This window comes from Phascolarctos cinereus, unplaced genomic scaffold (genome assembly GCF_003287225.1).
Source record: "Phascolarctos cinereus isolate Bilbo 61053 unplaced genomic scaffold, phaCin_HiC Scaffold_726;HRSCAF=1367, whole genome shotgun sequence".
Lineage (NCBI taxonomy): Eukaryota > Metazoa > Chordata > Mammalia > Diprotodontia > Phascolarctidae > Phascolarctos > Phascolarctos cinereus.
The window spans coordinates 122,020,163-122,164,341 of NW_027556098.1; the positions used below are offsets into that span (position 1 = coordinate 122,020,163).

A 144,179-nucleotide genomic window follows, 5' to 3' on the forward strand; every position below is an offset into this window, starting at 1 on the left:
GCACAGTGCTAAATACTGTCAAGATGAAATCAGTCTCTAACCTTCAGAAGCTTATATTCTAAAGGGGAGTGGGAGTGAGGAGAATTCAATATTTAAATAGATATGTAAATATAACACAGTTTGAGAAGTGGACGAACAGTTAACAATTAAGGGGACCTGAATTGAACCTTTGAAGGAAGCTAAGGATCCTGAGCCTAAGAAGCAGCTAGGTGGCACAGTGGATAGAGCTTAGGGCTGGAAGCAAGAAGACCAGAGTTCAAATCTGGCCTTGGACACTTCCTAGCTGTGGGACCCTGGGCAAGTTACTTCACCTTTTCTACCTCAGTTTCCTCATCTGTCAGATGAGCTGCAGAAGGAAATGGCAATTCACTGTAGTATCTTTGCCAAGAAAACCCCAAATGGGTCACAAAAAATTGGACACAACTGAAACGAATGAACAACAAAAAGGGAGAAAAAGTGTGACAGTGGGAGGCAAGGCCTAAGGAATCAGTCAGTGAACAAGCATTTATTAAGCTCTTACTATATGACAGGCACTGTGCTAAGTGCCCGGTATAAGCAGAAGCAGGTATAAAAGCAGAAAGGAAGTCCCTGGCCTCAAGGGGCTTATATTCTAATGAATTTAAACAACTGCAGAAAAGGAAGCTTAAAATGGGGTAGGGAGGGGCAGGGCAGGGAACTAAAGTTCAGGGCCCTAGGGCATGAAAGGAGAGAGTCTGGAATGTAGCCAGGAGAGAGCCAGTTGGCTGGCCTGGACATCCTACTTAAAAGGGGATTGTGGGAGGAGTCATCCAAGCTGAGGGAGGGATCCCAGGAGCCAGGTACTTCCAAAGACAGTACTCCCAAAGTGTGAATTCCAGGGCTGGAGTAAGCCCCCAGGCTGAAGAGGTTTCTTGAGGCATGAGGTGGAGAAGATTGGGAGGAAGGCCTGGAGAACAATGAGAAGAGAGACAGAGAAAGATAGCAAGGAAAGGGAAGGAAATGGGAACGGAACTCATATTTTAAGGGGGGCAAAGCCTTGCAGCTAAAAACATATATGTATACATGTATATGTACATATATATGTATATATACATACCCACACACATGCACATATATATTTATATATATACATATGTGTGGGTGTGTGTATGGACTTTAGAGATCATAGATTTAGCCCAATTCCTCACCACAAGTAAGAATTCCTTTTCATAATGGATTGCAATATCCTTGAGAGGGACTCATCTAAATTTTGATTTAATACTTGAATCATGAGGAGATCAGTGCTTTTTTTTTTCAAAGAAAACCTTCCATTTATGAATCTCTCTGATTGTTCCTTGTACTGAATTGAAATCTGCCTTCCTGAAATTTCCACCAATTGTTCTTGTTCTGCCCTCTTGCGCTATACAAAATAAATCCTCACAGGACAGACCTCCAGATATTTGAAGACAGCTCAATGCCTCTTCCTCCTATTCAGCATTTCTATTTCCTTTCACTGATTCTTATATGACATGATTCTGTAGAGCAACATGGCTGCTTTCCTCTGGATAGATTACAGAATGTGATACAATACTGCAAGTGTGATCCATCCAAGATATCATTCTATTCTTGCAGCCTAAGAGGCCACTAGCTTTTTTACTTGCCATCAGACTAGGCTGTTGGTTCCAACCCAAAATAATTAAAGTGGTGAAATATTTCTTCAGTTTCCCTCAGTATTTGCTCAAGTAATTCTTTCCTGGCCAAGTGCCAAGTCCTCTCATGCTGGTTGTTCTCTTATTCCCAAGGCACCACTGCAGTCCGTGTCCCCATGGGCCTGGCCGTCTTTGGGTACCAAATAAGTAGAGGCTGATTATACTGGGGCTTCTACTAGATCATTTAGGGGAGTCAGATAATAAGAATGAAGCTGGCTCATTAATGATGCAAGTAGGCTACCTATGGTAAATGTGGATGGAGAGTGAGTATGAGTGGAATAATTATTTAGTCTGTAAATTGTGATGTAGCTGTCATGCTAGAGAAAGTGAGTCCAGTGGCATGTATTTTAAGCCTGGGGACAGTAAAGTATCCAAAAACGTGGCACAAATTCAATCTTCATTTCATAACAGTACTAATGTTCAGCTTTGTAAACGTGGGCTTCCATTTGCCCAGATTCTGGGTCTTTGTTTTTCCTTAAAGCAGAATCAGTCGTGGCGATGGCATGTATGGCGTTTGACATGAGGCAAGATTCTAGATTTCAGCTAGAATGGGGAGAGCAGGGACAAGGGAATATAGACTGTTAGGAGTATTTGGAGAGGGGAAGAAATAGGCGATGATGGACACTTTAGAGATTCACAAGGATAAGAAAGAAGGCAGAGGAAGGGAAGGAAGAGAGAAATAGTTTAGAGGGAGTCATGAGATCAAGCTATGCTACCAATAAAAAAAGAATGCTTGGGGCAAAGGGGTTGGCAGATGGGAGGCAGAAGGAAAGAGGGGAATTGTTACTACAATGAATGAAAAGAGAGCTCTTGAAATTTAGTCAAAACTTGGAGATTTAGTCAGAGAAAACTATTGGTGAAATTACCACAAGGTCGTTCTGGTAGAGATTCCATTAGACATTAACCCATAACTGAAAAATGATTCCTCTCTACAACAAAGTGAGAGAAATTATTATTGTGTTATTATATTAATAACCAATTATTAAATTGGGATCCAGGATTTTCTCTTTGCTGGTTCATCATGAAGGCCCAGTTCTTGTTAAAGTCAGTCTCAGAAGGACATGACTGATTGATAAAATTACTCTTAGTCCTCAAGGAAAAAGCTCTTCAATCTCGGGTGGGACTCCACCCAACTAGAAGACCTAATTTCTATCTAGAGTATAAACAGAATCCAGTCTGGGCAAGTTTTTACCCTGGGGAAAGAAGCCCCTGTCCTTGTATCCCTCCATTAGAGTTTAAGGTGACCCAGCTTATGACGGAGAAAACCAAGCAGAGTGGTCTATATGGAGATGGATCCCCCTGTCCAGATTGCTGGAAGCGGCTGAATCTCATGATCAAACCACATTATCAACAGGAAGAGTTGAAGACTTTTAGCCCATCTCATTAAATGTCTACCAATCAGCATTAATTTTCACTTTTCAAGAGTTATTTAAAGCTTTCAGAGTCTCCATTGTCTTTGGTTACCTAGAGAAACCACTGATCATAATTTTTTTGATTGTTAGCTAGCCTAATTAATAAACTATTAATTACCAAAAAACTCTCTTTCTCTGTCTCAGGGTTTTATAACAAAAGGAGCCTGACTGTTCAATGAACTTTAATTTACTTCCACCTGAGGAAGTTCTTAAGGGCTATAGGAACCACCACAAGATATGAGTGTTTAGGAAGGGTCCCTATGTAGTCTTGTCATTTCTCTGTGGCATAATGACACCTTCTCTAAAGCTCTGCTTTTATGCCTTATCATAGATGGAGGTGATCCTAGGCTTTCTAGGTGACAGTAGTGTACAATCTCTGTTCCTACCAAGATGGAAAGGCTTCTAGGTCCAGCCAGATAATTGTCTCTGGCGTCATCTTCTAAGAATCAGGCTTGCTGAGGTCTGAAAGGCTCGTCATCATAAGGTTGACTGCTGAATTATTATTATTATTATTAATCATTATTATGATTTTTATTATTATTTTGGCTAGAGCAAGAAGATTATCCCCCAAGCAAGGATTCTTAGCCTGGGGTCCTTGAACATTTTTTTTTTAATATTTTGAATATAAGTGGTTTCTTTTGTAAAATTATGCTTTAATGTATGCATTTAAAAGCATTATTCTGAAGATTCCATAGAGTCTCACCAGACTGCCAAAGGAGGCCATGACACAAAGAAAGTTAAGAACCCATGCCCTAAGGAGTAGAGAACATGTGGCTCTTTATGGATGGATAGAGTACAAATGCTGCTAAAATTGTCTTTTGAAGTAGTAGAAGATAAATGAAGGCTATCTGGGACAATAAAATTTGCTTTCCTTAGAGCTAAGTATCAGTTTCCTTCTCTGTTCAGCTGGTTAATACTTATGTTACCCTATCTCCCAGACATTGAAAAACAACTTAATGCACTGACTAATAGCAACACTGAATACTTTCTTTTAAGTAATATGGATATTTTTTTTCATAAAGCAAAGCTTAGGTTAGATTCAAGAAAGAACTTCTGGACAAAAAAGTTTGCTAAGCAGTGAATAATTTTTTTTTTAAATCGTGTATGTGGAAACACTTTGATATTTCCAAAGCACTCGCCTTGCAGTTACCTATGAAATAGGTGGTATAAAGTTTTTTGGTTATTCATTGGTAGAAAACTCTATTCCTGGCTAGGAAATTCCTTCTTCCCATGCAAATCAGTAATTAAATTGCCTGGTGTACTCAAAGGTTAAGTGACTTACCCAGGGTCACATACTGTCTGCCATTATGTGTTGTTGGAAGGACTTCAACTCAGGTCTTTCTGCTTCTGATGCCTACTTTCTACCTTTTATGCCATCAAAAAAGTATTCTCATCCCTATTTCACAGATGAAGAAACTGAGGTTCAGAGAAATGAATAATTTGTTTCTATGTCATACAGGTAGTAACTGACAGAGCTGTAATTCAAAGCAAGTTTTCTGACTCCAAGTCTAGGACTCTTTCTGTGATGTAATGCTTTAAAATTTTTTAAAATTATCTTTTGTTTTTAATTGTTGAGTTGTTTCAGTCATATTTGACTCTCTATGACCCCATTTGGAGTTATCTTGGCAAAGATACTAGAGGGTTTACCATTTCCTTCTCCAGCTCATTTTACAGGTGAGGAAACTGAGGCAAACAGGGTTAAGTGACTTGCCCAGGGTCACACAGCCAGTAAGTGTATGAGGTTGCATTTGAACTCAGGTCCTATTGACTCTAGGGCCAGCACTCTATTGGCCACTTAGATGCTGTAAGTTTTTGCATTGTTTATTAAAATTTCCACTTTATTTTCCCTTTCCTCACCCAGAAGGTCATCCTTTACCATAAACTATTGTTGTACTATAGGTTTGGAGTGTTCTGTTGGAAGGTACAGTTGGCCAATGATCATTACTGCCTGCTTTTACCATATTGTCTTTGGAGATTTCACCAGCCATGCACTGTTACAATTAGCTTTTTTTTTCCTTTCAGCTTATTCTGGACCCTTGGGTCCTCTCTTCCACTGCTCTTTGGAGTATATATAAGATGAAAACTTAGTAGTTTGGCTACAATGACTCAGAACTCTAAGTTAGGAGAATTCCTAACATTTAGTCATTTGCTCTCTGCCCTCATTTAAATTTATATATCTCATATCCATCTATCTCATCTTTATCTCTTAAATTTATATTTAAACTTTGGTCTCTTTATATCTGAAACAAAAAACCAGGACAAGGAAATGTTTAAGTAGAAGAAGCTTATGGAGTATATTAGAGTGTTGCTGAACACGTTTGGGGAGAGAAAGTTGGGGAAAGATTCTTTCAGTCCTTGAAAAGGTGGGTACAGCTGGCAGCTTCAGCTTGAGTTTTGTGCGGGGAGATACCTAGAAGAGGGAACCAACATCCCTCCTTTTACTTTCCCTCTTTGCCTGTTGTTTCCCTCAGTGCTTGGATTCTTAGCTTGTTAAGTTCTGGGAGGGGATAAGGAGTGTGCTCCCCACCATGGCAGCTACTTATCTACTGCTTATCCACCAGGTTCCCATGACCTCTTCTCTGTCTATGGCTCACAGTCTACCTGAGTCCCTTTAAGAACTCCACATAACTCAGTTCCATCTTCTTGTCTCCAAAATAGCAACAGTTTCAAATTGCTTTCAAGGTTGAGAGGGAAATGCTTGTCCCTGTGAACTACAAATCCTAAGATAACATTCAGTTTTCAAACTCCTATTATGATATCTTAAAAAAGGGAAGAAAGAAAAGCATCCTGCAAATGAAACTACATAAAATGTTTGATGTTATTTTCAGTATTCCATGGTCTAGTATCCCAGGAATCCCTAGGTCCAGTATCCTAGGGACCCACGATCCCTGACTTCTGCAAAGGAATAGAGAGGAGTTTTCTTCTCATATCTCTTCTTTGGGGTTGAGCTTGATCATTTATAATTTTGCAGGATTCAATTTCAATTTTTTTGTATTTTTTAAAAAATACATTATTGTTATTATTGAGTCTATTGTTTTCTGGGTTCTGCTGCTTTGTATTAGTTCATAAAATTCTTTGCATGCTTCTCTGTATTCATCATTTCTTACATTACAGTTATATTCCATTACATTCTTATACCACAATTTGTTTAGCCATTCCTCAGTAGATAGGCATCTAGTTTGTTTCTCATTCTTTGTTGTGTCCCAAAAATGCTGCTATAAATATTTTGGTGTATGTAGGGCTTTTGTCATTAATCTCTTTGGGGCATATGCTGAGCAGTGAAACCTCTGAGTCACAGGGTATGGACATTTTAGGTACTTTCTAGCTCCACTCATTCAGGTGGGATGGTTTGCCATGAAGTACAGCCCTGTTACCTTGCAATGCTTAAGTATGTATATGGGGAAATGATTCCTGATTGGATGAGAGAACACCGAGTCATAATGTTGACCATTCATATCTGTGTGAGGAAGAAGCAAGGGATGTATTGGAGCATTTATTTATACCTTTAAAATCAGCAAATACTTCAGATCAGGGCTTGGTTTATTGATTGTCTAGACTTAAAGCAATGGGGAAAAAGTAATGGGGATCAAACTTAAAAGTGTGTTGTGCATACATATTTTATCATAGAACTAGTTGTTAAACATTTATCAGCATACCCCTGGAGAAAAGTTACTTCTCTAAAGATGTCTGGAAGACTTTGAGAGAGGCAGCATGTGGGGTTGTGAGCAGTGGAAATAAAGAACAAGATGAGGGCCTAGAATTCCTTATGTATCTATAGTGCTGAGAGTTCCTGGTAACTATTCGAAAATCTGCACTTGCCTCTGCTGACTGCTTCTCTCAAAATTGTCCAACCATTTATGAAGAAGTACCTTGTCCCACTTGTGTATAGGTAGCATCATAGTTCATCATTGTCAAGCAATCAGAAGTAACCTCCTCTATTCTTTCCTGCCCTCCCACCTAAGCAGAATGATGACAAGGCTGTCCTTCAGAGCAAACCCTGAGTAGATAGGGGTGTTACATGTAATTCTGGATTGATTTCCAGAATGGTTGTCCTAGGTCACAGCTCTCCCAACAACATACTGATGTGCCCACCTTTCCACAACTCCCCAATATTAATTATTCCCTTCTCTTGTCCTCTTTGCCAGTTTTTTGGGTGTGAGTTACAACCTCAGGGTTGTTTTGATTTGCTATTTTCTTATAATTAGTGAGTTGGAGCATTGTTGCATATGATTACTAATAATTTGCAATTCTTTTGAGAATGTTTTCTCACATCCTTTGATCTCTTATCCTTCAGGATAGATTCAGCTTTTGAACTTACATATTTTTGTTATCTATATATCTTGGATGTCAGACTCATCAAAGATATTTGATATAAAGATTCTTTTCCCATTTGGCAGCTTCCCTTCTTGTTTAAGTTGCAATCATTTTGTTCATGAAAAAGCTTTGTTCATGAAAAAGCTTTTCAATTTCATGTGATGAAAATGACATATTTTATCATTTGCAATTGTTTCTTTCTCTTGTATGACTGAAAATTTTCTCCATATCTATAGCTGTGAAAAATATATGACCTATGTCTCTTATTATGTTTTATGTTATGATGTTTAATTTTCAGGTCACATACTCATTTCTAATTTATTGTAGAATATGGGTTAAGATGTTGGTTTAAACCTAATTTCTGCTTGACTACTTTCCCATTTTCCCAGAAGTTCTTATCAAATAAGGACTTCTTTCCTGAATAATACATGTTTTCAGGTTTATTGAACCCTGGGTTATTGAGTTTGGTTCTTTAGTATTCTTCTTCATCTAGGCAGTTTCATCAATCTTCTTTTCTATTTTTTTAGCCAGTACCAAATGATTCTGCTGTTTTATAGCATACTTTGAGATTCTGAATATTCTATTTCTCTTTTATTCATGCATTTTATCATTATGTCCCTTGGTGTTCTAGATCTTTTTTTCCTCCAAAAGAATATTATTTCTATTTTGCATCATGCTATATTTCAGTCCAAACATCCTCCCTTGATGATCTTTAGGAAAAGGATTGAAGCTCATCCAGCTAGGATGGTTTGTCTGAACCTAGCCACCAAATGCAGTATTAAATCTATCTAAGATACGTTGGATGGCATTCAATGGGTCCTCATAGTCCAAGGATGCTATACAATGCTACAAGATAAAAAAAGTGGTTACATCAGATACTTAACATTAAGAAATGTTTATGAAACAAGGACAATGTGGGCAAAACAGTATTGAAGGCTGAAAGATAGAATAATGCTCTTGTAGGGGACTCAGTAAATCACTGGAATTTATGTGTGAGTCTGTCTTTAGTCTTGTTTGGTGTGATGACCCTGGGAATGTCTGCTTAAGAAAGATAAGCAATTTTAAGGAATGAATTTCATAGCTTTGACTTCTCACCAGGAAGAGCTTCTGAAAAGGCAGCTAGGTGGTACAGTGGATAGAACATCAGGCTTAGTGTTAGAAAGACTCATTTTCCTGAATTCAAATCTAGCCTCAGACACTTACACTTTATAGCTGTGTAACCTCAGGCAAGACACTTAACCCTGTTTGCCTCAGTTTCCTCTTCTGTCAAATGAGCTGGAGAAGGAAATGGCAAACCATTCCAGTACCTCTGCCTAGAAAACCCCAAATGGGATCATGAGGAGTTACATCATAAGGAGAACAGTAACAACGAAATGAAGGCATAACTGTGGGATTGGAGGAATCTGAGAGGGAAGCCCCCACTAGCAGTGGGGAGAGCTAGGCTAGAAAAGCTTATAGAAGTTAGGTTTTAAGCTGAATCTTGAAAGAAGCGAGGGAAGCTAGAGGGAAGAGGTGAGGAGGGAGAGCATTGCAGGCATTAAGTACAGCCAGTGAAAATGCATATTGAGGTAGGAGATGGAGTGATTTGGTTAGCAAGGAGGTCATATCTTCCTCTTTGAGAACAAAAGACAAACAGCCACGACGACATTATCACTGGATCATGGAGTATGTGGAAGGGAGTCAAATATACAAAAACCAGAAAGGTAGGAAAGGGTCAGATTATGAAGAGATCTGAATGCCAAACAAAAGATTTTATATTTGATCCCTGAGGTAGTAGGGAGCCACTGGAGTTTATTGAGGAAAGGATGTCTGAGGGATGTGTGACATGGTTATACCTGCAGTTTAGGAAGATCATTTTGATAGTTGAGTGGAGGATGGACTAGAATAGTTAGAGCCTGGGAGCAGAGAGCCCAGGCATTAGGCTATAGCAATAGTCTAGGTGTGAGCAGATGAGGACCCATACTAGGGTGGGGACTGTGTTACAGAAGAGAAGGAGATGTATACTAAAGATGTTGCAAAGGTAGAGTCAACAGAACTTGGCAGTAGATTGCATATAGGGAAGTGAGAGTGAGGTGTCAAGGATGATAACTACTGATGATAAACCTCTCCATATCTACCTAGGTTAGTTGTTTGGAGTCTGTTGCCAGGACCTTACTTTAAGCCATACCAGCATAGTATAGGACCTTGCCAGATCTGGTGCTCTGCTGATATTGCCTTTGAGAACCCAAGGTCACATCTGTGCCAGAATGAAACTTTCCTTTATTTTGCTCTAAAATTCCTTTGACTTCCCCTTCCCCCATCCCAGATCTACTTCATACATTTCAGGCTTCCTAGATAAGCTAGTTTCTGTTTGCATATTTCAAGACCCCAATTGTTCTGTGGCAAAAATAACATAGAAAATACTAGACCAGATGATCTATATTTCCTTGTTCTGCCATTCTGTGATTATATGATTGCAGGTTCACGTCTCTTAGGAATGAGGTTGTCATCAATCCCTTATTTTTTTATGTCAAAAATCAGAAAATTCTAGTGTAGATGGACTTCACTATCCCCATAATAAGAGTCATACCTGCCTTACAGGCCTGTTTTGAAAATGATGGCTCTTTTGGTGGGTGGGAATGGGGGAGTTGTTATATGCAGACTGTTGAAATGTAACTTTTAAAGAGAAGTTTGGCACTCCAAATAAATTATCCTAAGGCATATGGAATAAAATTAAAGAGTGGGTGGTGACATGCAATTGAAGATACCAAAAAACAACGTGAGACAAATGTGGCTTGGTGGGACTTGAACAACTTGTATTACCATTTTTTTTGCTAATAGGTTACAAGGAATATTTTCATAATTTTCCAAGAACTTTGGCATGATTCTCTCTTTTAGTTTTCTTGACTACAGCTAATTTTTTCAAATAGGGTACTGCTGTGTGCACTTGGTTTGAAAAGCCTGTGTAAAATCCTGTGTTATTGTGGCAGATGGGACTTATGGGGGAAGATGATGGAGTTAAATGTTTCAAGGTTCTCAGACAGAAAGAGCTATCAAGTAGGAAGGCTAGATTTACCGCTAAAGTGGCTGTTTCGAATTCCATTTTAACACACACAGATTTAAGACTGTCTTTAAAGTATTTTTGAAATAGTTTCATCTTTACTAATTTTTTGATTGTTGGATCCCAAACCATATTATTTCAGATTAAAAAAAACCAAAAAAACCAAAAAATCTGGTCATGGAAAGACTTAGATGAACAGAAGAAAAATGAAGTAAGCAGAACCAGAAAATAAAATAGGCAGTGGCTCATTTATAGATCACTAAACCCAATATCCTTGTATGACTGCAACCAGATAAATCGAAAGAACTGGAATCACAAAACAATTGAAAATGAATGTTTCAAAATCACAAAGAACAAGCTTGGCCCCAAAGAAAAGATATGATAAAACACCTTCTTTATAGAGGTGTGGAGGGTATGGTTCAGGGTGTGGAATGTTGCATATATTGTCAGGTTCTTTTTTTTTTTAATGAATTGATTGGTTTTGCTTTTAAAAATCTTCCTTTTCTAAAAGTTTTTTTTTTTAAATAAAGGATGTCTTTCTGAAAAGTGGGAAGGAAAGAGATACAGGGGGAAATTTAAGCGATGTAAAAACAAGATAACAATATAATTTTCTTTTTAAAAAATCCCTTTTAAGATAAAAGGAGTGAGGAGCAGGCACGTTTTGAGATACTGCTTCAATCTGTCTGCAAACTCAGTCAAACAGAGCCCAGATAAACTTTATTAAGACAGATGGCTGGGTTTTCATTATAGTAAATAAAAGGATATTCATGGTGGAGCTCCTAATTCTGTGGGTCAGGCTATGTTTGGGGAAGGTGGAAGATCTCTTTCTCTCCCCTTTCTGCGTTTGACATGCAGTGTGTTCTGTGTTTGCATTGGGTGCCAGCACTCTCGAGGTCACACGCCTTCCCTTCATCCATGCTTCTCCTTTCGGTGTTTATTTGTGTTATGCCTTCTGGCCCTTCTTTACCCAAGGCTCCAGCTGTCCACATAGCAATTTTATTGAACACTTCTTGAGCACTGACAATGCGCTCAGTGCTGTTGAAAACAAGGAACACAATAGCCCTGCCTGTCCTGTGTTATGCCCCAAACCCCAGCTGTCTTCTGCGGACGACGGCATTCTGAATTTGGCTGTCTGTGTCTCATTTCAGGGTGAACCTAAACCATTACCCTGGCTACGTGTCAAGGTGGGGGGAGGGGTAGAAATGAACCAAACATGCGAACACCAACAATGGCATGCATTGTGAGAGGAATCCATGGCTGAAGAAATGGGAACTTGCATTGAGATAGACTCCCAAAGGAGAAGGGAAAATGTTGCTGGTGCTGGCCCCAGGTACTGCAGGGTCCAAGCCATGGGGAGGAGTAGAAAGGGGACTGAGTTCTGCCAGGACAGTGAAGTAGAAAAGCAGGTGAGCCAAAAAGGAATTTATTTTCTTTGGGCTACGCCTGGAAGCAACTTTATAGATCACAGAGTTCAACCTCCTTGTTTGAGCGATTAAGAGGCTGAGGCCTAGAGAGATGGGTCAAGTTTGCTAAGTACTTAGTGTATGTAGGTGCTGAGGATACAAAGTGAAGTAGAGTGACTTAATCTGAAGTCACATAGTCAATAGCAAATGGAATGAAACCTTAGGTCTCTTCACCTCTTGTCCAATGTCCTCTTTACCATAAATAGTGGTTCCTTTTTCTTTCTTTCTTTCTTTCTTTTTTTTCATTTTTCCTTGGTATGTCTCCTTCTCTGCCTCAGGAGGAAGTGGGGTGAATCCATAATCAATTCTCTATCTCCTGAAGTAATGTGGTTAGCAGGTTCCTCATTGCCAGAATTCTTCCAGCAGAGGCAAGATGACTGCTCATTGGACAGACTGTATCCAGGATTTTTTCTGGAGGCTGGGGGCTTAAACAGAAGTTTCTTCCAACTCTAAAACTCTGCAGCCATGGCATTATGTTACACATGGGCTAAGTCAGAGGGCCTGAACTCAAATTCTGCTTTCAATATTTATTACCTTTGCAGTCATGAGCTCCTGTTCTTTATCTAGAAAATGAGAGAGTTGGGTTAGATGGTCTCAGAAATCACTTCCAACTCTAGATCTGTGTTTAGTCATTTCCCTTCTTCTTTGCTCTTTTATCCCACTTCAGAGGTGAACTTATAGCTAAAGAACCTTGCTCTCTTCTCTCGCCCACCCCTGCACAAAAATCTCTTTTACATAAATTACTGTCAAATCATTTCTTTTTTTTTCTTTTAGGCAGTTGGGGTTAAGTGACTTGCCCAGGGTCACACAGCTAGTACATGTCAAGTGCTGGTCTGAGGTCAGATTTGAACTCAGGTCCTCCTGACCTCAGGGCCAGCACTCTATCCACTGCGCCACCTAGCTGCCCCCTGTCAAATCATTTCTCTCCCAAACTCTACTTTTGCAGTGTATTAAATTAGAAAATGACATTAATTTTATCTATGTTTTATTATACTTTTATTTATTTTGCTAAATATTTCTCAATTTTCCAATTAATTTAGTCTGGTTCAGGCCCCACTCTAGAGTGTTTTGGGAGGCATGTGACTCCTGACCCTCCTTCTCTAGGCAACTCTCTCAAGCTGAGTTGCAGAGGATGTGCTAGTCTGCATGGCAGAGGGAATTTCTCCATCCAGGCATTCCTTGGGTACTAATGAAATCCCAGGTCCAGTCCTTTTTCCTATCTCATATTTTAGAGCTTTAGTAGAAAATGTACTTATACAAATACATGCCTTGTATCATCTGATAATAATAGTCCTTCAGCCCTACTATTTAACCATGTGGATTTGTTTCTATCATTAGCCATCCTTCCCAAATTCAAGATTGTTTATTTCATTCCTTTAGGAACTTAGGACATTCTGATCTCCCACATCTCTTTTCCACCTCCTCCCCAAGCAGCTCCAGAAGCCAGTTGTGCCTACTTTGGTATTCAGAACGTTTAGGTTATCCTGAGGTTACTCCTAATTCTAGATAAGCCGGTGTGAGGACATTCCAAAGTGAGCATGCCATGGCTTCTCTTTTCTCCCTCCTGCCATCTTCACCTTTTCCCTAGTTTACATAGTTGCTGCTTTGTTCTTCCTATGTCACCCAAAGAAATTTCCTTTTGGAAAATGTAAATGGGAGGATCCCTTGCATAAAGTTGTCTTGAATAGTTTCAAGGAAGGAAGAGATGTAGTCTTTCAGATAAGTTTTTAAATCACCCATTTTTCTTTCTGCCTAGGCTTCTACCAGTAATTAGTTAATGAAATAAAACAAAACTCACATCTATTACTACCACCTCTCATTAATCGCTATTGGTAGTTGGTGATTTGGGAACCCTTTGAAGGAAATAAAAATAGATATCCACAATTGAGTTGAAAAGATTATTCTTGAGTTCCATGGGTAAAGTGGAGAAAGGAGGAAGCTAACTGGCAGGTCTTTATCTTAATAGAGAGCTAAAGGAGAGGAAATAGGCTCAAAATGTAGCTAGGACCATCCTGATTAGACCCAGGGATGAACTTCCAGACAGAACCCAGACAAAAGCTAAGCAAATGTCTTCATTATGTTTTAAAATCAGATCCCTCTCATGGGGTGTTTTAGACATATCCACTGAGCAGGTTTGACTCCAGGGTCAGGTTCAGCATTCCTCCTTATCATTAGTCACTTAAAGAGACTTGTTCAATTAAAGGAGAATTTTATAAGATAAACAGACAGTTCTTTTCACACAAAGACAGCCATCATATAACACAGGCTTCTAGGGGCAAGCATTCCAAACATATTCCAGAATCCACCTGATAATCATTTCTTGATTCAACACAAAATACTGAAAATGAGAATCAATGTGTAAACAAGATCAAAAGCCATTCCATGCACTTGGGATGGGGAATTTTTCCCTATCTATATCTATGTATCTACACATGTATGTGTGTATATATGTATGGGTGTGTGTTGGGTTTTTTTTATTCTCTTTCTTTAGATCCAGAGGGCTGGATCTAAACGCTGGCTTCCAATTGAGTCAGGCTAAGAAAACTCAGAAAAAAACTAGCTGTGTTGTCAAGGCTTCCCTTGGGAACGATTTTGCAGACCTGTTCTCCATGTTGATTACTCATTTCATTCCCCATAGCAATTTCATGGAATTGTGGAATTTTGGAGTTGGAAGGGACCTTAGTGGTCACAGATCATAAATCACGGCAATGCAGAGCAGGCAGAGCCCTTATAGATCATTTATTCCAACCCCTTCATTTTATAAAAGGGAACCCAAAGCGTAAAGACATCTACTTCCAGGTTCTACCTAGAGCACTGCTACAGCGCCCCAGACGGGTAGTCATCTGCTTGAATATTTCCAGTGACAAGAAACTCACTTCCTCCAAAGATAGCCCTTTTCTATTTGGACGGCTCTGGTTCTTAGTTGATCAGTGCTTCTCATAGGAACCAAAGAATCTTCATTAGGAAGTCCTTCCTTATACTGAATTGAAATCTTCTTTCCACTAACTCCCATTCTTCCATTTGTCCTGCTTCTGCTTTCTGAGAGCTACAGAGAATGTGCTTCCTCCACAGGCCAGCCCTTCAATTATTGGAAGATAATTGTATTTCTTATAAGTTTTCTCTTCATTGGGCTAAATATACTCAGTCCCTTCAACTGTTTGTTCACCCATTCATTTATTCATTCACTCTATTTTATTCAACATTCATTTTTTAAATAAGATTTTAAGTTCCAAAATTTTCTCTCTCCTTTCTTCCTTTCCCTCCTCCCTAAGACAGTAAGCAATTTGATATAGGTTATATATGTGTAATCATGTAAAACATATTTCCATATTAGTCATGTTGTTAAAGAAGAAACAGAACAAAAGGAAAAAAACTATGAAAAAATAAAAAAGTGAAAATAGTATGCTTTGATTTACATTCAGATTCTATCAGTTCTATCTCTGGAAATGGACAACATTCTCTATCATGAGTCTTTTGGCATTATCTTGGATCCCTGTATTGCTGAAAAGAGCTAAATCAATCATAGTTGATCATCACACAATGTTGTTGTTCCCATGTACAATGTTCTCCTGGTTCTGCTTGCTTCACTCATCAGCAGACCTTTATTGATCACTATTGAAACAGTTTATAATCTAAATGCTTTATATAAAGCTTAATTTCCTATCAGATTGGTTAATATGACAAAAAAAAGGAAAATAACAAATGTTGGAGAAGATTTGGGAAAATTGGAATACCAATGCATTATTGGTGGAGTTGTGAACTGATCCAACCATTCTTGAGAGCAATTTGGAACTCTATCCAAAGGGCTGTAAAACTATGCATACCCTTTGATTCAGTAATACCATTACCAAGTCTGTATTCCAAAGAGATCATAAAAAAAGGAAAAGGGCCCACATGCGCAAAAATATTTATAGCAACTTTTTGTGATAGCAAAGAATTAGAAATTGATGCCCATCAGTTGGGGAATGGATGAACAAGTTGTGGTATATGAATGTAATGGACTACTATTGTTCTATAAGAAATGATAAGCATTGGATTTCAGGAAAACCTGGAAAAACTTACCTGAACTGATGCTGAGTGAAGTGAGCAGAACCAGCATAACATTGTACACAGTAACAGCAACATTGTGCAATGACCAACTTAGACAGACTTAGCTCTTCTCAGCAATACAATGATCTAAGACAATTCCAAAAGACTCATGATAGAGAATGCTATCTACATCCAGAGAAAGAATTATGGTGTCTGAATGCAGATGGAAGCATACTTTTTTCTCTCTTTTTTTTCTTTCTTGTAGTTTTTCCCTTTTGTTTTGATTTTTCTTTCACAACGTGACTGATGTGGAAATATGTTTAATATGATTGTATGCATATAGCGTATATCAGATTGCTTGCCATCTTGGGGAGGAGGAAGGGAGGGAGAAAAAAATTTGGAACTCAAAAATCTTATAAAAGTGATTGTTGAAATCTTTACATGTAATTGAAAAAACAAAATACTATTAAGTGGGAAAAATTAAACAAATGTAACACTTTAAAAAACCTTAATTAAGTTTTCCATGCCTTTTGCTCTTCTAGTTGCTGTCCTCTGGTCAAGTTCCAGCTAGCCAATTTACCACGTAAAACATGGCAATAGGAACCAAATCCACTACTATAAATGTGGTCTGATCAGTGTAGAATATAGAAATACATCAAATTTCTATAAATGCAAACTGCAATTCCCTTTTTTCAAAGTAAACAATTTCACACTATAACTTCAATTTGAGCTGGTAGACCACTAGCCTCATTCTCTATCACCACCATCTACCCATCCAATCTGTTTTATAGAAACTGTTGTGATGCCAAGTCTGACTTGTTTGCTACAGGTAGGATACAAGTCTTTCAATCTCTCTTACCTTCACTTTCCTCATTTGTAAACCGAGGAGATTGGGTTAGGTAGCCTCTAAAGTCTTGGCATTTTTACACAAGCATCAAGACAAAGTTTCTTAACTGAGGGTAAGGGACTGACTGCGTGTTATCTCAATATCCGTATTCTCTTTGGGGAGAGCCCCACATGATCTGGGAACTCTGTGGAAACTCAAGTTTTTCCTCTCTGTCTCTCTTATACCAATTTTAATTTTTTCCCCCTTTTATTTGCTTGGGTTGAAGGTTTTTTGTTTTGTTTTGTTTTCTTCGCAAATACCACCAGAAGACTTTTATAAGTATTAGGCAAGCAGTAACCTTTTACAAGCTTTATCAAGTGCTTGTTGTATCTGCATAACTTTGTATTTGGGATGATGGTAATTTCTACCTGGACAGGCTTGTGGAACTAGACCTGGAAGGGACTTTACATATTAACAAGTCTAATTAACCCTTTCAACTGAGTCCCAAAGGTTAACTTATTTGCCAAAGGTAACACAGGCAGTAAGTGGCAGACCTCAGATTTGAATCCATGCCTTCTAACTCTAAATTGCCTGCCCTTTCCACTGCCTAAGATCTGTGTCTGGTAGACATCTTTGAGACTCTTTAGGACAAGGGACTGAGAAAGGCAACTGAAAGGACAGTGTTTGAGCCTCTCTAAGATCCCAGAGAACTTTTTGTGGATGTGGGATATGGACAATGAGTTCAAAATGCACTTGAGTTGATTTGTTAAGGATAATGAATATTTAATGAGGGGAGGAGGAGAGAGAATGTAAAAGAGGAAGCAGGTTCAAATTTGCCTTCCTTGGTGGGTTATACAAAGCATATACAGCTATCCTCCTCTGCCTAGTTCCAATCAGGGTATATGAGGTGTTCAGAGAGGACTACCACCTCAGGTCCTGTTCCTCCATCTTTGGTATCCACCTTTCACCCAACCATCACCTGTGGCTCCAAGAAGCAGTAGCATGCACGGCAGCCACACCGCAGTAAAGTGGGCTAAACCAGGTTGAGGGGAACCAACAGGTCTCAGACCCATCAGTGAGTTAGAGGGATATCTATCCCAAGCATCTGAGAACTTCCCTGGCAGAATAGGTGGATGAGAACAATTTGTTTCAATGGCCATGAGGGCAGAGGAAGTAGGTGCTGTGGAGTGCTTAGAGCTTGGTCAGATATCGAAGAGCCAAAGTTACCTACTGCATCCCTGGCCATCACCAGTCGTCTTGATTTGTGTGTTACCACTGGACTTCAACGACCCTGAAAGAGAAAGTGAGGCTGATGACTTTGCTCAACCCTGCCAAGTCAAGACATCACTCTGTGATGTCATTGGCCCTCTTCGAAAATGAAGGACCAACAACATGTTCCAATCCAACTTGTGGCCTTTGGAAGTCTGTTTCCACACACGTGTGACTAAGTGGCATGAACTGTATGATTATTTGAAGCCTTTTAATTGGCCGTAGACCCAGAGTAAGGACTGGACAATAGTGGGGATTAATACTCCAGGACTGAGTGGGTAAACAGAAGGGATGTTCAGCCTCTATGTAATTCTTTCCTTTGTGACGGCAAGAAAGCAGGTCTGTTTTGAGCTGGTGGGTAGGAGGTTACTGCCCCATGTCCTACCTGGTTATGGTAGCTGTGAGCATATGGCCACTTCTGTCTCTTATGTTTGTTCTTTCGTGAACTTAGACAAATAAGTATCCTGAGGTGGGCATATCCAGGGAGTGAACTTGTAAGTTCAGGAAATGCAGAAGTCCTATTAGAGGTCTTCCTAGAGAGTAGAGGTCATAGCAGTGGCCACCAGAATAGCAATGACTGGTGAAGTAGAAGCATCTATAAATGGATGTGGAAAGAGAAACGTGCAAGGACAGTGGCCAAATCAGAGACAATAGACTCAGAATGGTTTTGTAACTATTATTCTTACTATACCTTTTCAATAAATGTCTCTTTTTTTTTTGGCAATTGGGGTTAAGTGACTTGCCCACAGTCACACAGCTAGTAAGTGTCAAGTGTTTGGTCTGAGGCCAGATTTGAACTCAGGTCCTCCTGACTTCAGGGCCAGTGCTCTATCCACTGCACCACCTAGCTGCCCCAATAAATGTCTTTTCTAAAAGTTGATGGAGTCAGCTAGTTGATTGCTAAGAGGTAGCATACAGCTGGGAGATCAAGAACTACATTACTAGAAGTAGATCACAGATCTGCAGATTGATCACTGATTCAACCTGCAAAAAGAGCTGATCTTGGATTTAGCTTCCCAACTAGGCCAGAAGCATGGGGTCTCCCAGAGAGGTGAGGCGTGTAGACTCAGTCCTCAGACCACCCAGAGAGGCCAGCAATGCTGGATTGCTCGGAGCAGATCATGGACTCAGCTCTGGGCCTAGAACAGATTTGTGTCAGCAGCACCATTTCTGCATAGAGCAGATTGTGGTCTCAGCCCTTTTGTGTTGTTGTTCAGTCATTTCAGTCATGTCCCGCTCTTTGTGACCCTATTTGGTTTTTTGTTGTTGTTGTTTTGTTTTGTTTTTGGCAAAGATACTGGAAAGGTTGTAGTTTCCTTCTCCAGGTCTCAGCCCTAGGTCCTGAACAGGGATAGGCAAATAGCAACCTAAGAGCAGGTCAGGGACTCAGGCCTGGGCCCAGAAGTTCTAAGCCGGTAGCATGGTAGTTCTGAACCTGCTGAGCCTTGCAACTAGCTGGAAGGAGCTGTGGACAACTAACGTCTTCTTGAGCATCAACCAGGAGCAAGTCTTCAACTGTGTTGCCTAGACTCAAACCTAGAAAGCCCAGGAGGGTAGTGATCAGACCATCCCCTCAGTCTGACTGCATAGGGCTCACTGAAGGTTACAACTTCTCTGGCTGGAGTCACCATTATGATTCTTGAAGATTATGGCAATCAATACCTAAATAACATAAAGGCAGGACTGTCAGGACTGAACAAGACCACAACAGGACAGCCGGAAATGCACAGAGCCTGGTCCTAACCTAAAGTTTCAATCTGGAAAGAAACAAGAAAAAGATGCTTTTACTATTATGATGTCAAGGACACCCAAGACAGAGACCCAGAAGAGGAGAATAATTACCAAATACCTATCAGCAAAACCCAAAAGAAAAAACACAGCTTGGTCACAAGGTCAATTAGAATTCTTAAAAAAAATTGTTTTTAGGATACTGCTAGGTGGCACAGTGGATAGAGGTCTGGCCTTGGAGTCAGGAGGACCTGCATTCAAATCCAGCCTCAGACCCTTGACACTTACTAGCTGTGCGACCATGGGCAAGTCACTTAACTCCAATTGCTCACCAAAAAAAAATTTTATTCTAATACAGAAGAGTGGTCATTCAATGTAGCTTTAACCTTGACCCTCTAACATCCCCACTATTGGATAGTTTACAGATAACAATGTGGAAGAGATGTACTTTTAGCCACCTCTCATTTTGCTGAACTAATAAGAAAAATACATCAATAATGCACAAAAGTAGCTTATATCAGAGTGCATGCCATCTTGGGGGGGGGAAAATTTAGAACTCGAAATCTTATAAAAGCCAATTGTTGAAAACTGAAAACAAACAAACGAATGAATGAATGAACAAATGAATGATCAAATAAATAAAATGCAAGAATTTCGAGGCTCTGCAAGATATTTTCTGGAGAGATAAAACTCATGGTTGCAGAACATTTTGAGATTTCTAAGAATCATCATCCATGTCCACATCCTGTTGTAATCTGAGCAGCATTTTTTTCTTTCAGTTGTTTTCCTCTGCCTTCAAGGCGTGCTTGGATAAGGTGGATGTTTTGTTTCACTTCATTGATGGCCTGAACTTTCTTTGCTCTTTTTAACATGTTCATTATGAATTTAGCTAGGGTGTATGGGGTACTCAGGTAAAATTAGCACCTCTAGTGTGAGGGCTTGCTGAGACCTTTTCAGAGCTGCTCATCTACCTTTGGTATCCACCAGTCACCCAACTCTCACCTGTGGCTTCAAGAAGCTGTAGCATGTACAGTGGTCACACCCCAGTAAACTCAGCAGACTGTCTAAACCAGGTTAAGGGTAACTGATAGGCTTTAAACCCAACAGTGAGTTAGGGGAGTGTCTACTCCAAGAATGTGGAGTGAAGACAGTGGAATAGGTGGTTGAGAACAATTTGTTCCAATGGTCATGAAGCTGGCTGAAACAGATTGTAGAGCTCTTAGAGCTTGGTCAGACTTTGAAGGGGTCAAGGCCATTCACTGCATCCCAGGCCATCACTAGTCATCCCAACTTTTGTCTTCCCACTGGACTTCAATGACTCTGGAATAGAGAGTGAGGCTAACGACTTTGTGTAACTCTACCTCACATAAATCCAATTCACCTACAAGTCAAGACATCACCTGGTGATGTCATTGGTCCTCTTCAATAATCAACAACAATAAATTCTCAATCTTATATATTGAAATCTTACCCACAAGGCCCAGTTCAGATGCCAGTACCACATACTGTCTGTGTGATTTGGGGCAAGTCTTTTCATCTCTCTTGGCCTCAGTTTCTTTATTTGCAAAATGAAGAAGTTGGACTAAATTATTTCTAAGGTTCTTTCTAAGGTTCCAGCTACAAAATCTCTGAAACCTCTTTGCTTTCCTATGGTCTTTCAGACCTAAAAATTTTCAGAGAATCTTGTTTATTTTCTTAAACAGGTATTTATTCTTTGTTGCATTATAGTGATTTGTATGCTAAATAACAGTATTTTTTATCTACTTAGAGTAAGAACCAGATCTTATTTATCTTTGTATCTCTCCTACCACCTATCATAGTGATTTGCACACAATAAATTTTTCATACTTATTAAATTAAATTGGGATTTTAGTCAACTAAAAAATTCCAAGCCTTTTTCACCAGAATTGTTGAGGAGCTCCATCTCCTCCATGTAATATTTACTTGTACCAAGCACAGCGGCTCACACATACTAGGTCTCAACAAGTATTTGTTGAATTAATGGATGGATGGATGCATGAGTGAATATAGCATTTTATATTTCTATCATAAATTACTTTCCCATGATGGTATACCTTGATTACTGTGGTAGCTAGGACATTTTTCCAGTTTGAAAATAGGTTTTTGAAATGGAACTGGAAAAATCATGAGCTTTTTCAGCTGAGAGGCCAGCAAGTGAATTAGAATCTGTTTATAGAACGTTTCCATGGCAAGTGTTGTCTTTGGGGAAATTTGCATCTTTGATTTTTGAAGCAGTTGTGGTAAGCTTCATATCCATTTCGGAAACAAAGCCATATAATGGTTTGGCTACAACCACCAAAAGGGCTTTGGATCCCAATCCCCATTTCACCTTAGAATTAGTTCCTTATTTCATAGGGAAGAAGAGTAGTGACAATATGCCCTAAGAGATTTTTTTCTCCCTTTTTTCTTTTCGAGGTAGCGTGCTGGGGTTAAAAGAAAGATTCTTTGAAACCTATTGGCTTGGCTTCTTCCCTTCTCTCCCTATCCAACCCCTCCTCTTCTGGCCACCTTCTTCTCTACCCGCCTCCATTACCACCCCCCCCACACACACACTTCCAATGATGTGCCTAGAATAGTTTCTGGTTTGCAGCTATAGCTTTTTTCCTTATGGCCATCCTTTAAACTCCTTCCCTCCCACACATACTTTCCCATGAGCAGACTTACAATCATATCTATGCTTGCAAATCTCTTGTGAGTCCACACATTTTTTACCTCAATGTAAGGCCATATGTAGGAATTTTTAGTTAGGAATCCTGAACCAAGGAGATTGATGAGAAATGAATGAACTGTGACCCTCCTTGCTTGCATGCAACCCTTGGCACTTTAGAGGGAGAAAAATTAATTTTTATCAACAAATTCATAGCTTCACAGCAAATACCACATCTTGGCATGTTCTGTATACAACAATAGGGTACTGAGTTTAGATAACAAGCATATGCTTAAGGTAGCATCAGTAGAGTCCCAGGAGTACATGGAATAAAATTTCAAGGAATTCAGAGTAAATAGTAATCTCTCTCAGAGTGTTAACTACAGACTAAAATCCTGAGTTTTCTCAGTAGCATCAAATTGAATAAGAAAATTTTGTGAATCAACTTCATTTTTCAATGCAACATTGGAGAAGGGTCAATACTCCATTTTCAGCAACACTTGCTATTTGTTTGCCTGAATCAAGCCAAGAGTCTCAGGTTTCAAACACTTTTTGATTTCTAATTGTCCTACGTGGTCTTCTTTGGTCCAGTTAGACTTTACTGAAACCCTATCTTTATGTGGGTCAGGATTTCCTTTTTCCTTTTTCAAAAGTCTCTCATTTCCAGAAACTCCCTGCAATTCTTATTTCCTGTTATGTAGCTATCCAAGTTGGAGCAATTTTTGTCAATGAAGTTTTAGGATGATTTCTTGGAGTTGTTAGACAATTATGTAACTTCATTGATTTTGAAAAACTCTTCTCCAGAAATTTCTTAACTTATTAAGTCTTCTACTCTTCTCAGTATAAATACTTTTTCTCAACTAATTTTATCAATAACACAGGAAAATATATAAGATGAATTTAGGCTCAGGTAGATGAAATCCAATAAATTTTTCCCCCTCCTTATTCCAAAGTTAAAAGGAAAAAGAAAACCCTCCAAAGTTAATGGACCTTTGATTTTTATCCCAGTTACAATATCTATGTCCATGTTTCAGTAATAAAATATTTGCCAGGCTTCAGCTTATGCCCACTCTTGAGATTGCTTCAGATATGTTAGAATAGTGGAGGTCATGGAATCAGAGAAGAGATAGTGTGGTGGTGTCAAAAATGGAGTCATAGACCTGAATTCTAGCCCCATTCCTGCCAAGGATAAAGTATGTGAAATTAGAATCATAGATTTAGAGCTGAAAAGGTTGTCCAAGGTCATCTAATACAACCCTCCTTATGTTATAGATGAGGAAACTGAGGGCCAGAGAGGTTAAGTGTGACTTACCCAAAGTTACATGAGTAGTGAGTGGCAGGACAGGTTCTTATATGATAATCTAATTCTCTAGGCCTTTTCTCTTATCTGTAAAATCAGAAGGTTGGATTAGTGTCTGGATAAAGCTTTTCAGGCATAGTACAATGTCCTCCCCTTCAAGGCAAGATTAATCCTCAACCATTTAGGCAGATGGGGGCAGAGGGCTATATTATGTCATAGGGTTTCAAAAAAGAGAACTCTAAAGGTGATAACTTCTTGTGCCTTATAACCTTTGTTGCTAAAAATTCTTCCTCATAATTTAATACTTAAATAGCTCTATGATCTTATTGGTGCATGTTTTGGCATAGATTGCAATCCATCCATGCTATTCTTATCAATATGTTTCCATAAATCTTCCCAGTACTCTGGAAACTTTTCTCTTCCTATTCAATTTTAGGGCAAGCTCAGTGTTTTTCTACAATGACTATATATATATATATGTGTGTGTGTGTGTGTGTGTGTGTGTGTGTGTGTGTGCGTGTGCATGTGTGTATACACATGCATATATACACATATACATGTACATGTACACACATATACATATATGCGTGTGTGTGTATATATATACATGTATACATGCACACACATACATATGTATATATACTGATGGTGTAACTCTGGCTATTGTAACTGAAGTTCATAATCTAAGTAACGTGTGGGTTTCATCCATTTAATTTTTCCTGTGTTGATTATTAAGCTGATCTCTCTAGAAGGGCCATGGATTTCACTGTAATGTTCCAAAGCTTGATACCATCGGCAAATAGGGGCCTCTAGAGAATCTTATCATCTGTAGGGAATCTTGCATCCATTTGAAGGACATCCTCTGTAAAAATGTCAAACGTTAACAAGCATATGTCTCCCTGTCTTATAACTATTTGGTATGGATAATCATAGGATTATTGAACTAATTCATTTCTGAAGTTGCATTGATTATGAAATCTTACGTTCTATTAATAAATAGAGAACAGACACCTTGTTGGTAACTGTCTCTTTAACTTAATCCCTTATCTAATAACCCTTATTGTTGTGTTCTTCCTTGTATTTCATTTAAATCCCTTTTGCTGCAATCAAAGCTTATTTTCTATTATTCTATCTCTGATGAAAATGGGGCATGACTCACTAGCTACCATGTTTGCGAAAAAAATTAATAATGTGAAATCCGAGTTAAATTAAGAAGTGAGATTAATCATAGCAACAGATGTCAACTCCCTCTCATTATGATTTATTTATGAAAGGGCACAGGTGAAGATGAACATATTCATCTTTTTTCTTAGTGTTATCCTTAATAGTTCTAGTGGTTTTAATATTTGTTACCTTGAGGGTATTATAATGATCTCTAGTCTAGTGGAAAGAACACTATACATGGAGTCTGAAAAAGGAAGCATGGTACAGTAGAAATAAGAATAATAGCTAGCATTTATATATGGCTTTATATGTTATCTCAGGGCTACTAGGTGGCTCAGTGGATAGAGTTCCCGGCCTAGAGTCAAGAAGACTAATCTTTGGGAGTTCAAATCTGGCCCCTGACACTAATTAGCTGTGTGACCCTGGGCAAGTCACTTAACTCTATTTGTCTCAGTTTCCTCATCTGTAAAATAAGCTGAAGAAGGAAATGTAAAACCACTCTAATATCTTTGCCAATCAAACCCCAAATGAGGTCATGAAGAATCAGATGTGACTAAAACAACTGAAAAATTATGTTATCTCATTTGATCCTCACAACAACCTTGTGAGGTAGTGCTAATATGATTATATTATAATAATAGTAGGTACTAGTATGAATTCCATTTTACAGTTGATAAAGCCAAGAGACAGAAGTTAAATAATTTGCCCAGGGTCACACAGCTAGTAAGTGTGTAAGGCAGGATTTGAACTCAGGTCTTTCTAACTCCAGGTCTACCCTTCTACCCACTGTGGTGGACTTGGAATCAGAGGCATGGCTACAGATTCTGGCTCTGCTGCTTACTGCTTGTGTGATCTTGCACAAGACACAGCCTCTATGGGTCTCATTTCTTTATCTGAAAAATGAGGGGGCTGGTCTAAAAGGCCTGTGAGATCTCTTCTAGCTCCAAATCTATGAAGTTATGACATAGTTTTGAGTTTTGGCTTTGCCACTTACTAGTTCTGTGATTGGGGGGGAAAGTATGTAACATCTCTGAGACGCATTCTAAAATGGGGATAATAATTCTTCACCACCTCCCAGATTGTGAGGATCATATAAAAAAATTAGACATGCAAAGGCTTTGTAGCCATAAAGCACTATGGAAATTGTAAGCTATGGTTACTCCTCAAGTGGATCTTTGTTCTCCTCACTTTGGAATCCATGCCTCCCATCTTGTGTGACTCTGGTCCATGCACGCCCTCCTATAAGTTTGCCACCGGGTGTCCAGTTGGCATGCTGGAGTTCTGTCTTATTTTGTCCTAACAATAAGAGGGTACCAGTGGGGCATTCTAGCTGTCTACCCATCATCCCTCACCCTTATGACTGGCCTGTATGACCACACGTGACGAGCCCATTTTCGCTTCCTCTCATCCATTTTCCTTAATAACATCTTTTATGCCTGTTCTTTTCCAAAGTTCCTTATGGGTTTCATGTTGCAATTTGTTCATACCTACCATAAGACATTCCACTCTCTTCAATATCCAGACCATAAGGAGGTGCCTAGAGAGTTTGTCTATCAGTTTGTATACCTGAGACAGACAGTACAAGATGGAGGAGCTGGAACCAGTTTTAAACAGGAAGAGGAGCCTTCCAGAAATTGCAAACCTCTTTTTTTTCCCTCAAGGTTACCATGGAAACAAAGGCCCATATTTTTTATACCAAGATTCTATTAGCATTGTTGTATGGCAGTGAAAGTCTCTAAAGGATAAAAAATGACTGTTATTAATAACAAAGAAGAAATCATCTATGTTAATCATCTTGATTTCCAAAGTCAAGAATTCCAATTTATTGGTACAGGAAATACTTTTTGGAAAGAGTAATTTTAAGAAGATCTTAGTGAGAATCCAACTTAAAGATGTTTGCCCCTCTTTCCCCCAACTTTTTTTTTTTAACAGATTGAACCTCCTACAAAGAATACTTGAGTTGGTTGCACATTATGGGGTGGGTGTGGGGGGGCGATTGTAGATGATCTGAAAGAATATTCTTTCTTCTTATTTCCTAGGCATTCCTGAGGAATATTTCATTTGAAACATTGCTGCCCCCTACATGTGTTTTCCCTCCCTTCTGTTCCGCTTCACTGTCCCCCCACCCCCTCCACTCCTGCTTTTTTAAGGAGCTTTTCCTAGTCCAGTGAGGCCTGGCTGAGAATCCTAAAATTCTTCTGCCTCTGTTTGTTGTTATCTTCGTGGCCAGTTTCCATGGTGACCCAGATTCCAGGCAGGCTGGCCTAGTGCCTAACACAACCCCATACCTCAAAGTCTCCTTGGAAAAGGGGGGAAAAAAATTCCTCTTCGCTGAAAAAAGCCAGAAGGAGGAGAGGAAAAATACAGGCTCTTTCTTCACTCCCTTAGTTTTCTTTCTCCTACACACACACACACACACACACACACACACACACACACACACACACACACACATACTCACACTCTCCTTTATTATCAACATAATTTGTGTAGCGTAATTGGGCTTTTGTTTATGTTGCTTTTTAGGGTGAATGAAATATACAAGCATCATGCAGGCTCCTTGGGTACTGGCTTTCTTGCCTGAGCTGAGGAATTACCACGTTGTGCTAACATTACAACATTAGCAAGCACTCCAGATGGTTCTCATTAAAATTCCAAGTCATTTTTTTTTCCATTCCCAAACTGCTATCTTGAAACTAAAAGGCAACATAAGGCCTTACTGATTGGAGTTGGGGGTGTTGGGTATATCTCAGCATGAGAGGATAAACAGATAACTGAACACATCTCTCTGAAACTCTTTATTCTCTTCATAGGCTACCCTTATTCCCCTACGGAATTTTCCAAAAGCTGTATTTTGGCAATGGAAATGGTTCTTCTTCTGTGGGTGGAAATGTGGGCAGCAGCCCTGGGTGGTTTCTTCAGTGACGATGCTGTGTCTCCCTGGGTGATTCAGATGTGAATTTGGAAAATAACTACAGTTGGAGGTTTCCCTTCCACTAAAGTACAGGGAAAGTGACCTCTGACCCTCAGCCCTTCCTATGGGGGGAGTTAGAATTCAGGTAGTTGGAAGAAATTCATCCATGCTGCCCCCCACTTGCCCCATTGAGTTGAATGAGCAACAAGTAACTGGGTAATCCTTAGAGGGGCATACTGGGTACTTATTGCTATGGTAACGTTGGTAGCTACTAAACATGACACTTTTCTTAGAAGAAATCATAGGATTCAGAGTTGGAAGGGACCTTGGAGGTCAAAGGGTTCAGTCGCCTTATTTTATAGATGAGGAAGCTTAAGGCTCAGAAAAGATAAATTACTTGCCCATGGTCACCCAGGTGAAAGTCAATGGCAGAACCAGGACGGGGAACTCACCCTTTCTAACACAAAACCCCTTTCTACCATTCCATGGTGCCTCTTAGGGCATACTAAAAAGAAAGCATTAGTTCTGAAAAGCTAATAAGAAATAAGGTAGATGTCTCTCAACTTACCCCATTGCTCTTATGTGTAGAGATATTTATAATGTATATTGGAAATTTACATTTTATTGTGGTTTGTGAATGAAGCAGAACATTATGAAAGGAAGAATTCAGAGAAGCATAGTAAGACTAATTTAAATTGATGCAGTGTAAAGTAAGCAGAACCAGGAATATTGATTCAATATACACAAAGATCAAAACAATGTAAATGAAAGCAAGAAAATAATGAAGCTGAATGTTATAATAATAATAATAATAATGAACAAGCTTGACCTCTAAGAAGAGAAAATGTACTTCCCTCCCTTTTTTGCAGAGGTAGGGGACCTATAGGTGTGGAACATTGCATCTGTTGTCAGACTCAGTTGATATATTAATTTGTTTTGGTAAACTACTTTTCTCTTTTATTTTTTATTACAAGGGATTGCTGTTTGGGTAGGAGAGGGTGGAGGAACATTCAATCACTCAATTAATCAATAAACATTTATTAAATGCCTACTATGTTCCAGGCACTGTGCTATGCAGAAATAAATGTGACATAAAAGCAAAAACTATCAATGAGCTGTTTAAAAGGAAAATGTATATCTTAATTTAACTTGGAATACAACCTTTGAGACAGTTTGGAAAAGAAGAATGGGCTTTTAGCTTTACTTCAAGTTGTTCCAGGGCCTTGCAGAGCCTAACCAGAGCTAAAATTTTAAAAATTAAAATAAAAACAAAAACTCCAAACCTGTTATAACTACACATTTTGGGTCTAAAATTTTGGTCTAAATATGGGTTTATAGTTATGGGAAATTAACATTTATATCTGATAGTGATATTTTAGTCCTGATTCTAAACGCTTTGTCAAAACCAGTCAGCTAGACTAGTTCATAACATATTTCTCATGTCTAGAATAACCACCTAGTATCATTTTTTAAAGTACCACTTGTACTAGCAGATTTTTTAAAAGTACACACTTTGGAGAAAAGAACACATATCAAAACCTGAACTTATAAAGCAGATATGTTAGGGGATGATTATTTTCATTATGAAAGGATTCTATGCTTCACAAAAAAGATATAAGGTTTCTTTAAAAATAGCTTCCCTGGTGTTTTTAAAATGACTTCACTTGCAAAAGAAAAAAGTTGACTTATGCACGTCTTTTAAAGAAAGTACCTGTTTTATAATGCAAAGTACTTAAATAGTTTTATATGCCTTCTAAGTATTTACAATATGAAAAAAGAATAGAAAAGGAAAAAGCAGACACAGAGTAGGTAGAATATGTTTTGTGAATTTTTGAAAAGGTGGCTAATTTAATTTTTTTCTCACCATTCCCTTCTCTCAAGGCCCTTGTCTCCTGGCTGTTTTCCAAATCCTTTATTTAGGACACAGGTGAGGAATCTTGATTAAAGAAGAAAAAAATCAATCAAGGTTCAAATACAAGTAAAAAGTAACTTAATTGTTTTTTGCTTTATGTTTTGTTTTTAAAGATAAAAAACAAGTTAAACTCATTCCCTTTTCAAATTAAGAATAAAGAGCATGAAAGTTAAATAAATGAAATCAATAATAAAGTGTTCTGTTTCATTTTGTGTACAAATAAAGGAGAAAGAATTTAAAAGGGAGTAGGAAGAAGAGGGAGAAAAGGAAGAGAAGGAAGGGAAAAAAAGAGAAGGGATTGGAGAAACAGGAATGGGAGAAGAGCTAGGATAAGCAAGGGGAGGAAAACAAACGATAAAATACAAGATATAAGAATAGGCAAGAGGAAGAAAAACAGATGAAGGAAGAGGGATAGAAATAGCTCTGATCCTTTCCTGACCATTTCAGTACACATTGATGTTTCAATAACGATAACCTTAAAAAAAAAAAGTACCAATGCTCCTCCTAAGGCACTTGTTATTTGTTATTATTTATTTTATTCAATTCTTACTTCTTCCCTTTGCTGACCATTCCAGGCCACACTGGTATGTCAATACTGATATCCCTTTTAAAAACTAATATTCCTAAAGCATTTATTATCTATTATAATTCATTTTGACACTTAATCATATACCACTTTGGGCACAGGATTTAGGTATAGAAGGATCCTTTGAGATGATTTAGACTAAATCTCTAATGTATATAGTTAAGGAAACTTCCAGAAAAAGAAAATAATTTGCTCAAGGTCACATGACTGTTGATTGATTAACAGCTGGGATTTGAACTCAAGGTCTCCTGACTCCAGATCTGGTGTTTTATTCCACTATACTTTGTGGTATGCTGGAACCAACTCTGACCAATCCCATTAGAAATCAGCAAAAGCAACAAATCAGAGTTTAATTTGTTGTTTTGTTCATTGACTACATTTAAGAAACTATTCAGTCTTGTCCAACTCTTCATGAGCCCATTGGGGGTTTTCTTGGCAACAGTACTGGAGTGGTTTGCTATTTCCTTCTCCAGCTTATTTTACAGTTGAGGAAACTGAAGCAAACAGGGTTAAGTGACTTGCTCAAGTTCATACAACTAGTAAGTGTCTGAGGCCAGATTTGAACTCACAGAGATGAGTCTTCCTGTTTCAGGGCCTGGTACTCTATCTGTTGCACCAACCAGCTGCCTTATATTTAAGGAAAGGGTAGAGAAAAATGTTAATAATGCAGATTAAGTTTAAAAGTGGGTACATTTTCTCCCTTCAGAGAGCCGGTTGTTAAACATCTATCAGTATACCTCTGACTACACCACATTCTATTTTTATTCAAGCATTTTGTGTGTATTTGTATTGTATCCCCAGACAATTAGTTAGCTGATCAATAAGCACTCATTAAGCACCTACTATGTGTTTGACACTGTGCTAAATGGTGGTGTTGATACCAAGACAAAAACAACCACCACCCCAAGAGCTCCTGCCCTCTTTTCGAAATATAAGTGCTTAATTAATATTAATTAACTTGTTAAACGAGTAGAGCGTATGAATTGGAAATAAACTGATCTTGGCATACCCTGTTTGTTGTTCATTTGGATGGTGGACACACCACAAAGTTGCAATTGCCCTTTCAATTTCTCATCAATTCTCCGAGAGCTAAAACAATCATATCTTAACTGGAAAAGGGTTCTTCCAATGTTTTATTTTTCAAGCTTAAAAAAATCTTTATTAAATAGGGTGTTTTTTGTCTTTCTTGTAGAATTGAAAGTTTTGCAAAAGTACAAAGAAGGGCTATAACTTCAGAGGTGAACTTTGTAACCTTAGAGGTGTTCATTTACTATTCAATAGACCAGGAAGTTCTTTCAACTTTCAAAAGCTGATAGATTGCCTTATCTTTGCTGTTTAAAAGAGTAGGACAATCCTAGTGATGCACTTTGCTCGAAGGTTACCTTGGGAGCCTCCTTCTTGAGAGACCGCTGCTTTCCCAAGGGGAGTGATGTTGGAGGTTTGGGGAAGTCTTCCAAGAGAGGGAGATGGGTAGAGATGGGGCAGAGTTGTCTGTATTTGTGTGAATGTGAGCTCTAAGTATTATAGTTACGTGAAAGCCTGTGAGGTTCTCATGAGAATGCCAGAGTTGAATTGTGATGCAATGGGAGTGATTCTCATGTGAGCAGAGCTAAGAAGCAGCCCTTAGGCCTAGTGGACTTGAGGGAGTTATCCTGAAGATTAACATGCAGCTACACTTCTTCAAGGGTGGAAGTGCTGGACTAGAAAATGACCTAAAATCTACAAGATGCTCCAGGACGACAGCAAGAAAAGGAGTGGGCAAAGAACAGTAGGCTCTCCACCAATGAGGCGAGAGTCCCATTGTTCAGTCATGTCCAGCTGTTCATGACCATGTGGACCACAGCACACCAATACCATCCATGGGGTTTGCCATTTCCTTCTCCAGTGGATTAGGGCAAACAGAGGCAAGTGACTTGCCCAAGGTCACACACCTAGTAAGCTTCTGAGGCTGAATTTGAATTCAGGTCTTCCTGACTCTAGGCCCAGCGCTCCATGCACTGAACAAAAGAATAAGGAGAGAGTCCCTTGAGACTGGAGTTACATAATAGCTTTAGATCTTTTGCTCTTACTTAACTTACCTAATCTTCCAAGCAAGAGTGTGGAGCTGGCCTCAGAGTCAGGAGGACCTGGATTCAAGTCCCATCTCTTGCACACGCTGACTCTTACTTCTCAGTGTCCCAAATAACTCTCTAAGACTATTAAGTTTCAGCACAATTGCAGAGCTGCACTGGTTAAAGGGGTTCCTCATGAAGAGCTCCCAACAGCAATAAAATACCAGGTATGGTCAATGACACACACATACACCCATACATGTATACTATATGTGATATATAATTCTGTATTATTATACATGATAAATTATGTGATTATATAACATTATTGCACATTATATTATTATGCATAATATAAATATGTATGTACATATATGTGTGTATTTATATATTTGATATACAGCTAAGGATGGGAACATTAGAAATATAATTAGGAAATAAAAATGAAGTAAAGGAAAAAAAGTCAAGGAAGGAAAACTTTAAAGAGTTTGTTGGGGTTTTTTTTGTTTTTTAAGAAAAAGCCAGCATATCCAATAAAATCAGAATGATGAATAATTTATCTAAGTAACCTAACACAAGCAGAAAATATTGCTTCTGGGAAGCATCCACAGGATTAAGGGTCAAGGTCAGGGTTATTTTCTGAGATAAATCACATTCATGTTTGATTCTAAATGCATTTTCTTATAGGCAAGAATCCCCAGCACAACAAAGGTAGCTCCAGATTTTTTATTTCTACTTACTACCATTAAAGTATTTTTAAAAATTATAATAGTAACACTGTGAGATGTATAGTGGGTGCAAATTACATAAGGATCATGGCCCAAGATAACCTCAGGAAAGCTTGATCACTCTACACACAGTACATGACAAGAAACTTGGGCAACTGCAACTAAGAACCAGTGGTTACCAGTTAAACAAATAACATTTTGAGGTATCTTGACTAAATCAGACTGTGCCCTGAATGGTGTGCAAAATTTTCCTGGTTTAGGGACTTGCTAAACTCTAAAGAGGATTGAGCACCCCCTTCTGGACATTAGGCAGCATTGAAAATAAGATTCTCCAACTGCTGTCTTATACCTCATGGTAATCTATCTAGAAATAATGGAATAGATCATTCCTATGCACTAAAATCTGATTGAATCAATGAAAAACAAATCTAAATTAACATGTATCTGAGATGTCTAACTCTTAGAGAAGTCCAGAGAAAAGGAATAAAACATACAAAACTTTCTGATAATTTTATGGGATGTATTGACAAATTATGCCTTTTTTCTACATTGAAATGGGTTCCTAACCCTTGTAATAAATTGTAAAATCAAAAGATTTTTGAAACAAGGTTTAACTTTGAAGTTGTATGTGTGTATATATATCTAGAGGACTTCTTATGAGATAATAATAATACCATTTATATAGCTCTTTAAACTTTGCAAAATAGTTTACAAATGTCATTTCATTTTATCCTTACAACAACCATAGAAGGAAGGTGCTACTATGCTATCCATTCACATTTTACATGTGAGAAAACTAAGGCTGACTGGTAAACATCCCAGGTTCTATTTGAACTCTAGACTTCCTACTCCAAGTTCAATGCTCCATCCACTAGCACCACCTAACTGCCCAAAATAGCATAGTCAGGGAAAGGTTTGCAACAGAGGCATGATTTGAGCTGGGTCTTGAAGCATGGGTAGGTTTTGGATATAAAATTTTAATCCCTAAGCCAGCTTGTAAAGTTAAAAAAAAATTTTACTTTAAAAAATTAGTATATTTTTTAAAAAAATTCTCTCTTACATTTTCTCTAGCCTGCAATATTTAGAAAGAAACAGTCCCCCTTGGAAAAGATATACTAAGTATAATATGTTGTAGCCACATTTTAGGTTGCAATCCATAAATGACTATCTAGTCCCTGCTCCTATCTTTTTTTCTACTTTAGACATCAGTGAGGTAGAGTTTAGTGATATGTTTTTGGGACTGTCTATTCTGTTTCTAATCATTTCCACAAGACTCAGGACAAATGTCATATAGTAAGGGAGAGGTGTCTGTACACACACACACACCACACACACACCATCATACAGACGGTAAATGGAGATATAAAACTTCCCCTAAGAACTACTTTCACGGCATCCCATAAGTTTTGGTATGTTGTCTCATTATTGTCATTCTCTTGAATGAAATTATTGATTGTTTCTATGATTTGTTGTTTGATCAATTCATTTTTTAGGATTATATTATTTAGTTCCCAATTATTTTTAGTCTATCTTTCCATGGTCCTTTATTACATATAATTTTTATTGCACCATGATCTGAAAAGGAAGCATTTAGTATTTCTGCCTTTCTACATTGGATTGTGAGGTTTTTATGCCCTAGTTCATGGTCAATTTTTCTGTAGGTGCCATGTACCACCAAGAAAAAAGTATATTCCTTTCTATCCCCATTCAATTTTCTCCAGAGGTCTACCATAGCTAACTTTTCTAAAATTCTATTCATCTGCTTAACTTCTTTCTTGTTTATTTTGTGGTTAGATTTATCTAGTTCAGAGAGGGGTAGATTGAGGTCCCCCACAAGTATAGTTTTGCTGTCTATTTCTTCCTATAACTTCCTGAACTTCTCCTCTAAGAATCTGGATGCTATACCATTTGGTGCATATATGTTTAGTAATGATATTACTTCATTGTCTATGGTGCCTTTTAGCAGGATGTAGTTTCCTTCTTTATCTCTTTTGATAAGATCTATTTTTGCTTTTGCTTTGTCTGAGATCAGGACTGCTACCCCTGCTTTTTTTACTTCAGCTGAAGCGTAATATATTCTACTTCAGCCTTTTACCTTTACCCTGTGTGTGTCCCTCTGTTTCTTTTTTTCTTTTTTTTTTACATACCCATTAAACATATTTTCACATTAGTGAAGTTGTAAATAAAAATTAAAACCAATAGGAGGAACCATCAGAAAGATGAAACAAAACTCAACAGAAGGTAAAAATAAGTGAGAGTGATTCGACTTCCATAGTTCTTTCTTTGGATGTGGACAGCATTTTCCATCCTGAGACCTCTGGAGATGTCTTAGATCCTCATAATGCTGAGAAGGGTTCAGTTTAACATTCTTAGTCATTGCATAACGTGGCTGCCATTGTGTACAAAGTCCTCTTGGTTCTGCTCACTTCACTCAGCATCAGACCATATAAATCTTTCCAGGTTTTTCTGAAGTCAGCCTGTTCATCATTTCTTATAGCACAATAGTATTCCATTACATTCATACCACAACTTGCTCAGCCATTCCCCAATTGATGGGCATCCTCTCAATTTCCAATTCTTTGCCACCACAAAAAGAGCTGCTATGTATATTTTTGTACATGTGTGTCCCTCTGTTTCAAATGTGTTTCCTGTAAACAACATATTGTAATATTATGTTTTTTAATCCAATCTGCTATCTGCTTCTGTTTTATGGGAGAGGTCATCCTATTCACATTCACCATTATGATTAGTATCTGTGTCTTTCTCTCCATCCTATTCCTCCCCCGCCAATTTATGTTTTTCTTTCTCCTTTCTCTCTTTCCCTCCTCCTTAGTGTTTCCCTTTTGACTACCACCTTCCTCAGTCCCACCTCCCTTCTATTAGTCCCCTCCCTTTTCTTCCCCTTTACCCTTATTACTTCTTCCCTCCCTTCCATCCCCCCTCCTTTTCTTTTCCCTTTTCCCTCCTACCACCTATCGGCAAGTTAGACTTCTATAGCTAACTGATTATGTTTTTTCCTCCTTAAGCCAAATCTGATGACAGTAAGGTTCAAACAATGCTCATCTCCCTCCCTTCTTTCCCTCTACCTAGTGGGTTTTTGTGCTTTTTCCTGTAAAGTAATTTATTCTTGCCTGCCTCCTCCTTTCCTTTTCTCCAAGTTAGATTAGATTAATCCATTTACTTAGATCCATTTAACCCACTTGATTAGATTTTTTTAAATCATTATATCAAAGTCAACTTATACCCACTCCCTCTATGTATACCCCTTTAACATGGTGTAATAACAATGCACTTCTCAAGAGTTACAAGTGTCATCTTCCCCTGTAGGGATGTAAACAGTTTGCCCTTATTAATAACATGTTGTTATTTTTTTCTGTCCCATTTACCTTTTTATGTCTCTCGAGTCTTGTATTTGAAGATCAAATTTTGTGTTGAGCTCTGGTGTTTTTATCAGGAAGCTTTGAAAGTCCCCTATTTCATTGAATATCCATCTCCTCCCCTGAAAGATTATGCTCATTTTCACTGGGTAGTTGATCCTTGCCTTACAGTTGATTCTTTGCCTTACAGAATATGATATTCCATGCACTATGATCTTTTAATGTAGAAGCTGCAAGGTCCGGCGTAATCCTGACTGTGGTTCCATGATATTTAAATTGTTTCTTTCTGGCTGCTTGCAGTATTTTCTGTTTGACCTGGAATTTGGCTACTATATTCCTTGGTGTTTTCCATTTGGAATCTCTTTCAGGAAGTGATTGGTAGATTCTTTCTATGGCTATTTTACCCTCTGGTTCCAGGACCTCAGAGCAGTTTTCCTTGACGATTTCCTGAAAGATGCTGTCCAGGTTCTCTTTTTCATCATGATTTTCAGGTAGACCAATAATTTGTGAATTGTTTGTCCTGGATCTATTTTCTAGGTCAGTTGTTTTACCAAAGAGGTATTTTACATTTTCATCCATTTTGTCATTCTTTTGTTTCTGTTTGACTGATTCTTGCTCTCTCATAGAGTCATTAGCTTCCATTTGCCCAATTACAATTTTTAACAACTTGTTTTCTTCTATTAGATCTTGAACCTCATTTTCCATTTGGCCCATTTTTAAGGAATTCTTCTCCTCAGTGAGTTTTTGTGTCTCCTTTTCCATTTGGCCAATTCTACTTTTTAAGTAGTTGTTTTCTTCAGTTAATTTTTGTCCTTCCCTTTCCAAGCTATTGACTCTGTCTTGCATACCTCTCATTTCTTTTTCCAATTTTTCTTCTACCTCTCTTATTTGACTTTTAAAATCTTTCTTGAGCTCTTCCAAGAAGGCTTTGGCTTCAGACCAGTTCATCTTCCCTTTTGAGGTTCCAGATGTGGGTTTGTTGACAATGTTGTCTCTTCAGAATTTCTGCCTCAATCTTCACTGTTCCCATAATAAGAATCGATAGGATGTTTCTTTTTGCTCATGGTGTTTGCTTATTTCCTGGCCTTTAAAAAGATTGAGCTCTCCTGCTGGGGAGCAGGGGGCATGACCCAAGCTTCTTATGTTGGGAGCCCAGGACCTGGTCACTGGCTTTGTATACTAAGGCCTCCAATGCTGGCAATTGGAGGCTGTATGGTTCTGGCAGCTTACCTGATGGTTGGGCTAGAATCAACAACACCAGAACTCTAGGGGTAGGATTGGGTAGTCTGGCCCCTGGAAGTTGCCTGCTCACTCTCACCTTTCCTTTTGCTTTTTTTGGCTCCTTTCTGCCTGGGGCTTTCCCCATGCTTCCCAGAGTTTTGCTGAGGCACTGGGAGACTTGGCTGCTTCAGAATGCCTCGGCATGTGGTGGTTTTCCAAGCTGGTTTCCACTGGTTCCCCTACCTGTACTGAGGCACTCTGGGGTCCTGGTGTTGGTGTTTGCTGGCTCCACCACCTAGGTTTCAGTATCTCCCCCTGGGATGCTGAGGTGGGGCTTTCTGCTAGCTTGCTGGGATGCCTCCTGCTCTGTACGGCTCCCCTTCCCCCAGGGCAAGAGGGGCCTTTCCCATTAATCCCTCAAACTTCTTTGGCTACTGGACTGCTCCACCCCATATTTCTGATGGTTTATCTATTCCAGGGTTTTTCCTGGGGTAATATTTTCTGGGCTTTCAGATGTTAATAAGGGATGGTGAGAGTGACTTACTTCTTACTCTGCATCTTGGCTTCTGGAAGCAGAACTCAGAGGGTAAATGGAAAGGTGCATGGTGGGTGTGAATAGACTGCAATATACAACCAACAAGGAACTGAAGAATAAGAGTAAAGGATGTCATCAAGGAACTCTATGAGAGAAAGAGAAGATAGTGAGAGTGAGGGGTTACGGGTATAGAGCTAGAGTGCTCCACTACTGTTATTGTTACTGTTCAGCTGATCAGTCACGTCAGACTCTTCATGACCCTATAGACCACAGCACACCAGGTCCTTCTATCCTCCACTATCTCTGGAAGTCTGTCCAAACTCATGTTTCTTGTTTCCAGGACACTCTGTATTCATCTCATGCTCTGCTAATCCCCTTTTCTTTTTGCCTTCAATCTTTCCCAACATCAGGTTGTTTTTCAATGAGTCTTGTCTTTTCATCATGTGGCCAAAGTATTTCAGAGTCATTTTCAGGATTTGATCTTCCAGCTAATAGCTTGAATTAATTTATTTATTGACTGATTTGACCTCCTTGCTGTCCAAGGGACTCAAAAGTCTTCTCCAGCACCACAATTGGAAAGCATCAATTCTGCATATTCTGCACCACTCAGTTTTCCTCATAGTCCAATTGCTGCTCAGCTATTACTCTCCCAGTTTCAGGAGAAAGGTAGGGACAGTGTAAAGGTCATTATTATCTGAAGAGAAAACAGGAACAAAATTAAAATCAAGCAATATTGCTTTATTTATATTCTTTATTTCAGTTATTATCCCATTTAACCCAAGCAAAGCTCCTATCCCATCTTTGAGCCTCCCCTTTCTCTCAAAATTGGTTGAAAAAACCCCCAAACACTACACTCTTTTTTGTTGTTCTTAGCTCATTCTGAGTTTTAGCATTCCTGACAATATTATTGCAAGGCAATGCAATGCTCTTGTATTGATCTTCTGTGGCCTTGCTTTGATCTTCTGTACATTTCTTTTTAAAATTTAAGTTGGTTGATTTCCCTGTGTATTCATATTGGTCTTTAATCTTTTGGGATTATAAACTTAATAGTGCTATCAGTGGTTCAAAGAATATGCACAATTCAGTGACTTTGGGGGTATAATCAGGAGCATTTTAAGACTCAAAGAGATAATGGATGTGAAGCACTTCAGAAACCTGAAATATCTGTAAATTCCAGTTATTATTATTGCTATTATTATAATTATTAATCATCATCCTTCAGTCACCAGGCCTCCAATTTGGTGATGACTATTTCCTGAGCTTTCTACTGCACTCCTGTTTAATTCAAGTAATGTTTATACGTCATAAGAGTGACCTAATAAATGTTTAACAATGGCTGTCCAGGAAAAAAAAAAGCAAGTGCACATGTAAGTTTAATGTGCATTATTAACACTTTCTTAAGTCTAGCCAATCAGAAAAACAATAAATCAAATCCTGATTTGTAGTGGTTGGCAATTTCTAGGGTATAAATGCTCCCACTCAGGCTGGATATAGCTCCTACTTTCTTTTTAGAAGGTTGGACCCACTTCACAGCTCCACTGGAAGTGCATTAACATCCCAGTCCTTCCATAATCTTTCTAATAATTTTCTTTTTCCTTTTTATGTTGTCTTTGCCAGTCTGATCAGGGTGTTAGGTGGAGCCTCAGAGTTGTTTTAACTTATACTTTTCTTATTATTAGTAATTTGGCATGTTTTTTCAAATGATTGTTGATGCATCAGATTTTTTCTTTTGAGAATTGCCTATTCATATTCTTTGACCATTTATCTATTAGGTAATGGCTTTGTTCTTATATATTTATATCAAGAAATTGGTTACAAAGATTTCCCCTCCAGTTAATTATTTCCTTTCCAATTCCAGTTCATTGATCTTGTTTTTGGAAAAGCCTTTCAATTTTATGTAAATCAAGTTGTCCAGTTTAGCTCCTATGATTGTTCCTATTCTTTGTTTGCTCAAGACCTTTTCCCCTATCCATAGTTTTGAAAGGTGTATCCGTCCTTTCTCCTCTAATTTGTTTATATTATTTTTTATATCTAGGACTTATATCTATTTGGGACTTTTTGTGCTATATAATGTGAAATTCTGGTCTAAGTATAATTTCTCCCTGATTGCTTTCCAATTTTTTCCCAGCATTTTTTGTCAAATAATGAGTTGTTCCTACATAGTTGGTATCCTTGGGTTTATCAAACCCTGCGCTATTATGTTCAATTGCTGCAGCATCTTCTGTACCTCATTTGCTCCATTGATCAGCTTTTCTGTTTATTAACCAGTACCAAATTGTTTTGATAATTACTGCTTTGTAGTATTGGGCAGCTAGGTGGTGCAGTGGATAGAATACCTGGCTGGAGTCAGGAAGAGTCATATTTTTGAGTTCAAATCTGTCATCAGACATTAGCTGTGTGACCGTGGGCAAGTCACTCAACTCTGTTTGCCTGGTTTCTCCCTCTGTAAAATGAGAAGGAAATGGCAAACCATTCGAGTAGTATCTTTGGAAGGGTTTTTTTTTGGTGAGGTAATAGGTGTTAAATGACTTGCCCAGGGTCACACAACTAGTAAGTGTCAAGTATCTTAGGCAAGATTTGAACTCAGATCCTTGTGACTCCAGGGCTGTTACTCTATCCACTGCACCACCTAGCTGCCCCAATTCTACTATCTTTCCCAAAAAAACTCCAAATGGGCTTACAAGGAGTTGGACATGACTGAATAATGATAATAACAATAACTATGAAGTATAGTTTGATATCTGGTACTGCTAGAACCCCTTCTTGCCAAGGCTTCTTTAAGGCTTTTTTTTTTTGCGAAGTTTCTTCCTTAAAAGAGTAAAAAAAAAAAAAGCCTATGGCTCAAGATTGAAAAATACAAGGAAGCATCAATCACCTACTTTTCTGTTGAAGAAATAGCCAAGGATTTCAACTGAGACAGAAGTTCAGCAAAACAGAGCCCAATATAGGAATGTCTGACAGGGAGTAGAGTAGAGTAAACTGGTAGAGATTATGCATCCAACTAAGTAGCAACCAACAGAGATGAAGAGACCCGTCCAGCTGAAACTGTGGAGTTTATGGAGAGTAAGTTAGTGTGTAGCTATTAAAAAGGTTGAGAGACATAATTCCTGGGTAATTTAACCATTTTGTTAAAAAAGCCAGCATGTTTATTAATAAAAGGATGGTCATTTGATCATCTCCCTTAGGCCAAAGACTTCTCATGGTGGTGGTCTCATAGTTTTTAGGTTCTTGGGAAAGTAGGTATTTCCAAGGGGAACAACAACTCTGATTGGTTAACAATTAATGAGAAAATGAATATTATAATGAGGGGCTGGACTATATTACAATGAGAGTTTTGAGGTATGTGACTTGAGTCACCCAAATCTTGGTCAAAGGGACTTATCAATTTCCATACCACCTGTCTGACAAAAAGGAGAATCAATATTTCCCAGACCTGTCTGAGCAAACACAATGAGCAGGAATGCACTCATTCGCCCAAACTTATAATTTCTTTTACTGTCTGATTAGATCCTGGCCTAGGTAAATCTCTGCCTAAGATTTCCCATACTGGTTGGTTTCTGGATGAGGAAGTAAAAAAAAGGGAAAAAGCTTGGTCCTACTACAATAATTAGTTATTAATAAATAATCATTTCTCACAAATGAGAGGGAGCAGTATGATAGCATCTCTAGATTTCAGTGGCTTTGCTTCATCAGAGGGTTAAGTTGTCCTTATAGGTATATGCCTTAAGCATATATGTAACACATACGTATCCATTTACATACATTTACACACACACACACAGACACACATATATCCCTCCAGATATATGCCCTATGTATCTGTTCCTTCTGTGTGTTCATCTCCATGAGTACTTTGGGGGATATTATGTCTTAGGTTTATAGAAGTGTTTTGTCGGTACTTTTCTTACCAATCTATTTCATTAAATGCATTTGCTTTAAACTAAAGATGTCCTCTGTCTGACAGTTAGAGGTAAGCACATGGATAAGGAAATCATAAACAATTGTTTTAGGAGATACAGATACACATAGCATCTTGAACCGAAGTACTTCTTCCCTGGGGCTTCTGCCTGGTGACCTGGGAGGGTAGCCCCAGGTGCTACAATAAAATTAATTATGCTAATTATTTTCCTAATGTTGAATAATCACTGCTTGTATAAATCCAATTTCATCTTAGTGAATTTTTTGGGGGTATATTATTGTAATCTTTTTGCTATGATCATAGATTGGGAGCTAAAAAGGACCTTTAGCAAACTTTACTAAGAGGAAGCCAAGGCTCCTAGTGGTGAAATGATTTCCCTAGGGTGACACAGTAAATGGTAGAGCTGGAATTTGAAACCAGGTTCTTGATTACAGACCCAGTGCCCTTTCCACTAAGTTGGAGTTGTTTTCTTTTTGTATCAGTATTTATTAGTGATATTGTTTTATACTATCCTTTTTCTACTTTATGCCTTCTTCTTTTAGGTATTAGGATCATATTTGTCTCTTAAAAGGTGGTCGGTAAAATCCTTTCTTTCTGAAATATGAAGAGTAATTTTTGTATCATGTGTATTTATTACTGTTTTATAGGGTCATAGATACATAGTACATACATGTGTATAGTATTTTAGGTTCTGATGATTATTTTTATTTCCTCTCTGTTGTGAATTCACTTTGGTTTTTATTTTGGTAATTTGATATTCCTTTCTTTTAAAATAACTCTTAACTAGGGGTTTACTGCTTTTGTTAGTCTTTAAAAAACAGTTTCTAGTTTTGTTCATCATTTGTTTGTTTAATCTATGTCTTCTCTAATTTTCAAGATTTTTCTTTTGTTTGGGATTTGTAAATGTGTTGCTTTTTAATTTTTAAAAATTACTTACTCCTCTCATTAGACTGTGAGCTCCTTGAGAGCAAGGACTGTTTTTTTGCCTTTCTTTGCATTCTCAGCATTTAGCACAGTGCCTGGCACATAGTAGGCCCTTAATAAATGCTTGTTGACTTGACTTTCTGTTTTGCTAATGTATGTTTTCAAATATAAGATTTCTTTTGAAGACTGCTTTAGCTGCATCCCAAACATTTTTGTGTTTTCTCACTGTAACATAGCTGTAACATAACATTCTTCTACATAGTTGTTAATTGTTTCTATGATGTGTTCTTTGACTTATTATTCAAGATGTCATTATATGGCCTCCCTTACATATGTATTTTTGTGATTAATTACTATTTTTTTATTGCTATAGTATACAAAGAATGTGTTTAACATTTTTACCTTTTTATATTATTGTTTCTCTGTGCTCTACTTTTTGCAAAAATGATGCTGAAGAATATGTATAATTTTTAATGTACATAGGTATAATCAGAAAGTATCTTTCAAATATAACTTTTCTAACAGTGTTCAGACCTAAACTTTTGTTTTGTTAGATTTATTCACAGTTCTCAGAAACACTAAAGTTGTTTAGAATATCTGTCTTTTTGTAAGCAACTTGAGCTTTTCCTTTATGGATTTAGATATTATGCTATCTGATGCAAATTATTTAATGATGACATTGTTTCTTTGTTAATATGCTACCATATGAGTTCCTTTCTCTCACTGTCCCTAACCCCTTCCACGTTCTATCTCTTGCTCAAGGAACAATAATCACATCAACACTACCATTGCTAATGAAAGGGGCATGAAAATCTACTGCCCCATTGCTCCCTTAATAGTCCTGGGAATGCCTAGACCAGTTTCCTTCCCTGGCAATCACTGTATATGTTACATTCCCCTAGTGGAACTGAAGTTCCTTGAGCATAGGGAACACTTCTCTTTTATTTGTATTCCCAGTACCTAGCACAGTGCCTGGCATATAATAAACACTTAACAAATGCTTGTTGGTTGATGGTTCTGCCTTTAAGCACAATATCATTTACCTGTTTTTTTAAAATTATTTTTATTTTTGCCTTGCTAGATAACACAGCTGCTCTTTTAGAACTGCCAGTTAAATTTTTAAAAATTCCAGCTTCTCATTTTAATTCTGATTATTTTTTGAAGTATTTCTTATATGCAACAAATTGTTGAGTTTTGTTTTCTTATCTATTCAGCCATTCTGTTATTTTTTTACTTTTTTAGATTAATACATTAATATTTAAGGTTATAACTTAGATTTGTGTTTTACTCAAATTTATTTCTTCTGTATTTTTATCCCCTTCCTTTTTTAAGCCAGTATAAGCCAGTCCTTGCAATTAGTTTTACTTACAATCATTTGATCCAGGCTTCCTCCATACTTCCCAGTCATCTCTATGGCATGCAGTCTCTATTTGCGTAATCATCTTCACCTCCTTCCCGGTAGAATTTTGGACTCTTGGCCCTGGATCTATCTTGGGCTCTCATAGGACAGCTTCAATTTTATCTTGCCCCAATCCAGGTATCTTCTGTACTTCCTAGCCATCTTCGTGCCATTTGGAGCTCCATGCAGTGTCCTGCCCCCTCTTTCATCTCCCCATCATATGTTGTCTTCCCCCATTAGAACCTAAGTTCTTGGAGGAAGAGACTATCTTGCTTGTATTCTCATCAGAACACTTAGCTCAGTGCCTGGCCCAGAGTAAACCCTTATTAAGTGTTCTATCTAACTGGCCTACTCTATTCTCACAGATTCTCTGACTCCATTTACCCTGTCCCAAAGTTCCTTGAATTTATGTATGCAGTGTCCCTTTGGGGGTTACCACTCTCTTATTTGTATTCATAGGTTGGGTTTCCTAAGAGATAACTACCCAGGTTCAAGGCATTCTGTGGGTCTATACTCCTAAAATAATAGCTTACTAAGTCCTCACCAGTGTGTTTGCCTTTCAACTGTCTACTAGAGTACACATTAACTCAAGGCAAAGGCATTTACTGAAATACCATAGTAACAAAAAAATCTTCCACAAAAACTATTTTCTATTTCACAAATACACAAGGCTTGAGGTAGGAAGAGTGGGCACCCACAGAGCTCAGAAGTGGACAGGCAGTCTTGTAGAGAACATGTGACCAAGGCAACCTAAGCTTTAGGTGCTGCTGAACATCCCTGTCACTCCCATGACCACACAGTAGTCCTCGTGGGGCATGGCAACATTGTTAGCTGACTCACTCTGCTGAAACTAAGCCCACTCCTGACTGGAACAAGTAGCTTTGATGCTTTGTCGTGTTCTTCAGCTTTGGGTTCAATTGGTATTCTGGTTTAGCATACAGCTATACACTTTTGGAAGGAACCAGAACCCATATCCAAGGACCAGAGGGAGTCTTGCTCTGGAGTGTGCCATATCCCATGTAAGATCCCAGCTGCAGGCCCCAGACTCTTCCTTGACTCATTCATGTCTCTTGACTTGGCTCTCCAGGTAGACCCCATCCACTGGCCATTGCCATGTATTTCTGCTGTAGTCAGTGAGTCAATAAATGTTTATTAAGCACTTACTATGTACTGCAAGAAGTCATTGCTTTTAGGGTGGGGGAAGAAGAGAGAAATCCCTTTTCTCACTTTGATGCACTCTCCAAGAGGCTTAAGGTAAAAAAGTTAACTGATTTCTTCTTTGAAATCTTTGATAGCTTTCCTTCTCAACTCTTCTCCAGGTACAGTTGCCTCATTTAAAAATTCTCAATATCTTCTCATTTGCCTATTTGCCTATATCAACAAATGGGTAGAGAACAGCACAGAGGTAATCCAGGCTCGGACAAATATGTTGTTACTTCTGATCTTTAAATTATAAATCCCAAATAGACAAATTAAAATCCAAACTGGGGACTCAATTGATCAAGGATCACCTAATCAATCCAATGCAACACTTTAATTCAGACCTGCACAATATATGGCCCGTGGGTCACTTGCAGCCCACCAAAGTGTTTCCAGTGGCCAGCAAAAAATGTAGGGTTGCCACTGTGCACTCTCCCGTTTGTCACGTGACCTGGGCAACCAATCATCGTCTGTCTGTCTCTAGTCTAACCTATCTGTGGCCCAAAGGAGCTTAGCCAATTTTAATTTTGGGCCCTACCTACTGCCAAGTTGTGCAAGTCTGCTTTAATTGTTGATTTCTCCGTTATTTCCATTCTATTTTGACCTTTCCCTTTCTCTGGCCAGTTAATTTTGTAGTTCAAAATCCTCCCTCTCCCTCCATCCAGCCCTCTTTAGTATCATTGTTCTTTGGGGGCCTCTTATTATTAAGACTGGGTCTATCTCACACAGTCTGAACATGCAGGGGCTGTCTGTGGTCAAGTCCCACCAGTATTGGTATGGGAGCTCTGACCTGCTGTTTCCGACCTTGGTCAGTTTGACCCTCCCCTGGCCTCCAGCTTCTGGGGACTCAACACAATTGACACCTAACCTGTGTAAGCACACTTTAACTCGGAACTCCTAAGCTTAAGTGATTGACCAGCCTTAGTCTCCCCTGCAGCTGGGATTACAAGCATGTACTACCATATCTGGCAAACGGGCCCTTTTCCAAGAAGCGTTCATTTACGGTGTCCTCCTTATTTTTATCTCTATCTAGCCTATTCTGGATTCTATTGTCGTTCTTAGGCTACACATTTACATGTTCCTTATTTTGTCCATGTACCTAATAGTATGGGTAAGGTTTCTTCTGCAGAACAACGCTTGAGCTCCTTCCTCCAACCAGTTCTTGTGTTATAGTATTTATCGGGCTCATCCAGGCACGCCTCACCTTATTTTCTTTGCTTTAGGTTTTTAGATTTCTGCTTCTTTGTTGTTGTTGATCTTACTGTTTATAACGAGGTCTTCTGCTGGGCTTAATCTGAGAACTACAAAGGGACACAGACGTGAGGATTCATTGCAGCTTGTTCTGTAGGGTAATCATATGGGCAGATCCCCTCTTAAGGAAGATCACTTTGCCAGCTGTGTGGAGGACTGACTGGGAAACGGGGAAGAAATATGAGGCAGGAAGATCAATTAGGCCCTTGCAATAACACAGGCAAGAGGTGATGAGTGTTTGAACTATGGTGGTAGCTGTGTGAATAAAAGGGGTTAGAGGTGAGAGATGTTGTGGAGAACGCGAGAATCCTGAGGGAGTAACAACCTTATAAATTAATATCAAAGAAGGTCAATCCCTAATCCCTAACATATTCATTCAGTATCCCCAGGGCAGCACAATGGATCCTGGGATCCACCCAAAATAATTTCTAGTTGGGAAGTCAGTCCATTAGTATACTGATCTTGGAGAAGCACTTAAGATGGAAAATGAGCTGGGCCCAGAACTATATAGAGAGTAGGATGAATTATATTTGGAGAAATACACAGGATTTTTAACGATCCCAAACTGCTGACACAAAAATCAATTTGTAACAATACTCTTTTAGTGATGCCAGATGTCTATGGATCATGAAACAACACAATTTTTGAAGAATGAAAACTGTAGGTGAACACATGGGGAAATGGAAAGATTCGTAGTGGCTCTGTGTAGCAGTAGCACAAGAGTATCAAACTCAAACAGAAATAGAACCTGTAGGACACAGATTGACTTGGAAAACCCACAAATTAACATCTATGTTGTATGGCATTTTTATTTTGTTAAATCTTCCCAATTACATTTTAATTTGGTTTAGGTCATACTTGGGATAGAATTTGACACCTATACTATAGCACATTACTAAGGATAATTTACATGTAAGAAGTATTATAACAGGCATCCAGAAAATATATGATGAGAAATTAAAGTTATACAGTAAAAGTAAGGGATAATAAATGTATAGTCTAAGTACTGCACTGACACCCAAAGAATGTTAAAGAACTACAGAAACACCCTAATGGCCCCTCTGCTCCTTCCATGAGAGATTTTAAGAAATCATTTTTTTCCCTCAGTTTCCTACTCTGAAGCCTTTGGACTCATGTGAATGAAATAAACCTTGTCAGTACTTGGTAGTGATGGGACAAGGGCTAATGATGCCCCTTTGAATAATCCAGTTAAAAGCAGTCCTCCTTCTCCAATGCCTTGACCCAACTGGGGAAATGATTCTTTAGGGTATGTAATCATTTAAACTTGCTATTTTTCTATATGATAAATCAGATACTTTTATCTAAATGCTAAACACTTGATTAATCTGTGATTTTTTTTAATTCAAAATTTAACACCAAATAATTTCCATATACACAGTAGATCAGAACTTATACAAAACTATGACTGATGTCCAGCTTGCTTTTCTTTTAAAATTTATTTAAAAATTCAACATGTAATTTTCAAAGCTGTCCTGCTTATCTCAATCCTTTCTGGCCTTCTCTTCTGTGAATTTTTTTTTTTACAAAGTGTTTCAATCATTGTCTTTGTTTTCCTTGCTTAATATTGACTGTGGAATTTTGTCATTGTTTTTGAATACTATAAAATATATGAAGCCCTTGTCCGACAATTTCAATTAGCAGAAATTACTGCCATTTGAATTTCCCTCCAAGCAGCAATGCTTGTAAATACATATATAAAATGTTTCTGATAGCTTTGAGATCTGAATTGTGGAACTCTAAGGCTTTTCTTCCACAGAACTTAGGTCTCCTCTGTTGAGGAGCCATGTTTGGTAGGTTTATGGGAGCACACAGCCAAGAGCTATATGCGAAACAATAGATGTGTTGCAATTTATAATGGTGGGAGTACCAATACTGATGAGATCACAAAACTACTTTTATAGTTTTGGGGTGTCTTTATTGTTTTAATGGCTAGGAATTTGCTACATTTTGTCATTATTCTATGTAGTATTTCTCTATGTTTCTGTTGGTAAAATTTAGAAACACTGATGTTTGTGATAGTATACTATCATGCTAAAGCCATTTACTATCAAAGTTAATATTCGACTGGGTCTCTTGGCTCTTCTAAATAAGTGCACTATGGCATTTAAAAAAGATAGGTGAGTTTTTTTCTAGTGCCTATTTCATTCAATTTCTTTTGTTATGTCACTGCTATAGCTAGATTTTCTAAAATCATATAACATTTTAAAAATGAGAGTGAACAATTCTTAGTACTCTTCTTGGGAATATCTCTAATGTTTCTCCATTAAACTCTTCTCATAAAGATAGCTTATAGTTTCAAATAAACTCTTTGATTACTATACTTTTTAGTATTTTTAACTTAAATAGGTGTTACTTTTAATAAAACGCTTTTATACATCTATTGACATAATAATCTTTATGGTAGTTTATACTTATTCAATCAACCATTTATTAAACGCTTACTACAGGCTATATACTGGGATACAAATACAAATATTGAAACAATCCCCACTCTTAAGTAGCTTAGTTACATTCTAATGGGAAGAAAACATTCATTTATAAGTATACACAGGACAAATATATGCAATGCAATGTAGTTTGGGAGGAAGGACACTAGATGTTGGTGGTTGTGAGGATCAGGAAATGCTTCCCTTAGAGGGTGGTGCCTGTGCTGCCTTCAGAAAGAGGAATTCTATGTTACAGAAGTGAGGAGACAGTGAACTCCAGGTAAGAGGGCAGTGCAAAGGTATAGAGGTAAGTGTATCATGTGTGAGGGACAGAGAACAGATGGATCACTGCACAAGGGGAATATTATACAGTGAAGCTTGAAATACCCATTATTTTCCTAATTTTAAACCACCCCTACATTCCCTCCACTAACCCCACTTGATCAAAGTAGATTTTTGGGGAAAGGGCAATGTTTATTCATTTTTGAGTTAAAATATCCATATATTAATATTTTTGTGTTAATATCTTATACATTGATCTATACTTTTAGTTTTCTGCTTTAATACAGTCTTTCCATTTTGGAAAACAGTTCATGTAGGATAGGAATTCCTCGTTCTTTATGTGTTCATTTGGTGCATTTTATTTGGTACCTCCTTAACAGGCTGTTATAAACTTCTTATGAAATTGGTTTATTTTTATTATCTATTTCCAATTTTGTCAGTTGGGCTTTTTATGGAATAGGAGAAGGGCTTGAGCTTCAGACTTGTGACTACAGTGGTTTGGGAAATTTCTAGTGAGGAAACTCTCTGCCAATGCATATCAGTCATTCTCCAATTCTGTCTTCGATTTAGTCTTGGCCTCAGGCCAAAATGTTGAGTGACTTGTTTAGGATTATACAGTTAGAATCTGTGAGAGGAAGAATTTGAATCGAGGTACTCCTGACTCCCATGGCTGTTCACTTCACTTCTGTCCAACATCCTATGCTACTCAGCTATTTTATATTTTACAAGTATTTATCTATTTAGGTTAACAGTTTTGTTGACATATTAACTGAATAAAATTTTTGATAGGTTTATTTCTTTTGCATTCACTGTGATTTCTCCCAATTTCTGATTTTTTTCTCCTTCTTTGGAGTAGATTTGTCAATTCTTAACAGTCTCTTCAAAAATAGCTATAATAATTAGGGTCATAGATTTACAACTAAAATACCATAAGAGGCCATAAAGTCCAAACACCTTATTTCACAGATGAGGAAACTGAAGTACAGAGAGACTATGTGCCTGGCCCAGGGTCACTCAGCTAATAAACTGTAGCCTGAGTCTTCCTGACTCTTAAGTTCAGCAATTCAATTGTTCTTTTATTCTCTTATTGAATTATTTTAAAAATTCATTTCTTTATACCTGATTTTGGTGTATTAATTTGTTCACATTCTAACTTCTTTAACTTTAAACTGTCTTTTCTCCCATAAGCTTTTGTTGTTTTAAATATGTCTCTGCTTTTGCCCAGTCCCTTATATTTTGATATACTGCATCTGTAGTTACCTTTAAATTAAATATTTCCTATAACTTGGTTTTGAATCCAGGCATTAATGATAAAGTTATTCTTTTAATCTCCAGATAAGCCAACATTGGAAAAAAACCCTAACCCATGTTTTACTGTTGATTACTCATTTTATTACATTGTGATACATAAATGTATTTAAAATTCCTGCATTTCTGACCTTATCTATAACTTCTTTGTGATCTAAAGCATGATCACCTTGATAGTTCTGCTTCATTTTAGTATTGCTCTTGATGTTTTTGAGTAGGGATCCCAAAGATTCCTTGCAACTATATACCATTTTTCTTCTAGTTTCTCATTCCAAGTTTTAGAAGGTTTAACAAGTCCTCTCTATTGTGTTCCATAGCCCACAGAATGCAACATTTATGATGACAAATGATTAAGAGTCCCAAAACAATATACTACAAATGGGAACTAGAGCCAACTTGAGTCAAGACCATAATCAAATATTAAGATGATGGGTTTTAGAGCTACAAAGGACCTTAGGGTCATTTAGCTCATTCTCTTTATTTCAAAGAGGAGGAAATGGAAGCCTAAAGGAGGAAAATGACTTGCTGAAGGATACAAAGGTAGGAAAAGATCTGGGATTCAAATTTAAGTCCAAATCCGATGATTCATTTACCATGCCAAGCTGTAATTACAGAATTCCAGAAATGGAAATGACCTCAGATGACCTGGTCCAGCTCACAAGTAAGTAGAAATCCTTTCTATAATATCTCTAGTAAGTGATTATCCAGCCTCCAATTGAAAATCTCTATGTATGGGTACTAATGAACTGAAGGATGGGTAACTCATTACTTCCAGGGCTGCCCATACCACTTTAGAAGGTTTTCTTTGTATCAAGCTGAAATTTACCTCTGTAACTTTAAATCACTGGCCCCATTTCTGCCCTCTCATCCTTTCTAAAATATGGTGCTACAAACTCAACCCATTACTCCAGATGTAGTCTGATCATAATATAATCAGTCTATCACAATGTTAGACAACACATTAATAAATCTGAATAAAATCTTAAGACTTCTGTCTCAATAATATATGTTTACCAATTTCTAAGAACAAAAGCACAAATATCACACAAGATGAAATTGAAGGAAAGCCTCAATTAACCAGAAAACTTAGGGTCTGGTGTAACACTATTAAGTTAATTTTGTTAAACCAAAAAGGAACTCAACATTGTCTACAATGTACAAGGTACAAAAAGGATGCTTTTAAAAATCTATTTTAAAAGCTTTCTAAAACATACTCGTTCACTTTTGAGCCTTAATAAGAACATCATCTTTGATGATTTATGGTAGTAGACTCCCTCAGGCTCAAAATTTTGAAGAGCAATGATCATTGTATAGGTCAACACACATAGAAGTTATAAAGATTGAGCTGTATTCTAATGTCAGAACAAACCCTGGAAGACACTTTTTAGAGCAAATCCTGACATGTGCTTGTGATTGGTCTTTTTCTCCTAAAAGTCAAATGTGGTTAAAAAAAAACTGTGGGGCAATATTTTAACTAATCAAGGCTGAACAGTAATAATCAATTAATCCATGTATTTATTTAATAATGTATGTACAGAAATATTAATATATGGTCTTATACTAACTACCCTATCCTCAAGGAGCTAACACTCAATTTGGGAAAAAGAATCTATCATGCAGATAGTATAACAGAAAGCAACAAAAGTTGACACATAATTAAGTGCTACATTGTCTATTACAGGCTGTGACTGAGGTAGTTAGAAGTTAAATCAATGAGGGCTAAAATAGCTAGGGAAGGCTCTATAGAGAGGAATGAGGACATAACTTTGGCTCCCCACTTTTTCCTGTTATATTTCAAAGTACACTAATATGAACATAAAAAATAGCAGTACTAGAAAATGTGATGCATTCCATGCTGGATAAGACTATTATCATGCACCAGGGACAGGATAATTAAGAGGCCTGAGAAGATGAGCCTTTCTGGGGAAGAATGAGCAGAACCAAACATAAAGTGTAAATTGAACACCAGGCTAGGAACCTAAGCTTTTCAGGTACATCAAATCTTAGGACCTGAAGTAAGAAAAGAAGCCAGGAGCCAGAGTGAGGCTTTCATCATGAAGAGGTCCTTACAGGAATCAGGAGGCCCACTGTCAGACACATTAGTAATTACCTGATGTAACCTGATTCCTAAGGGTTCCCTACAGTTAAGTGGTCCTCTAATGTGGAGCTTTACTCTTCTTGCTGCATCAGTAAACCTAGGTACCCAACCTGAGGGTCTCTCTAGTTCAGTTTTCTTGGGAGTGTTTTGTGGGAGAATATGGAAATTGCTTTCTATGACCTGAAAAGTTGAGGATGTTTAGCATCCTTAGTTTTCTTTTATTAGGTGTTATGGATTAGAGAGGCAGCATACTGCAGTGCAAAGAACACTGAACTCTACCAATTAACTAAGAATCATGGGACCTGAGTTAGAATCCCAGCTCTGCTACTTGTTACCTATATGACCTTGGGGGAAGTCCCTGGGCTGCAGATTCCTCATATGTAAAATTAGATCATTAAACTAAATAACCTCTGAGCTCCCTTCAGGTTCTTTAACTATGATCCTGTGAATAACCCATGAGTTTGTCTAAACATTTCTTGAACCTATTAATATTTTTAGCTTGTAAAATTACATAACATACTTTTGTTTGAAAGCTACACAAAAGAATAATTTTATACACAAGCCTTAAATTTAATAGAAAACAAAAAAAAATACCAATTCCATCCATCTGTGAATAAGTTATCTCCACATTAATGGCATCAATATTCTAAAACACATTAACTCAAACTATTATGACTAAAGTAGAGGCAGGTAGGTTTGTATAACAGACTCATTGGCTTTTCACATCTAAGGTCAACTGCATTCTTTTCCTACCCCTGGATATGACATTGGACAGAGAAGCAAGGCAAATATAGTAATTTGACATCATTCTCCCAGTTACTATTTAACTCTTTCTACTGTTGAAGAAAATATAAAGGTAAATTAAATTGTACTAACCTATGACAACAGGATCAAAAACAAAGATATAGGTGAATATTTAAATTTAAGACAAGCTAATGAAGAGATTTAGATAATATCTATGAAAATCCTCTAATATGAAGCAATCTAAATTGGTTATCTCTTCATGAATAAATATTTTCAAATTCTACTTTGTCAACAAGAATCAACTGTTCAAAGTAGTGGCTCACAGCTTAAAGATACTACTTGGGAACCTACAAGAAAACATTCTGGATACACAATAATCTGTCCATGAACGATAAGAAGTTAATTAGTTTCCTGCTGGGGGAATGTTCTCATGTAGATACTGTAAGGCTAAGTCTGTCCACTTCATCTCTTGTTCTTTGACAGATTCCGTTGTGCCACCATTGTCTTGTTCTGGTTCGGGAAGTTCATTCTGAAAATGTAAAAGAAGAACTCAGAATGACATGTTCTAAAGGAGCAAACATTTCATTAAATAAAAGCCAGCAATTAACCCAATAATCAACAAACATTTATTAAGTGTCTACTGTATGGCAAGCACTGAGGACACAGAGAAAAAGTGAAAAAGTTCCTGCCCTCAAGGAACTTGAATTGTACAAGAAACAACATCTATGAGTATATATAAAGTAAACAACAGAAAGTAAAAACAAAGTAATTTCTGGGGTGAAGCACTAGCAGTTGGGGTGTCAGTTAAGACCTCATATAGAAAGTAAAGAAACACTTAAGAGAGTCATTACTGGATCATTTTACTTTTTTTGCTGCTTTAAGAGAAGTCCTTTTCTTTTTCTTGACACAGCATATATATGTCAAGAGTAAAATGCCGTGGTAGGAAAGAAAAATTCAGAATTTCCTAAATCAGTGTTATCTTTATAGTTTTAAAAGATAATTATGTGTTAAAGACTTTTTTGTCCAGTTAATGTCAGTGAAAATACTAATTTTGTGTTAAAGTCAAATGTACTTAAAGAAATTTTAAACACTACTGACTATCCCCTACTAAAACCCTCTTCTGATCCTGGGTTGTAAGAAGTTATGTTAATAAGTACACATTTTGACAAGTTCTACGAAGGTGGGAAGGCTCTGGTAACTAACACACAGTGTATTCTGTCAGGTAAGGCCTAGTACATTTAAGTTCAGATATGTTAATTACGAGAAAGTTGGACATCAAATGAGGAACATTTTTTTAGACTTAGTGACTCATGAAGACAGTTATAATATGGAGAAGTTGTGACTTACTTTGGTGGAGGGGGTGGAAGAATTCACACCTATGAAATGATGGATTTTGGGTGTACTACTAAGCTCTAATAAAGGCAGACAAGTTTAGCTTAAATAAAAGATTAACACCAACAACAGAAGTGTAAAACAAATCCATCTATAAATCATGGAGAGAAAATATCTGATTCATTGGTCCCAATCTGCTCTTGGTTGATTTCAATTGGCCTAAGGAAAGTGTTCTAAATTCTGGGTACATATGTGAAAGTTTATGAGATAGATACAGGTCCTTCTCCTACACAATGGATATTTTTGCCTTGTTTCAAGGGTTAAGCAGGAAATGTTATTGTGAAGTGTGGTTTTCTAACCTTTTCTTTTAGGTTCTCAGTCCCTTTCACCTTTTCTTCTCTCTTTGGCCCTTAACTCAACTTAATTAAGGTGTATCTCTTTGTTATTTATTGCAGTTAGTGAACAGTTTTATATTTTCTGTTCTTGATTTTTAGAAGTAGGTAACTTGAATGCTGAAGAGTTCTTTCGAAAACAGTTAAGGTTATTTTTTACTTGCATATTCCCCTTGACTATTTCCCCTTAACATCCTCCCACCTCTTAACAGAAAAATATTTTTCCACCTCTTTTTTAATTTCTTCTCCTGTTTCAGATAGGTTCTCATGATATATCTCAGGATCTATGCCAAGCCTTCATTAAAGTGAAAAATAACAGAATTAGAGTCTCTAAAAAGTTGGAAGCAATCTTAGAAGTTATTTAGTTTGACCCTGAAGTGTGAATTACTCCTACATCTTTACCAACTGGTTATCCAGACTCATCCTGTAAAGTGTGTTATGATCATTTGCTAAATCAGTTTTAACTCAGGGGGAAAAAAACCAAAAACATAGGACTAAGAATAAAAGTCTAGGGAAGTCTACTAGCACAGAAGTTTGTTAAGAAGCTTTTTCCAGAAACTTGGTGGTGTGGAGAGCAGAAGAGAGATCTCTCAGAAAATCCTAGAAAGGTCTAGCATCAAAGTATAGAGGTTTACAAAGAGAGTAACAAGGACAGAGGAAAGTAAGAGGAAAAAGAGAATATTATTTAGTTGTTCCAAGGTATGGTCTTGGTTCTTTTTTACTTTTCCCATTAATTTCAGTGGTTCTGACTCTTAATTATTCTTGATTTATCTCTAGCTATAGTACATTGAAAGAAGCACTAGAATGAGAGTCAGGAGACCTGTCACTAACTAGTTTTAAGATCTTAAACAATTTATTTAACCTCTCTATGCCTTGGCTGATTTGCTTTGAAAGGACTGGAAGAAATGATCTCTTACATCCACTCCCTCCTCTCTACTTTCACTGCCTCCAGCAGAGGCCCTCATTCTATGAACCTGGATCAGCAGTGTCAAACTCAAACAGAAACAGAGCTACTAAACTCTAAGAATCCCTGTAGCTCTATATTGATTAGAAAACCACACATTAACATTATTTTTGTTCTATTGCATTTTTACTTGTTTTAAAAATATTTCACAATTACATTTTAATCTGGTTCAGGCCCACCAGGGAAGTATGTTTGATAACTCTGGCAAAGTGCTCCCACTGAGTGTCATGTGCCCTCTGTTTTTGCACAATTTGTTACCATTTCTTTGTCTTTATACCTTGTCTGCCCCTTAACTCTTCTCTCATTTCCCCTAACAGCCAATGTGTTGCTCACAATGGTATACCCATTCCCTCATTCATAGCACATGTTACCTACCAGTGGTATTGCAACATCTTCATACGGCAACTTATCTTCTCTCCAAGCATCATCAATCAAATCCAGAATTCTTCCATCCCTTTGTACCTCACTGTCCATTCTTTCGTGATTTTGATTTTCTTAAACCTATGGCCCACAGGTTATAGTTCAGAAATCTGGTGGCTAGTGAATTAAAAAAAAAACACACACAACCAATTAATTTTCTGAATTAGTCCAAATATACTTTTAATTGCTTTGAATCTGTGAACATGGCCTGAGCTCAAAACAAACCTAAATAGATGACAGCAGGATGACAAGTTTTTGATTCTTATTTAAAAGGTTTTATTAGAATAAAGTAAAAAAAAGTTTATAGCCAGACCACTGAAACTATGGATTCTTCAAACTAAACTCTTTTTTTTAGTATTCATCTAAATTCTTGCATCCAACATTCTTTTTATTTTCATTTTCCTCAAGGTGCCTGCTGCCCTCTTTGTCATCTACTCATTCCTCTTATCAGAATACTTAAGTTATAAGTCACCTCTGATTAATCTGTTCTTTTTAATTGCCACATACATTGTAAGCTCCTTGAGGGTAAGGACTTCATTGATTTTCATTTCTGTAACCCTGTCTGGCAGAGTACCTCCAGCAGAAAGCAGTGAAAGAATGTTTGAATTGTAATCTTATGTGGCTACTAAACTCATATCCTGAAGCCTCAATTAGACCAGAAACTCATTTAGAGCAGAGGCTGTGACTTAAATAGTTTTGTCATCCCTGAAGAACTAGCACACAATAGGTGGCCAATCATTTGCAGATTCTGGCAGATTTTTACACACTTTCAGAAATTTACAAACCCTGCTGGATTAGCAGAGTGCATGGGCCATAATGCTTAATAAATCCATATGACTTTATGAATAGTTGTAAATACTATAAGAAATAAAATAACAGAATACACACACACACACGTTCATCTCACTGCCTAAGTTCCTTACGTGAGGAACCAATTTTAAGGACTGTCCCATCTCAGTCCTGACCTCTCTCTACCCTTCACCTTGACCAAATGTGCTGTGCCTTAGGTCTCGGCTAGTCTCCTTGGAAAAAGGTCCGATCAAAAATCTCACAGTACAGTGTTTAGAGAAGTCGAGTAGTTTGATGTACGGACCCTTCTGCAAGAAATCTGCAGCTAAAACTGAGGTCTCCCCGGGCTATGAACAGAAAGGGTAAAATAACCGCGGTCTCGGGCATCACCACAGGTCCGCAGATGCTATTAATCAGACCCTCCTGCCAGCGCTGACCTGTGCACCCACTCTGGGGGCCGGCCCCTACCTGAGCAGCAGGTAGTTCTCGCTTCTGAGCGTGGGACCAGCGGAGCCAGAAGAGAAAGGAGAGGGAGGGAACGACACTCTCCACGAGTCTCTTTCCCCTTAGGGGATAGGAGTGTGGAAGAAAAGAGCCGAGACTCTCGGAGGGTGACCACGGAAGGAAAGGGAAGGCACGACCTCACAGCAGCAGGAGGGAGGTACCCAAACAGGACACTTGCAAAGAATAGGGAGGAGGAAATGCGCATGCGGATGTTTCTAGTCTCGCGCTCGGTCCTCCCGCGATGCGCGAGCTTAGCCCAGACGCTCTTCCGCCTTCAACAGCTGCGCCTTTTGATTCTCCACTAGCCAATTCGCCGGGGTCACGTGATCCGTAAAACCCTTCCCTCCCTCCGTTTAGGCCCAGCGAATGAGAGTACTTGGCGGAGTCCACTCGATCTTATTAGGAAAGGGGGGAGGATGAGGTTGGTTCAATTCATGGACGGGGAAAATTTTTTTTATAAGGGGCGGAGGGAGGTGAGTTAGAGCGAGGAGGCGGCGCAGAAACATCGGCGGCGCGCGCGGCCGGGAGAGGTAACGGCGGGAGAACTAGAGAGGGGTGGGGGCGGACGCTGCGGCGGTGGCGCCCCTTGGCGGTCGCGGCGGCTGTGGACGCCGCGCTAGGCTGGGCTGCATGGAGTGCGTGGTCGCGGGGCTGGGGCCGCTGAACAGCCCCGACCCGCCGCTCCTTAGTCCGCAGGCGCGTGGTCACCGCTGCGACCTTTTTCCCGGCGTCCTCTTCTCCTCGCCCCGCGTCTCCCCGGCCGATGTGGGCACAGGCTGGACGATGGCTCCGCCGGGCGCGTCGCCCAGCCCCGTCGTCAGGTGCCCGCCTCCCATTCTCGGAACCGGGGGCGAGGGCTGGCGGCCGGGGCTCATTCGTTCACCCGCCTCGGGCCCTGGTTGAAGTGGGGTCCTTGACCTTACTTCCGGGGCTGAATTGGGGAGGAGGCGGCCGCGATCGGGGACCAGAGCGGTGGAAACCACGTGTCCCCGGCTGGGCGGCGGGAGATCCAAAGGGAGTCCGAGCATGCGCCTCGGGGCTAGCATGATTAGGCGGAGATCATCCTCCCCTTCCCTCTTCTCACGGTCTCCTCCTCCCCCCACCCCGGCTCACTAGAGGGTCGAGGCGGCGTAGTGGACCAAACGCTCAGGAGACCCACGGTGCAAGGTTCAATTCAGTTCAGACATGAAAGCACCTACTAAATGAGGGCACCGTCCCATGCGCTGGAGATACAAAGAAAGCTGGGCAAACCTCAGATTTCCGGAGCCTTCCATTCCGCAGGGTCTTCCCTTTGCGCCTGCTTAGACCTGTCACTGTGGGCAAGCCACTTTCTCATCCAAAATGGAGGCATTCATCTCTGATGATACATGGATATTTTGTATATATTTGCATGTTGTCTCCCCGTTAGATTGTAAGATCCTTGAGGGCTGGCACCATCTTTAGCCTCTTTTTGTATCCCTATAGCTCAGTGCCTGGGCACGTAGTAGGTGCTTAATAAATGTTGAACTGAGCAAGTCTTCTAACTTCATTGGGCTTCAGTTTTCTCATCTATAAAATGAGGGGGTGGGAGATGGGAATGGGTTAGACCAGTTAGCCTCAGAAGTTCTTTCTAGTTCCCTGAACTGATCCCATGATTCTGGCACCTCCAAGGTCCTTTCCAGTATGATTTGAGAAGTTTAGGAAAGGTGTCCCCTCTAATCAACAAGAGCGTATGTGGTGTTTAGGGAGGGTTAACACTCTTGGTATGAGGGCTTGCTGAGCCCTTTTCAGGGCTGTTCATCCACTTTTGGTGTCCACCTGTCACCCAAATCTCACCTTTGGCTCCAAGAAGCTATAGCATGCGCAATGGTCACAACCCACTAAACCACAAGCCCTTTAGTAAGTTTTAGGGAGGGGTATCTATGTGAAGGCTTCCCCAAGCAGTTCAGAACGTTTTTGTTCCAAGAGCCATGCAGGTGCTCTGGAGTGCCTAGAGGTTGGTCAGACATCAAAGAAGCCAAGGTCATCCACTGCATCCAGGGCCATCTTCAATCATACTGACTTTTGCCTTGCCCCTGGGATTCAATCATTCTGGAAGAGAGAGTGAGGCCAATTAGCTCTCTTTAAAAAGGAAGGAGGAACAACAACAGCATCTTGCCTTGTGGTGCTTGAAGGTCTTAACTCTTTCTATTCAGAGTCCTGGGAGACTTCAGTTAAAAGTGCAGATTTTTTGCTAAAGGGATAGTACATCAAGTTACTTGACCTCTCTATAAATACTTTATTGTGAGATTGTTGATCAGATCCTTTCCAAGGTCCTTTCTAACCCTAAATCCTAAGACCACCGGTATTTATCTAGACCAAGGGTGGTCTCAAGGCTGAAGGTTTCCCCACCCCTGGTCTAGACTTACCAGCCATCTCTTTTTACAGAGGAGCTTGAACCCTATGGCCCTTTCTCCAGAATTTCTTTAGAAAAACCTAGTCATTTTTTATAGCAACTTTTGCTAAATGCTTTTTAAAAAGATGACACCTCATCCAATGTTTTTTCAAGTTCTAGTGATGTTCTGGATATTTTCAGTTATATAAGAAATAGAGGTTCTTAACCGGAAGGATATCATGGTTAGATTTTGGAGAATCCAGGAACTTGAATAGGAAAAAAATTTTTTTTTAATTTTTTACTAAGCTATAATTGAAATTTAGCATTTCTGTTAATTACACATGTAGGTAATAAGCCACAGTAGCGTTAGTAGTCCTTGTGACTTTATCACCAATAGAAATCACAGATATTTTTATGCCATGTTATAATTATTGCAGATGCTTTGGAATATTATTTGTGCTCACCACTACATTACTATGGATTTCAGTGGCTTGTGGTCATCCTGTGTATGGGCACATGCATTCACATACGCTGGTGAACTATTGGGGTCCATAGGTTTCACCAGATTGCCAAAGGGATCCATGACACAAAAAAGTTTATTAACTCAGTTGCCTGAAATAACTTTCTTTGAATATAACTTTCCTTCCCCTTTCCCCCCATTGGCAAAAAGAAAATTTAGTGAAAATGCTTTTTTTTTCTTTATTAAAAGTGGTCTGTTAGAATAGGAACACCTGTATCTGTGTAGGACCTTGCGCACACTAATTTTAGATGTTAAATTACGGTTCCAAACAATCAAAATTTACCCAAATTAGTGTTGATGCTAAGTGCTCCGCAGAATTTGGGTTTGTCTTAATGTTATTTGAGAAAATATGATGACATAGATATTAAGTTGATACCAAATTGTTACATCTGCATGTATGAAAATGATAATAAATTAAGGCATTATGCTTTGTTAACTTGGATTGTAGTGACCTCATCAGGTCAATTTTGTTCCTGAATTCAAAAGGATTGCTTTTTCATTAATTATTTCTTTTGTTTCTTTAACCTCCTTACATTTTGCTCATTTTACTGTTTGCCATAGAGGCAGCTTGGCTAATGGATAAAATTTGAGACTTGGAAGCAAGAACATCTCTAGGTTTGAATCTCACCTCTGACACTAGCTGTGTAACTTCAAGCAACTCATTCACTTATTCTGAATATCAATTTCCTACTTGGTTATATGTGGTTGATATTTGTAGATTATAACTAATACCTAATTTCTGTAATACATAAATAAGCCTGATTCAGGAAGCAGCTTGTAGTCAGATAGGAATTTAAGTTCTACTTCACACTAGTTGTGTGATCTTGGGTTTTAGAGTTTGTGTTGTACCCTGTGCAAAGAATTCTTACCTTTATATAGCTCTTATGAAAAGAGAAAGTATCACATGGTGGTTATTTAGATGTATTCTTCTTCCTTGCCTGCCTTGATGTTTGGAATACACTCTATCCTTTTCTTTGCCACACAGAATGCTTAGCTTCCTTCAAAGCACAGCTTAGGTGCCGTATAATAAACTAGGCCATTCTTATATAAGTTGTTCAGCCATTCCCCAGTTCATGGACACTCCCTGAGATTTCCATTCTTTGCCACCTCAAAAAGAACTAGAAATATTTTTGTACATCCTTAGAGTTTATTTTCCTTTATTTCCCTCCTAATTCTTCCCTACTCCTTTTCCCTCAAGTATTCCCATTGACTAAAATGTATTTCTTTGTTCAATGTTTGTGTATTCTTTTTTCCTTTTGTATATTAAGTTTATTAGTAATTCTAAGTGTTTTTATAATTAAATATAAGTGAATTTAGAATTAGAATTAGAAGAATTCTATAGAATTAGAAAAGTTCTATAGTATCTGTCCATAAAAGACTAGTTATATACTATACAAACTGTGCAAATCATACAAAGCCAGTTTTTAGTGCCTGTTCAACTGAGAAGAATCCTATTCAGCACAGTTCTCCTGACGTGGTTCTACTGAGCAAGCTTTGATTTCAGCTTTTGGTTTTCTTCAACTACAGCTTCATATTTCTTTCACCTCTGCCAATTCTAAGCAAAGCAATTCTTTTTGAATATTCTGGAGTCACAGCTCCTAAGTGATGCTTTAGGAAATCCAGTGCACTATTGGGTTTTTCTGGTTCTTCATACAAGGCCACCAATACTTTGGTGAGTGTGCTCAGCACTCTCAGCTTCTAAGTACTTCTGGAATTGCTCCCACTTTGAGTTGATGGCTTTGTAATGGGCCCTAGTGGCAGTAGCCCATACTCCTTCTTTTCTATGACTAGTTCAAAGAGTAAGGTTCGGTTGTAAGCTATTCACTCTATTCCTTCCTTTCGTAGGTGTCTATTTGCATACCCTGATTATGTGAAATAATTTCCTCAATCTTCCTTTCCTTTCTCTTCCTGCTTTGCTCCCAGTACATTTCTCTGTCTTGCTTTCCATTCTTAAGATCATTAAGACATAAGAGACCCCACCCCCCTCCTTGGCCTTGTCTAATTAGACTCCATTACCTGATGATAATAGGGTTTATAGGGGACACATGTGTCACCTCATATTTGAATGTAAGCAGTTTATCTTTATTTAGTCCCTTATGATTGTTCATTTGGATTTACCTCTTAATGTTTCTCTTAGCTCTTGTGTTTGAACTTTGTGGTTTTTACTCAGCTCTGGTCTTTTCAGGAGTGCTTGGAAGTCCTGTATTTAATTAAAGGTTCATTCCTCCCCCTCCCCCACCACTACTCAGTTTTGCTGGGAAAGTTATTCTTGGCAATAAACCTTTGCTTTCTGGAATAACCATCTTTTATCCTTTATAATGGTGGCTACTAAATTGTGTGTGATCCTGACTGTGGCCCCTCAGTACTTGAGTTCTTTCTCTCTGTCTGCTTTCAGTGTTTTTTCTCTGACCTGGAAGCTCTAGATTTTGGCTATGATTTTCCCTAGAGTTTCAGGAAGTAACAGGTGTATTCTTTTTATTTCTACTTTGCCCACTGGTTCTAAGAGATCTGAGCAGACTTTCTTTTAAGCTTTCTTGAAATATGGTTTCTTAGCTCTTTTTTTGGTCATAGCTTTCACATAGCCTATTGATTCTTAAATTTTTTCTCTTCCATCAGTTTTCTAGGTTAGTCATTTATGTTATGACATATTTTATATGTTCCTTTTGTTTTCAATCTTTTGACTTTGTTTCAGTATTTCTTGTTGTCTCATGGAGTCATTGGCTTCTCTTTGGTCCATTCTAATTTTCAAGGGGTTTTGTTACTAGGGCAAGGTTGTCTAGTGTCAAGCTGTCAATTCCCTTTCCAAGTCTTTTTTCCATAGTTCTCGTTTATTTTTAATTTTTCCCCTTGAGGGTTGTCATTTCATCTCTTCCAGGAGTTTTTGTTGAGTAGGTGTCTAAGCTGTGTTTTTCTTGGTGACTTTGCTTGTAGATGTTTTGTGGTCATTCTCTTCTTCTAGGGTTGTGTCTTGAACATTCTTGTTTCCCAAATAATTTTTATGGTGTGACTTAAAAAAAATTTACTCATTCTTTCAGTCTGCTTCCTGACTTCAGACTTGATGGTGAGGCCTCCTCTTGCAACAGTGCACAGCCTCTCCTACACCTCCCCCCCCCCCAGTGTTCCACCTGGCCAGTCCTGATCAGACCCTAGCCCCAGTGTCCATAGATACTTTCTGCCTACCTGGCTGGCAAAATGCCTCACTAACATCTTCTTGAATTTCCCTATCATAATTCTGTCTGGTGTGTTTTCTAGATCTGTTTTGAAGAGTTTTGAGAGGGAACAGCTGCCCTTCCTGCTCTTTCGCCATCTTGGCTCTATTCTTTCTCTCTCAATGTTACTTGTATACTTTGTAGATACTTTTTGTTTCCTTAGCTATGTATATTGTATTCCCCCAGTAGAATGTAAAGTCCTTGAGGACTGAGACAGTTTCTTTTTTCTGTTTTGTTTTGTGTCTGTATCTCCTTGCCTTGTGAATTTGTTGGGAAGAGGGTTGTGTATACACAGGGTGGTTAGTTGAGATTGCTGGAGGAATAAGGGATGTAGATAGTAAGACCAAGGAACCTAGTAGGCACTGGTAGGCTAATCCCCTTTCCCGTTATTTTGTCACCTTGTTTTGCCTGAGGGGCATTTGCTGAAGCTGTTTTGAAAGCCCTCTCTCTGCTTAGTTAGTATTATGTCTTTTAGCTCCTGTCTTGGGCTGTAACTTTCCTATCTTCATTAGTTTTAGAATTTTTTCATTTTATAGCATGTATAAGAATTGTTGAGGCAAATTTTAAGTGGGCAATAAACATCTTTTCTAGAGAAATGTCTATGTATGTGTGTATGTATGTATGTATGTCTCTGTTTAAGCTGCTATCTATGTGAGATATATGTATACCAATGGTGGTTGAGGGGGGAAATTAGTTATTATGTTTTCAGCTCCTATGTTTAACAGGCTGTTTGAGGCTGAACACACAAATCATTCTTTTGAAGCAGAGGCCACTTGTAAAGATCCAGGAAAATTATTTGACTCAAGAAATAGAAATTTTCCAAAAATTTAATTTCTCTTAAGTGAATGCACCACTGCCATCTAGTGGTTGTGTTACTTGCCTGTGCTCTGCATTTTCAGGGAAAGGGACTTGGAGGTCTTCTAGTCCATACCTCTCCATTTTCAGCTGAGGAAACTGAGGCTTAGAAAGGTTAAAATGACTTACCAAGGACAGACTTTATTCTGATTTATTGACTGACTTTATTCATGGCAGGATCATATGTTTTTTAGTTGGGAGGGCCCTTAAAGATAACAAATCCCCTCATTTTGCAGAGGTGCAAACCAAGGCACAAGGAAGAGAAGTGACTTGGCAGGAACACAAGATGGTCTTGTTAAAGCAGAATTTGAACTTCGGTTCCCCGACTACAGATACAGGGGCAGTTAGCTCAAACAGTGAGTGGATAAAGCACTGGTTCTAGATTCAGGAAGACCTGAGTTCACATTTATCATCTGATACTAGCTATGTGACTCTGGACAAGTTGCTTAACCTTTGTTTGCCTCTGTTTCCTCAACTGTAAAATGGGGGAATATAACATCACATACCTCACAGGATTGTTGTGAGGGTCAAAATGAAATAATATTTGTAAAGTGCTTAGCAGAATGACTGGCACATACTAGGCATTTGATAAATGCTTGTTTCCTTCCCTTTTCCCTTTACTGTACTACTTACTATATCACTCAGTCCCCAAAAGACACATTGGTTTTTTTTTTAAGGTCAAGATAATAATAGCTTGAAATACAAAGCTCATTAATGATTCCTTCCAGAATAATTTTAGTGGTTTTAAGGTTAAGATGAATTTGTGACAGAAGCAATTTTAATAATTTTTATAACTGGGAATCATTCTTTCCTCCAAAGTTTTTATTTCATTAAAAAAAAAAGTAAACCAACAACTCTTGGTTCACTTTTTCTGGTTATTCATGTAGTCCTTGTGGAAAGTCATGATTCTTTTGGTTTGACTCTCTGCTTGCAGTTGTCACGGAGTTACTTTCTCTCAGGCTTGGCTCTTTGACATTTCTAGATCTATTTAATCCTTTAAAATTATCTGTGTCTTCTGTTTGCTCATCTTTCCAGTACTCCAGTATTCATCTCTTCAGTTCTCCAGTGCTGAATTAGTACTTTCTGCCAGGTTCTGCCTCTACCCTACACCTGGGTAATTGGCCTTGCTTGGTCTCAACACAGCTTACATGAGTTCCTTTACTGACCTCTGCCTACCTCAGGGGTTAGGCCTCCTGGATCAAAGTGCTCTTTATTGCGTATCAGGACAGAATGCTAAGGACTTGGGCCTTGGGTGAGGTGATGTGAGTGCTACCATGTTTAGACTGTTCACTGCTACTCCTGGTGGCTTTCCATGTTTAGACTGTTCACTGCTACTCTTGGTGGCTTTCCGGGGAAACCTCAGCTCTCACTGTCTTTCAGATTATAAATATATCTCTGGTCACACAGGAAAATTCTTCCCTCGATTGCACATTCTGGTGCTGGCTTAGCTAGCAACCCCCTTTCCTATTGCCCAGGGGTCACTGGACAATATTTTGTGTAGTTCTGGGATTGGTGAAGTCACTTACTATTATTTCTTATTGGATTTCCTAATCATTATTTTGTTTCCTATGATTTTTAAGTTTTTGTTGGAGTAAGTATGAGGGAGCAGGCTGTCTGTCTCTATCCAGGCAGCTTAGCTTCTCTGGCAACCTTTCTTTCATTCATTTAACAACCATATATTAAGCACCTGATATGGATTTATATAGGCCTGACCAGATGTTGAAATCAGAGACTATTCTTTTTTTTTTTGTCTTCATATCTCCAGCACTTAGCACATAGTAGGTCATAAGAGTGCCCAGAATCAAAGCTGTTACCTGTCTCTAAATTCTTCCCAAGAAATGCCACATTTCTGCTCACATTCTTAAACTGACCATGAACAATTTTGAATATGAAAAGAATGCCATTTTATGACCTGTGTTTCTTTCTCTTCCCAGCTATGAAAACAGAGGTGATTTGGTCATGGAGGCTTTGTTGGAAGGAATACAGAGTCAGGGACAAGGAGGGTAAGGTTATTTTTGTTTTTGTTTTTTCTTTGGAATAGGAAGAAGGCTTTCCAATGCCCATGTTTGTCTTAGCACTGGTACTTGAGCTCTCCTTTGCTCATCCTGAACTTTAAACGTGTGATTGTGAAAAATGATAGCACTCTATGTTAAGATAATTAATGTAATTCTGGCAATGTAGAATGTGATGTTTGTAGACAATGTTCTATTTTAAGAGTTTTTCTTCTTAACTAGAAGGCAGACATTTTCCTTTATGAAAATTTGTGCTCTGTGCAAGTCAAATGAATAATTAGAGAGATTTTATAGCAAAAGAAAAAAATTTTTTTTGAAGAAATGGAAAGCTTACTTAGGTTTCTTAACCACCATGAGAAATGCCTCTGTTGATTTCTTTGGGAGTTTACCAAAGCAGTCTTATTGTTTGGGCTTCAAGTCTCAACAATTCAAATTTCTTGGCTTATTTATAGTGTAAGTTTTTTATATTCAACCTTCAATAATTCAGAATTCTCTTATTCTTTTAGCAATTATCCAGGTCCTGTCTTTTTTCTTCTTTACTTTGTCTTCTTTTGGCCATTTTAGTCAGTCATAGATTTTCAGTAAGAAGGGACCTCAAAGGTAATGCAGTCCCTCAGACCTGAGCAGAAACCTTCCCATTCCCTCCCAACTTCCTTAGTAAGGAATTAGGGAGTGGTCCTTAACCCTACCTCTATTAAGAAGATAAGTCATTTGTATTTCCATCTTCTGTATCTTAGTGATATTTTAACTTTGTTTTTTTTTTTTAATTCATGAGGCTACATTTCTATTAATTTCAAATATAATTATAAAATAATTTTTGCAGTTACAACTATAGTTGTAGTTAGTTAGATAATGGTTATCCTGGATACCTACTTGTCTACTCTTTACTATTTTTTAAAATAAAAAGTGAAATTGATGTTTCCTTAAAAACGTGTAAAATGTAATTTCTGAAATATTTTATGTAATTGAAAAGTTTGAATTCTGGAATTTGGAAAAACCAGGTCTTTTTCCTATTATCTTTATCTTTACTATGTGATTATGGATGATCCATATGGGAGGAAAAAGTAGTCAATAGTTGTCAACTGAATCGGGTTCAGAAAAATTAGGACTGAGAGAAGACTTTCAGATTTGGCAATTAAGAGGTCATTTGTAACTTTGGGGAGGGTAGTTTCAGTTGCATGATGAGATCAGAAGCCAGAATGCAGAGTTGAGTGGTGAGGAAATAATGGTTTAGTGATGATACTTCAAGAGGTTGCCCTCAGGACCTGGGCTATCTAGATTATGCTAAGCTTTTATCACTTTCAGATCTGTATGAGGACACTTGGGTTCCATCCTTCACACGTCGCAGCTTAACAACTGAGAACCACGTGTTGTATGAGAGATGGAAAAAATACTTGATTGGTTTCCTACCTCACATGTCACAGTAAGGAAGCTTCCTTTGCAGTAGCCAGGGAATAGGGCCTCTCTACTCTCAATCATAGTAATATGGAAATTTTTAGTAATATAAGATTCCAGAAAAGGGGCAGGGCATTATAGAAGTGCCAAGTTAAAAACATGTCTAGAGTAGGTTTATTATGTTGTATGTTTGTGTTATGGGTCTTGCCTTGCCAAAATAACTGCTCTACCAGGAATATAGAGTCAATGGAACTAAATTCAGGGTTTAGATAATTAGTAAGTAAGCAATGTAACCTTTGGGGTTCCAGTAATATGGAAGAAATTGTATAACAAAAACTGTGAATACAGTTATTATTGTCTCAGACAGTTATCATACTCTACCTAGGAACCCCTCTAGAATGAAGACATTAAGCATTTATTAAGTGTCTTCCTTGTGCCAGATTAAAAAAAAAAGGTAGGAGGCAAAAATATTCTTTCTCCATCAAGTAGCTCACAATCTTAGTAGGAGAGATAACATGCAGATGGCTATATAACAAACAAGATATTTACATGATAAATTTGAGATACTCTTAGAGGGGAAGCCCTAGCATTAGCAGGGATCTGGATAGGGTTTTGCAGAAGATAGGATTTTAGCTGAAACTTGAAGGAATCCAGGAGGTGGAGATGGGAAGGGAGAGTATTCCAGGCATGGGGGACATCCAGAAAAAAAGCAGTTGGGAAATGGAGTGACTTGGGCTAGAAACAACAAAGAGGTGAATGTCGCTGGATCATACTGTATGTAAAAGGAGTAGGAAGACAGGAAAGGTAGGAAAAGGTCAGCTTATGGCTTTTAAGCCAAACAGGATTTTGTATTTGATCTTGGAAGTAATAGGGAGCCACTGGAGTTTATTGAATATTGAATAGGAAGGTCATGAACTGAAGGAGGGAGAGACTTGAGGCAGGGAGACCAACCAGAAAGCTTATTATAATAATTTAAGTGTGAGGCGAGGAGGGTCTTTACCAAGGTAGTAGCAGTGTCAGAGGAGAGAAGGGAGCATATGGGAAAGATGTGGCAAAAGTAGAATCAATGATAATTGAAAACAGATTAGATGTGGGGGATTAGAGAGAGTGAGCTGTTGAGGTTGACACCTAGAGTGTAAATCTGGGTGACTGGGAGAATGGTGGTGCCCTTCACAGTAATAGGAAAGTTAGAAAAGAGGTGAGGGTCTAGGGAGAACTATAGTGAGATCAGTTTTGGACATATTGAGATGTGTATGAGACACCCAGTTCAAGATGTCTAATAGGCAATTGGAGCTTTGAGATTGTAGGTCAGGAGAGAGAATAGGACTGGAAAACTAGGTAATCTAGTGGGGAAGATAAGATGGAATGGAATCAATTGTCATGGAAAGGGGTATTCCTTGGCAAAGAGAAGGGCTACCTCTTCAATGTGAGATGTGGGTAAAGGAGAATATAGTGGCAGAAAAGCATACAAATGAGATGGGATGAAGAGGAGGGGAGAAGATGGAGCCCTCCAAGAATGGCATGAACTATTTCAATGAAATAGGAGGTAAGGTTTTCACCTGAGAAGATGGAGAATGGGGGAGTCCTGAGAAGTCTGAGGAGGAATGAGAGGGTTTGGAAAAGCTTCATTGGTGAGTGGGAATAGTGAATCAATTAGAGGAATGTGAGAGGATTGCCTTGCCAGTTTAGATTGTGTGACAGATGATATATATTTGTAGTGGCCCCAGTCAGAAGGTTTTATGATTTTTCTCTATCTTCATTCAGCAGCATTGAATAGTTGTAAAAACAGTGAATGGTAGGAGTAATTCAAGGCTGAGGCTTGGCAGGGCAAGATTGGTTATATAATCAAGGAACCATGGACTTGAGAGAAGAAGATAATGGAGAGTTGAATTGGTTCATTGGGGGTCAGGATAGAGAAGGGAGAGTATAGGACTCTAGAAGTGGTGGACTGGGGAAGAATTAAGGAGTGGAGGGATTAGAGGTTATGATAAAGATCAAAAACAGGGTTGGAGTTAAAAGGCAAAGGGCAAGGTCGAATGGTAAAAGATTTTGATTAAATAAAGGAATTTCAGAGCTTACAAACATGTAGGTGGAACACAGGTCAAGGGTATATCCATCCCTGTACAGCTAAGGTAGTGTGGATGAGTAAGTCATGGGAAATGAGTAAGATGGGGAACTGGGAAGTTAGGGTATCTGAGGGAGTATTGATATGTAGACTCATATTACTATTACTATTACATATTACTATTACTATTACATATTACTATTCAGACTCAGGTCTGAAAAGTAAGAGGGGTCAGAAACTTGGCTGTTTTTTTTTTTATCTAAAAAATTTTTTTTTTTGTAACATTGCTTTCCTGTATCTTGCCCTCGAACCATCTGATCACTTCTTCTCAGAATCCTTTGCCTCATTGGTTATTACTCCTCCTCCTGCTTAAGCAATTAGACAGCTTACCTTTCTCTCTGTTCCTAACTCATAACACTTATATCTCCCATTCCTGGCTTATCCACATCTGAATCTCTAACTGTTGGTGTTACCAAGGTTTTGTCCTGTGTCCTTTATTCTTTCTCCCTCTAAACACTTGGTAATTTCATGAGCTCCCATGGGCTTAAGTGTTGTCTCTATGCAGATCATACGCACGCAGGTGTGTATATCTATCCCATATGTACATATATCCATCTTGTATGTTATGTACACACATTTAGTGTGTGTATGTGTGTGTATGTATGTGTGAGAATATGATTGCTTCTGGTGATTTTCTTTGGAAGAACCATTCTTGTGAAACTGTGATAATGTTGGCTCAATTCATTCAGTTACTTTTAGAGATGAACACATACTTCCATATTCTTTTACAGGTGAAGAAAAAGTAATGTGAGCATCTGTTGTATAATTTGAGTGATTTCTTCTTATTTGCAGGGGTTTTTTGACGTCTTGTGAGGCAGAACTACAGGAGCTAATGAAACAAATTGACATAATGGTGGCTCATAAGAAGTCTGAGTGGGAAGGGCAGACCCAGGCTCTAGAAACCTGCTTGGATATCCGACAACAGGAACTCAAATCTCTTAGGGATTTATTGGATCAAAAACATAAAGAGGTACAACACACGAGTCACTTACTTTATTTACTAGTACAGTTTAACTTTACTTATGCATTACATATGTTTTGACCACATTTTTCTTATTAAGTTTGGCTATAATATAGAGATGGATTTCCACTGGAAAATATTTGGCCCTATTTCCTTAATACTTTGATTTCATCAACATGAGTACCTTGATGGATACAGATTGTAATTCTGTATAGATGAAGTTTTTGAAACTCATTCTGTTTTAAGAGGATGTCCATAGTTCCTTTGAAGTTATACCATATATTAAAGAGCAAAATGCATGCATAAGAAACAGTCATTGAGTCACTGTTCTAATTGATAGAGTGTAAAAAATAAAATAATATGCTGTAGGGAAATTGAACTATACATTTTATGAGGCCACTGGGTGATACAATGGGTACAACACTGGACCTGGAGTCAGGAAAACCAGGGTTTGAATCTAACCTCAGACACTTATTAGCTGTGTGACTTTACACAAGTCACTTAACTTCTGTCTGCCTCAGTTTCCTCAAGTATAAAATGGAGATGATAACAGCATTTACCTCTCAGTATTGTCGTGAGGGTCAAATGAGATAATATTTGTAAAATGCACAGTGCCTGGTATGTAGTAGGCACTATATAAATGTTTATCCCTTTCCCTTCCTTTCTGATAGCACCTAGCCCTGTTAATGGTGTTTAATGAATTTTTACTTGAATTTTTAAATTGTGAAATACCTTTTTTGTTTTGGTGTACATATAATCACCAAATTTTCATGTAATTATTTTGTTTTCAAAGATGTGTGGGTCTTTTCTAGCTTAAATACAAACACAAACATCCTGATTGTTTATCTTTTTCTCCATCTTTTTACTGTAAAGAAAAAAGAACAACAAAACAAAACTAAAACCAACCTGTAATCTGTTTCCATTTACATTCAACAGAATCTGAACCACAGAAGGGTACCAATAATAAACTACCTGCCATATCCATTGGCCTTTTTCTAGTCTTTATACTCATTGGTCTCTTAACATTTAACATTTTCTACCCCCATGTTTTTAAAGTAGCTCCTTCATTGATTTCTGTGATACTGTATTGCCTTGTTTCTGTGATACTGTATTGCCTTGTTTCTGTGATACTGTATTACCTTGTTTCTCCTCCCTCTGACTTTTTTTGGTTCCTCTCCTTCCTTCTGCTGTATAAATATGCACACTCCCAAGGTTCAGTCCTTGACTCTCTAGGTTGTGGATATCAGTATATCCTGAGGTTCGATCCTTCATTTACAATTGACCTTAGATGTTTTTCATTTGGATGTGTCAGTGCCTCCTAAGACTCAGTGTGTGCAAAATTAAACTACCTGTAAATAGTTCCCCAGTGGTAATATAATTTTTCCAGATACCTAAGTTCAGTACTTGACTCTTCCTTCTCTGTTTTCTTCCCATGCTCACTAATCTAGTCCTTTTGATTCTTCTTTTATGATGTTTCTTGAATCTGTCCTTTCCTTTCCATTTTTATTGCTACCACTTATAACTTGGACTGGACTCATTTGGACAATATAATAAGAAAAGCTTCATAGCTTCTCCATTTGTTCAGCTTTCCTTCCCTCTAACCTAACATTTTACTGCAAGATTAATCTTCCCAAAACATCACTTTGACCTTGTAATACTGCTGGTAAAAACCCTTAATGAATCTCCAGTTGTGTATAGGATAAAGTAAACATCTTAGCTTCATGTTTAAGGCCTTCTACTGTCTGACCTCAACTTACCATTCCAACCTTATATTTAAAAAAAAGTTTTATGAAGCTTTTTCTTTTTATATCACAATTGTTTCTAGATTTAAATTCTTAGAGGTTCAGGTTACCATTAGATATTTTGTATCCCTTGTGGCATTTGGCATTCTGCTCTTCCTGTAGTAGTTATTTAGTTAATATTTGTCAATTATCCATGAAAATGTTTTAATGAAAAGTGCTGTTAGCATTAAAAAAAAAGGAAAGAAAAAAATTCCCTTTTTCCATCTCGGTTAAAAATTTCTTAGAATTCTTGGGGGCAAATTCTGAAGACAAGCTTGAGACAAGTGTTTGATTTCTCATAATCTAGTAATCTGGGTTGTATAAAGTGAACTGAATAGGAGGAAAAGAAAAAAAGCATCGACAAATTAGTGCCTTAATTTTTGGTATATGAATAATAGCTCACATTTAAATGGTACCCTAAGGTTTACAAAATATTTCTCCAACACTGGCCCTGTGAGATGGCTGATAAAAGTATTAATGATACCATTTTGCCAGTGAAGAAGTTAAGGCCCCAAGAGGTTAAGTGACTTGCCTGTGATCGCATAGCCACTAGGTGCCTGAGCTTGTCTCTTCTGACCACCTCCTCCCACCATGTAATGATATCCTTATCCTCTGTCTTCTTAGTGATTGCCTAATTAATGGACAGAAAGTCTAAATTTCACTATAACCAAGCCCCTTATCCAGAGTTTACCAAATTTATTTGGGCTACCATCCCCTTTAAAAAAAAATTACTCAGTGCCCTCCCTGGAAATCTACTTTCTTTAACTCTTTAATTTTTTTTTTAATTTATGTCATTTCAAAAAATATAAAATATATTTGTAAAAAAAGATGCATCTTAAATTTAAAATTTTATTGTAAATTTGTAGGTTTTTTCCTACATTGAAATTTTGATGACACAATATTGCATTATGTAGCTGTATAGAATCATATTGTAAACAAATCATTACATGCACATATTCCTGCTGATACATGCTGGACTTCCTGGCAATGCACATGACAAGCTCACCTGCCAACACTTGCTTATTAAGACCTGCCAACGACTTGACCACTGATGGGTTATAACTTGCATTTTGTGTGTTTATTTGGAAAATGATATAATTACTACAACTTTAATTTTGTTACGCAACAGATGAAACATGTATGAATGGTTTAAAAAATTTTTTTCATCTTCTTTCTTTATGCTTCCACTGTCCCCTTATTTTTATTCAACACCCCTCCCCAATTGCACTCAGGGCTACTACAACCCCCCTAATCGTTCCAGTACCCCCCAAAGGGTGGTATTGCCCACTTTGGTAACTATACCCTTGTCTAAGTGTTATTATGACTTAATTGATTTAAGGCATTGGTCTCAAACTAGACATATCTGTTTCAGATATGATAGCCATTAAATCAAATATTGAAATAAACTGAACATAGAACTATGTGATATACATGTCTTATAAATATACACATATATTCCTAAGTTTCAAAAGTTTTTTGCCAGTGCGGATATATCATTAAAAAAGTTTGAAGATCACTGATTTAAGGGATAACTGTAATAGAATTGAGTGTAGACTTGATACAGATTACGATAATTTGTATTTCTGTATTGCAACTAAATACTAAGTAATTAAGGGCAGCTAGGTGGCACAGTGGATAGAGCACTGGACTTGGAATCAGGAAGATTTATCTTCATAAGTTCAAATGCAGTCTCAGACACTTACTAGCTGTGTGATCCTGGTCAAGTCACTTAACCCTATTTGCCATAGTTGCCTCATCTGTGCAATGAACTAGAAAAGGAAGTGGCAAACCACTCCAGTATCTTTGCCAAGAAAACCCCAAATGGGGTCATGAAGAGTCCAGCATGACTGAAATGACTGAACAGCAATGACAACACTAAAATAATTGTGTAAAAGCCATTATTGTGCTGTTAGAGTCAAGCTTAACACCAGCACTTTTATTTCTGGTTTGATTTTGGGACAAAATCATGCATTCATAAATAGAAGTATCAAACTCACAGCCTGCAGGCAGCAAGCTGCTTTAGACCCAGATCAAAATGTAATTGGGAATTGTTTAACAAAATAAATAAAAATGCAATAAAAATGGTGTTAATTTGTGATAGTCTAAATATGCAGCTGGCAGGGATCCCTTTCTATTTGAGTTTGACACCACTGTTCTTAAGTCATTGAACAGTTAACAAAAAGGAGGTTTACTTGGCCCTAACATAGCAGTGATATGCAACAACGTTACAGTGGCAGATATCTTCAGCTTTGATTTATGTGATGTCTCCTCATCATGTCATCAGGACAGGGTATGGTACCTGATACCCGCCAAATCTGAGAGGCCTGGACACCATGTGGTTAGGACTTTTTATGCTTTTAGGTGACCAGGAAGTTACATCAGGGAAGCCGATGCCAATCACCGGCTCTTAGCCCAGTGTTTAGCATAGTAAGGGCTTAATGAATTCTTCATTCATTGAATGGTTTTCCTACAACAAGTAAAATGGCTTACTGTTGGAGAAGTATATTTTATAAAGATCTCTGCATTCCATGGCTGGTCCTCCAGAACCATTTCCTCCAGAAACTTTTCTTTTAGTCATCCTTTTTTTTTTTTTTTGGCATCTTAAAGCCTGGGTCTTCCTATCCTGCTTAAGTTGGAAGTACAGTGACTACTCATAGGCCTGATCCCGTTATTGATTGGCATGAGAGCTTTGCCTGCTAGGCTGATTCTCACTTCTTCTTAGGCAAACTTTGGCTCCCCAGTCATTGCAGCTCACCATACTGATGCCAGATTTAATGTGGACACTTGATCTGTGTAGCCCACTGTAGCTCAGAACTCCCAAGGGCAAGCTCAGCCTTCCATATAGGAAGGGAATGCACCACCATGCCTGGCCTTTTCTTTCTCCTTAATTTCAAATCTTTTCTTATCCACAGACTCTTCTGCTGCCTACAAACAAGCCTAGGTCATTTGCCAGATAGTCCATTCATCTGACCTTATTGTTCTCTTTTTGCTTTAATAGCCCGGCTCTTGAAAAAAAAAATGATACTAGTTGCCTTTCATTCCTCAATCCCTTGCAGTCTGGCTTCTGTTCTCATTACTTGAATGAACTTGCTTTCTTAAAGGTCACTAATCATTTCATTATTGCCAAACTAATGACTTTTTTTTTTGTGACTTCTCTGCATCATTTGATACTATTGACACCTTTTCTGCTCCCTGGGTTTCTGTGATATTGCTTCATTGTGGTTCTCTTCCTGTCTGTCAGACTATCTTTCTCAGTCACCTCTTCAGAGTTTATCATCTACGTCCCACCCCTGTGCATGGTTATGCGCCAGGATTCTCTCCTAAGCCCTCCTCTGTTCACCATCCGTATTCTTTCTTGATGATCTCATCAACTCATATGGGTTCAGTTCTTATTTTTAAGCAGATGATTGCCAAATTTATATATTCATCCCTAATTCCTTTCTTGATCTTGAGAACCAATCATCCAACTGCTTGCTGGACTATTCTACCTGTGTATTCCATTGGCATCCCAAACTCAACATAGCCAAAGTTAAATCCATCTTCCCCCAGATCTAACCCTCTTGATATTTTCCTTTTTCTGTCATGGCGCCATCTTCTAGTCTTCCAGCTTTGCAACCTAGGAGTCATCTTCAGCTGTTCACTGTCCTTTGTCCTCTATTCAATCAGTTTCCAAGTCTTGTTGATTCGCCTCATCAGATCTCTCATATCCTCTCCACTCACCATAACCACCCCAGTTTAGGCTCTCATTGCCTCTTTCCTGATTTGTTGCCCTAGACCAGGGGTGGGGAACCTGTGCCTGAAGGCCACATGTAGCTTTCTAGGTGCTTGGGTACACCCTTTTGACTGAGTCCAAGTTTTACAGAACAAATCCTTTTATTAAGGGGATTTGTTTTGTGGCCATACTTGAGGACCTAGATGGCCACATATGACCTTGAGGCCACAGGTTCCTCACCCCTGGCCTAGACCCTTCATTGGGATCCCTGCCTCCAGTCATTCTTCTCTTCAGTTCATCTGCCAAACAGCTGCCAAATTCATGTTTGTAAAAATCATAAGCCATTGCCCTTAGGATAAAATGTAAAGTCCTCTGTTTGGCATTTGAGGTGCTTTGCTATCTAGCATTAGTCTATTTTCCCAGGCTGTTTATATATTCCTCCCTCTCACTCTACTTTCCAACCAAATGAATCTTCTTGCTGCTTGATCTCCTGCCTTTGTGCCTTTTCAAAGACTCAGCTCCTTACTACCCTTCCCTAGAAATCTCTTCCTCATTAGCTCTGCCTTCCTTCAAAACTCAGGTTTAGGGCCATCTCTTTTCAGAGGCCTTTCCTGATTCCTCTAGTTGTTGGTGCCCGCACACTGGAATTATATTGTATTTGTTTTGTATGTATATATGTGTGTGTGTATATGTGTCCCTACACACATACATTGCATTTGCTTATCTGTGTATACTTTGTGTCCTTGTAGACTATAAACTCCTTCAAAAATAAATATTTTATTCTTGCCATTTGTCTTCATATCACAGTCTCCTCTCTCTCTAATTCTTCCTTCCCCCATTTCTCTTTCCATCCTATTTTCCTATTGAATTAAATCTGTTTCTGTAGCTAACTTTCTGTGTGTGGTAATTTTTTCTTCCTTTGACCAGTTTAGTTGAAAATGAGGTTCAAATATCATCCATTCACTCTTACCCTTCCTCCTTTTTGCAGGTATCACCTTCCAGTCACTTATAGATAACCTCCTTCTGCAGGGTCTCACAATCAGTAAATTTTTTTATTTAATGACCATTCAGTATAAGGTACTGTGCCAAATTCTTTGGTGATGTAAAAAAAAAAAGTTATGGTCTTTGCCTTCAAATAACTGTTAGTCTGGTAAAGAGTGTTTGTGTGTATGTCTATGTGTGTATCTCTAATAAATATCTACTGGTATTTGCTAAGTGTTAAATTAATGGCATAGACAACATGATTTAGTAGAGCATACTGGATTGGGAAAACAGGAATCTGTGACCTAGTCCTTATTATTACTAGTGTTTTATGGAATTCTGAACTTAAGTGAGTCTCTTGAAAGATTTGGGGTTCAATTACCTAATCTATTAATATAAAATGAATGTTGGATTAGATCAGTGGCTTTTAGCCTGTGTGAAACAGTTATTTTTTCAGGTCCTTCCTCCTTTCTAAAATGCTATCAGGATTCTGGAGTGCTTTAGAAGATAGAGCCATTACTATAATAATAGCTGACGTTTAGTGCTTGAAGGTTTGCAAAGTGCTTTCTATGTGTTGTCATTTGAGACTCATGACCTCATTGAAATCTTCATGCTCACTCTGGCCTCTAGAAGGAGTTAGGTCTTTTACTTGGCTTTGATGGGAAGTAAAGATAAGGGGAAGGAGAAGGGCATTTGAAGCAGAGGCAGTTGTATGAGCAAAGGCTCGAAGTCAGTGCACCAGGGATTTATTAAGCACCTCTTATTTTTAGAGCATAGTGGCAATGCAATATTTGGTGTCAGTCTGCATTGCTGGAGGAAGTTAATCTCAGTGAGACTTCCCCACAGGACATCACAGAATCTTCATTTTTTAGGGTATGTGTAAGATACCATGATAAACCCTACCATTAAGGAGATTACTTTCTATTGGGGAAATTACCTGTATTCAGATAAGTACAATGCAAAGTGTATCATGATATGAAGAGATCCAGACAAATGACTTTCAGAAACTTTGAATAGGAGGTCATAGTAAATATTTATTGAGTGTGTATTATATGCCTGGTGCTCATTTCACAAAGAAAGGTAAAAGACAGACCCTGCTCTTAAGGAACTCAGAGTCTAATGGAGAAGACAACATGCAAATAAGTATGAACAGACAGGCTGTATACAGGATTAATTGGAAATAATCAACAGAGGGAAGGTACAAAGATTAAGTGGGATCAGGAAAGGCTTCCTATAGAAAAGTGGGAGAAATTTTAGTTGGAACTTGAAGGAAGCTGGAAAGAAGGTGGGATGAGGAGAGAGAGCATTCCAGGCATTGGTGACAACATGTGAAAATGCCTGGAGTCAAGACATGTGCTCTTCTTGGAGAAACAGCCAGGAGGCCATTGAAACTGGGGGGGGGAGGGGAGAAAGAAGATGTCTAAGGTATAAGAAGACCGGGCTTTGAACTCCAAACAGATGATCTGATCCTGGAGTTGATAGGGAGCCACTGGAGTTTATTGAGTGTGTATGGGGGTGGGGTGGGGTAACAAGGTCAGACCTGTATTTTAGGAGGTGAAGCAATGAATTATGGACTTCATCTCTGTTTGCATTTCAAAGTTTCTACTGAAACTACTTTGATCAAGAATACTTAGAAGTCTTTTTTTTTCCCCATTAAAGATCTGTTTTCCCCTGGATTAAACTCAGTTTTGTTGGGTAAGTTATTCTTGGTTGTAAGCCTTTTTTGTCTTTTGAGATACTGCATTTCAAATCCTCTTCTCCTTTATGATGGTAACTGCCAAGTCTTCTGTCATCTCAACTCTGGAACCTTGGTTCTTCAACTCATTTCTTTTTTTTCTGGTTGCTTACAGTATTTTTTTTTTCTTTGACCTGGAGGGTCTTGATTTTGGCTATGATGCTGTTATTGGGAGTTTAAATTTTAGGGTTTCTTTCAAGTGAGGTGACTGATGGATTATTTCTCTTTTTCATTTGGCCCTCTGATCCTAATAGATCTGGGCAGTTTTTATTCATCATGTCTTCATATATGATTTCTGGGCTTTTTTTTTTTTTGTCATGATTCTTAGATTTTCTCTTTAGGACATATTTTCAGTTGTTTTTGATAGGAGATACCACTGGTGGCATGAAAATGAAGTGGAAATGGGCTGCATATTGACTTAGAAAACTTCAAACTATCATTGTCTTTGTGTTATTATATTTTTATTTGTTTTGTCAAATATTTCTCAGTTATATTTTAATCTGGTTTTAATTGTACTTGGGAGTATTAGGGGGTTTTGTTTATGCAAACTTTTTAAACCTTATGTAATCAAAATTAAATATTTTATCTTCTGTGATCCTCTCTATCCCTTGTTTGGTCAGGAATTTTTCCCCTATGCATACATTGGAAAGGCAATTTCTTCTCTGCTCCTCTAATGTGTTTATGAAATCACCCTTTATGTCTAAGTCATTACCCAGTTGGAGCTTATGTTGGCATGTGATGTGAGATGTTGGTTTATTCCTAGTTTCTGCCAAACTGCTTTCTAGTTTTCCCATTAGTTTTTTTTCAAATAGTGATTTCTTACCCCAGTAATTGGGATCTTTGGTTTTTGTTAAATACTTGGTTACTATGCTCCTTTGCTTCTGTCTGATTTACTGTGTTCTATTAACTGACCTCTCTTTTTTAAACCAGTACCAAATCTTTTTTGATGATTACTGAAGTATAGTTTGAGATCTAGGCCTCCTTCCTTCCCACTTTTTCTTTTATTATTTCCCTTGAGATTCTTGACCTTTTGTTCCTCTAAATTAACTATTTTCTTGTTTGTAATGTCTTGGCCTACCCACGAGCAACGAATATTTCTCTAGTTATTTAGATCTTCTTTTCTCTACCTCTTTATTACCATGGGCCACCACTCTTTTAAGTGTGACTGACTTTAGGGATGTGAATATAACATTTAATAACTTTTAATGTTCTTGATATCTAGTAATAGGGTGGGAGATTGAAGAGGAGCACATTTGCATATACAAATACACTATTTTTATAACATTTCACATAACCTAATTTTTTTAGATAGAAGGTTGCATGTTTTAAACCAATGATTATAATAATCACTTGATGGAAATATTTCTTTTTTTTTAAATATAAATTTATTTATTTTTAGTTTTCAATATTTACTTCCACAAGATTTTGAGTTCCAAATTTTCACCCCATCCCACCCCTCCCTTCACCCCAAGATGGCATGCATTCTGAATATCCCTTCCCCTAGTCTGTCTTCTCTTCTATCTCTCCCCTTCTTCTCTTATCCCCTTCCCCTTCTATTTTCCTGTAGGGCAGTATAGACTTCTGTACCCCATTTCCTGTATTTCTTATTTCCCAGTAGCATGTGAAAACATTTTTTTAAGCATATGTTTTTAAAACTTTAGGTTTCAAATTTTCTCACTTCCTCCCTCCCCACACATCCTCATTGAAAAGGCAAGCAACTCAATATAGGTTATACATGTGCAGTTATGCAAAACACTTCCATAGTAGACATGTGAAAAACTAACTCTGTTTCCCTTAATCCTATCCTGCCCTCCCATTTATTCTATTCTTTCTTTTGACCCTGTCCCTCCTCAGAAGTATTTGTTTCTGATTACCCCCTTTCCCAATCTGCCCTCCTCTCTATCATCCCCTGTCTCTTGTCCCCTTCTCCCCTATTTTCCTGTAGGTAAGACAGATTCCCATAACCAATTGAATGTGTATCTTATTCCCTCCATAAGCCAAATCCTATTAGAATAAGATTCACTCATTCCCTCTCACCTTCCCCTGTTTCCCCTCCACTGTAAGAGACTTTTCTTTTCTGTTTTTTTTTCTTTGTGAGATAATTTACCCCATTCTACCTCTCCCTTTCTTCTTCTCCAAGTATAATCCTCTCTCATCCCTTAATTTTATTCTCCAGATACGACCCCTTCATCTTCAACTCACCCTGTGCCCTCTATCTATCTATCTATCTATCTATCTATCTATCTATCTATCTACCTACATACATATAATTTTTTTTCCTCCAACTACCCTAATACTGACTTACTACGAGACAAAGGTCTCATGAGTTATAAATATCATCTTTCCATGCAGGAATGTAAACAGTTCAACCTTAATAAGTCTCTTATGATTTCTCTTTCCTGTTTACCTCTTCATGTTCCACTTGAGTCTTGTATTTGAAAGTCAATTATGCTTGGAAAGTCCTCTATTTCACTGAATGACCATTTTTTCCCCTGAAGGATTATACTCAGTTTTGCTGGGTAGGTGATTCTTGGTTGTAATCCTATCTCCTTTGCCCTGTGGAATATTATATTCCATGCTCTGCCTTCTTTAATGTAGAAGCTGCTAAATCTTGTGTTATCCTGATTGTGTTTGCACAGTACTTGAATTGTTTCTTTCTGGCAGCTTGTAATATTTTCTCCTTGACCTGGGAACTCTGGAATTTGGCTATAATATTCCTAGGAGTTTTCCTTTGGGGATCTCTTTCAGAAGGAGATTGGTGGATTCTTTCAATTTCTATTTTTGCCCTCTGGTTCTAATATATCAGGGCAGTTTTCCTTGATAATTTCTTGAAAGATGATGTCTAGGCTCTTTTTTTTGATCATGGCTTTCAGATAATTTTAAAATTCTCTCTCCTGGATCTATTTTCCAGGTCAGTTGTTTTTCCAGTGAGATATTTCACATTGTCTTCTATTTTTTCATTCTTTTGGATTTGTTTTACAGTATCTTGATTTCTCATAAAGTCACTAGCTTCCAATTGCTCTATTCTGATTTTTAAGGAAGTATTTTCTTCAGTAATCTTTTGGACTTCCTTTTCCATTTGGCCAATTTTGCTTTTAGGGCATTCTTCTCCTCATGGCTTTTTGGACCTCTTTTGCCATTTGGGTTAGGCTATTTTTTAAGGTGTTATTTTCTTCAGTATTTTTTTGGGGTGTCCTTTAGCAAACTGTTGACTTGTTTTTCATGATTTTCTTGCATCACTCTCATTTCTCTTCCAGTTTTTCCTCTTACTTCTTATTAAAATCGCTTTTGAGCTCTTCCAAGGCCTGGGACTGATTCATATTTTTCTTGGAGGCTTTGGATGTAGGAGCTTTGACTTTGTTGTCTTCTTCTGGTTGTATATTTTGATCTTCTTTGTCACCAAAGTAAGATAATATAGTCTGACTCTTTTTGCACTGCTTGCTCTTGATCCCAGCCAGTTACTTGAGTTTTAAACTCTTTGTTAAGGTAAGAGTCTGCTTCCAATGTGGAGAATGTACTGTCCCAAGCTTCAGGGGTTTGTACATCTGTTTTCAGAGATACTTGTAGGGACCTATAAATTTTCAATTCTTCCAAGGTGGTATGATAAGGGGCAAGGTGTTTACTTCTTTCCTGGCCTGTGCTCTGGTCTGTTAGTGACCACAAGTACTCCTTTCTGTCCTGTAACTGTGAGGAGGATTTCCTTTCTACAATCACTACAAGCTCCACCACTACAGCATTCTTCCTTACCCCAGGACCACCGCCCAGAACTGTGACCCAGATCCAAACACGGGCAAAGCAAGAGATTCCTGCCTCAGCACTGGCAAAGAGATTCCTGCAATCCCTCTCTGATTAGCCACTGGATTCCCCCTCAGTCTGTGGGCTAGAAGCTCAGGAGGCAGCTGTCGTCCCGCCCCCCCCCCCGGGCCACGCTCTTGGGGAACTGGATCTGAGACCCTACGTTCCTCTCTCAGCACTGCAGAAACAGACTTTTTCCACTGATCTTCTAAGTTGTCTTTGGCATTGGTGGATTGAGGAGTCTGGAAACCTCCACAGCTGCCCGTGATTCAGTCCTTTGAGGCTTGCTCTAGGTTGGCTGAGGCCTGCGCACCCATGCTGAACTGTGCTCCTCTACCTGCCCAGCGCGATATACCTTTCTGATCAATTATGTAGGTTGTCTTGGGCTGGAAATTTTTTTCACTCTGTCTTTTTGTGGGTTCTGCTGCTTTAGAATTTGTTTAGAGCCATTTTTTATGGGTATTTGGAGGGGTTTGGGGGAGAGCTCAAGCAAGTCACTGCTTTCACTTTGCCATCTTGGCTCCACCCTCCCAACCTGTTACTTTCAAAAGTGCCCTCTGGAAATATTTCTAAAGTGTTTTGTAGCATTACATGTTATTTTAAACAGAATTTGCCAAGCACAGTTAAACTTTTCCCCATCATTATGAACATCACTTATTATATTCTTTTGCATGAATCAGTGCCCTCAAGGCCTGTTGAGACATCTGAGGTGGTTTGTTCCTGTGGAAGAGAAAAAAATTCAGTACTTGCATTTTGAGTACAGCTTGCCAAAAAAAAAATCTATTGATCAAATCATTGTATTTCTAGTCTTTGATTAGAAAGAGAGGAAATGCATCCTGTCTTTAATTCTCTGTTACACAAACCATTGTCAAGTTAAAATATATGATATTCCCAAAGATAAAATTCTATAATAAAATAAAATATAGTTACAGAGCTCAAGTCAAATTTCAGTTCATAGATTTGATTCACTAAATTGTTGGTACACCGTGGAATCTTTTCCTAAGCAATTCACTGGTCAAGGATAGAGACAATGAATGAACTAAGTTAGAATAAACTATTTCTGTTCTAAGTTCAATTATAACCTAACTCCATTTTCAGGTAATTTATAGAGTTTCTTCTTAAACTTTGGTCCAGCTTCCTCTCAGAAAGTGGTTAGGCCTTTGGTCAGAATGGTGTAAAAAAGGACATCTGTACAGGACATTGTTTTGAAATTCAGAATTAAACACTGATAAAGTTTCTCATTCAGGTGGAACCAAATACTTCAATGTATTGTCCTAACTTGTTTTGTAATTTATAGCCTGAAGAGGGAAGATGGAGTGGGTAGATTCAAATGTGTGGGTTTTTGGGTTTTTTTTTTTTGTGGTTTAACTATCTTCTTTCTTTCCTTCTTTCTCTTTTTCTTCTCTCTTATTGTTAGGCTGTCTGTTACCTCTTGTTATCACCTCCTCCTAATTTACTTTTTCGTAGTAAGTCACACATGTCCTAGAAGTAAAATTCTTGGATTTTGTGATTGTTTTGCTGTGGATACTGACTCTATCTACTTTTAGGTTCATGGCTCCAATCTCAATTATTAATGGTATTGGAAGTTTTTTTTTTGATAAGTGGAGTGTTATACAAATATATGAGATGTTGTATATGTAGGCTCTTTCCTTTGTTATGTAGCTCTGTAGGTTTTTTTTTTCTTTTTAATATTAAAACCCCACCCATCTCTTTCTTTAGGTTGGGATGTTGCATCAGCAGATGGAAGAACTTGATAAAACCAAGCAAGAAATGGCCATAGAATACAAACAGGAATTAAAGAAACTTCAGGAAGAGGTGAGTAAATGTTCACTAATTTGCTTTTTGGATTTAGTGGATTTATTTATTTATTGTTTACTTGTGGGAGCTTTTTAAAGTGATCTGGAAGATAGGGCTAAAAACCTTTATCCTTCACCTCCCCTCACTCAGTTGTTTGGTATGTCCTAGAGGGCAGAAAATAAATTTTAATTTTCTTGGTAGGTTTCTTGGGTCTTAACAGAAATATTAAATTCTTTTTTTTTTATGCCTTGTATTCCTTTATTTAATTGAAAAAAACTTTGCATTTATGACATGCTGTCTACACTTCTTTTAATGGTGATATTAACTATTTGAACTTCTTTTAATATAATTACCTATGTATGCTGGCATATTTAATATATTCCGCTGGTACCACTTTTAAACTCTTAGACCTAGTTCAAATGATTAGGCATTTGATAAGCAATGAAATTGACTGTCTTCACAGCTAACCAGACTAAAGAAAGGCTATGAAAAGCTTCAGAAAAAGCAGATAAGAGAATCCAGAGGTGGCACCAAAAGTCACAGGGAAGACTCATCTGAAATGGAGAGGTTAAATGGAAAAATAGAGGTATGATGATTTTGTTCATGGTGATTATTAATCTTCATACAGGATAATAATTTGGGAAGAAGTGGTATTTCCTGAAACTGAGTTCTCATCATCAGTTCTATTTACAGGTAAGAAAATTTAGAGTGAGCAAGTTACTTTGCACCTTCTGTCACCATATGGTCACTTTGGGGTCAGTACCCCAACCGTACCAATTGGTTAGGATGCACTCATGATTAGTATCTATAAAGTATTGTATTTGTCTATTAAAGCTTCTTTTGTGGAAGAGGAGCTATTTTCAAATTTATTTTGTTTTTAAAAAGTTCAATTTTAGAAAAATATTTTTTGAATATAGATCTCATGACCATCAAGGTGGCCAAATAGTTACTTTTAAACAGTTTCAAAAAATTTACCTAAAGCCCTAAGATCTTTTTTGAGGTGGAATTGCCTGTGGGGAGGAGAACATGGTGGTGATGAGATTGGACTTTTTCATTTACTATCCACTTAGACTATTGCAACAGCCTCCTTACCAGACTTCTAAAGTCTACTCTCTCCTTCCTCTGATCCATCCATTCATTGCACTGCTGACAGATCAACCTTCCTTATATATTCATTTGAACATATCACTCCACTTCTCAAAACTTCAGTAATTCAGGTACCTTAGGTTGGAATTCAGAGCCTTTGGCAGTCTAGCACTACCTTACCTTCCAAAGCTTATCTCCCAGTAATCCTGGATTCACTCCCTCCTCAGTCATTAATGCTCCTCCCTGCCAGTTGTCCTCAGCACCATAAATCCTCCCTGCCTTATGTATCTATATACTGTTTTGTATTATAACTGTGTATGTGGCATGTCTCCCTCACCCCCACTAGATTTTTAAAATGTAAGAAGGTGGAGACCATATCTTTTGTTTGATCTTTTTACATCCCCAACACCTAGAATTGTGCTTTGTACATAGAAAATAGATAGTTATGAAAATTTCAAATGGGAAGAAAAGAATTAAAGAATTAATATGAAGATATGGTGAGGGGGAGATAATAATAATAATGATAGCATTTATTGATGCTTTAGAAATATTCTCTCATTTTATAACAACCCTGAGAGATAGGTGCCGTTATTATTCCCGTTTTACAAAAGAGGAAACTGGTACAGAGATTGCGCTGTTCCATAGAATACGGTAAGTAAAGGTCACAGAGTTTCAGAGTTTCCCTTTTTGTTTCATTTAGTCAACTGTCATATGGACTTCACACGCATCTCTGGTTTTCCAGGCTTTTCCTACATGATGACAGTTCTTACTAGAGATTACTCAGACAGGGAGGAGGAGGAACTTCTTACAGATGGCACCAGACTGGGATTCTACTTTCTCTTATGCAGTTTATCACTGCTCTGAGAATGAGAAAACCTGGGTTCTAGCCCATATTTGACTGCTATTTGGCTTGGCAGCAGTGCAATGTAAGGGGGAAGAGGAACAGACAGATTTGGTCATAGAGGACCCGAGTTTAAGCCCTGACTCTGACCTTGGGCATGGTCATGTCATTTTTGTCTCCTGAATCTCTTTCCTTATCCCTAAAGTGGAAATAACAGCAATTATATAAGGATTTTTGTGAGGATCAAATGACAGTTTTTGGAAAGCACTTTATAAATGAGGAAAATGTTATATAATTGTAAGCTGCTGTATTATTATTACTGTTAAGTAACTTGAACCATTCATTGTAAAATGAGGAAGTTGGACTCAGGGGCAGCTAGGTAGTGCAGTGGATAGAGCACCGACCCTGAAGTCAGGAGTACCTGAGTTCAAATCCGTCCTCAGACTAAACACTTGACATTTACTAGCTGTGTGACCCTGGGCAAGTCACTTAATCCCAATTGCCTTTAAAAAAAAAGGAAGTTAGACTCAGTGACCTTCTAAGGGCTGTTTCAGTGTAAAATTTTATGAGTTTAAAATTTTGAAGTTCAGAAATATTCTTGCACTGTTTTGCCAATGGAAGATTACTTTGGGTCACCCAGCTCTCTGTGGCTCTACTAGCTGGCAAGAACATGAAAAACAGAGGAACACGTCTTATAGCATTGTTAAGATTTGTGCTTGTTTGGAACTATCTGCTTCTTGGTGACTCCCTTCTTCCTTCTTCATCTTTATTATGGGTACTTAAAAATTCTCCTAGCTGTAGCAGCTTCTGGAATGCTAAGAATGCTAAGGAACTCATCACTACTACCTGGAATTTTTGCTCTTTACCTTTCTAACATCTATAAACTTATAATGTAGAGACATAGAGTAGATGAGACTTGCAGACTCAAGGAATCATGGAAAATGTTTAGGGAGCCTATAAGATATGGCTGTTAGGTGAGTTTACTTGGTGTTTCAAATTGTTCCCATAACCATAACCACCAGAGGCTGGCTGGCTTCATGGTATTTTAGTTACTGTTGAATTCTCATTTTCCATATATTGTTTAATATTTGAGTCATAAATAACTGATAACTGGTTTCAAAAAAGAATTACTAAATTTTATCTTGACAGTTTTTCCTTGAAAACTAGATAATTATGACAATTAACCCTTAGGTGGCAGCAAATTTATAAAACTAGACATGAGTCAAATAGTATTCAGCATCCCTACATCATACACTTCAGCAATAAATAGAGTGTTAAATTTGGGAAGACAGAAATCCAGAGGCACAGTATATGAGGAGATGAGATATATGATGTATAACTACATCAGATGACTGAATAATGGCATCCCTGCTGTGGAAAAAGGTCCACCTCTGTCAAGGGATGGGGGTGGGGGGTAGTAATTAGAGTAAGAGTAAACTTGGAAGTAGTGACAAGAGGCAGTGCATTTACAAGTCAACTGTCCTGGTTGCCTTTGCAGGAGTTCCGTCAGAAATCACTAGAATGGGAGAAGCAGAGAATGATTTATCAGCAACAGGTGGTGTCTCTGGAGGCACAAAGGAAAGCTTTGGCTGAACAGTCAGAGATTATTCAGGTAGAGTTAAAACATTTAAAAAGTGATGTAAAATTTGGGTCATTTTAATTTAAATTGGTACATATCTATATGCCAGAGTAGATTCTGCTTTTCCACTTTGGACAGGTATATTTATGTAGTGGCTACAGGAGTGTCAGCTTTTTTCCATTTTTATCTCTTATCCCATAGACTTTGCTTATTACTATCTTGAGTTACTATAATAGGGAAAATAGAAAATAGGATGAACCAACTTTTTCTATGACTTTGTTCCTTCTATATTACAAACAAGTAATTAGGTTTTGTACAGTGTCACATTTGGAAGTGGAGAAAGCCTAGTAGTATAGGTTCCTTTTCTGTTTTCCAGCCTTTTAACATACATTACAATACTGAAACAGAAACCAGGCAAATCAGTTTTAAGTGGTTGTAATCTACATCAGTGATTGTACCTAAAAGATGAGTTATGGACTTTTTTATGGAGGACTGCTCAAATAAGTATGAAAAGCAGTGTTTTAAGATAGTGCTTTTCAGCCTTTTCATTCTGTAGCATGCTTGAAATACAGACATCTTTGAAGACTGTTACATTTTCTAGGGATAGCAGAGACAGGTCCAACTGAGCCAAGCTGTGGTGGGGTAATAACTCCAGTTACTGGGAATAATGAAGATGTTCCTCTTAACCAAGTGACTGAAAGCTGCTACCTTCCTTTGTCTGGAACGCCATAGCTCAGTAGACATTCTTTTCCCTTTCATGGGGTGGTAGAACTCTAGTAGAGGTCAGTTTTTACTATTATTTCTCAATCATTCATCAGTAGATTATTTATATTATTGATTAGAAATCGCACTTAAGTACTTTGTTGATGTAAATGAAACCCTTGTTTACTGTAGCCCCTGGGGGGAGGAAAAGAGAAAGACTTATAAACAAAACCTCCACGTTTATAGGTTTGATTTGTACTACTTAGGCCTAGTCTAATTAATTATGTTCCTACAAGAAGTGATTTCATGTTACAAAACTAGAAGAATCTTTGTTTTATATCTCTTGAAAATCTTTCAAAAATTAGTAAATATCTGAACCTATTTGAATCTTTTTGCAATTTAGTGATGCTTTTCAGTCCTCATTATAAAGTCAATTCACATTGGATAATATTGTAAATGTTGCAGCTATACAAAATTGGATTGAGTGGATGCCAAATCCTTTAAAATATTGTTGTTGTTTAAAAAAAATCCCAAATATTAGCTTTTGGAGGGGTTATTTCTCTGCTGCTCCCAAAAATGTAGGAAAAAAATTCTGATTTAGGGCTACAATTGCATTACCTTTATACAGGGTTCTAGTATATTGTTAATTTCAAAAATGTCAAAGATACTTGTTCTTATCTTCTACTATATATTCTTTTATCTCTACTTCCTCAGAAAGGTATGGGTTTTTTATTTTAATTTTTATATTCTGAACTTAAACCGAATAAAGTGAGCATTTCCATATACATAGAACAGAAAAAGAGGATTGTGCAACTATGAGTCTCTTATAATGAACAGCTTGCTTCTCATTTTAAGTATATAATAAAGTCAACATAGAACTTTTAAAATTGTCTTGTTTGTGATTCCTTCTTATCTTCCTTCAGTTCTCTTCTCTGCATTAAAAATGCTTTAATTTCCTTCTTTCCTTTCTTCCCTCCTGCTATCCTATCTCTAACCCCCATCCTCCTTCAAGACCCTCTCTCTAAAAGGAAAAATAAAAGAAAATCTGTGTAACAAATATGCATAGTCAAGCAAATCAAATTCCTGCGTTGGCTATGTGCAAAAATGTATGTCTTGTTTTACATTTGGAGTCCTCTCTGTTAGGAGATAGGTAGCGTGATTCATCATTGGTCCTTTGGAATTAATTATGGTTGGTCATTACATTGACCAGAATTCTTAACTCTTTTGAAGTTGTATGTCTTTATGGTGCTGTTATTGCATAAATTATTCTTCTGTTTCATTGCTCAGTTCACTCTGTGTTAGTTCATACAAATCTCAGATTTCTCCAAAAAAATCTCTTTGTCATTTGTACAGTAACATCCTGTTACATTGATATACCGTAATTTGTTCAACCATTTCCCAACTAATGGGTATCCCCTTAGATTTCAGTTCTTTGCCATTTCAAAAATAGCTGCTATATTCTTTTTGTTTTTCCAAATAATTTTTTTTCAATTGCTGGGTCAAAGAGCATGTACCATTTATTAAATTTGGGAGTATAACACCAAATTGCTTTCCAAAATACCTGGAATAATTCCCAGCTACACCAACAGAACATTAATATGCCTGTTTTTCTGTAGCTTTTCCCACATTTGTCATTTTCTTTTTTTGTGAGTTTTGCTAATCTGGTGAATGAGGTGTAATCTCAGAGTTTTAAAAATATCCATTTAACTAGCTGTAAGTGATTTGGAAATTTTTTTTTTCCATTTTATGGTTGATAGCTTGGATTTCTTTGGAAAACTGCTTGTTCATTTACAAATTGGGAAATGGCTGTTGTTCATTTAAATTTGAACTGGTTTCTGCTAAATCTTGGAAAGGAGATCTTTATCAGAAAAACTTTCTACAAAGATTGTTTTCCTCCAGTGAACTGTTACCCTTCTAATGTTAACTGCATTGATTTTGTTTGTACAAAAACTTTTTAAGACCTTGTGTGATCAAAATTGAACATTTCATTTTCTCCAGTCTTCTCTGTCCCTTACTTTGCTGGTCATGAACTCTTCCCTTATCCATAGTTGTGAAAAGCATATTCTTCCATGCCGTGTGTGTGTGTGTGTGTGTGTGTGTGTGTGTGTGTGTGTGTGTGTGTGTGTGTGTGTGTGTGTGTGATGGGATCTTTTATGTCTAAGTCATGTATCTATTTGGAGCTTATCTTAGTATATGGTGTGAGATCTTGCTTTGTATCTGATTTCTGTCAGACTGTTAACATTTTTCCCAGAAGTTTTTGTTGAATAATGACTCCTTATTCTGGTAGTTGGAGTCTTTGGATTTATCATGTTACTAGGTTCATTTGCTTTTAGCTGTTGTGTATCTAGTCTGTTTATTTTTTTAATTTTTAAAAAATTTTTAAATTTTTTTTTTTTTGCTTTTAGGCAGTTGGGGTTAAGTGACTTGCCCAGGGTTACACAGCTAGTAAGTGTCAAGTGTTTGGTCTGAGGCTAGATTTGAACTCAGGTCCTCCTGACTTCAGGGCCGGTGCTCTATCCATTGCGCCACCTAGCTGCCCCTGACCTCTATTTTTTAAACCGGTATCAAATCATTTTAATAATTACTGCTTTGTAGTATAGTTTGAGATCTGGTACTGCTAGGCCTCTCTCCTTCCCACTTTTTTCATTATTTTCTTTGAGATTCTTGGCCAGAAAGATGTATTTTAAGTCCCCAGCCTCACACTGAAGAATGTGATTGTTTCATTCATTATAGTAAGGCAAACAGAGAACCACTATAGAGGACCAAAGTATCTAAGATTTAAAACTCATTTTAAGGGAATTGAGTAACAGGTAATGATTACGTGTGATATGTATTCTTTACTCAGCTAATCAGTTGTATCTGGGGCTGGTGGATCTTCTTATATATCCTTCTTTGGGCAGACATTAGGAAGAGTATCATGTGTTCATAATAGGCTGTTTGAAAAGTGAGTAAAGGGATATGTCCAGACATAGACATACAGGGTTGGGGAATAAGAGGCAGATTCTTTACGTATGAGGGGCATTTGCCTTAGGTTGCCAGCCAAATGCTCCAGTATAGGGAGCTGGGCAATGTCTATTAATAAATACTGGGTAATTAGTTGTAGCCTTTTATGTTCCCTATCTCTCAGGAAATTAGGTCTTTGCAGGGAATGTGGGAAAAGGAGCCTTGTTTCTACTTATATTCAAATACCTCTCTGAGCCAAATATAAATGTATGAATAACTTTTAACACACTGTTTTTCTGATTAATATGGTTAATTGAGAAGTGTGTTGTGTATTTTATAAGTGAATCTTTTCCTGAATTGATGAGAATTGATCCACAAGTATTTATTAAGCAGTTATTACATCAGACATTTTACCAGTGCCTAAGATAAAACAACCTTTGTTCAAATTGGTGACGGTTCCAAAATACAGATTCAGTTTGGATGAGTGAACTAAATGGTAGTAGGGAGAGAATAAGAAGGATTTAAATACTATACATTGAAATATTTGGGGGAAATTTAAGAAATATTTTAAAAACCAAGGTCATTGCCACAAAACACAAAATCTTTACCTCCTAAAATTAAAACATTAGAGTTTAGAACGCATATTTCTTTTGAAATATTTAGCTAACCACTCAAGAACAAATTCTAAATTCATCACTAATTGTGTACATTTTAACAGCATCTTACTCAAATCACAACCTTCTTTTAAGATTTGGAAATGAATTGAGCAGTAATTTTGATTTAAAATTTTTTTTTATTATTTTGTTAGTATTAATGTAATAGCATTAATTGAAGTGACTACAATATTGGTAGATGCTCGTATTGACTCTTATCAGAACAGACACTGGCAGATTCTTGCTGAGAATTTTACCGTTAATGGGTTCCTGAAGCTATTGCTGAGTAGAAACTCCTGCAAAGAGGTAGTTTGTACTGATGGAATTGGAGCTGACACTGATGGAGACTTTAGGAAGAGTTGATGCTGGCAAGTGCCATTGATTTATACTGGGAATCTCTTAAGGCAAATCCTTGGTTCTTGTGTCATGGTGCCCTTGATGACCTGGCTTTCACAGTTTTGCTGCATTTGGGACCACACAAAACAAAGAGTACAAAAAATGCCTCGCCTCTTGTATTTCCCCTCATACCTCCTCTGCTGCTTTTAGCTCCTCAGCCTTCAGCTTTTGTCTTTTTCTCCCATCTTGTGATTTACTTTTCTGCTTTCCTCTTTCTTTAAGTCAGTGTCTCTTCTGACTGTTATACTGCTATAAAGGTGTGCTTTTAATCGATCCCCTTCTGGAGCCAATATCATACAGGCAGGCCAGACAGCAGATAAGATTTCTGATTTCTAGTTTAAAAAAAAAAAGTCTGTTGGTGGCAAATGTTTAACTTTTAAAGTGAACTGAACATTTTATAAGTCATTCTCCTTTTTAAATGTGCTAATAAAAGAAAATAGAACTAAGCATTTCTGTTAAATCAGTGTGTTAGTAACTTAATCTTAAGAATATATGCCATCTGGACTGTCAGAATTTAACAAGATGAAACTTAATAAGGATAAACATAAAATCCTGAATTTAGGTATAAAAGAAAATTGTTCAGATACATAATAGGAGAGAAGACATGACTAGATAAAGAATCGTGTCGAGATGATAACTGACTGCAAGTTAAATGTGAGTCAACACTATAGAGTAGCTACCATAAAAGTCATAAAGGACACTAATAGATGAATGGTGGCCATAATGAAGGAAGAAATTATTTCATTGAACTTTTCTATTCAGACCCTATCTAGACTTGAGGGTTTAGTTCTGGGCACAATATTTACTAGGACATTATTTAATTAACTGGTGCGTATCCAGGTGGGTGAGGCATCTTAAAACTATGTCATATGAAGATTATTTGAAGGGGCAGTTAGGTAGTTAGCCAGGAACAGGAAAAACTTGGTAAGACATGATGGCCATCTTCCAATACTTGAAGGTCTGTCATGTGGAAGCACATTTAGATTTATTTTGTCTGGCTGCTGCAGGCAGATCTAGGATCATGTGAAGTGTCATTTCTATTGGAAAGGATGGAAGTTAGAACACCAAGAAAATTGATTAGGGCAACATGCAGTATCCAAGAACAGAAATTATATTGAGGAATCGTCAGGATAAACCAAGAGTCAAGGCAGCAAGAATATAAAGCAAATAAGTAGAGGACATACTGACATGTGAATGATGGTTTCACATACTAACATGAATGTTCAATTCATCCTTTTATGCAGAATTTGTGGGTGCCTGATCAGTTCCTTGGAGGAAAAAATGCTATCAAATATTAGGGCCTTTAGAAACAGTCCTAACCCAAAAAAAGCTTGTAATTCAATAAAATCTTCAGGAACTAAAGCCTATATTGCTGAGCAATTTAGTCAATATAATCCAAATAAATAGTGTGAGTTTGTATAGACTTGGTTTAAATGCTTCTACAGTAGTATGTGACCTATTTTACATGAATTTACAAAGGATATTATTTCTTCACTGTGATGAAATCCTATTGTTGGAGCTCCTTCCATTTTGAAATCCATCTATTATGTAATACATAAGTCCTAAGAAGTTGCCTGAAGAATGTGGAGGTCAGATGATTTGTTCAGGGTCACATAGTGAGGGTCAGCAGTGAGATTTGAATGCAGGTCTTCCAGACTTAAGTGCAACACTTTCCTTTGCTTTGCTGTATTTACATGATGTGATTTCTTGTATAGGTACTAAATTCAGGACAGTTGTACGTGGAAAACACCTTCTTGATAGGCTATATTTAGCTCCATCTCTCATACATGTCACTACAAAAGCCCTTAGTACTGTGTAAGTGCATTTGGTAAAAAACTGTTACGTGTTTGACTTGAATTTTGTGTTTGAGTGTGTTTGAATTGAAACAGTATCTCATGGCAGATTTGAATATATTTGTACGTACACACACATATTCCTTTTCAGAATGTTTTTAAATGCATAACATACAATACAGCAGTTATCAAAATGTTTTTTTAAAAAAGTTTGTGGACTCCAGTTTAAGAACCCTTGCACTGTGCACTAGAACTCTGTGCCGTGTGCTAAGTATCTTTTTTCCCCACTTAATAGCCTTTCATTTTTTCTCACTTACATGTAAAGAGAGTTTTCAACATTTATTTTTTAAAAAATTTGAGTTCCAGATTTTTCTCCCTCCCTTCCCACTGCTCCCCACAACAGCAAACAATCATATAGGTTATACTTGTACAATCATGTTAAACATATTTCCACATCGGTCATGTTGTGAAAGAAGAATCAGAACAAAAGGGAAAACCAGGAGAAGGAAAAAAAAAGTGAATATAGTATGCTTCGATCTGCATTCAGACTCCGTAGTTCTTTCTCTGGATGTGGATAGCATTTTCCGTCATGAGTCTTTTGGAATTGTCTTAGATCCTTGTATTGCTGAGAAGAGCTAAGTCTGTTATAATTGATCATTGCACAATGTTGCTACTACTGTGTATAACATTCTCCTGGTTCTGCTCACTTCACTCAGCATCAGTCCATACAAGTCTTTCCAGGTTTTTCTGAAGTCTGCCTGCTCATCATTACATTCATGTACCACAACTTGCTCAGCCATTCCCCAGCTGATGGGCATCTTCTCAATTTCCAATGCTTTGCCACCACAAAAAGAGCTACTGTAAAGATTGTTGTACATATGGGCCCTTTTCCCATTTGTATGATCTCTGGGATATAGACCTAGAAGTGGTATTTCTGGGTCAAAGGATATGCACAGTTTTATAGCCCTTTGGGCATAGTAGGGATTTTTTTTTTAAGAAGGCAAAAGTAAAAGGCTTTTCCCTCACAGAATCTATGTTCTAGTGGGTGAGACATGAGTGTGTGTGTGTATGTATGTGTATGTATGTGTACATACGATTTATCAATGTGTATCAGTATATACAAAACCTATGCATAACAGATACAGGAGGGGAAGACACTAACTTCTAGGGGTAGGAGAGCAGGAAAGGCCTTATGGAGAAGGTGGTGCCTGAGCTGAATGAAGGACACCAGGGATTTCAAGAGGTGGGAGGAGAGTAAGAAGGAAAGTATTTTAGACACGGGGGATAGGTAGTGCAAAGACATGGAAATGGGAAGTGAAATGTATGTGAAGAGCAGTAAGTGGGTCAGTTTGACTGAACTGGAAAATGCATGTAGGGGAGAAAGAAAGAATGCTGGAAAGATAGGATTGAGTCTGAGTATGAAGATCTTTAAAGGCTAAACAGAGTTTATATTTGATTCTAGAGGGAATAGAGAGTTACTGGGGTTTATTGAGTGGGGCCAGGTAACATGGTCAAATCTGCACATTGGGAAAATAACTGGTGGCTGTGTGAAGAATGGATTGGAAATTTGAGGTAGTGAGACCAATTAGGAGACCTGCGCAATAATCCAAAGAAGAAATAATGATGGCCTGAATTAGAGAAGGGGTCATATATGAGAAATGATATGGAGAGAGAAGAGACAAGATTTGACAACTGATGGTCTCTCACTTTGGGTGAAGAGTCAAGGACAATATTGAGTTTATGTACCTTGGTGGCTGAGAGGATGATGGTGCTCTTGATAGTAATAGAGAAATTCAGAAGAGGGGTGTGTTTGGGACGGAAAAAGAATGAGTCCTATTTGGACATGTTGAATTTGAGGTGGCTATGGGATATCCAGTTTGAAATATCTAAGGGCAGCTAGGTGGCTCAGTGGACAGAGCACCAGCCCTGGAGTCAGGAGGACCTGAGTTCAAATGTGGCCTCAGAAACTTACTAGCTGTGTGACCCTGGGCAAGTCACTGAACCCCAATTGCCTTAAAAAAAAAGGGAAAAAAATTCATATATTATGGGGCAGCTAGGTGGCATAGTAGATAGAACACCAGCCCTGGAGTCAGGAGGACCTGAGTTCAAATCTGGCCTTAGATACTTAACACTTACTAGCTGTGTGACCCTGGGCAAGTCACTGAACCCCATTGCCTAGCAACAACAACAACAAAAACGAAATATCCAGAAGGCAGTTGATAATGCCAGACTGGATCTTGGGAGAAAGACGAGGGCTCCTACAGATCTAGGTGTTACCTGCATAGTGATGATAATTGAACCCATGGGAGCGGATGAAGTCACCAAGTGAGGGAGTAGAGAGAGAAAAGAGAAGAGGGCTCAGGACAAGGAATTGGGGTGTACTTATAGTTAGTAGCATGACATGAATAATGAACCAACAAAGAAAGTTTAGAAGGAATAATCATGTAGTTAGGAGAACCAAGAACATTGTATCCCAGAAATCCAAAGAGGAGTGAATATCCAAGAGGAAAGGGTTGTCTGAAGAGATGTTGAAAAGAATGAGGATTAAGAAAAAGCCATGAGATTTAGCAGAGTGCCTGGCACATAGAAGGTGCTTTAAAAAGTTTTTTTGAACTGAATTGGCAATTAAGAGATCTTTGGTAAATTGGAGAGCAGTTGGAGTTGAATGGGGTTGTAAGTCAGCAGATTTAGAAGATAGAAAAGAGGTAGTGAGCATAGATAGCTTTTTCCAGGAGTTTGGCTGAGGAAGTGTGGAGAACAAGACGACAGTAGCTGGGAAGTCGAGTCTAGTGAGGGTTGATGAGTAGGGGAAATGTGGGGATATTTATAGGCAATAGGAGAGGAACCAGTAGAGAGAGATTAAAGAGTAGAGAACAAGAGGTGAGAGCAGTTGGGACAGTCTGCTGGAGAAGATGGGAAGGGATGGAACCAGAGGGGTTGGCCTTAGCAAGAAGGGACACCTCTTTGTCAGAGAGTGGGCTAGCTTCATATTAGTCTTCCTTATGGAATTTTGGTTTTGACTATTTCACTGTTACTCATCAATAGTCCCATGTTTCTAGGCCCAGCTCACCAATCGGAAACAGAAGCTGGAATCTGTGGAGATTTCCAGCCAGTCTGAAATTCAGCACTTAACCAGTAAGCTAGAAAGGGCCAATGATACCATATGCGCCAATGAATTGGAAATAGAGCGTCTCAACATGAGGGTAAATGATTTGGTTGGAAGCAACATGACTCTGCTGAAGGAACAGCAACGACTTGAAGAAGAACTGAGGCACACTGAAAAACTATTAAAGGTCTGTGTAATCACTGCAGTTGGACAATCACTTAACTTTGTTTTCTATAAATAGGGAAAAAGAAGTCATACTTTAGTTCCTAAAACTCTTCTTTTTCTTCCCCTACCCTGTTGTTGATAAAGTGACTGAATCCGTGCCCACTGCATAGGCATGTAGCTCAGGGTGTACTGGATCCTGCTTGAATTGGCTCACGAGAACTGATTGTTAAATTTTAAGTCTTATCATTTACACCTTGGAAACTGGCAAACCCTACAAATTGTTACTTGAGTTATTCTTTTGATTGTCCAGACTTAAGAAAGGGATGATGAAAATGTTAATAATGCATATTAAAATATATCACGTATGCATTTTCCCCAGTAGAGATAATAAATATTTAATTACACACCTCTGCATGTAGCTTTATTTTTTTCTCTCTTTTTTGATGAGATATAAAACTACCTAGACCTATAATCACTTAGGACAGTGTAAATAATATCAGTTTTTAAATGTTTTATTGAGGGTTTTTTCAACATTGCTGTCACTTCTCAATGACTCTACCATTTTCCCTTATCTGCTCCCACAACAGAACCTTCCTTTGTAATAAGTCTTAAGTAAAACAAATTATCATACTAGCTATGTCTAGCAATGTATGCCTTGTCCTACACCTATAATCTACCATCTCTCTGACATGTGGCAAGAGGTATGCTTCATTGTAATTCCTCTGAAGTCACAGTTGATCGCTGTTTTGATCAGAGTTCTGAAGTCTTTCAGTGTGATTTTCCTTTATGTTGTTGTGGTCATAATGTAAATTATTCTTTTAGTTCTGCTTACCTTACTCTGAATGAATTCATATAAGTCTTTCAAAGTTTATCAGTATTCATTATTTCCTATGACATTACTATATGACAGTTCAGACATTCTCCAGGTGATGGATACCCACTTTTCTTCCAGTTTCTTTGCTACTACAAAAGTGCCATTGTAAATATTTTGATATATTTATGGGACCTTTTCCTTTGTCTTTGACTTGCCCAGCAATATCACTGGGTCAAAGAATATGTACAGTTAGGTGACTTTTCTGGTATAATTAATAACTGTTCTTTCTGTAGGTTCTACAAGGAGAAAAAAAGGAGTTGGAAGTGACTGTTCGGTCTCAAGAGGATTTCATCAATGATTCAATAATTCAGAAGGAGAAATTACAGAATAAACTTACAAATATAGCTAAAAATTTACATTCTACAGAATTTATCAGGTACATTTTATTATCTCGGTAATTCAGTATTTGTCAGTGGCAGGCTTTTATTTATGGCACCTGAAGAGTCATCCTTAATAGGTGGGTTAGTGTGTTGTAGGTGATCACTGGCGGGCCCTGGGAGCTAGGGACAAATGAAACCCAGCATAGTTAAAAGGATTAGGATTAGAGACACCAGGAAATATGTTCTTGTTCTCCTGAGCCAAGGAACAAGGATAGTTTGGCTTCTGTTTTATGGAAGCTAAATAATAGTATTAGCTGCACAATCAGTCTTGCAGAGTGATATAGTGGAAAGAGCACTGGACTGGAAGACAAGAGAGCTGGACTGAAGTCTTGGCTTGGACACTGGCCAGCTGAAGAGTCTTGTACGAGTCATTTAACTTTCCTGAGCCTGAGTTTTGGTTGTCTATAGAATGGGGCTATCTCACTCTCAGGGTTATTGTGAAGAAAGTGCTTTACCAATTTTGAAGTCCCATTTAAACGTGAGTTATTAATAAAAACTAATCAAGGAATAAAACTAAAACAAGGAATGGAGTGGGGGAAGTACTTATAGCATTTTGCTTCAGCTAGGTGCGAGTTGACTTTGTCGTTGAAGCAGAAGCAGGAAGTAGCTGAAAATGGCTGCCTGTGATTGAAAGAGCCTTTCATTTGGGAAGTTAAATCTCCCACATAAGACCGTCTCTGTAGCTGGAATGTGGCCTAACCTTGATTGGCTGTTAGTGAAAATTAACAATGGGCTCTGAGATACAGTGGCTAGTGAGAAATTAGTTTCTGTGCTTGAACTTTGGGACCATATGCTACCTTGTGCATGAACTGTAATGCAACTAATGGAGTAGAAATATAAAAGAGTTTGAGGTAGTCTGAACTATTAATTTTTCCTCCTCTTTGCTCAGTATAGGAGATAACCATGGGAATGAGAAATAGAAATTAGCATTTAATTATGCAGAACAGGGAATGATTGAAGAAGCACTGTGGTGAATAGTTATAGACAGTAGGCTATAGGATTCATAACATTAAGTAATGGTGTTTGAAACAGTGAACTGGACCTCCAGTTTTTTGAGGGGCAGATCAATAAAAGATGATGAATTTGAGAGTCAAACCTGGTTCCCAGCAAGAAGAGGCTTCTGTGCTCATTGTTTGTCCAGCTGGTCCTTGTGGTCACCTTTAGTTTGTTACAGAATGGCCAAAAGATCATGTGTGATCTGAAGCAAACCAAGATAATTCCTGCTTTATAAGTAACTCAATGTGTAGGTAAAATTTTAAGTACTCATTTTTATTCTGAAAACTTGTCCTGGTACATATTGCTAGAAAGTTCTTAGATGCTTCTAATGGGATTACTTTTTTTCTTCACTTAAATGCAATTTTTAAAAAGTAATTTTCCTAGTAGAGAACTCTGTTTTTACAACTCATTTGAGGATAGAAAGATTTTTGGAAAAAACTAAATAGGTGTTAATTAAAGAGGATGTCCTCACTATATTTATTTGTTTTTGATCTCTTAAAAAGCATTAAGCCTAGTCACTAAAGAAAGGTGAGTAAACTATTAACTTTTTGAAATTTCATTTTAACGTATCAGGGTTGTAAGTAGTGCATTGTAAAAAAAAGAATTTGCCAAATGTACATTTTAGGAATATTGGAATTGTAGAGCTGAAAGTTCTAGACAGAGTTTTGACCATCAAAAAATGAATATTTGGGGGGCAGCTAGGTGGCACAGTGGATAGAGCACCAACCCTGGATTCAGGAGGACCTGAGTTCAAATCCAACCTCAGACACATAACATTTACTAGCTGTGTGACCCTGGGCAAGTCACTTAACCCCATTGCCTAGCCAAATATATATATACATATTTTTTAATTATCCAAGTTGTGCCTTGCTTATATGCAAAGGCCTTCTGGAATGATCCTGTGTTTTTGTATAGGTCATTGGAGGTCAACCTTCAAGAAAAAGTTTCGTCCTCTAAAAGCCAGATGGACCTAGAGAATGTTTTTTCACAGTTGGATTTTCCACAGACCAGTGAAGAACTTCTGCAGGCAGAGGTATCTCGTCTTGAAGGCAGGTAGATGGAATTACATGGAAAAATATTTGACCAAGTTTGTCCATACTGACATTAAATATTTTAAGTCACTAGATTTTTATAAGCTCTGCTGTGATAGTCATAGCTCAAAATAGTTAATTGTTTTAAAAACATGTAAGATCCTTTATAGAGTTAATATCATTGCAGATAGAAACCAGAAACAAGAGATAATTGATTGTCAGTAGATAATAAAGAAGTGGAAGAGCCAAGTGAGCAATGTGTGTTGGTTAGCAATGAATAGAAACGAAGCTATTATAGATTGGGTTTGCCCTACAATAGTTATAATTTAATCTTTGGGCAACTAAATGTGTTTCATATATTTAAAGAGCCAAATGTCTCTGAGTGGAGATGGTAGTCCATGGTAATTTTTAATTTCTTGAAAAGCTTACTTAATTTACTCTTAGAGGATTATTATCATTGGTGTCAGGGATAGCATAAGTATATAAGTAAGAAATCCAATAAAAGGATTTCATTATAATCAGTATTTTTAATAAATCTATCTTATACAATTTCTAATTTCCCATATACTTTCTCTATTTTTCCTTTTCCTTTTTTAATCTTGGAATATTTGTGATAGTCTTTGGTCACAAATTATTTTCAAGCACCTGTCAGTTTACCTTTTATGAAACGGAAAATCTCTTCAAGCTGAAATTTAAGGTCTTGTCATACTTTTTTCATTTGTTTTCCTTTTAGTCTGTAATCCTCATTTTATTAAACTTTTATTAGGTTCCTGAGACTTGATTTTATAATAGGGATAGTCACAAATGAGCAATTTGTCGATTGTGGCACAAGTTAGTATAAAAAATGAAAATGATTTTGCCTTTTTTTTTTAATTTAAAAGGCAAATAAAGAATCAACTAATACAAGTGTTTGCAGTCATTGTTGGTATAATATTTAAGTGGTATTTTGTTTAGGTAATTAATTACTTAAGATTGTAAATAAAACCTTCAGAAAAGTCAAGAAATTGAGAGATTTGCTGTTTTTCTAGAATTAGTCTCTTGATTTTATGGAACACACCCAGCAATTTTGAATGGTTGTTTATCTTGGAAATTGGATGGGTCACTGTAGAGACCAAGGATCTTGTTGATTAGTGTTTGTTGTATAGCCTAGCGTATGGTCATAAATGAAACAGGTAAGAAGAGGATATGAACTGGATGTCATAACTTTTCTTCAGAATTTTATAGTGTGTTTGAATGAGTCAAAACTTAGAAATATTTGAGAATAGTTATAGTCAGTTTAATGATGTGTTTACAAATACACAAACACAACACTTTTTTTTGCTTTGTTTAATTTATTAGCTAAATTTTATAGATTAGAAGGCAGCCTTGGAACTGCCTAAGGGATATACTCACTTTATTTGCTGTCCATTGGCTTTAAGTTTGATTTTAATTAAAATTCAGATATGTCATCTTTAATTTAAATCATAGACGTAGGTGTTGTTTTAAACTTATCAGACACTGTTTTTTTTCTTCAGCTATTAGTAATTAAGCATATTCAGATGGACATTATTCTCTCTATGTTGTGGTGACAGGTGCTTTTAAATGGATAACTGCGTCCTCTTAAATTTTAGCAATTTGAGAATTTGTCCCATTTTTTTAAGGTTTGCCACTTTCTTTTCTTTTTCTTTTCTTTTTTTTTTTAAATTTATGTATTTTTAGTTTTCAACATTCACTTCTATAAGATTTTGAGTTCCAAATTTTCTCTCCATCTGTCCTCTTCCCCCACCCCAATTTGATATAGGCTCTACATATACATTCATGTAGAACCCATTTTCATATTAGTCATGCTGTAAAAAAATTATTAGAACCAATGGGAGAAACCACGAGAAAGAAGAAATAAACAAAAGAAAGAAAAGAGAGAGAGCAAATAATATGCTTTGATCTGCATTCAGACTCCATAGTTCTTTTTCTGGATGTGAACAGCATTTTTCATCATGAGTCCTTTGGAGTTGTCTTGGATCCTTGCATTGCTAAGAAGAGATGAGTCTGTCAAAGTTAGCCATCACACATTGTGGCTGTTACTGTGTACAATGTTCTCCTGGTTCTACTCACTTCACTCAGCATCAGTTCATTCAAGTCTTCCCAGATTTTTCTCAAGTCTGCCTGCTCATCATTTCTTATAGCACAATGGTATTCCATTATATTCATATACCACAACTTGTTCAGCCATTCCCCCACTGATAGGCATCCTCTCAATTTCCAGTTCTTTGCCACCACAAAAAGAGCTGCTATGAAGATTTTTGTGCATGTGGGCCCTTTTCCCATTTGTATGATCTCTTTGGGATATAGACCTAGAAGTGGTATTGCTTTGTCAAAGGGTATAGCCCTTCGGGCATAGTTCCAAAATGCTTTCCAGAATGATTGGGTCAGTTCAGAACTCTACCAACAATGCATTAGTGTTCCATTTTTTCCTACATCTTCTCCAGCGTTTATAATTTTCCTGTTTAGTCACGTTAGCCAATGTTATAGGTATGATGTGGTCAACACTTTATTTTTATAAATGTATATATATATACACACACACCAATTTGTGAATGTTCATTAGAAAAAAGATTAGTTAGGGGAATCTTACTGATGGGAAATAAGATTTGAGTATCTTGAAGGGAGAATTATGGATGATAGTGGGTGAGTATCTTTTAGGTAAGGGAAAAATGATACATATAAAGAATAGAAGTTGGAGTTAGGAAGTTTGTAGGAGTCAGCACACACTTTGGCTCAGGTGAGTCAGAGAATTCATAATGTGAAAGGATGATGAATGAAGCTTGCAGAAGCATTTCACATTTTGAGTGTTAAGTAAGAATAGTTAAATTTGATATTTCTCTAAGAGGTTCTTACCCTGGGGCCCATGAACTTGGCCTTTTAAAAAATGTTTGTGATAACTGATTTGAACTCATGCCTTCCTAACTCCAGGTACAATGCTCTATCCACTCTGCTAACTACTTAGTTGGAAAGCTAGTGTGTAGTAAAGTGACAAGAGCTGAGACCAGAGCAATAGGTGGACAACTAGAGAGAATTGGATGACTTTTAAGAGACTAAAGAGAGGAAGCTTGTAAACATTAGGGCATGTAAACACTGTTTGGATTTTTTTGGGTGGTGATTTGCAGTTCTTATGAAGGAGAAACAGGAATCAAAAATAACTTGAGTTTTTAAGCCTTGAGGATAGATAGAATGATGGTGCCTTTGATGGTAATAAAGAAACTGGCATAGGTGCTAATTTTTTTTTTTACTGGGAGGATTCTGAACTGAAGGCTTTAAATTTTTAATAATTCTATGAGTAGGATATCCAAGTAGAGAGTTGTTCTTGAGGTAGTTCAAGGTTAGTGAATTGTAAAGAGGGTGAGCAGATAAGGGTAGAGGTGAGGATTTGGAAATCATCCTTAGCAAGGGTGTTAAAATCGTTTTGCTGCTAACAAGATTCAGGTGCTCCTAAACTTGAACTCTTTCTTTTTTCTCCTATCATCTAGCTTGGGATCTGTGAGTGCAACATGCAAACAGCTGAGCCAAGAGCTAGTAGAAAAATATGGAGATCTAAAGGTGATGGAAGAGTCTAACAACCAGTACAAGATGGAGATCAAAAAAGTAAAGCTCTACTTATCTATCTGTGGCAAAATCAATCTGTATACAATGGACTCGGAGATATTAAGGTTACATAGCCAATAAATGGCAGAGCTTAGATCTGAGTAGAGTTCTAGTTAGCTGACATTCAGGGGATCTCAGGTTATCTAGGCAATTAAGTAAAATTGATAATTTCTGCAGAAGAAATCTAGAAAATGTAGGTTCATTGGAAATATCAGTGTTTATTTTTAGTCAGAATAAATATTTGCATTAGCCATTTATTCCTGCTTAAACTTTTTTTAAAACTATAGTACTTTTTTCTTTGTAGCTAAAAGAACAGATATTACAGAATGAACAGACTTATAACTGTGCTTTAGATGGAATGAAAATGGAAATCTCCAGACTGACACGGGAGTTGCATCAGCGTGATATAGCCATTGCTTCAGTCAGTGAATCTAGCTCTGAAGTGGAACAACCGCTCAGATCAGAGCTGGAAAAAGCAGAAACCAAAGCGATGGACCACAGGGTAAACCTACGGTGATCTCTCTCTGCATGGGGCTATATACGTCCCTTTACCTGAAGTTGGAGCTAGAAAAACCATCATTTCCTACATTAAATAGGTTTCTTGTAGTATGTTTTACCCTTTGCATGTGATATGAGTCTAATCATTTCATATGAAGAACTACTTGAATGGTCCCATTACTAAAAGCAAATAAAATCTTTAAATAGCTAGTATTTTTGTTTCATTTAAAGAAAACATTTTGACAATGGGTTAGGAGACAGAAAAAGCTGAATTGTTTCTACTTTGACCAATGTTACATAGGTGCAACTTTTTGGTCGAACTTACGGATTTCTTCGTCTTTAAATCTAGTTAATAGAATCAGAGTTGAAAGCAAGTTTAGAGGGTATCTAGCATTCAACCTAGATAGAGCTCCTTCCCCATGTAGGATTCCTTGCCATATGGGCATCTTATTCATTAATTGTTTGAATACTGCCAGTGACAGATCACTGCCACAAGGAATAGCCTATGCCCTTGTTAGACCAGCTGTACCTGTTAACTTCTTTATGACCTTGAACTGAAATTTGCCACCTTAATAACCCCTACCAAGCTACTTACCTACCTACCAAATTAGTTACAGAGGTTCTACGTTATAGTTAAATACTTCTTATGTATGACCTTGTTATAGTTACTAAGGAGTAAATCACTTTATAGCTATATTTAAACATTTCATTTTTTTGAGATGACTTTCTAAAACCCAGTTCTGTGAAAAAAGGTTTGTGTTCCCATGTTTAAAAAGCTTGCATGCTGCAGCAGTTAGTAAGGGAACCAATTTTATGTAATGCCTAGCAGCCCAGTGGGAGGGGGGAAATTTGGAAGGATTGGTGCTTGCTGCCAACAAAGGAATTGACGGCAGAAAGAGCATTCTGGGATTTCTCGTAGACTAGAGTCATTATACAGGAATAGTGTCATAAAATCGATTTTGGGGTATGGTATGTTTGAACTTTCTGTTTGTATCCTTATTAATTCATTTATTTTGCTTATGCCTAGGATATTTTGACACAACTGGAAGCACTTAGATTAGAAAATAAACAACTTTCTGAGACCTTGATGAATATGGAATCTGGTCCAACAGGGGTATGTAAATAAAGACTTATATTCACTGGTTTTTGGTGAGACAGTCGGGATTAAGTGACTTGCCCTGGGTCACACAGCTAGTAACTCTGAGGCTGGATATGAACTCAGGTCCTCCTGACTCCAAGGCTGGAGCTCTACATACTGCGACCCCTAGCTGCCCCTTGTATTTACTTTATAAAGTTTTAAAATAGCTATGTGGAATCATCTGACAGGAAATAGGGAGGAAAGCAATGTAATTAGCATTTTACACTAAATTTTTTCAACAATAAGAAAATATTAGCAGTAGTAAAAGTGGAAAACATTCTTCATCCTTGCATAGAAACTATCATATGCTATGATGCAAAAGGCACACAATTTATAGTATAAGCCATTTCACATTATTATGTATAAAATTGTCCTACAGTGCCACACTGGAGATTTCATTGGTGTGGGGCATGCTTTTGATGCATACAGGTTTACTAAAGATATCATAAATGGTCTTCATGAGTTGCTGCAACCAAAACTCCTTCCAGGTTTCCTTAACAGGCACCCCGTCTGCCATTGGTCCTGTACTTGAAGTCTTTCCATCGTGGTAGAAACTTCTCAGGGTTGCACTCTGCTTATAGGACCTAAAAAAGTCAGAAATGTCACCTTGACTCAGTGAGCTGTCGGAGAGGGTTTCAGCCCTCTTCCACAATATGCTTTAAAAATCGGAATTAGTTAAATTCTTTCTTTCTATAAGATATCACTGGCTGTGGAAATTTCTTTTAACTCTTATAGAATTACTTATTTATTCTGATTTTGACCTTCTTTTATGTCAATCAATCCCCAAGTATTTAATTTTATGCTGCGTGTCAGGCATTGTGCTGAGAACTGAGGATCTAAAGATAACAGTAAGTCCCCATCCTAATGAGCTGACACTGTATAGGAGGAAACAACATTTATACATAAGCATACAAATAACATATAGGTATACAAAATATATGCAAATAAATACAAGATAATTGGGGGGGGCCACTTAACAGCAGCTAGAGCCATCAGAAGAGAACTTTTGTAGGAGATGGCATTTAAACTGAGCTTTAAGGAAACTCAGAATTCTAAGAGGTGGTGGTACAGAGAGATGCCCTTCCATACTTGGCAAAGCACCTGTGCCAAGGCATGAAGATGGGAGATGGAATGCTATGTGGAAGGAACAGTAAGGAGGCTCATTGGGGTGCACTGATCCCTGGAGAGATCAATGTATAATAAACCTAAAAAGGCACAGTGTCATAGATTCATTTTATGGATGAAGAAACTGAGACTTAGGAAGGTGGTGACTTGGCCAGGATTATACTGCTAGTAAGTGTGTGAGGTGACACTTGAACCTAGGTCTTCCTGGCTCCAAGTCCAGGGCCCTGGCCATTTGGCTGTGCTGCCTCTCGTAGGATGGAGCCACATTGTGAAGGGTTTTAGGGCCAAACAGAAGAATTTGTATTTGATCTTAGAGGTACTAGGGAGCCATTGGAGTTTGAGCAGCAGAGTGACAGTCGTTGTGCTTTAGGAATATGATGTTGGCCAGCTGTTTGAAGTGACAAGGCCTGAACTAGGATAATGTACATGTTACATGGAAAAAAAGGGAGGAATGCAAGAGAGGCTGTAGTAAAGTCAATAAGATTTGGCAACTGTTTAGATTGTAAATGAAATTCTTAAAGCCTATTTAGTTACTCTTGCCTATTTAATTTTCAGAAGTTAAGTGACTGCATGGTATATGTTTACACATGTATGGATTATCCCATATTTTTGTCTGCTCAGTTGGGGAAGGGGATTAAATCATTATAATTTTGCTTTTAATGTTTGTTCTCTAAAGTAATTGAGGTAGTGGCAGTTTTACCTATAGCATGAGCTTGGAGTGATGATCCAGCCTGAGGCAGTATGGTACAGTGGACATAGCGCAGGATCAGAACTTGGAAGACCTTGGTTCTCATCCCGCCTCTGACATTCTTTCACTGTATCATATCAGACACATCATTTTACTTCTGCAGAGCTTAATTTCTTTGTTTATAAAATTTTAGATTAGATGGTCATGAAGGCTCCCAGTTTCTGCATTCTATACAGTCCAATGTATGGGGTGCTGGGATGAAGGAAAAATAATTACTCTAAATCATTCAAGTAGTGTAGGTTTCCCTACAACATGGTGTAAAATGATTTAAACTATAAATCTTGTCAGAAAGAAGTGTTAGAAAATGCTATCTTTCTGTCATCACCCAACCTCCAAATACATACACATACATGCATGCACACACACACACACACACACACACACACACACACACACACACACACTCTCTCTCACTCTCTCTCTCTCTCTGTCATACACACACATATACACATACACACACACACATACTCACAAAGTTAAATTGGTGAGGTTAAGGCAATCATTTATTAAGTTCCTACTATGTAGCAGACACTGTGCTAAGAGCTAGGGATACAAAGAAAGACAAAAAACTGTCCCTGCTTTCTAGGAGCTCACAGTCTAATGGGGGAGACGACATACAGCAACTATGTACAAACAAGAAGGGTTCAGGATAACTTGGAGATGCTTTCAGAGGGAGTTAGTGTTAAGCAGTAGTACTAGCATTAGACGGGGCACGAGGGAGTCAGGAAACAGCTTCCTATAGAAGGTAGAGTTTTAGCTGACACTTGAAGGAAGCCAAGGAAGTCAGGAGGAGGAGATGAGGGGGAGAATTCTGAGTGTTGGAGACAGCCCATGAAAATGAAGACTTGGAAGATGGAGAGTCTGGTACGGGAGCAGCACGTAGGTCAGTGCCACTGGATCACAGTGCATTGGAAGGTGGGTAAGGTGCTAGAGAGGGAGTCCGATTGAAGTGCTGAGTTGTGAAGGGCTTTGAACACCAGGTAGTAGGGTTTTATATTTGATCCTGGAAGTGATAGCAGCCACTAGAGTTTATTGAATGAAGGGGTGACATGGTCATTCTTACACTTTAGGAAGATCAATTTGACAGCTTAGTGGAGGATAGACTGGAGTGGGGAAAGACTTGAGGCAAGGAGACTAATCAGGAGTCCAGTGTAGTGGTCCAGGTGTGAGGGAAGAGGTCTGCACCAGAGTGGTGACAGTGTCAGAGAAGTGGGGAGGAGTGTATATTAGAGATGTTACAAAAGTAGGATGGACAGGACCTGGCAACTGATTGGAATGAAAAGTAGAGGATCACGCCTAGAATGTAAGCCTGGGTGACTGGGAGGATAATGGATAATTACTCCAAAGTAATAGGAAAATTAGAGAGAATGGTAAATTAGCTCAGTTTTGGACATACTGTGTTTAAGATGTCCAGGGGACTTCCAGTTCAAGATGTCCATTAGACAATTGGAGGTGAAAGACTGGAGAACAAGAGAGAGGTTAGGGCTGGGTAAGTAGATCTCATCTTATTAGAATTATCTGCCTATAGTTGATAATTGAACCCTTGGGGGCTGATGAGATCACCAAGTGAAATAGCATAGAGGGAGAAGAGAAGAGGGCTCAGAATTGAACCCTGTAAGGCACCTCTGGTTAGTAGGTGGAACCTAGGTGAACATTCAGTGTCAAAAACTGCAGAAAGCTCGAGAAGGACTGAAGATATTTGAGATTGTTGTGTATATGGTCAAACTCAGAACTTTGATGGAGTAGGGTATTTGTAAAATTTCCAAAACTAGTTGCAGTTAACTTTTCTTCTACAGCTAGATGTCACATATCTAGTAGATGTTTTTCTTTGAGAACGTGTTTCATGTGGCCAACTTGATGAAAGACATTGAGTGAATCATTTATCGTGGAGGCTTGTCATCATTAGCATATGCAGGTGGTTCACAGGTAGATTTTTAAAGTTCACAAGCATCAAAGAAAATGAAAAGCATTTTTGTTTTGATTAATTTTCCATCTGCTCATAGTTAGACTCCAGAAGATCACTGTGCACCTTTGAAATATAATTCTAGTTCAAAAAATAGAAAATACCAAAGTAAAACCCACAGTAAAACGAGGTTACCAAATAGGGACTACCCTAATTTAACATGGTATTTATGAACTGAAAATATTCAGTCTTTTTGCAGGGGGATGGGGGAGAAGAGGGAAGATATACCTGTCTCATTATCAGAAATTGTTAGGAACTTCCTAACCACAGTATCCAAAGTTCAAGAACAGTGAAATTTGTAGTCACAGAAGTAATGTGTCACTTGATTACATGTAGAAAGGGTAGGCATCAAACTAATGCAGAAATTTTAAAAGTCATAGTGTATCCAAAGGTCTTCCCTGTAAAACAGAGAATTCTTTCAAAAATATCTTGTTTTGTCCAAAGAAAAGAACTTTGGGTACATTCTTTCTAGAATAAGGAGTTTATCTCAGCCCTTCTCTCCCACAGGCTGAATGTCCATAGATCTAGTGCCTCAGTCTCTTTCTTGAAAAATAAAATAACTCTTTAGCTCCTGTTTTCCCATCTGCATAATTTCTCCTCATCATTTAACTTCCTTTCATCTCATTCTATTCAAGTTCAGGCTTTATAGGTTTCCTTCAGGCATATCAAGGGGCATATATAGGACCACTGACTTCCCACAGGAATTTTTACGAGCATGGGAATATTATGGGAATGGCATTACTGTGACTGTAGAAATATATTTTCTTGTACTTGAGGTATTCTTCATCTAGTAATAGTTTGGTATATACAGTGTATTATAGGTTATAGAAAGTATTTTCACATATGTCATCACATTTAAATTACAGAATGTAAGGGACAATTTCCACAGTTCAAAGCAAGGTTTTTTTCCCCCTCAACTGTCTTTTAGTCTTTTAAAAGGGCTATAATAGAACCTTGAATTTTTAAAAATGAAGCATTATAATTATGGATACAAATTCTAAGATGAGTTTCCCCAGTCATAATCATGCAATTCCCCCCACACACACCTTCTTCCACAATTTCTTTGACTTTATTTCTTTACTTAATTTTTTTAAAGTAAGAATTTGTTTTCTCTCCCACCTTCTCTCTGTCTCTGGGGGAAAAAAGTTGAAACCTTTGTACAAAATACATCGTCGAGCAAAACAAATTCTCACATTGGCCGAGTCCAAAAATTAATGCCCAGACATAAATTGTTAACACACTGTTCAAATACCAAAAAGTACAAATTCTAAATGACTGTTGCCTGTGTCATTTTATTAGGAGATGGAAATTCCTCTAACAGAAATCCGAGATAGTTACATCAAGGCAATTAATAATTTAGCAACTGAAAACCAACAGCTAAAGAGGGACTTGATAGAGACCAAGTCTAGGCTGGAAGGCTCTGCCCATGTGAGCCAAGATAACTATGAGCGTGTTTTTAATGAGACACACAGAATATTGTCTGAGCTCAAGAACTCAGAGTACAGGTAAAGTGATTTGTTAAAAAAGTTTTCTTTAAAAGCAACCCCCCCCAATAGATTTTAAAATTACATTTCAGCAACAATTTTTTAGTCCTAGAAGTTTAATTTACGCTAAAATGCAGTTTTTCATTTTATTCTGCAATATGTAGAAAACTTGCTTTTATGTTAAAATTAAGTTATATAGCCCGTTAACTATTTGGAAATTTTGTAGCGGTGCTGTACTTTTTAATAAAGCATATCCTGATTGATAATGACACCTACAGTGTTCCACAGTGTAGGGTTCACGGCAGATTAATTGAACTATCAGCCAACCATTTCCATTTTCTCTTCCCCTGTTCTCCCTTCCTAAATCCATTGTTTTTCCCATGAGAAGCAGGCTTTTTATAGAAAACCTGTGCCTCTGGCTAATTCATTGTAGGCTACCACTATAAGAAAACATGTATGTGATGGAAAAACCCCTAATTTCATTTCTGCTTTACAGAAATAATGATAATACCCAGTGTGAATTGCTACACTTCTTATAAATTACAGACTAATTGGGTGATTTGCTAGGTTTTAAAAAATGGGCCCACTAAAATTTTATTAGAAAAGAGCAAAATTATTGTAATGCCCAATTGTGTTTTTTAATCTACCATCCAGGAGAACACATGAATTGCAGCATGGTCAGCATGAAGAAACTGAAAAACTGCAGAACCACTACCAGGGCGAGCTGGGAGCTCTTAACATCCCACATCTATCTGTTGGAATGAACCATGTGTCCAGTGCACTTATTGGATTGAGTCCCCAGATCAGCACTTACAGCTCTGCCTTCTCATTGACTTCTGACTTCTTTATGCCTATGGCAGTAGATGTAAATGAGGCCAACTTTTCCGATTCTATGTCAGAGTCAGATGCTGCTATAAATCATCAAGAAGAATTTTTACCTTTGGTATGGAAGCTTTCCACGAACTTTCTACTGAAAGGTGGAAACTGATATAGTTGAGGTGGATTAGAGTGATCTTTACAGTGTTAAATTGCTATAGTTTTAGATACATTTGAATTGCTTACTTGGAACAAAGGGCCTTTTATTAAGCTCTGTGAAACAAAGAGCTTAGAGTTCTTTAGTGTTTTATTGTATTGAAGTATTGATCAATAAAGAGGTAAAATAAAAGGCAAACTTTTAAAACCAGAGTACTAGTTCCTAAAAATGATTCAAACCATTTTTCTCTTTCAGATTTGGGGAGGTATAGAGAAGTTGCTGGCCTTGAATTTGAGGAACTGGTTTAAGTAAAGCCACTGAGCATGTGATAACAGTAGTAATAACAGCTAGTATTTATATAATATTTTCAAGTTTGCTAAACACTTTACATTTCTTATCTTGTTTTGGTTTTACAACCATCAGGTGAAGGAGCACTACAGGTATTATTTTCCATCTTTAGTAGTTGAGGAAACTGAGGCCTGAGCAGAAGGTAGAAAGGAAGAAGAGAGAAAAGAAAACACACATAGGGAATAGTGGAAGCACTAGTCTTGAACATATAACGTGCCATGTACGGCACCAATGCCATGGTTTAACTACCCCTAATGTAGAATCTGTCATTACTGAGCAGGGCTCATCTATTTCACAGAATCTAAGTTGAGAGGCCAAACCCTATCTGAACAAGAATCCCTTTACAATATCCCTAATGAGTTATCATGTAGCCCTCACTTGAAGACTCATGAGATGAAACTCATTCCCTGCCAAGGTGATCTATTCTCCTTTGGGGCTGTATCAGATATTAGGGAAATTTCTTTTTTATCATCTTTAATAACTTGTTATTAACAATATAGTTTATGTTAATCTAGTGCTTTGAGGTTTTGCAAAAGCATTATACATACAGTATCTCATTTGATTCTCACATCAACCCTGTGAGGTAAGTACTATTAATATCCTCAAATTACAGATGAGAAAACTGAGTCTCAGAGATACTAAGTGACTTGCCTAGGGTCAGACAGCTAGTAAGTATTCAAAATGAGATCTGAACCCATGTCTTTCTGACTTCAAGTCCAGCACTGTATAACATACAACTAAACTGCCATGTTGAGCTAACATCTGCTACTTCTTCCAAACTTGTTCCTAGATGCTCCTAGTGCCAGTCTCTGGGACCAAGTAAAACTAGTGTGATCTTTCTACCTGACAGCCCTTCCTGTAGCTGCTTGAAGTTAGTCACCATATACCTCTTGCAGCCTCAAGTCTTTTCCAAGATAAATATCTTCTTCCAACTAATCTTTGTGTGAAGTAGTTTCAAATCCTGTCATTAGATTGTTCCTTTTTCTCCTAATGTGTTTCATTTTGCCAATGGCCTTCCTAAGATGTGGCTTCCAAAATGAATACAATAACCCAAATGTGGTCAGGGTGGGGCAGAGTGTAGTTAAGATTGTTGTCTCCCTGGCCTGGGATGGTATGCTTCTATTACTACAACCTAGCTAATTTTTTTGCATGTCTGCTGAAATTTTTAGGGAAAAAATAACATTGCAGAAACTATGGTTTTGTAATATTTGAGGCAAGTAGATGTACTTCTTGTCCCCCATTTGCCCTTTTGCTTCCTTTTGCTTCATGTTATGACTTAGTTGACGATTAGAAGACCATACCTTAGAAATGTAAAATTCAAAGTATAATCATTGTACTTTTTAATATGTCAGGAAGTTCCTAGTTGTATTTTTGGTTTGCTCATCCCCTTTTGGTTTTCAAAAGAGGGTATGTGATGTTTTGTGGAGTTGTATTTTGAAGAAGGAAAAACATTGGCCTAAGGTTTATTTTTCTTTTTTTAGTATGGATTTGTGATTTCAACATTGTGGACAATTTCCAGTGTGGATAGCTCCCTCTATAGATGCAGATTGGCAGCTTAACTTATTTGTAATTTACTATCAGAGGGTTGCCTTGCTCTCGAGGAGACTTGAGTGATCAGAGAGCTAGTATATGGGAGAGGCAGGCCTCAAACCCAGATTTTTTTGACTCTCAGGCCAATCCTCTAGCCCCGACTTCTGGCTGTTTTTCTTTTTTTTTTTTTTTAAATTTTTCTTCATTCATTCATTCATTCATTCATTCATTCATTCATTCATTTCTTTATTTTTTGATGAGGCAATGGGGTTAAGTGACTTGCCAGGGTCACACAACTAGTAAGTGTTATGTGTTTGAGGCCGGATTTGAACTCAGATCCTCCTGATTCCAAGGTCAGCACTCTAACTACTGCGCCACCTAGCTGCCCCATTCTGGCTGTTTTTCAATTTGTCTAATCTGTGCTTTGCAATTCGGAGGGTTTTTGTACTTTTAAATGAATATGACTGTTATTCTTCTTTTGAGGGTTTTGAAAGGGCCAGTAGCCATAAGATACACTCCTGATGGGAAACAACATGAATTGTGTATGCAGGTTATGCAGCTAAATCTTTTGAGTTCCATTTTAGACCAATAATTTCATGCTTCTTTAGTAAAAGCCATTACCTTTCAGTATCAGGGTAAGGAGAGATTTACGCTGCTTTTTGGTGAAGAGACTTCTTACTGATTTCTCTTACTCTTTGGATAAAAATTGAGGAATAAGTATTCCTTCAGAAAATAAACTATATACTAAGATAACTCTTAAAAACTCAATCTGATGAATGGGTCACACTGGGAATTCGTTCCTGTATCCAAAAGTAAACATTAATATTTTTGTTTCCTTTTTAGCGTCCCCTGCCAACATCTCCCATTAGTTCAATAGCTACAAGATTTTTGGAAGAAGAGGAACTACGGTCTCATCATATCCTGCAGCGTCTTGATGCCCACATTGCTGAGCTGAAAAGAGAGAGTGAAAGGACAGTGAGACAGTTCACAAATCTAAAGTAACATGTAATGTCAGGATCCTCCAAATATAGTGACCCCGAAGAGTGAGTGTCTTCTACATTAGTGGGGCTTCCCAAAATGTGAACAACACATGAAGACGATAACGACTGATTGCCCCAGTGAAAGCAGTGAAGAAACGACCCTTCTCCTGAAAAGGATGATCTCTCCTCTGGGACTGACGATTAGGTTGTGCTTTCTGTCTGGAGGACTTCTGATAGTGTCTGCTCACCAGGCTAGACTTCTTTGCTAGTCTTTTCTGTCACATGCATATTTATTGTCACAGAGATTGTGATGCTAAGTGTTGATTCAAATGTGATATGTCTGTGTGCTAATTTAAAATAAAGATTTTATAATGTATATTCTATTTAGGGAAATGTTTTCTTTAAGAAAAAAATTAAAAGTTAGGTATTATGGGAGTTCAAGAAATGATCCAGTCTAACTTTGCTGTTAATTTATATAGTGTTTTTGAAGAAAATATTTGGGAAAGCTTATTTTCCTGTGCCATTGGCAAAATATTGCTTGTGTAACAATTAAGATATTTCTATAAGCAGTCTTTTTTTTTTTGGCAGTTGGGGGGTTAAGTGACTTGTCCAGGGTCACACAGCTAGTAAGTGTTATGTGTCTGAGGCTGGATTTGAACTCAGGTCCTTCTGACATCAGGGCCGGTGCTCTATCCACCGTGCCACCTAGCTGCCCCATATAAGCAATCTTTGGTTTAGGCTTCCACTGGACTGGAGTTCTATTTTCATGTTGCAATGATCTCATAGCCTCCAAAGTTAGAAAATACCAAGGCTGTAGGACACAAAAGCAAATCAAGTATCTAATCAAGTGTGATAAGTATGGGTATAGAGCGTCATCAATTAATAAAAATTATTTACAGGACCTGCTATATGCTAGGTTCTGTGCTAGGTGCTGCGAGTGTAAGTGCGAAGAATGAATTTCCTGCTGGACCACATGAGCTTTTATTCTAATGGGGGAGACAAGGAGTACATATAAAAATTTATTCAGCGTAAATACAAGGTTAATGAATAAATACAAATATGTGTAAAGTATTTAAATACAAAGTAATTTGAGATGGGGGACATTATCAGTTAGCAGGGTCAGAGAAGGCCTCATGAAGAAGATGGTACTTGAGAGAAGTAACAAGGGAGTGCATTCCAGGTACAGGGCCCAGCCAGTGCAAACTCATAGAGATAGGAGATGGAGTGTCCTGAATGAGTAACAGAGATAAGGCCAATTTGGCTAGCTCAGATAAGGGCGGGAAGGGGAGCATCCAATGAGGCTGGAAAAATAGATTAGGACCAGGTTGTGTGAGATTAACAGCTAAGAAGTTTATCATCCTGGAGGCAGTAGTAAGCCCACTGGGGCTGGTTGAGTAGGATAGTCACATGGTCAGAACTCTGCTTAAGGAAAATTGCTTTGGTAACTGTAGGAAGGACTGGGGAATAGTGAGAGACTTGAGGCAGGAATAATTTAGCAGAGAGGTGATGAGGGCCTCAGCAAAGGTGGTCATGAGGAGTAGAGAAAGGGTTAGAGGTGAGATGTGAAAATAAGGAACAGCAAGATGTAGAAACTGATGGGATTTGTGAAGTAAAAGAGAGGAGTCAAGGATACTGCTGAAATGGCAAACCTGGGAGACTAGAAGGATAGTGGTTCTTTTGGCAGAAATATGGGAGTTTGGAAGAGGGGAAAGTTTAATGAATAGTAATGAATTCCATTTTAGGCATGTTAAGTTTAAGGGACATCTTATTTGAAATGTCTAATAGGCAATTAGCAATGAGGGACTAAAGTTCAGAGTAGACTGTGGAGCTAGGTGTATAGAGATCTGGGAGTTATCTGCAGAGAGATAATAGTTAGACCCATGAGATCTGATGAAGATACTGAGAGGTGGTAGAGAGCTAGGAGGTCTCTTAACCATGTGGTGTGTGTGTGTATGTGATGGACTCTTTAACTGGGTGAAGCTGGTGAACCCGTACTCAGAATGATGTTTTTAAATGCATAAAATAAAATACATAGGATTACAAAGGAAACACATTATATTGAAAAAAAAATTCAAAGTTGTTTTTTTATAAGTTCATTGCCCCCACTCCCACCCGCCTCCACCCAGGTCGAGGACTCTTGAGAGGGAAAAGAGGGCCTAGGACAGAATCTTAGGAAAGATCCATGGTTAGGGGATGTTATTTAACATAAGATGTTGTTAAATGGAGGAAGTAAACATATGTAGATAGGCTTTGCTTTATTACACAGTTTGTGAAGGGTAAGATTCCAGAAGTTTCAGTGAATAGGAAAATTCCTCAAATCTGAGCTTTCAAGAAGGAAGAAGAGACAAGCACACCTTTTTTCAAAATGTGTTTGAGAGCCTTTTGTGTTTTTATCATTTCTTTTATGTAGAGGAAATAATTGTGTATGATGCTGGTTTAAATTTAATTTGGCATGACCCATGCTGATTTATAGAATAGCATTTACTTTTAAAAACACTCATAAACCATTCCTTAATAATATATTCTAGAATCTGGCCAGAAGTCAAACTCAAACTCACTGATGTATAGCTTAAAGAATTTATTTTTTTCCATCGGGATGGAAGATTGGGACATTTGCCTGTCTCCAGTTTGACAGCACCTCTCCTATTTTCCATTGTTTTTCTTGGTTCTTCTCTTAATTTCATTATCAATGTTACTTTAATTTTCACCAACAAATACCATATTGAACATAGAAGTAAAAAGATAAAAAATAAGGAAAGTGAACAAATAAAAGAAAACAAGAGGTCATAACAATTATGCCGGTATCTATAAATTTTTCTGAACCAATCATTTAACCCCAAAACAAGAGATCAGGTCGTTGACTTCAGCCCATTAGTAAACCTCCATGAGTTTTCCAAGGTCACTGACAGTGGGTGGCTCAGCAATCATATTGACTAGTTCTCTAAGCATCCTGGAAAGCAATTTATTCTGGCTTGGTGAACTAACTTCACTGACAGCACTTTTTTTCCCTATCATCTCATTGCTTTTCATCAATTTCAACTTATTAGTCATTTTTGTTCTTTCCTTCCTGGTCTGGAGAATGTTCTCCTTAGTAGAGAAAACAGAAGCAAGATGAAAATGGAATAATTCTTCCTTGTGTAATGGGGTCATTGACCAATGAGCATCTGGAGAGGACTCACTCTATTCTCAGTCTGCTGCAATATCTGCAGGGAGGCTTGGTGGTCCTGCTGTGCAGGTATCCTCTGACCTCTATCTGCTTACTATGTGATAATGAAAAACCATTTAATTTGCTGCTGAGACAGAATTGAATGTCTACAAATGACACAAACAGTTGAACTGTTCTCTTTGCTGGCAGCTTTCAAGTGAGGACAGAAAAGAAATGCTGTGGACTTCTAGGTGAGAGTGGGGCAGGAGGGGAGGTAGTTGTAGTTGTTGTGGGCACCTGCACCCAACTGCCGTGTGGCTGTGAACACAAGGCCAATCCGTTTCTGTTGAGTTGTATTCTATCCTGATCTTAGGTGAATGAATATCAGACAAAATGAATCCAGTTATGAACTCAGGAGCTTCTAAAAGGTGGAAGCATAATTGTGGATGCCCTTTAGCATAAAGGGCCAGTAGCATCAGTGGCTAAGTCCATGGAGGAGCCAGCCCTGAGGAATGACCTGGCAGCTGAAACCCTGGGACCTGAAAACAAGGCAGTGACTCATTCATTGGCTATGCCACACTGAGAACTGAGCTTTATGGGGGGGGATTTTTTTAGCAATTATTTTTAAATTTGAGCCTACTCTCCCCAGGACTGATGTGATAGAGTACCCCCCTCCACTTCAGGATGTTGTACTTTAGTCTCTGCTCTACTTTGATAGTTGGGAGATACTAATTGGTCAGATGATTTTGGGGGAACACAGTGGATAGAAGCTTAAACATTTGAGAACTCACAGCTCTTGGTGGGTAGAGGGGTTGTCCTGGGGGGATAAGCAGGAGCCACTCTCTAGGGACTCAATCTAATAATCTAATCGGGGTTGGGAGAGTAATCCCTGGTCTAGACGTTACATTTTATAATTGAAATTTACTCAGTACTTTAAGGTTTACAAAATACTTTACATGCATTAATTATCTCAGCTGGTTCTCACAACAACCCTGTGAGATAGGTATAGAGACATAGTTATCCCCAATTTGCCAATGGAGAAACTGAAACTCAGAAACTGAGTGACTTGTTACCAAAGGGTGCTGAAAATTAGAGGTCAGTGGACTGGTGAACAACATCGGAGCCTATAAACTCCAGTTTGCCAAGCATTCGTTCTCCACTTTTTCAGATCCCTTCCAGAGATAACTCATCCTTCATGTCATGTTTTTCCCATTTCCCTGCTTCTGTTAGAGGTACCTTGCCCAAGATTGTCCCTAGAAATAAGTTATAAGTGCACTCGCTAGTATTTTTCCATCTAGCTCTTTGGGGTAAGAAAACCTCTTCCTTGATGTAAGCAATTAATTTCTCACCATGAATTCTGAACTAGTAGAACCCCATAGAACATGTGTGCCAAAACAGTGCTGCCACATGAGCAGAGGTGGGACTGAACTGTAGGGCTTCTGCTTTTCATTTGATCCTTGAATATCCATTAACATTTCTAGCCTTGCCCCTCTCCCATGAAAGTCACTTCTAGCACCTTGTAATTTGCACCAGAACCACTAATCTGCTCGTCTGTCAGGCTAATAAGACCTGCTTATGATCGCACAGGGGTGGGGGTCAAACCCAGGTTTCTCCTCATTTAAAGTACAGCTTTTTTTCCACTGCAACGCAATCTCCCATTTTTCTCTCTCCCTTCCTTCTCATCATCCTAAGCAACAGTTCTTGAATTTTTTGGATCTAGAAAAACTGATGATTGTTGCCGTTTCTTCCATTCTATTTGAGACAATAAAGGAAAGAGTACTAGCATGGAAGCCATGAAACCCGAGTTCTAATCCTGCCTTTCAAGTTTACTAACTCTGATATGAGGCGAGTTCCTTTATTTTTCTGAAGTCCAATTTCCTCTTCCTGAGGAACATGAGGATTAGAATGTTTCAACAATATACCTTTCTAGATCGTTTTTTAAAAAGCATTCTGAGAACTGATATGTATATGTTGGGTTTTATTATTGTTATTTATCATAGGATTTTAGAGCTAAAAGGTCATAGTTTATTGGTGTCAAATGCAAAAAGAAATGGATCCCTCTGGGTCACATATTGTCTTAGAAAACCACAAATTAACATTACCTATATTACATTGGATCTTTATTTTCTTAAATGGTTCCTAATTACATTTTAATCTGATTCAGCTGTACTCTGCCTTTTGTGGTCCTGGGGCTAGAGGCCTGCCAGTGAGTGTGACACCTCTGCCAACCACCTAATTTTAGAGTTTAGGAACTGAGGCTCAGAAAGATTATGACTCCACCAGGGTCAAACAGCTAGTAAGGATTAAAGGTGGGATTTGAAGTCTTTCAAATCAAAGTCTTTTAAGACTCCAAGTCCAACCTTCTTAACCATCACAATCATAGCTACAGTTGCTACTTCATTAGAAGTCCTGCCTCCTTGCTTCATGGTCTTCAAAATATATCAATCCGGGGCAGATAAGTGGTGCAGTGGACAGAGCATTGGCCCTGGAATCAGGAGGTCCTGAGTTCAAATCTGGCCACAGACACATAACACTTGCTAGCTATGTGACTCTGGGCAAGTCACTTAACCCCAACTGCCTCACCACAAATAAAAAAAAAAATTTCAACCCAACTTCAAAATCGTGTACTTCAAAAAAAACAAAACCAAAAGTATATTTGACTGCCAAAAAACTAAAAAAAAAAGCCAACCAACCAGATAAACCCCAAGTTTCTCTCACACTGAGTGCTGATAACACATAGCTATTAGGACTCTGTTTATCTATGCCGAATATTAATAGGACAGTCTGTCACCATAATTTTGTCAGCACCATCAAGCGGTTTTCTTCTTACTCCAACATCTCCCCTAGAATAAGACATTCTACCTGGATGCTGGGAGCTCCTGCCAACTGTTGGAATTGTTGAAAAGTTCTCCTTTTTCAACGTCATGGGAGGAAGGGAAGGGGGAAATGGCTGACTTGATTTTCTTTCTTACATAACTGAATAGAGAGAATTCTTTCATTTGCTTGTTCCCTGATTATACCCTTTTCTGTAAAAATGACATCATCTTTAAAGTTCCTTGTCTGAAATAAACTCACATCACAAATATTCACAGAACATCTACTCTGCGTGAACACCTGTCCAAGAGAAAATACTTTTTAGAAGTACTGCCAATATACCCAAATGCATTATCACTATGGCAGGAATGTTTTGGACTGTCAGTGGAATTCGCTCTGTGACATGTGACATATGAGTGGGCTTCCAGTAATATTGTGATGACTGATGGCAAAATGAATTCATAAGCTGCCGCATATCTCTTTTGGCGTATAGGTGACCCTGAGTTTTTGAAGTCTGTGCCAGAGAAACATAAACTCTGACAGGTCCTACTAAGCTGGAAAGGGCTCAAGAATGGACCTGGTGATGGATTGTGTGTCTGTTGTTTAAGGACCAACTGGGCTAAAGGCTTAGTTGTCCACTAGGATGTGGATGTTTTGGCTATAGCAACTCAAAAAGACATCATGGAGTGACAAAAAAGGCACTGGACTTGGAGTCAGGAAGTCTTGGATTCAAATCCCACTTCAGACACTTACTAGCTAGATGATCTTGGGCAAATTATTTCACTTTTCTGGGTCTCAGTTTCCTCATCTATAAAATAAACTGTTTGGATTTTATGACACCCCCCACCCAATGCTGTCACTTCAAGCTCAAAATATGTTACCTTAAGACATTGAGGGAGTTACTATCTGAATCAGAGGAGGAAGTATCCACACCAATGAAATCATATGTTTTGAAATCAATATTAGGGAAGTATGTAGTCTATGGAGGAGGTGGCAGAATGGTTCTGTATTGGTTTTATATCATAAATCATACACATGAAATTGGAAGAGACCTTAGTGGCCATCTGATCTAACTCCCCCACTTTATAGATGAGAAACTGAGGCCCAGAGACATGAAGGATCACACAGTATCTGAGATAGGATTTGAACCCAGGACCTCTAACTCCAAATCCTCAGTCTTTTCCCCTGTATCATACTGGAATTCTTGAATGAGTAGCTAAAGAACTTTTTTTTTTAAGAGAAACTTTCAATCCATTGAAGTGGAAATGTGGAAATTGAGCATTGAAAATGTATCCTAACACTAGCAACCAAGTTGTTCATATCCACAAGCATAACTGAGTCAAATGGATTGAATAAAACCAGGACTATTATGTAACTCTGTTTCATTCCATTGGTAATAGGAAAGAGGCAGATAAAATACCTTCATCTCTTATCTGACTAGCCATTCCATCATGAAGTAATCCACCCTTTTCTGTGAAACTAGTGCTTATTAGTCAATAGACTCATTTTTAAAAAGTATACCGATAATTATAATAATAATTCACATTTATGTAATTCTTACTATTGTGAGGTACTTTTTATAGATTGTCTTGAAGAGCCATAAGGTATCTAATGCTTTTAGTATTATCTATACAGGCAAAATATTGAGGGCTAGAGAAGTGAATCTTAAATATTACATAGCCTAAAGTTACACAGCTGGTAAATTGTAAAGCAAAGACTCAGATTCAGATCAAGTAGTCTTGACAGGCTTCCGGTGATTTTTCCCTTATGCCAAAGATTCTTAATCTTTCTTGCTTCATGGTGTCCATCGGCAGTCTGGTGAAGCCTATGGACCCCTTCTCAAAATTTAAGTTAGAGATTAATGAAAATAAAGATGTGATTTTTTTTCTCCCATCCAAGTTTATAGATTCTTTGAAATCTAAACTCCTAAGGAAAAGACTCCTGCAAAAGATGATAGTTGGAAAGGGTCTTGAAGAAAACTAGGAACTTTAAAGTGCAGAGTTGATAAGGGAGAACATGGGAGACAGCCAGGGCAAAATCATGGACATGGGAAATGCTTAGGTCAACAGATTGGATTTCTTCTTTTGAAAATGCCTGGTCCTATCCTTTGACCATTTATCAATTGGAGTATGGATCTTATTCTTATAAATTTGAATCCGTTCTCTATATGTCTTGGAAAGGAGGCTTTTATTAAAAAGAAAAATAAAAAGCCTATTACAAAGATTTCCCCCCAAGTTACTTGCTTTGCTTCTAATTTGAGATGCATCAGTTTTGTTAATGCAAAGATTTTTAAATTTAAACAATCAAAATTATTCATGTTGTCTTCTGTGATCCTGTCTCTCCTATGTTTGTTCATTAACTCTTCTTCTATCCATAGATAGTTTATGATGTCACCCTTTATGTCCAAGACATGCATTGATTTTTGGTATATGATGTTGGCCTATCCCCCATTTTTAGCAGATGACTTTCCAGTTTTCCCAGCTCGGTCTTGTTGTTCAGTCCTTTCAGTCGTGTCTCACTTTTTTGTGACTCCATTTGGAGTTTTCTTGGCAAAGATACTGGAGTGGTTTGCCATTTCCTTCTCCAGCTCATTTTACAGATGATGCAATTGAGGCAAATAGGATTAAGTGACTGGCCTGGGTCACACAGCTATTAAGTATCTGAGGATTTGAACTTAGGTCTTCCCAACTTCAGGTCTGTTGCTCTATCCACTACACCACCTAGCTGCCCTTAGTTTTTTGTTTTTGTTTTTGTTTTTGTTTTTCCCAGCAGTTTTTGCCTAATAGTGAATCCTTACTCCTAAATCTGAGATTTTGGGGTCTATCAAACACTAGGCTACAGAGCTAGTTTGCTTCTATATATTGTATGCCTAATTTGTTCCACTGACTGACCTCTCTATTTCTTCATCAGTACCACTTTGTTTTTTTCAATTGATTGCCTTTTTGTAGTGTAGTTTGAGATCTCCTTCTGTCAGGGGGCAGTTTTATATAGCTTAGTGCCTAGGTTATAAAGTACTGGCAGTTATTTATTTATTTTTTCCACTGAAGCTAGTTCCCACAGGAGTTTGACCAACACTGGGACCCTGAACTTGGGGTTTTATTACTATTTTAAGATAAAATTCTACCTTGCTGGCCTTTACTATAGGACCTTGAAAAATAGGTAAACTGTAGACTAGGAGAAATTACATTTTCCCACTAGGGGATGGCCAGAGGAAATTTACAATTTACCAGCTGTGTAACTTTAGGCTATGTAATATTTAAGATTCACTTCTCTAGCCCTCAATATTTTGCCTGTATAGATAATACTAAAAGCATTAGATACCTTATGGCTCTTCAAGACAATCTATAAAAAGTACCTCACAATAGTAAGAATTACATAAATGTGAATTATTATTATAATTATCGGTATACTTTTTAAAAATGAATCTATTGACTAATAAGCACTAGTTTCACAGAAAAGGGTGGATTACTTCATGATGGAGACTGAGAAAAGCTAATTTCTATGAAACAGAAACTCAGCAGAAAAACCAAAAGCGAACACAAACATTTGTCTATCACGTGGTAGGTGCCCAGTCACTACAGAATTAAGGCCTTTCAGGCAGCTAGGTAGCACAGTGGATAAAGCTCTGACCTTGGAGTCAGGAGGACCTGAGTTTAAATTTGGCCTCAGACACTTGACACTTACTAGCTGTGTGACTCCATGCAAGTCACTTAACCCAGACTGCCTCACCAAAAAAAAAAAATTAATTTAGGCCTTTTAAACTTATTTATAGCTAGGTGGCACAGTGGATGAAATGTGGACCTGAAGTCAGGATGATTCATCTTCCTGAGTTCAAATCTGCCCTCAGACACTTAGTAGCTGTGTGACCCTGGGCAAGTCACTTAACCCTGTTTGCCTCAGTTTCCTCATCTGTAAAATGAACTGGAAAAGGAAATAGCAAACCACTCCACTGTCTTTGCCAAGAAAACCCCAAATGGAATCATGAAGAGTTGGACATGACTGACACCATTGAATAACAAAGCTTATTTACAGATCAATAATATGTCATAGAGGGGCTTAAGAGAATGTTATTCACTCTCCCCATTCCCCAGTTGAAAGGTCACAGAATGTAGTTACACACACAAAGTTTTAATTTTTAAACAAGACTCATCTATACTCTGATCTCTTTATGAGGTATGAAGCCTTCTTTGATTGGGCTATGAAGGAAACAGTGATCATCTGAGCAAGCAGGTTCTCAAACCTCTGGGGACTTTAAATGGTTGGGACCTGAACCAATTTTAGAGAAGATTTTGCATCTCCTAATGGGAGATGTACACATGTGTATACACATCTTGTATACACAATAAAACCTCATCATGTGGAACTACATTCTGTAACTATATTAACTGGGAGGGGCAGCACTGGGAATCACAGCTCCCTTCTTTCCATTATTAATAGAACCAATGTCTATTATAATCATGTATTCAGAAAACATATGGTAATAATAAAATCTGGCTAAAAGGTAAGGCAATGGAGTGAAATAAGTCCAGAAAAGGAGGTTGGAACCAGACTACAGAGGGCTTTAAATGTCAGACAAAGGAGTTTTTATTTAATCCCCTAGACAATACAGAGTCATGAAGATCTTTGAACAATGGAGTGCCATGGTAACATCTGCACATTTGGAAGATGATTTTAGAATCTATATGAAGAGGTAATACAATAATAATCCAGGTGAGAACTGTTGAGGGGCTCAATGAGGGTAGTGGCAATGTTGAACAGGGATCATTTTCTTTGTAGAATAGGGATGCAAAAAACCTTAGAAATCATTGATTTGATCGTTCTTCCTCCAGAAAGGCCTGTGCCTAAATCATTTCTGGTGGCTGTGAATGCTTACATCTTATAACTCTTATCCTGAAAGTTTTCACCTTTGGCTTGAGCTAAGACTCTTCAACAATTCGGGTCTGTTTGAGTTAATGATATGTGAACTCTTTATAGCATAGTTATAGACTTTAATAGCTGGAAAGAGCCTTAGAGGATACCAAACCCAACCTCTGCTTTTCACAGAGGAAGGTGATTTACCTCCCCTCCCACACTTTTCATTCATTCATTCATTCAGGAAGAAGTTGAGACAGCTCAGAGAGGTAAAAGGATTGATACTGTACAAATTTACATGTAGATAGCATGAAAGGGACCCTGAGTCTTGGGTTAGTTATTTCAGTAGCTTACCTACAGCCCATGAGTAATACCATTGAGTGATGTCAAGTATGAATATATATTTTTAATTCTTTAAGCATCTGTAATTTCAGCAGTGTGTTATCCCCCTACTGTAATACCTCCATGAGCTTGGAGACAGTTTTTGAGAGTTATTGTAGTGGAGATGTCTCAGGCTTCAGCCACCTTGATGATGGGCCTCTGTGAACCCTCATAGATGACTAGTTCTTGGATATTAGACACATAAGCAATCACTGGAGCTATGCTTGACATCTCACCAGCTTTACTTTGCCTGTGTCCAAGAGCTTTGCACTGGAGTTTGAGCTTATCAAAGCAGTTACAGAGCATTGGCATTCATTGATCAGAAAGTGGAGGTAGAATCCTATTTTCAGGAATATCTAAAGCTGAAATTCATTTAAAAAAATAGAAATTCCCACTTGAATCTGTTGAGGTCTAAGAGTGCTGGGAACCCTGAAATTCAAGGGCAGAAGATGCAGGTCCTGCCTTGAATGAATTTGACTCAAGCCTTCTTCCAGTTAGAGACAAGGTGTATTAAAACACCAGTTGAGGTGGGCAAGATTTTAAGAATCTGCCCTTTTAGCCAGATTTTAAGAATCTGAGCATTTGTGAGACTTGTATTGACAACTGGGAGAGACCGTGAAGGAATCTTTAATGGGGGCAAGCTGGACACTTACATACGATCAGGATGTGATCTAGCCAGGTAGTCTGGGGTGATGGGGAGGTAATAAAGAAGAACTGGGAATGGCCGGGTGCTCCAGGTGAATGCCAGGGACCTGGGCCACGTAGAAAGGGTCTAGAGGGAATTAAGGGCAGGAAGTGGCCAGGCAGGCAATCCAGAGGTAATAGACAATGAAAGTCTGTGCTAGGTTAGAGGTAACAGAGAACAGGAGATTGGGGCAGTATCAAAGCCACAATGCAAGCACAATTGAAAGGATTATTAACTGGGAAGGGCTAGGTGCCCCAGGTGAACACCAGAGACCTGGGCCATGTGGAAAAAGTCCAGGGCCTTTTAGGGGGTACATCGTTAGCACCCCATCTGATCTGGTCCCTTTCCTCTGGAGCACTAAGGGAATCTCATTTTCTTGGCAATGCCCTCTAAAAACTCTCTACAATCTGTGGTACAGGTATCAAGCTTCGCATAGTTGAATTGATTAGGAGACAATGCTGGCTTAGTTCAGGATTTTGCGAGTATCGGAACAAGTAGCAGCTAGTTGGAATTGTGGAGAGAGCTCTGGACTTGGAGTCGGAAAGACCTAAGTTGCAAGCCTGATTGAGATGCTCATTAGTTGTATGACCTTAGCCCTGGCTGTTCCTATCTTTCTAGTCTTTTTCTACCTTACTAGCCCACTACTGTGCCGTCTAGTGACGTTGGCCTCTCTCTTTGTTGTTCCTGAAACTCTTGCTGACACTCACCCCATCTCCCAACTGCAGATTTTTTCACTGGCTGTCACTCATGTCTGAATTCTCTCCTCAACTCCATCTTCTCGCTTCCTTCAAGTGCTAGCTAAAGTCCTAGCTTCCGCAGTATGGCTTTCCTGGTTCCCCTTAATCATTAATGCCAGTGCCTTTCCTCTAAGATTATCCCCAATACATACACATATACATCCATCCATCCATATATATATATATATATATATATATAAAATTTGTACATAGTTGTTTGTATTATTCTCCCCCCCTTCCCCAATTAGACTGAATTCCTTAAGAAAGCAGGGAATTTTTTTAATCCCCAGAATTTAGCACTGGCACATAATAGGTACTTAATAAATGCTTGTTAACCTCTTTCGGCCTTAGTTTCCATATCTGTAAAATGAGGATAATGACAGCATCTACCTCACAGAGTTTCATGAAGATCTAATGAGATAGTGTATATAAAGAGTTTTTCAAACCATAAATCTATCTATATCTATCTATATATATATATCTATCTATATATATATCTATAAATCTATGTTAGCAATTGTTTTTAAAAAGGAATATCAGGATGTATGCAGAAGGAGTGATTAAGTGAAAAAGCATTTGTTAATCACTTAGTATATGCAAGGCATTGTGCTAAATTCCGGGAATAAAAATTCAAAAGTGAAGCAGTTCCTGCCCTCAAGGAATTTGCATTTTAATTAGGGGAAAACATCCTTAAGGGAATTAGTAACTAGGGAGGGATGTTTTGGTCTGAGAAGTCTTGGGAGTTGTGACTGGAACAATAAATTGTCTTTCCAGAAGCAATGTTAATGTTGATATGATTACATTTCCCAGAGCAAATAACTTCACTTAAAAGGCAGATGGAACAAAGAGGAAATGAGCAAGCAAAAAACAGCACCCTTTCCGGTTAGTCCCGGAGTTCCCTGGTTCTGGGGTTTCTAGATTTATGAGTAGATCACTATTAGCCTTTGAGCGGGTGCCTCTCATGTCCCTACACATACCAACAGAGGGATCCCTGGGTTGAGGCCCTCCAGCTATACTATTCTAGGGCAAAGGTGACTGTCATTTAGGCATTATGAAATGCCTAAAAAGTGGCTATGGTTTAAATGCTGTCTATGTATGTATGCAAGCATGTATGTAGGTATTTACATACTCATAGGTATACATACATAGACACACACACACAAAATGACATCAGGAAGGTGACGTCTTGACTTGCAAGTGAATTTGATTTAACCTGTGCAAAGTCACCAGCCTCACTCTCTCCTCCAGAGTCATCTGGGTCTAATAGCAAAATATAGATCGGGATGACTGAAGATGGCACTGGATGCAGTGCGAGACCTTGGCCTTTTAAAACTGGGTCTTTTTTTTTTTTAGGCTAAAGTCTTTTCTGATCTCAGTTTGTCTGAGGCAACACTCATTAGTGATTAAGTAAGAAATAAGGCAAAAGACAACCTCTTTTACCTACTAAAAAAAAATCAGTCTGAGAAGGGAAGACTCTCAGGGTTTCTGGCCAGAACAGAAACAATTGCTATTTACACTTACTCTGAGCTATCAAAACCCTATGACTAACAGAGTCTTGGACTGGGACTTATTAGAGGCCAATCAGTGACAGCCAGAGTGATTTGGGTTTAAGGTATACTCAAGCATCTCCATTTGAACCTCTATGGGTCTTAACAAAGCCTATTTCTTCCAGAGTTCTGTTTCAAGAAATCTACTTTACTTTGGGCAGGGTACTCACATGTAAATATGTGATTCCTCATGTGGACACAGGAAGGAAGGAAGGAAGCAGCATTGCCCAACTGTCCAGTTGGGTCCACAGTGGGGCAGCTACTTCTACTCACAAGTCAAGACACCACCTTCCTGATGCCATTGGTGTTTCTTCAAGAACTGAAGGTCAAGCAACAACAACTGAGCTAGGGGCTGAGGATCCAGAAACAAAAATGAAATAGTTCCTGCCCCCCAGAAGCTTATCTTCTATCTAGGGAAACAACATGTATATGTATAATTAAACACAAAATATACAAAGATTCCTACACTGGATAGGACCTTGGTCTACATGACCTGTAAGGGTCCTTCAATCAAAAAAATGTATCAATGGATTGAGCTTCCAAGTTTCCAGATTCCTGGAGAATACGATATTTTATATGATGAGACTAAGAAGTAGAATTTTCTGAACCTTGTGAAAAACCATAGCCAAATCAACTGGGAGATTTTCAGGTTGTAGATTTGTATTTCCATAAATCAGATCAATGCTTACGAAAAGCAAGGAGGAGTAGTCAACTCTAATCAAATTTTTACAGTATTTTGAAGCATTGTGTCAAAATGGGTAATAGTGGTAAAAAAAGGGGGGGGAGAGAAAAATCTTTTGAAAATGTTCACTTTTTCCAAAAATAGACTTTTACTGAAAACTGCAAAAGTAAACAAGAGCATTGAAATTTTTCACAAAGGAGAAAATGGCTTCCCTCATCAAATTAAGGAGTTCTTTACTGTGTTTCTCTTAGGAGATGGTGAGGAGATTATTTTGGTATTCCTGAAATGGATACAAAAAAATGTAAGATATAATCTTTGCCCTCAAATAGTCTTCAGTCTAATGATTTCCCCTTGTGCACTTCTTTTTTTTAGTTTTAAAAAGTTTTATTGATGATATTTGTTTTTGGATTACATTCATTTCTGAATACATATCCTTCCTCTTCCCCAACCCAGCAAGTCTTCTTTGCCAGCAAAAATGTGTGGAAAAAACATACAGACAAACCAAGTAATAGTTCAGTAAAGCCAACCAACATGTCCACCTTGTCTGACAATGCAATATTCCACACCATATATGTATACATACATGTGTGTATTCCACGTACATATGTAGTACATGCATGTATACATGTATACTCACATTTATGTGTGCATACTGATATATAGATAAGTGTGTATATGTAGATATCTATCTGTGGTCTTATATATACACAAACACATACTTCCTCATTTTCGTGGCCAAGCTTGGTTGTTATACAGCGTCCAGTTTTGTTTTATTGTCTCTTTTGTTTACACTGTTGAAGCCGCTAAGTTTAATGTTCTCTTGGTTCTGCCTTCTCTCAGTCCATTTGTCTTCCCAAATTTCTCTGCCTTTCTGGACCTATCTAAGAACTATGGAAGAAAGGGTTTCCTATTCTAATATCTTTATACTTCAGATAAGCCGGAGTAATATAATAAATCAAGCAATGAGCTGGAAATCAGAAAGATTTGGTTTAAAATCTCCAGCTCTTAGTAGCCGTGTGACAATGGGCAGATTCCTTAACCTCTCTGAACCTCAGTTTCATCTGTAAAACAGAGATTGAAGTACCTACCTCACAGGATTGCTATGAAGCTACAGTGAGATGGAAATGTATGTAAAGAGCCTTACAAACTTTAAAAGCCCATATAAATTTTAGTTACCATGCTCTTATTGCTCTCTTTATCTTCGTGAATTTGCCATCTCAGTTAATCGCTGCCGAGGATGCAAGGATTCAACTGTCCATCAGTCCGCCTGCATCATGCCTCTGAACTATTGCTTGGAAGTTTACAGAGTGGGGGTGGGGTGAGTTGGGGGCAGGGGATGATGGGTGTGTTTGCCCATCCAGACTCTGTCCTGCTTGCAGCCCCAGCCCGGGATGAAGTGATTTCTTATTCTTTGTGTCATCTGAAGCAGTGAACCATTCTTCCTCATGCAAACAAAAGCAATCTGAGCAATCTTTGCACAGCAGGTAGGTTTCCCCTAGAGGTGAAATGCCCAGAACACTACTTTTCAGATTGATCTGTTGAAGAAGCACTGATTGCTTCCTAGAGGCAAAAACCATCAACAGTTTTAGCCAGGCTATAGCTCTTTTAGATTGTACCCAGGGGAATTGGGGTTTGGGCAAAGGAGTTCACTTCTAGACATATATTTTTAGTTGATTTGAAAAAAAAATATCACTTAAATGCAAGCAAATTACGATTCTGAATGTTGTTACCCAGCAGCCTTTAGTTTAACAGTTGAATAAGTGGCCCATCTCCCTATTATTCAGTGTTTTAAAAGGTGATACACGTCCATCTGTCAGGGTATGTGCTCAGTGAAATTCTGCCTGGAGGCAAAGAGATGGACTGGATGACCTCTGGAGGGTCCTTCTAGCCTTTCAGTTCTCTGCTAATCTGCTTTTAGCATGTTTTATAGTTGACAGTTATGACCACTGTGAAGTCAGTGCCCTCACAACAATCCATTCTAGGTACTCACGATTTTTACAGAAATCAGAACCTTAGAGCTAAAGAAGACCTTAGACATTTGTTATTTCAATTCAATTCAAATAAACAAACATTTGTTTATGCACTTCTCTATGGAGGGCACTGTGCTAGGTGCTAGAGATGCAAAGACAAAAAAGAAAAAAAAAGTCCTTGTGTCAAAGATATTTTATTTTGCTGAGCATGATACAGCATGAACAGTTTTGAAGAACACTAGGGGCTGAGGGGTAGAAAGAGGAACTGATACAGTGGCAGCAGAAAGTGGTGGTCAAGGTCAGAATGGAAGGGATGCAGGAGCATACTGGATATTCAGTTTATACTGGATATTCAGCTCCACACACTGGGCTAAGCTGAGACCTTGATTCTAGAGTTTCTGTGTCTGCACCTAATGAACATCTATCTGGTGGGAACTGTGTTATGACACTCCTTTGCCTGCTCAGGGTAGGACTTCAAGTATGAATTGTGATTTTCCTAAAGTAGAGGTCCAACAACGTTAGTTACCCCCCTACTCAATTAACTCCAGTGGCTCCCAGGAGCAAATATAAAATCCTATTTGGCATTCAAAGCCCTTCAAAACTAAGCCTCCTCCTACCTGTCCAGTCTTCTCACACCTTACTCCACACCATAACCTCTTTGATCCAGTGACACTAGCCTCTTTGCTGTTTCTCAAACAAGACACTTCATCTCTTCCCTCCACACATTTTCTCTGACTGTTCCTCATGCCTGAAATTCTCTTCCTTGTCAAATCCACCTCCTGGCTTCCTTAGCTTCCTTCAAATCTCAACTAAAATCCTATCTTCTTAGGAGGCTTTTCCCAGTTCCTCTTAATTTTAGTGCCTTCTCTCTTTTAATTATTTCCTCTTTCCCCAGTCTATAACTTGTCTGTACAAATTTGTTTTCTCTTCCTCCTCCTCCTCCACCTTCTCCTCTGCCTCCTCTTCCTCTTCCTCTTTCAAGCTCCTTGAAGGCAGGCACTGTCTTTTGCTTTTTTTTTTTTGAATCTACAATGCTTAGCACAGTGCCAGGTACATATCAGATACTTAATAAATATCTATTGACTTATTGACTCAATTGCTTAGAACTCTTGGGTTCAGATTGATCCTATGGCTAGGGGGACTTCCAGGGTCTAGGAACATGGTGGGCTTGTGACTACTATATATGTTTATGGTTTATTATTATGCATTGTCTCATTATTAATTATTATTTACTTATTAATTCCATATGAGGAATAAAAAGAGTAAAAGTGAGGTATTTCAGCACATGTATCTGCTTTTGTGGTGAAACGACACCGTTGTGCTAAAGGGATTTGACCAGCATTCATTGAAATATAGCTTGTTCAAAAGGAGGTGAGGTTAGCTAGTAGATGGAGTCCCAAAGCTAAGTTCTAATTGGCAATCAGTTAATTAATAAGCATTTATTAAGTTCCTCTTATGTGCCAGGCACTGTGCCAAATGCTGGGAACAAAAAAAGAAGCAAAAGATAGTTCCTGCCCTGAAGGAGGTCACTGTCTAATGGGAGAGACAATAAACAAACAAATATTATATAAAGAAGCTATATACAGGATAAAAAATAAATCACTAATAAGGGAAAATTAAGAATTAACTAGAATTAAGACAAATTGGAAAAGGCTTCCTGGAGTACATGGGATTTTACCTGGGACTTACAGGAAGCCAGGGAAGCCAGGAGGCAATGATCCACAGATACATAAAAATCCACATATTCCTAGACAAGTGGTTTTTCCTCAGTAGTAACAAGTGGAACTGAGGTATGGTCTGGACTAGGGGCCTTGAGGTCACATGTGGCCCTCTAGGTCTTTGGGTGTGGCCTTTTGAGAGTCCAAGTTTTACAGAACAAATCCTTTGTGACATTTGGATTCAGTCAAAGGGCTGAAGTTGAGGACCTAGAGGGCCACATGTGGCCTCAAGGCCACAGGTTCCCCACCCCTGACTCTCTAATAACCATAGAGAGTAGAACCCTTCCTTAGTATTTCAGTTCCAGTGAGGTATGCACAAGCTTCAGAAGGGATTTTGGGACTCCCAGGTGACTGGTTGCCAAAGCCACCTAGTGGTCTAACACAAATACATGAATACAAAGTATATAAAAAGCAATACATACATATTTCAAGAGGGAGAGAGCGTTCAAAATCTGGGGGTGGGGTGATCAGAAAAGATCTCTTTTAGGAAGTGGTACCTGAGCTGTACTTTGAAGGAAGCTAGGAATTTTTCTGAGGCAAAGGTAAAGAGGAAGGTCATTTTACATCCCTTTATTTTCAAGATGGAGAAATTGAGGCTCAAAGAAATGAATTGATTCACAGATGGTAGATCTGAACTAGAATCTCAGTCTCGAATTCTAGTCTAGTTCATTCATTTTAACCTATCTGGTTCAGCTGGTTCATCAGGCTCTAGTTTTCCCCTCTCAAATTCACAGCTCTGCAACAGAATTAAATCCAACTCCTATCAGTTCACTAGAAGGTTCTCTGTACCTTCTGGAATTTGGCCTCTGGGAATGTGGTTTAGTGTCTCATATTCTCTAGGATTCTTCTCTACAGCTATGGATGCCTGACAAAAGCTGGTTATGCTGATAATTGGAGCTTTGATTTCTTGGGGCTAGTTTTAATGCTATTTCAAAAATATGGCAATCCCTTGAGGATGTTCTGACATCCATTTCCTCCTGGATATAAAATGTTCACACTTTTCATGTTTCCAACTATAGGTTGGTAACTTTTTATTCTTATCTTGAGCTTCCCTAAGTTGTTAGAAGCTTGCACATTGAAGAGTCTTATGAGATTTGAGTTCTATTTATTTTCTTCCAGCGTACATCTCTGCTGCTCTATAAAGACTTCACTGGAAATTTTTTTCTGTCTCCCATATTCTAAGAGAAGAGGAAAATAGTACTAGACAGAATACAGCCCCTGGTGAATACTCAGAGGATGTGTGATATCATCAAGGTAATCATTCCCTCCCTCAACACAGATTGCCACCTGTCCACGGGTGCCCAGCCTGTACAACTCTTGTCCACATCCTCCTACAGAGTCCATCCAGCATGCTGGGGGACTTCTGTGACATTGTGAAGCTACCAATGAGGCCCCCAAACTAGTTATCAGTTACCTCTTACTCTCACTACGTGAACAGCTCATCTTTTTCACTCATACATTTTTTTTTTGCTGTCATTTTTCTTTCCATTTCTCCTTTATAATGTGATGATGCAGCCTACTCACACCCACCATGTGCTTCTCCATTGACCTCTGGGGTCATACTCATTTTCAGTTTAGTTTTTCTTAGATTATGGTGTTCCACATCTGGCAGCCATATAAAACCACTGGTAGGATATTGGTATTAAAAAAAATAGGCTTTTTGTTTCAAAGAGAAGTTTGGGATCATTGAAAGTACTTGGCAGTTTTTCAAAGGCAATCCATTCTGCTGTCCTGTTTAAACCTGTGTTTGACTTGTACATGCATAACTATCTCCTACCTATGTATCTATGTATCTATGATGGCTAGTTCATATATGGCATGGATAGAAATATGATCTGAAATCTGACTCATCTTTCTTCAAAGGATACTGTGATTTATACCTTTGTATGGAGTAGGAGGAGGAGGTATGGGATTGGTCTTACTCCTTCCCCCACCTCTCTCCAAAGGGCTAGAATAGAATATTGGACTAGAATTATATCTAACCACCAGACCTCAAATATGTGGTCTAGGGATACAACACTTGAGAGGAGGGAGCCAGGATCAACACAACTTTTCTTGACCCTTTTAAGAGACAGGTAATAATTTGTTGTCACCAGATTAACTCCCTCTCACCAAACATAATAACTAGTAACCTTCTTTATCAATTTGTTGTTGTTGTTCAGTCGTGTTCAACTTTTTGAGACCCTGTTTGGAGTTTTCTTGGCAATGACACTGTAACCATTTGTCATTTCCTTCTCCAGCTCATTTACAGATGAGGAAACGGAGTCAAATAAGGTTAAGTGACTTGCCCAGGGTCACAGGGCTAATAAGTGACTGAGGCTAGATTTGAACTCAGGAAGATGAACTGACTTCAGGCCTGGTACTCTACCCACTGTGCCACAAAGTAAACAGTAAATGAAATCAGGGAAGTTATACGAGTTAGAATAGACCAATGAATACATAAGGGTAAAGGACTTCTTCAGCTGAAAGTAAGATAAAATCTTATTCAACCAAGGAAAGTAAACCAAGCGGAGTTTATACTTAGCAGGTTTCTAGGATTGCCAAGTATTGCAAGTCAAGGCCCACATTGGACTGGCCAGCTTCTCCTACACGTCTTGGTTTCTAACATCTGTGTGGTAATTTAGAAATTTGCACTAGTTTCTTGTGACCACATCTCTCAAATTCCTCCAATCATCTCTGAAGAAGTCCCTTCTCCCTTATGCACCTCATAGTTGACTCTGAGGTTATCAGGAGTCATGTCTTCCTATACATACATCTCATGAGAAGGTCATAGGGCATTCCTTCAAGGTACCACCAAGTCAAAGTGAGCGAAGGTGTCATTTCCATATATCTAATCTAATGGCAAGGCCTATAAAATTTCCATCCTTTATTCAGATGTTGTTGTTTTTTTTCCTGTGTGTATGACTAGGCTGAACTCTTTTTAGCGGTTATGAAATTCGTTCAGGGAGCTCTATAGTTAGTGCACAGTACATGGTAGAATGCTAGGATACCCCAACTGGAAGGTATCTGCAGTAGATTCTGGTGGTAGAATCACACATAAACTATTCTGAAATGAAAAGGTTTTTGTAAAAACCTTCCCAAAGGAAAAGACTCCACAACTTTCCAATACTTAATCATAAGCTTTCAACCTTCTCTCGTTACATCCCTCCACATCCTTAATGCTACAGTCCAGCTGGATAAAACACTGTCCCCAATGAACACAAAGCAAACTTTTGTTCACATTGCTCCTTAAAAGCCTTCAGTATTTCCTTTTTTGTTTTTACTTGTTGAATTCCTATGCTTATTTTAAAACTCATCTCAAAAAGGTTGTGTTTGTCCTTCATTCTTGAAGAAGATCATGACATCAGGGAGACGATGACCTGACTTGCAATTGATTTTGATTTGAGTGAGGGAGGGCTGTGCAAGGTCACCAGCCTCACTTTCTCCTCCAGAGCCATCTGGGTCCAATGGTCAGACATCCATCAGGATGACTGGAGATGGCCTAGGATGCAATGGGAGACCCTGGCCCAAAGGTAAGCTCTATCAGAAAACTTTTCTGTTCTTCCCAGTAAATAATTAAGTGCCTCCTCCCCGCCCCCACCTTAGACTTCACATAGATTTTATTTGCTTTTGTATCAGATGAACGGACTTCAGATACCCTGTCATCATGCATGGTTTTTTATATCCTTGTATTATAGTTATTTGTTAACATGACATTTTCTTCTGGTTGGCGGTAACAGAAAGGCAGAGTGAATGTGAGATCTAAATTTTGCAACTCCTCAAGAACCTGTCACATGATCTGCACACAGCCACACCCAGGGGGTTTTGGCCTATTTCCCATGTGCTTATCAATCTTTAGACACCCTGCTCTGTCCGCTAGTACTCTGGTATCCAGATGGAATCCCTGGGTCTTCTCTGTTAGCTGCTCACTCATTGCAAATCTCAGAGGGCTTTTGATAACTTAGGATATCAAGTCTCTCCAGCTCAGATCTGTTATCATGTCTACCCCCACCTAACACATTCTTCATTTTTCTCAGTGATAGTTTTAGGCTATTAAATTTTAAAATTTAGCAGCCCAAATTTCGGTCATGCAAAAAACATGCCTCCTATTTATAACACTGTTATTTTGAAATTTACATCATCCCCAATGTTTTTCACATGCCACAGTTAAGAAGTTTTAGCTGGGTATGTCTATAATAGATACCAAACTCTTCTAATGCATCTACCTACCAGGGTTCCAATGAGATATTGTAAAGCACTTAGCCCAGTGACTGGGACATAGTAGGCACTTAATAAATGCTTATTCCTCTCCTCCCTGATGAACTTTAAACACCTCCCAGTCAGATATTGTATCTTATTTATCTTTGCATTTCCCTAACTGCACAGTTAGTTAGTACTTTCAAATTGAAGGCCCTTAATAATGGATGCTGGATAAATAATAATAGTGATTATCCTTTGCAAAGTAATCCTTCATTATCTTTAATTTTAGACTCATGGAATGTTGGAACTGAAAGTTATGTTGGAGATAATCATCCAGTCGACCCCCTTCATTTCATGGGTGAGGAAACTGAGATTTAAAGAAGACAGATGACTTGAACCAGGTCACAGGGTTAGGGAATTACAGAGCCAGGACCTGAACCTCAGACTTTCGATTTCAAGTTCCAATATACCAAGCTTCCTTCTGCATTACTCTGCCTCTCTCAGCATCAAAGCTATTTATATTCATATGAAAAAATGCTCTAAATCACTACGATCAGAGAAATGCAAGTAAAATAATTCTGAGTTACCACCTCATACCTATCAGATTGGCTAATATGACAGAAAAGGAAAATGACAAATATTGAAGGGGATGTGCTATCCACCTCTCCAGAATTAGGAATATGGAGCAATGTGCCCAAAGATACCCTTGTTTGATTTCCAGGGACTATAAATAATTTACTATGAGAATAGTGCATGAAAATGATCAAGGAAGATCCCTGGCCAATTTGATGAGTTTGTCCAGAGGAAATCCATAGTATAGAAGTTTATATTTAAGGCACGGTTTCCAAACTGATTTCTTACCTTTTTTCTTCTCTTTTTCTTGCTTTGCTATTGTCATTTCTCCAGTTGCCCAGGTTGTAAAACTTGGCATCATGTGATTCTTTTCTTTCCTTCATCTCTTGTCCTAATCAGTCACCAAATTCTGTTGATTCTTCCTTTTCAAGTCTTTTGAAACTTTCCCTTTTTATCATTCTCATCGCGAACACTCTGGGACCTTATGTCTCACACCTAGGCTTCTAACTGATATTAGAAATGCCTTAGCTAAAATCCTATGCTTTCTTCCTACACGTGTACTTTCCAGCCAGCTGTCTATTTGCTGTGATTTTGTCCAGTATTCCTCCTAGCCAGCCTCATTTAAGATTAGTTTTCACCAAGATGAGAGGAGTATAAAGGTAGCTGAGTTTGAGGCAGCTGGTGCCTGTTCTGAATTTGTTTTCTTAGATCTTGTGAACTTTCTGGCTATTGACTGATTATATGACCAACCATCAAGCTCTGTATTTTCAACTCCTAGCACACTCTTGGTTGCATGGATTTTGGATCTCCCATATTACTCTGCCCTCAGGTCATGTTGTACTCTTGATTTCTATTTTTTACCTATAGTCTCTCATATATGGATGTTCAAATGCTCCCACTTCAAATATAACTTGATTTTCTTATCTTCCCACCCAGGTCTTCTTTGCTCATTCCCCTTCATAACTTAGGACTGACTACCCAACTTCAGTGACTTGCCCACAGTCACAAAGTTAGTTGTTGATGTTGAATTGTTTCAGTTGTGTCTGCTCTTTGTGACTGAATTCAGGGTTTTCTTGGCAAAGATACTGGAGTGGTTTGCCATTTCCTGCTCCAACTCATTTTATAGATAAGGAAACTGAGGTAAACTTGCACAAGGTCACACACCTAGTAAGTGTCTGAGACTGGATTTGAGCTCAAGAAGATGAGTCTTCCTGATTTCAAGCTCAGTGCTCTATCTGCTGCATCACGTAACTGCCTTTAAGGTTAGTAGGTATCATTGTTAGGACTTAAATCCAGTTCTTCCTGACTCCAGTGCTGGCCCTCTCTCTGTTCATTGAACGAAGTTGCTTCTCACGCATCATTATGTATCAGGCAAATAAAAGGAGCAGTTTCTGATAATATTGCCATCTATAACAGACAAGCCAAGAGCTCTCATCAATAAGGTCAGCAGAGCACAAGAAAGGCATGCTTTATCACATCTACCTGATGGTTCAGACACTCCAACCCCTCCTCAGGCTATGGAGGCTTCCACAAATATTCTGTTCATAGATTCAAGGATACAATGTTGAATCCGCAAGAAAAAGGTGGCTTTGAGAGCCTGTGTCCTTTAAAATACATTGGAATAAAGCCCCGAACTGCCATAGTGGTTCAAATCACCATGCATTAGATAATCCTGATTATTCATATAACCACAATATATTATATTCAGAAGGTCCATAGTAGGATGCTTTAGGCATCCTACTATGATTATATCTATAACCCAGGATATGCAGCAATATTCATCATGGCCGTGTCTTCAAAATAGAAACGGACAGTAGTCGTGGTGTATTAATCATCACTAAGGAGATCTTTCACAGGTTTTTTCAAAAGGCCCAATGCTAGAGTTAGTGAGGCCACCATGCGTGCACTATTATGATAATGCCAGGAGTTTTGTTGTGACTATGACTATGACACTGAAAAACTTCCACTCATCGGTGCAAAAAAGCAACAGGGAAAGTCTCTTAAGAAGGGAAGGTAACATTGTGTACTCAATGAACAAGCTTTTATTAAGCATCTACTATATTCTAGTTATTGGGGATAAAAAGTACAAAGATGTGAGACAGTCTCTGTCCTCAGGGGGTTTCCATACTACTAGTAGTTTACAACAACATGTTCACAGATAAATAAATACAGATTATATAAAAAACACAGTACAATGGAGTGGGAAGACAGTAACAACGGAAGGAATCAGGAAAGGCCTCTTGAAGGTAGTAACACCTGAGCTGAACCTGGACGGGAGCTAGAGGTTCCAAGAAGTAGAGATGAAACAAGATCATGCCAGGCATGTGGTATATCCTGTGCAAAGGCATGAGATTAGAGATGGAATGTAGTGGAAGGGAATAGCAAACACACCAGTTTGGCTCAGTGTAGCGTACATAGAGGAGAACAACAGATATTGAGCCTGGAAAGACAGACTGGACCCAGCTTGTGGAGGAAAGGAGAGCTGTATTTAGCTTTAGATCTGGGTTCATATCATTGACTCAGTTATGTGTGCCTAGTAATGCTACCCTGGTGGTGCAGCTTAATGGTAAGGTTGAATGGCCGAGACCAAGAGAGCTGTTAATAATGCATATGGCTGTCACCTATATCCAGTGCCTCCAGTCACTCACTCCCTTGCCGTTCTTTGCAAAACCTGACTAATCACCTAAACTTACCAACAGCTAATCAATGATAGTGCTACTAAGCTAAGGCTCTTCAGCTTGGGGTTTTTGTTTTCCCTAGAATTTACACGTTATTTATGAAAATTCTGCTTTTTAGGATTTCACGTATGGTATCCCATTTCCATGAAATATAGGTCATGGGAATACCAGAGAAGACCTTGCTCCTAGTGTTATGGTTTGGGGTGCTGGGAATCCTGAAATGCAAGGGTACAGGAGGTCTGCCTCAAAAGAATTCAACCACTCAAGTCTTCTTTCAGTCAAAGCAGTGAGGTTTTATTATAACACTAGTAAGGAAGGCAAGAGTCATAGTAAATCTGCGAATTTGATGAGGATGGGATCAATACTTTTATAAAAAAAAAGATTGTGAAAAGATCTAGATGGGATTAAGAAGTATCAAGTAAGCTAATTAAGTATTCAAGGTGGGCTGGGGTGGTCCAGATGCCTTGGGCAGAGGCACCAGTGATCTGGGCTACTGAAATGTATGAGAAAATTCAGGGTCCAGGTCCCATCACCTAACCACTAGCATCTAGACCCAGGTGGGAATATTCTATGGAAACAATACTGATTTTAAAAATAATTTATTATTTTTATTAAATATTAAAAATAATAAGATTAGCTAATGTTTGTATAGCACTTTGAGGTTTGTGAAACATTTTATATTATTTCTTTTGATCCTCATAGCAACCCTATGTGATGGATGCTATTATTATTCCCATTTTATAGATGAAGAAACTGAAACTGAGAGAGGTTAAGTGATTTGGCCTGGACCATGCAGCTAGGAAATGTCTAGGACAGGGTGTGAAATTAGGTCTTTTGGACTTCAAATACAACATTTTATCCACTGTGCCACTTAGCTGCTTTGTGCAAGGACAGGATTTCCAGCACAAAGGGAACAGAGGTCCCTGGGTTGCTCTATCTTGTAATCACCTCTGTTCAGAAACCCACCACATTTCTTTAAACAATATTTTGTTTCACAAAAGAGTGACCAAGTCAAATCAAGATCATCCATCTTGAATTTCAGCTGAGTTTCCCCTTCATAGTTGATTGGCTTGGGATGGAGAGAAAGTCATTGTCCTAGTTGTACCTCTCCTATAGTCTTATGCTTCCCTTCCTTTTGAAGGTGGAAGGAATACTTGTGTTGTTTTCCTTCTGGCTCACATCACTCCCTCTGTGTGTCCTTCATGGGAGGGGATGCTTTCCCCATTCCTTCCACCATTTGCCAGCTGTACACCATTCTAAGAGAGGGAAAATCTTCCCTGAACAATCGTGGTCCTGCTTTTCCTTCATCAATTACCTTCACTGCTGTATCAGGAAGCATAGCAGCCTTAGGCTACCCCGTCAGGGCTGTTGATATTCACCCCACCAAGACGAAAGTACTTGTAATCCATGATGCACCTAATTCAAAACCAAAGCAGGAGCTTTAAGCCTTCCTGGGGGCTGCTCATTTTATCCCATGTTTTTCTTCCCCCAAAGGCAGCCACTGCTATACTATTTCTTTGACTCCAAAAAGGATGTTTCATGCCACTGGGCTCAGTTTTACTAGCATGAGGATGTTTCCTAGGATGTGAAGCAGGTATTGATGTCTGAATCTGTGCTAGTAATTTATGGTGGACAAAACCCACTATTTCTTATAATGGATGCTTTGCTAAATGGCACTGGAGTTGTGCTTAGCCATAGCAAGCTATAAAAGATGGCATTGGGTACTAATTTCTTTCCACTCAAGAACAATGCTACCTACAGAATGAAACTTTGCACAAATTGACAGAGGAACTCTTTCTGTTATCGTGGAAGTAAAGAAGTTTCATAACAACCTCTACACCTATACTCCTACCACTTATAT

General features: G+C 38.2%; 2 protein-coding genes across 11 annotated transcripts; one reads left to right on the top strand and one right to left on the bottom strand.

The window, feature by feature from the left end:
- Positions 1 to 50,995: 50,995 nt before the first annotated feature.
- ANAPC13 (anaphase promoting complex subunit 13) lies at positions 50,996 to 58,421 on the bottom strand. The gene is made up of 3 exons (XM_020986091.2): positions 58,142 to 58,421; positions 56,840 to 57,001; positions 50,996 to 54,305 (listed from the first exon to the last, which is right to left on the bottom strand). Exons 2-3 carry the CDS (start codon positions 56,936 to 56,938, stop codon positions 54,180 to 54,182), a joined length of 225 nt encoding a protein of 74 aa, XP_020841750.1. The 5' UTR covers positions 56,939 to 57,001; positions 58,142 to 58,421; the 3' UTR covers positions 50,996 to 54,179.
- Positions 58,422 to 58,446: 25 nt separating this feature from the next.
- Positions 58,447 to 116,734, top strand: CEP63 (centrosomal protein 63). 10 transcript variants are annotated; one of them, XM_020986087.2, is made up of 15 exons: positions 58,447 to 58,707; positions 67,049 to 67,117; positions 71,439 to 71,616; positions 85,331 to 85,426; positions 85,872 to 85,994; positions 88,834 to 88,947; positions 98,461 to 98,694; positions 99,780 to 99,922; positions 101,838 to 101,975; positions 105,457 to 105,571; positions 105,876 to 106,073; positions 107,097 to 107,183; positions 112,343 to 112,548; positions 113,182 to 113,470; positions 116,222 to 116,734. In XM_020986087.2, exons 2-15 carry the CDS (start codon positions 67,074 to 67,076, stop codon positions 116,378 to 116,380), a joined length of 2,124 nt encoding a protein of 707 aa, XP_020841746.1. In that variant the 5' UTR covers positions 58,447 to 58,707; positions 67,049 to 67,073; the 3' UTR covers positions 116,381 to 116,734. The 10 variants fall into 10 exon arrangements, with proteins under 10 accessions (XP_020841746.1, XP_020841745.1, XP_078002889.1 ...); XM_020986086.2 differs by having other exon boundaries at positions 58,447 to 58,598; XM_078146763.1 differs by lacking the exon at positions 101,838 to 101,975 and having other exon boundaries at positions 58,447 to 58,598.
- The last annotated feature ends 27,445 nt before the right edge of the window (positions 116,735 to 144,179 follow it).

Coding starts and splice junctions, on each gene's coding strand:
- CEP63 (XM_020986086.2), top strand. Junction 85,427..85,871: donor TAAAGAAACTTCAGGAAGAG/GTGAGTAAATGT, acceptor CTGTCTTCACAG/CTAACCAGACTAAAGAAAGG. Junction 112,549..113,181: donor CTCAAGAACTCAGAGTACAG/GTAAAGTGATTT, acceptor TCTACCATCCAG/GAGAACACATGAATTGCAGC.
- ANAPC13 (XM_020986091.2), bottom strand. CDS start 56,938: ATGGACAGTGAGGTACAAAGGGATGGAAGAATTCTGGATTTGATTGAT. Junction 54,306..56,839: donor AAGATGTTGCAATACCACTG/GTAGGTAACATG, acceptor TTACATTTTCAG/AATGAACTTCCCGAACCAGA.